Source organism: Cyprinus carpio, chromosome A5, assembly GCF_018340385.1.
Source record: "Cyprinus carpio isolate SPL01 chromosome A5, ASM1834038v1, whole genome shotgun sequence".
NCBI lineage: Eukaryota > Metazoa > Chordata > Actinopteri > Cypriniformes > Cyprinidae > Cyprinus > Cyprinus carpio.
The window spans coordinates 29,183,389-29,327,567 of record NC_056576.1 but is presented as its reverse complement, the minus strand read 5'-3'; the positions used below and the strand labels follow the sequence as shown (position 1 = coordinate 29,327,567).

Genomic DNA, 144,179 nt, shown 5'->3' with positions numbered 1-144,179 from the left:
GCTTTCTGTGTGGGAATCAGAGCTTTTCCCCTTCCTAATGACCTTAACTTGACTTTACCTGATTCATCGCGGTTCTTATAGATGTATAATATTATTTAAGCCATTAAGTAAAGGACAGTTCATTCTCAGTGTAATTCTGCATCTGCTCTCCAGTTTAAATGAACGCTATAAATAGGCTTATGTTTTCCATTATAAAGAATTATGTTTGTCTTCACATGGTAGAAGCTGAGTGAGAGTGACACAAGAAGGTCAGATGGGGATGTTTGAGTGTGGTACTGATTGTTGTCTGTATCGCCCTCTATAGGTTACAGTGTTCATCTACACAGACCTGATGCTGTTGACCAGGGAAGATGAACCGGGCCGTTGTAATGTTCTACAGAGTCCACTTTACCTCCATGAGATACAGCTGCAGGACGGTGTGTACTACTGTTTTCCACTAACTCTGTGTAGAAGACATCGTAATTATTATTATTTTTTTGTCCTGCTGTAATAGCTGTTTTTTGGAGCACTGCACATTGTGCTCAAAAGTAAGGCATAATGTCAAGCATGACTCATGTTTCAGACAACATTTGGATTGTGCACTTATCTGGCAGCAGCTCAATCTGTGTCTTTCATTAATTTTCATATGTAATCGCAGCATCAATGTATGTCAATATAAACAGGTAAATTACGTTCCACACAGAGAAGTTCATACAGTAATTACAACACTGTATTTGTTCAGTAAGCAAGTGTCTTTCAAAATAATTGTCTTTAAATAAAATGCATATTATTTATTTTAATGATACTAATACTATAATGTCACTGTATAAAAATTATATAAAATAAAAAAAGCATACACATACCTTAATTGGAAAACATAATGTGCAAATCATGACTGGTTTGTTCGATGCTTATCATCCATTATCCATGTTGGCCAGCTATGGTGTATTTAAATGAGCAGAATTCAGATTCAAACAATGTTTAATACATCACAGAAAAGTTTGCATGGAACATAAAGCACATGTGCATGGTCAACAAACATAATACATATTAACAGTGCAGTTCTGGGCTGATAGAACAAGTTTTATATCTGTCAACTATGAAGAAACTCTCACACTGGCCTTGGGCCATCCAGCTATTGTTATTGTTGAGCCCTGCAATGTGTTGCTACGTTTCAGCATGAAAGCAAAGGCAGTGCTAGTGCCTGGTTTACATCTGTTTAAGATGTAACCTTGAGATGTATCCTGAAGTGAAGTAAATTTCTTCACATGTAATGAGTTCAAATGTTAGACTATCTGTCTGTCTGTCAGTCTATCTGTCAGTTTGTCAGTCTGTCTTAATCATTCTCAATCATTCAGTCTATCTGTATCTCATCTCTCTGGGTTGATTGTTTAGTGTAGAGGGGATGTTAAGGAGGTCCACCCTGTGTTATTTATGACTGTGTGTTAGAAGCGATAGTCAGGAAGGAGGCGTCAGGACTGTGGGAATGAGTATGTGTGTGTCATGAGAGCGTAGCTCTCCTCACTCTCTGTGTCTGCTGGGAACAATGGCCATGTCTCCGGTATGGCCCGTTATAGGCAGGCTGGGCGGGACAGTGTATTCTTTACCTTCCTGAGAACAGAAATACTGCAGCATGTGGCACAGAGGGCAGTTCTATCTTCAGCCTTTATTTGACATCCCTCTCTTTTTTTAATAGCATCACTATGCTGACCTTTGTCTTTTTGGATATGAAATTAGTTGTTTGGTCAAGGCACTTGACTTTGCAGTCAAAGTCCATTATTGATATACAGATAGGCAAGAATGTGCAGAGGGGCAAAATGAATATTATAATATTAATATGTGAAATGTGTATTATAGAAAATTATGTACTGTTTTTTATTTTTTAAATCATATACTCTAATTATCAGTATTTATACGGTAACACTTTATTTTAAGGGCCATTTCTCAATATTAAGTAGCATGCATATTATTATTGGCTGTTTATTAGTACTTATAAAGTGCATATTAATGCCTTATTCTGCATGACCTTATTTTGTATCCCTTAATCCCACCCCATAACTAAACTACCTTAAACTACCGTGCTAACTTTTAATAAGCAAAAGTTTTAATTTAAATTTTAGTTAAGTAATTGTTTAGTTTGTAATTGTTTGTTTTTATTGTTTGAATTTTAGTGCTTCAACTTATTTTAAGTTTTTCTTCGAATATTTCTATTTTATTTTATTTCAGCTTTATTTCAATTAATGAAAACAATGTTTATGTAAATATAAGGTTTTTATAGAGATAAAATCTGAACATATTCCTGTAATACTTGTAATATCTTGTAATACTTGTATTTAGTATTTAATTTTAATAGCACTCTGTTTATGCAGTGCACATATGGGTGACATATATCTGAGTACATGTGGGTGTTTACATCTCCTAGAGTCAGAAAAAAAAAAAAACCTGATAGCGTCGAGATTCACAAGAAATTCACACTTCTGTCTTCTTCTCTCCAGTTCCTGCAGACAAACTGCGGCTGTACATCTCCTACTGGATAGAGGTGAGATCCTGCATCTAACCACCGACCCACTCATTCAGCGCAGATCTCTGCTCATGGCACATCGTGCTTAACACTGTGCTCTGCACTACAAATCACGCGTGATGTAATGTGTTTTCCATCAAAGCGTTGGCCCGACAGGATGGCCCTGTGGTAAACATTTACAGGATGTAAATGTTGTGCGGCTGTTAAATGGAGACCCTCTTGCGCCTGAGGTTTGCGTCACATATTAGAGCCTTTAAAGCTGCTCTTTCTCTCCAGAGTAAACGTGCCTGAAAGACATAGCCTGCTCACTCGAACAAACACATTCATCGACCCAGCCATCTGCCCATCTCCCTGACAACACCTCACTCACTCACTCACACACACACACAGAGACATGAATGTGTGAGTGAGTATGATTGCATCTCTCATATGCCATTCTCCTGCATAACAGCGCATGACACTGAGGTTTCTTAAAAGGGAGATGTTCTTGTATAGGTGGAACCTGCTTTTAAAAACATCTTTTTCCTCAGATTTATAAGACTGGGATGTGTAATTTTGTCTTTGCTCTCACATAAACACACATTATTTCATAATCACTCCCTCAATGTGGTTTACACACTGTCTTTGTGTGTCTCTTTAGAGGACCGAATGTCTGTTCAGCCTGGAAGCCTTTTCATCCGAGCAGAAGAGGAGGGTCGTTCAGTGTCTGAGAGACAATATTGACAAGCAGCTCACCCTGAGGGACAGAATAGGCCCCGACCAGGTACTAAATCAAACACAAGCACACTCGCTCGCAAAAACACCCACTTGGGTCTCGTTTTTAACCACAGCACGTCTACATTTCTCCAGCAGTTATGGAGCATTATCGCTCATAGAGAGAGGCAGGGCTTTATAAACAGGACTAGCATCTGCAAAATGACCTTGCATTTCGAGAGCTTTATCCTTATTTAATTTCTCTCTCTTGCTCTCTCTTTAAAGTCAGCATGAAACTGTTTTGCTTTTGTAATGCAAAATATTCTGAGTGAAACAGGATATTCAATGAGAAAAAAAATGAAGGGCAGTATTTTATCCATCATGAACTGAGGGGTTTGTGAAAGGTCTACGTGGTTGCAAGGCAGAGGTTGAAAATAATATGCGCAAGACCAGTAATATGTATTAAAGGCCCTATGATATAAGATATATATCTATTTTTTATTTTTTTTTATACAGGATGTAAATGTTGTATATTATATTATATGTAGATACTGTAGACCGATATTTTGTAAAAAACTAAAATAGAGTGAGTTTAGTTAAGTCATAGTAATGAACCATGATTTGCTAGTCGGTAGAGGTGCAATTTTAAAGTAAAACAAAGTAATTTTCATCAATATTAGGGAGTACAGGAGCATATAAATAGTTTCAAAGCTAAAAGACCAGGACTAAATACCACAAAAGTCCTGTTTTGGGCTCATGGGGTCTTTAAGAATGTACAGTAAATATGGTCAGTAATGAATTTGGGTTGATTTCAGCAGGCTATGTTATGTGACAGATGCTTGCTCCACTCCATACAGTACCAGTTAAACATAATGTTTGTTCCTCTGTTTCTTATTCATGCTCTCTCTTACTATCTCCACTCGGGTGGGCGACTGACATCAGGAGAGCAGCGACATCATCAGACTAGCACAAACAGACACGCACATGTGACTGCGTGAAAGAGAGGGAGAAAGAAAGAGAGTGTAGAGAAAGAAAACAGGGCTGTTGTAATGCATGCTAGTATGGTTGAGGACTACATTACTTGTTTGTAGGGACAGATCCTTAAGAAGGTGAGGTCACTTACATGTTGCTTTCTGTATGTTCTGTATGTGCCTTGTGCTTTTGCAGTGTGTAATAGATTAAATAGAGTTTTTTTCCTCTAAAGCACCTTCACTGTGATCTTACTGGCAAAAGGGATATTTAAGAAGGTGTGTTAGAGTTAGATGTTTGAATTCGTTTTGAAATATGTAAGTTTAATTAATATGCATTGTAACTTAACATGACACACAATAGAAAAGTGACTATAGTGTGAAGTTAGAATAATATTTTGTATGTTATAATCTAATAATCTTGGTTATTGCACAAAGGGTTTAACATACACTTGAGTGAGCATCATATACGTATAGACTAATAACATTCTAGCTGCTCATATTAGCAATTTTTGTATACCTCTTTGTGTCAGATCTCTTGTGCTGTCTTTAAAGAGCATCTGAGCTTGTGTGTCAGTCACACTGCCTGCAAACTACTATGTGAGCTGATTAGATGTGTAGGGTGCATGAATACATTAACCTTTTCTTCTTCAATAGGGAGACGTAAAATACAATTTTCTCCCTTTCATTTTCTATGTCTGTCTTCCCATTTCCTCTCTTCCTATACTCCTGATGTAGAGTTGATGTATTCTTTTTTTTCTTCTTTATTCATTCCCTCATTAATTTCCAAAGTCATTTAAATATTTAGGTTGATGTTTTTATCAATATTGTTTCTACTTTTCTTGAGCTTTTAGCTGTTGACTTTACTACTTTTATGTTTGGTGCCCCAGAGACAACAGTGATAAATAATAATAGTATTTTCTTATTTTAACAATTTTGTTATAATAAAAACCCAATAGTGAGATTTTTTTTTAAGCATAGCGTCTGTTGGGGATCAGTTTTACACCCTCAGAAAAAAAATACAAATAAATGAAAACAAGTTGTACACAAAAATAACATGACAAAATTGATGGCAATTAATAATGTTTAATACTGGAGTCTCTGAAATCCCAAACATAAGTAATGTAATGTTTTTCATGGAGGATGGTTTATGGTTAAGTATATGTTTATATCAAACATGAGGGGAAGTGTGGCTTTTTATATGATGAATAATGATTCATTTGCAGTGTTTGTGAATGACAGCTGCATTATTAATTTGATTATTTACTAAAGGACTTGGCATAGGATATTATTCAGTGTAAATGATGCATAATTCTGTGTTTTTCCCGCTTAATATATTTTATTTTTTAAATATATCTCATATATACTGTATATTTTAAATATGTACAATATATTTAAAATACATTTTAATTTTTGCTGTATGTTGTGTTTTTCATGACATACAATACAGTATTTTCTTACAATGCACTATTCTGTATTGCTTTCCCCATTTACTTAATATATGTAAATGTATATATAAAGTGTATAAATGATTTTAAATAAAGTATATTTTTAATAATTGTAATAAAGTATATTTATTATTCGCTATGTATCATGTTTTTCATTTAATTAAAAATACATCATTTTTTATTACATAAATTTAAGACTGCTCTAGTGATTTTTGGATTCACAAGTGTCAAGAGCTGAGAGCTTCTTTTTATGCTTTTTTTTTTTTTTTTTTTGTGCAAAATGGCATTTTTTTTTTTTTTTTTTTTATCAACAGCGTTTCTTCAGTCTCTTTATCCATATAGTAGGCAATTGTTAAATCCAGAGCCAGTTGTAAAATGTTGATTTCAGTTGTGTATTATTGACAGATGCTGGAACCAAAAGCAGCTGAACAGGCTGATCTGGGTCTGCTGGGCTTCAGCCCTCACAGTGTGTCTGAGCCCTGTTCCCCATCATGCCCCTCTGCATCGCCCATCATGAAAAGAACCAACTGCAGCTCTTCAGCTCAGCGGCTCTCGTACCCAGACTTGCACTCCAGCACGGGAGACGCCAACCAAACCGCTCCGACCTCTCGAGACGCCTGCAAACCTCCAAACCTGGACACCTCCGAGATATGGAAGGACAGACAGAAGGAGGTGAAAGGAGGTGGCCAAGAGTCAGAACTGGAGAAAAGGGAGCAGGGGGAGGGTGAGAGTGCTTCTGAGACCATCAGCGTTGGCGCCAGACCCACATCTTCATCGTCATCTTCCTCACCTTTAGTCATTCCCAGGCTGTGCCTGGATCGCTCCTTCAACGCAGATGCTTTGACCTCACCGTCAACTGACGATGATGAAGAGGAGGAGGAGGAAGATGATGAGGACACAGATGAAGGCTTTCTGAAGAGGAGGAGTATGGTGGAATCATCTCCTAGCAGTGGGCAGCAGAGCGGGGGCTTGTGTGTGCAGAGGGCCCTCCACAGACGGACACACAGCGAGGGCAGTTTGCTGCAGGAGCCCCGGTCTCCTCGCTTCATCTCCGATCAGGCCATTGACTGCATAGAGGCCAAGCGGGAACCTTCGGAGCGCTGGGCGGTTCCCTCCCCACAGACCCTGAGGAAAGAGCTCACCAAGAACAGAGGATCCGTCCACCAGATCTGTCTACTCTTCACTGGAAAGAGGGTGCGTAGAAATTCAGCTATATCAAATTATAAAAACCACGATTTATGTGATGTCACTAGATTTATTTACAAAAAAAAAAGGTTCTTTTGTTTTGTCAAATCGTCTAATATATTTTTTTTATTAGTTGTTTTTTTTTTTTTTGTTTTTTTGTATTTTTTTTTTTTTGTAAATCTTCCACAGGTTTGTGGCAAGCCGAACTGTAAATGTGACACGGGAAAAATTGGTGTCAAAAAGAAGAAATCCAAGAATTTGTGAGTGAATCTCGTTGACATAACTGTCAAGATATGTACTGTATGTCACCCCATGATCAAAAGTTTTTATTATTATTATTATTTTGCAATTAAGAAATAAAAAGCCTATTTGTAGCACGATTAAATTTTTTACATTGTAACTGTTTTCATGACAGCAGAAAACATTCTCATTACTATATTATCAAAAAGGTTTTATCTGGTGATGGTAGCATCAGATTTAACTGCCTCAAAGCAACAAAAACAAGTCAAACGAATTATTCAATATGACTAATGGCTTGACACCATGAGGTTATACCAACAAAAATCATTTTGCATTATAATATTGAGAATTATCATAAAAACGGCTCATTATCATAAAAATAATGTAACAATAAAAAAACATAATGGTCCTACAAATAGGCTCAATTTTCTTCACGCAAAACATAATTTCTTGTTTGTTTGTTTTTTCTGTTGATTTTAGGTGTATCTGGACTGGTTTTTGTTTGCGTATATAGATATATATATATAATATATATATATATATATATATATATATATATATATATATATATATATATATATATCATGTTTTTCATTTTCATAAAAGTATAGTATACATTATTCTTTTCTATTAAAACCAGAAGGTCCTACATACAGGCTTAAAGGAATAGTTCACACAAAAATGAAAAATTTGCGACTCAGGCCACCCAAGAAGCAGATGAGTTTGATCATTGCCACAGATCTGCAGAAATTTAGCATTACATCACTTGCTCACCAGTGTATCCTCTGCAGTGAATGGGTGCCGTCAGAATGAGAGTCTAAACAGCTGATAAAACATCACAATAATCCACAAGTAATCCACTCAATTCCAGTCCATCAATTAACTTCCAACAAACTGAACTGCATGTTTGTAATACATTTTCAAACAGTTGCTTTCAGCTAAAATATGAGTCCTCTATCCAGAATTTTGTTTTCTCCTTAAAGATAGATTTGTTTCCATTGGAGAGCAAGTGATGTAATGCTAAATTTCACAAAATCTGTACTGATAAAAAAAAACATCTGCATCTCAGATGGCCTGAGGGTAATTTTTCAGCCAATTTTTTTTATTTTTTTTAAATTGATCTATTCCTTCAATTTTCTTTATGCAAAATAGTAAGACATGTAACCATGAGATATTTAGGTATTCTGGTTCAAGAGATGTGGATGTAATGTTTTCCGTTCTCCGGTTTGCTGGAGGAAAGCATTATTTATGCCTTTACTATCTGTGTTCCTCCTACAATAAAGCTCACAGCTATAACCGGAATACATTTCCTCCCAGAAGCACTTGAGTGAACAGTTAGCTAATAAATTTCAAATTATGTTGATGTTTTTGTTTTTTGTCTTGTGGCAAAGGGCATGAGAAATAACCGCCTGACTTTTCTGCGGACGAAGACCAACGACAGACATGGAAGCAATCCAGCCAGCAAGCTTGAGAAAGTCCTCAAGTCAGACAAGTGAGTCCACGTGATTGTTTCCTCTTTCACCCGAACAGACTCCCGGCGCACTGCATTGCGTGTCATATGCATATCATCGTTTTTAAGTATCGAGAGTCATTCAGGAACACTGAATGGGTGCATAGGCTGAGCTTTGATGTATGAATGTTGAGTGTGCAATCAAAACAACAGTGACGTTTTTGAGTTATTGAGTAGATGGCCTATTTTGTGCACTGTAATTATCTGTGAATGGGTCATTAGTGTGAGTCATGGCTTTGTTGACCGCTCTGTCTGCTCATCCACAGACCGACTCCAGAGGAAGCTCTCAAATGGGCAGAGTCGCTTGATGCGCTGCTTTCTCACAAATGTAAGATATGTCTCATTCGATATGACAGCTGTGTTGATCTCTGCACCACAACAGCTGTTACTGCTGTTTTAAACCATGTAGTTTATCTACATTAACCTCTGCTCCTAGATCTAAATCCAGATTTACCCCAGATTCGGCACTTATTCTGTGTTTTCTAATAAGCATTAGAGTAATTTTCTCTTCCCTTCTTCAGATGGCCCAGTGGTTTTCCGCTCCTTCCTGCAAACAGAGTTCAGTGAGGAGAATCTGGACTTCTGGTTGGCCTGTGAGGACTTCAAGAAGATCAAATCACTGTCCAAAATGGCATCCAGAGCAAAGAAGATATTCACTGAGTATATCTCCATACAGTCCTGTAAAGAGGTAAGATGGAAAAACAGTTTTCAGGCTTTCATATTAAGAACCCCAGCTCATGTTTAGTTATGAATTGTGCAAATAGAAGAAACAATGCATCTGAGTTGACAAAATGAAAAAATTATATTTCTTAGTTGACTTGTTTTCAGCAATAACATGTCGAGGGCAATTTCATCTAAAGTTTCACTTGGCAAGAAACAGGATTCATTTGTGTGAATTTTTTTTTTTTTTTTTTTGACTTGCAATTTGTAATTGATTCCAGAGAGCAGATGTGCCAGAAAACCAGTCCAAAATGAATATGAAAAGTGTCCTAAGCAGAGTCTTGTTTTATTTCCGGTTAATCTGGACTCGTACACCAGGGAGCACATCAAGGAAAACATGGAGAACATCTGCGCAGACTGCTTTGACCTGGCTCAGAGCAGAATCTTTGGACTAATGGAAAGAGACTCATACCCTCGATTCCTCCGCTCTGACATTTACCTGGAATTAACCAACCAACAGAGACCCAGCTCTGTCACAGATCCATCTTAAAGCTATGACGACAAACCGTAGACGTTGAACTTTTTAGCTCAGTATAGCTGGAGACATAGTAGAACAGGACGTGTCTACAATCACATAATCCAGTGATGCACAGCTTCATATTGAAACGTCAGTCAACTAAGTACCTTGGAGAGCTCAGCCTGATGGATCATTGTGTGGACAGATTGGTTTTGGATGCTTCTGTGCTGCACCCTGTTGGACAGTTGCAGCAATAAGATGGCAATATTGTGTTATGAATGTGCTGGAAATGTTGACTCAAATCAGTTTGCCAGTGCCCAAAATGCCTTGCCACCTGATGACCCACTGGCAGTACAGAGAGGGTGCAACGCATGATGGGTATAGGGAAAAAGAGAAATTTTGGTACCGTTTTGTTCAGCTTTACCAAGAGACTTTTCACTTTTCTTTCCTGCACAGACCTCAACACACTCCACTTTTAGAAAGATCCTAGTGAGATGACATTGGATGAAACTAAGTATTAGTTAACATTAATGTCCTTTTTCATCTGAGTCTCAGTTGACAGCATGTTTATATTCTCTCAATACGGAACACTAATTCTTATTACTTTCAAGGGCCTTGGTAACATTTCCACATCTGTTCTTCATGTAGTGGCCCCGTGGCTCTAACCCCTTAAGTGCAATATACAATTAGTTATTCTTATTAATATTTCTTTAACAAAAACAGTATATTAAAGGGGTCAGAAGTATGTATATATATATATATATATATATATATATATATATATATATACACACACACACACACAACTGTACAAATGCTCTCCCGTAATGCATCACACAGGCTTAGTAAGCTTTGTGGTTTCAAGCGAAAAAAAATGTGATTTTCTGATGTAAATAACAGAGGCTTATAGTGATGTTAAAACTAAAGGTATTCTGTTTGTTGTCATTGTTGTTGGATGGTTGATCACATGTCAGAAATCAGAATAACAACATAAGATGCCAGAGTTTCTGTTTAATAGTGGCTTAACATAGAGGAGCATGTGTTGTACATAAACATATGTGTTCTGTGTTCATTTACACGTTTATTTACCAGATAGCTTTTTGGGAGACTCATGTTTGGCGAATACAGTCAGATTCCTCCTGCTTTCATCCTAACGATATCCTACCTTATGTAATAATATTTTTTATATTTATTTGTGGGGTCATATTTCACTCACTGCTGCCATCATATGTAACATACTCTCATCAAATAAAATTACATTCAAGCATGAAGTCAACTGGATTTTTTTGCAAATTATAATTATTATTTGTATTATTATATTCTTGTTTTGAAATACCATAGGATTTTAATATATTGACCTTATGAAGAGTTTGTACAGCTACAATTTATTTAACTTGTATTTAATTTAAAATTAAAGAGAAAGGGAAATCTTTAAATAAAAATTGCATTAAAATGTTAAAAACACTTAAAATTATATATATATATAGATATATATATATATATATATATATATATATATTATATATATATATATATATACATATATACATGCATAAATGAATATATGAATAGGTTGTACACCTAAAAATCCCCAGAGGGCAGTAAAGCTCTAGATACAATAATACAAGTAATCCTAAATCTTCACTATTTAGTTCATTTATTTAAATTGTATTCGATTTTATTGAAAAAAATCTTTAAATGAAAATGCATTAAAATATTGAATGTAACAAATATATAAATAGAGTTGAAAAAGACATTTTTAATAATTGTTTAAAAAATTATAAACATAGCTAAATAAATGTCTGTTTTATTCGCTGTCTCTGTTCCATGAAAGCAGAGATGGAGGCAAATATTAGGTGTGGGAGCACAGTGCTTCCTCTTACTTTTGGCTGGGTGTGACCCCCTCATGCAGCTGCTGAAGGTGTGGAACACACTCCTTTAAACTTGATCCTAATGTTGTACGAAAACAAATTAAAGGAAATTATCTGTGTATAAGAAAACAGCAACATAATTAGAGGAAAGTGAAAACCATGTTTTGCCTAATATATAATGAAAGCTTTTGATTTTGCACTGCCTCTGATCCAACCGTTTCGATGATCAATGCAGCTGTGTCAGCACAAGAACATTTCTTGTATTCACTGTATGCATACCTTTATGACACAGTGCACCAGTGTGTTTACACCACAACATTTTGACCCAGTGATGCATCTACAATTACTTGTAAGAGCTTTTTTCCCAGGGCGGCTCTGTAGGTATAACACAGACACTGCAAAACATTTACTCAGTACGGGATCTACCCTTGTGCTTTATAGATAAAATAAATACATTTACTGTACATCCCAATTAGTAAGCCAGTCAATAAGAAAGCCTTTATTATATGTGCAACAAGGTTCCAAAAGATGTTCAGTGAACACAAATGATTTGCGCCAATGAATCAATGGCCGTGTGGGTGAAGGAAAGGACTCACATATAGGACACGCTGTCTTAGACGAAGACAGGCAAAAGGTCAAGTGGGTGATGGTGATGACGCACACAATCCAGATGTCTTTACTATGAGGAGGATGTTTGCGCATGGAGGTTGTCTTGTAGAATGAAGCTTTAAGTCTATTTAAAGAGGCTGAACATCCTGACATATGCATTAAAACATTTTCATTTCTAAATACAGATATTTTACAAAGAATGCCATAATTGTCAGTCAGTTAGAATGAATGACTATCTATCTATCTATCTATATATTTATATATGTTTCTATGTATGTTTTTTTTATTTTATTTATATATATATATTTTGAATTTTGTCATTTTGAATATTTTTTTCTGAATTTATTTTTTTAATTTTTAAATTGTTAATTTAAATATTAAACATTGTTTTTAATTTATTCTGAATTATGTATCAAACATTGTCAAATAAATAAATAGAATATACATTTTCCATATTAACAGTTAAAATCTGGTTTCTTAAAATAAAATAAAATACAAAGGACAACTAAGGTGGTATGTTAACATTTTTTCAAGTTTATAAATAGATATTTTGTGACTTTCAGGTTCTTTCTTCTTTACTTTATATAAATAATTAAAAATAAAACATGAATTGCTAAAGAAATACATGTATTGTTATACTGTGCATGGTGGCATTAAATTGCTGATATTACATATTTTAGATTTTTAGGATGCTTTTATTCACACCCATAGATGGTGCTACAATCATACTGTTCAGCTGTTATTATAGAGCCATTCCGTCTGACCAAACAGTCTACATTTGGACACATTGAGGGATGGTAGGGAAATGATGGGGATGTGTTTCTGCAGTTCTGTGAGTTTTGAGGGGTGGGAGAGCACTCTCAGTATGAAGGGAATGTGAGGACAGGAATAACTCTCTGCTAACTTCACCGGCCTGCTTCCCTGTGGCGTATTCGCAAACATCAATAAAACCTTGACTTTCTTGACTTTATGATGCAGACAGGCAAATGCCTCCTGAAATTGTGATTTTCAGTCTGAAGTGTTTGTTTGTTTTTTCTTGGACGTAGAATGTTTGTTTTCACTGCAAATGAAGCATGCAGAAACGTACAAACTTATATATTTTGGAGTACAAACAGCAAGTGTTTTTATTTTTTTAATTTAATTTATTATTAGTATTATACATTTTATGATGTCTTAAAACGGTATGTAGCTACACAGAAATTTAGACCAAATGTATTTTATGTGCACAGATTCCTTGGCTCATGATCTAGACATCCCACATACCTTCATTTATTTTTGCCTGGAAAAGTTTTCTGCCATATTGGATTTTTGAAAAACATACTTTTTTTTTTTTTTTTTTTTTTTCAGATCTGCACCAAATTTGGCATCCATTAAGTCTGGGGTGCCTGTATAAAACAATCACGAAAAACATGCCAAACTTTAAATTCAACATGGCAGCCAGACACCAATAAAAATATTTAAAAATGAACAAATATTTATCAGTCAAATCGGTAATGCCATAATAATGATAAACAGTAAAATGTCTGTAATTGGGACTATTAGGCTAGTTCAGTTACCCTCACAAATTGCAAGCAATAATTTATGAGGACAATCAGAGTCTGAAAAACAAAGTTTAATTTCGTTTGAACAGAAGGTGGCGCTATAACAGTGGACAACTAAATAACGTGATTGTGACTAATGTGTATGAATTTGTTTAAACATTAAATGTCAGTTAAAAAAAAGAAAGAAAGAAAAAGAAAGAAAGACAACAGCTTTAGAATATGAACAATACTGAGATTGCGGCTTAAGTGGTTCACATTCGGAACCTGATAATTGCTTCTTGCAACTTTATTTTATTATTTAACCAATTATAAAAACTATAGGCCTAACTGTTTTTTGTTTTGTTTTGATTTTCATTAAAAAATTAAACAGCTAGGTGATGTGTTTTGGATGTTTTTAAGATTTTGAAATTCATTAATACATTGTTCACTAATGTTAGTTATTGTTTTTATTTTTTTTATTTTAAGCAGTATGTGTTCACTCTTCATTGATGGCTGAATTCAGATAAGTGCAGATGCGACTTGCTGTCAGGTGCCGGCAGACAGAATATCAGGAGCACATGGACTGCACTTTTTATGGCTGCACTATTTTTCTTTTTTTCCCTGCCATAAAGGATGAACTCATCGCTAAAAATGGATCCCCGTTCTTTCCTCATCACAGGCCTCATCATCAGCAGATTGGAGAATGGGCGATGAGCCAGGAGTCTTCATCTCTTAAAGGCACCCAGCCTTTTTCTTTTTTTTGCTTTCTCTTTCTCTCATCCACATGCACAAGTTTCTACGTATATACTCACATACAGGAGCGTTTCTAGCCTTCCATCAGTACCCAGGCCTCCCATCAAAAAAGGGACTCCATATTTTCATATTGGTATGGATACATAGATCTAAAAGTTCTTGACCTGCAGTCGCTCACAAGTTGCATGTGCAATAAACTGTTTTCTTCACTAAAAAACAGTCATTTTCAAGTTTTTCTTCCTAGGTAAATATCCACCTCTTCCAGTTCCTACTTTTTGTTTTCTGACTTATAATCCTTTAGGAAACCACTGCAAATTAATCAGTGCATGAGTCACCTTATTTATATAGTGCTTTATACAATTCAGATTGTGTCTCCTCTGGAAAATGGTGTGGTTTGATTCCAGGCTGCAACAAAAGTCAGATTGTGCAGAGGACTCGTCTGGTTCCTGTGGTCTTGTGCTGATGGCCGTCTAGGTGACAAGGTCTTCTCGAGGGCTCATCTAGTTGACATGGTCTACAATGACATTCATGGTTGTAGAGGTCGTCTCTAAGTGCTGATCCAGCATCTGGTCTGGATACGGACTGTATCTGGGTGGATACTGTGACCTCGGTATAAAAATGAAACAGACTAATATTTGAGTAGATGACATTCTTCTTATGACATAGCAAGTACATCAGGGGATATGGGAAGTGTTCCCAGTTCCGGTTTACCTAATTAAGACAGCTTAACAATCCTTTAACAGATCTGAATTATAGAAATGTAATAGTGTGTTATGTGTAAACCAGGTTAAAGAGATGGTTCTTTAATCTACATTTAGAGATGGGTATTTAGTCTGGGTTAGAGATGGGTATTTGTGGTTTGTTCCAGAGTTTGGGTGCTAAATAGGAAAAGGATCTGCTGCCCGCAGTTGATTTTTATATTCTAGGTATTATCAAAATTTCCAGAGTTTTGAGAACATAAATATGGTCATACTTCCTGGTTCTAGTAAGAACTCAAGCTGCTGCATTTTGAACCAGCTGGAGTTTTGTTTATTAAGAGTGCAGAACAACCACCAAATAAAGCATTACAATAATCTAACCTTGAGGTCATGAACGCATGAATTAACATTTCTGCATTTGACATTGAAAGCATAGGTCGTAATTTAGATATATTTTTAAGATGGAAATATGCAGTTTTACAAATGCTAGAAACATGGCTTTCAAGGGATAGATTGCTATCAAATAACACACCCAGGTTCCTAACTGATGATAAAGTATCGACAGAGCAGCCAGGGTTAGTGTTATACAGTGTTCTAGGTTATTACATGCAGGATTTTTGGTCTGATAATTAACACCTCTGTTTTTTTCAGAATTCAGGAAATTACTAGCCATCAATTTTTTTTTTTTTATAACAACTATGCATTCCGTTAGTTTTGCAAATTGGTATGTTTTGTCAGGCCACAAAAATGTAGAGCTCATCAGAATCATCAGCATAGCAGTGAAAGCTAACACCTTGTTTCCTGATGATATCTCCCAAGGGTAGCATGTAAAGCGTGAAAAGCAAATGCCCTGGTACTGAGCCTTGTGGTACTCCATACTACACCTCTTCATTCACTTCTACGAATTGACGGTCAGATAAGTATGATTTGAACCATGCCAATGCAATTCCACTAATGCCAACATAATTTACTAGTCTATTCAAAAATGATGTTGGCATTAGTGGAATTGCATTGATTCAAACTGAATCACCAACAATTTCAGATCCATTTTCAAACTAATACAACTGATAATATCAAAAGATTGATTCATTTGCAATCTGGCATTGCTAAATCCGATGCTAAACTGCTGATAGAAAACACATGTGACACAACTGCTGAAATATCAGGAGGAAATTATTTTCAGGTCATTATATAATCTCAACTGTCAGACAAGGGTTCATCAGTAATAATTTACCGGGGCACTGAGCAGACTGAGCCATATTTTGTTCAAGGATGGAACTCACATAAATATGAAATTAATGTACCTAAAAAGTCAAAACTCAGCTCCACACCACTTACATACTGGTCTGAATAACACAAATGCAAATAAGCAGAGGTATACAGATACGGAAACAACCCAGTGTCTTTAAACTAAATGCTGGTAGATTGAATTTAAAGACTGGACTAAAAACTAATTGATACAATGAATATTTCTCTCTTTCAATAATGCGAAAGTGAGCTATATATTGTAGGACAGACTGTTAGCGCCAGCACTGAACTCCAAGAGAACAGAGTTTACACCATCATTTCATTACTCCATCATCCGGAGAAAAGTCCATCAATAGATAATTTTGGGGTTGTCTGGCCACTGCCCAAATCAGTGGGTCAGGCCTCATAATACGTTTGACAGTGATCTACTGCTGCTGACAGCACTGAGAACATTCACATCTCACTTAGAGAAACGGTATAAAGTTTACAACGTGTAACTTAAGTTGTTAGCCTGTTATTTAATTCACTATCAAAGAGACTCTAAATATCACTGAAGATCATATGAGGAGCAACCTCGTCCATTCTAAACTATCATTTAATTGTTTAAACATATGGGCTTCCCTTCAGGTTTTGTGTATAGCAGAATCGTTCAGTTCTTTTTGCCGTGTTTGCCTGCCTTCTTTCAGTGCCTCAAATGTTTCCTATTATGTCTTTCATTTTTCCCGCTGTAAATACTACACTCTCAAAAGCGTCTGCCAATGTTTGAAATACTCCAAAGTTTTCATTTTGCATCATTCACCCCTAAAGTATGCTTAAGTCAGTCTCCTTCAAACAGTGCCATGAACATATTAGAAAAATATGGACAATTATAGACAGCTTAAACTCTTTTCTAAAAAAACTAAGGCTGGTTTGTATTTCCTTAGTCTCTAACCTGAGTCCAGAGAAGAGCCAAGGAAAATAAATGTTAATGGTGTATTCCACAGTGTGGGTTTTATATTATTAATGTTAAGGCCAGCTTCCAAAAAACATATGTGGCAAAAAACATAAAAACGGTCTCATCTACCATGTTGGCACATCCTTGGTGGCTCCAAAGGTGATTTTAGGCTGACTCCACTACAGATTTGCAAGCTTAAGAAGGGCAGGAGACCAAAGGCGGTACAGAAGTGATATGGTACGGCAGCAGGCTCCAAATATGAGTTTTATTGAAATATTTACTGGGCTTTTGGTGTGAGGAGAGAGCAAGAACAACAAACAAATAACAGAAATAAACATTCATTGCTAAGAATACAAAACAATTTAGGTGCCAGTGGGTTTTGGACAGTTTTATAGAGTTTTCCTTTACTTAGTCAGTGACTTTCAATTATGTTATTAGTCATACACTGAACTACGTTATGTTTTCTTAGGTGTGTTATCTGTGGTGCAAAAAAGCCAGTGTAATGGTAATGTTTTGTGCAGTCCACGCTTAATCAGTTTTCTTTTTTTTAATGTAAGTAAAAACAGTAGCTTGATATTGTGAAATGTTTTTGCAATTCAAAATAACTGTTTGTTTTAATACATTTTAAAATATAATTCATTTCTATTATTGTGAAGCTGGATGTTTAGAAACTATTATTCCAGTCTTCAGTGTCACACGATTCTTCAGAAATCATTGTAATATGCTGATTTGGTGCTTAAAACAATTGTTATTATCAGTGTTGAGAACATTTATTTGAAATGAAGTGATTTGTAATATCACAAAGGTCTTTACTGTCACTTTTCTTCATTTTAATGCACTATAAAAGTATTAATTTCTTTAAAATGCAATAAATAAACCTTACTGATCCCAAACGTTTCTGTAAATTATCAACTATAAACTGAAATACATCATAGAACAGAGGTTGTTTTTGATATATAGAATATATATGGAAATATCTTAATGATCATATTAATTGAATGGTGCAAAATCCATAAAACTTAGTGAAAAAGCTTTTGACAACATATCTAAAATGAGTGGATTGACTAGTAGTTAAAGCTCAGGCCTGGTCACCAGAATAATGATGGTTCCAACCCAACAAGGGTTAATATTCGAGGCTATGGTGGGTACAGATAAGGGAATTGACTTAAATTACCTGTCTACAAACACATATGTTGTTCTGCTTGAATATGTACAGTATACGGAGTATGAATGACACCTGTTAGTAAATAGAGTTGTCAACAAACACTATGTGAATGTAGCAAAAGTTTACTCTTTTTTTTGTGTGTGTCCAGTACATACAGTAAATTACCATGCTCAGTGTTTGAATTGACACTATTTTCCATTTGTACATACTTTAAGTTGGTTAAAAGTCTCGGCTCAACTCTAGATTTCTCAAAAAAAGGATAACCATGAGGTTTCCAGTGAGAAGCAAAACAAGAATCTCCTGCTTTCCAGAACATTTTTCTCTCCCAAACAAAATTCCATGATAACTCTAAACAGCTGTGTATTGCACCTCTGATACTGACAGCAAGCGTGAGTTCACAAAACTATGTTTTGCACTGGCACTGACCCAGTGCCCTACTTAAGTGAGTCACCTGATCCAAATATTACCCAGCCAGTCTTTTGTTGCTTCTTTACTGAGCAATGAAACTGGTGCAGCAGCAGTTAACTTCTCTTCTAAATCTTCACCCAGCTGACTTCCGACCCGCACAGTCATATTTCCTCTTTTGTGTGATGTCATGGTGCAGATAAGAGTGACAGTCAAGCAGCATTCAACAGCTTTTTTTGGCAGCACATGCTGTCAGAGTGCTCTCAGGGGAATGGACTTGAGTACTGGGAAAGCAAACTTGGAAAACAAAGCTGCCAATTCCTATCACTTCTTTTATCTGTGATCTAGGAGATGTAGACAGATTTGTGTAGGAAAACACAGATACACAGACAAACGCAGAAGGTTAATTTGAAATATTGTGGATACAATAGTTCAAAGAAGTTAAAATTGAGTAAATTACATATTAGACACAATATTGACTGTTACTTTGTTTGTTTGTGCTCGCCCAAATAAAATGAAACCGAATTAGATTCAGCCAAGTCTACAAGCAATACACAGCACAACTGTTAAATGAATCAGTTGAATGAATGATTCAAAGACTTGCTCAAAAAGAAATCACTCCCAAAACTAAAATCACTCGTCGCCACATACTGGCTCAAAAACCTGCAAAATGCCAAACAATGCAAAATCACCACTAATGTGCAATGTTCAAAAGAAGGTATTAAATATATATATATATATATATATATATATATATAGATATATATAGAGAGAGAGAGAGAGAGACGATAGTAGACAGATAGATAGATAGATCGATAGATAGATGTATATAAACTGCTCAAAAAAATTAAAGGAACACTTTGAAAACACATCAGATCTCAATGGGGAAAAATATCATGCAGGATATCTATACTGATATGGACTGGGTAATTTTTTAGGAATGAAAAGATGCCACATTGTTTAATGGAAACGAAAATTATCAACCTACAGAGGGCTGAATTCAAAGACACTCAAAATTAAAGTGAAAAAAGGATGCAGCAGGCTAGTCCATTAAGCTGAAATTTCATTGCAGCAACTCAAAATGGCCATAGTTTGTATGGCCCCCACGTGCTTGTATGCATGTCCGACAATGTCAGGGCACGCTCCTAATGAGATGAAGGATGGTGTCCTGGGGTATTCCCTCCCAGATCTGGACCAGGGCATCACTGAGCTCCTGGACAGTCTGAGGTGCAACCTGGCGACGTCAGATGGACCGAAATATAATGTCCCAGAAGTGTTCTATTGGATTTAGGTCAGGCGGTTGTGGGGGACATTCAGTGTTATCATTCCTTCATCCTCCTGGAACTGACTGCATACTCTCTCGCCACATGAGGCCGGGCATTGTCGTGCACCAGGAGAAACAAGGACCCAATGCACCAGCGTGGGGTCTGACAATGGGTCCAAGGATTCCATCCCGATACTTAATGGCAGTAAGTGTTCCATTGTCTAGCCTGTAGAGGTCTCTGTGTTCCTCCATGTATATGCCTTCCCAGACCATCAATGACCCACCACCAAACCGGTCATGCTGAACAATGTTACAGGCAGCATAACATTATCCACCGCTTTTCCAGACCCTTTTACATCTGTCACACGTGCTCAGGGTGAACCTGCTCTCATCTGTGAAAAGCACAGAGCGCCAGAGGCAGACCTGCCAATACAAATGCCAATCAAGCTACACGGTGCCAGGCATTGAGCACAGAGCCCACTAGAGGATGTCAGGCCCTCAGGCCACCCTCATGAAGTCTGTTTCTGATTGTTTTCTCAGAGGCATTCACACCAGTGGCCTGCTGAAGGTCATTTTGTAGGGCTCTGGCAGTGCTGATCCTGTTCCTCCTTGCACACAAAGGAGCAGATACAGGTCCTGCTGATGGGTTACCTTCTACTGCCCTGTCCAGCTCTCCTAGAGTAACTGCCTGTCTCCTGGAATCTCCTACATGCTCTTGAGACTGTGCTGGGAGACACAGCAAACCTTCTGGCAATGGCACATATTGATGCGCCATCCTGGAGGAGTTGGACTGCCTGTGCAACCTTTGTAGGGTCCAGGTATCGCCTCATGCTACCAGTAGTGACACTGACCCTAGCCAAATGCAAAACTAGTGAAAAACAATCAGAAAAGACGAGAATGGATAAAAATGTCAGTGGCCTCCACCTGTAAAACCATTCCTGTTTTGGGGGTTTTCTAATGGTTTGTCCATCTAGTGCACCTGTTGTTAATTTTATTAACATCAAAGCAGCTGAAATGAATTAACAACCCCCTTTGCTACGTAACTGACCAGATCAATATCCCAGAAGTTTAATTTACTTGATGCTATACTCTGATTAAAAAGTGTTCCTTTAATTTTTTTGAGCAGTTTTATTAAACACACATACCACGATTTTGCCAAGTAAGATTTTGCCATGTTCCTGGATCAACATATATATATATATATATATATATATATATATATATATATATGTTCCTGGATATATATATATATATATATATATATATATATATATATATAGACTTAACCCAGTACCTACCCTTAAACCTAACCCTACCCATAATTTATTCCTAAAATCAGTGTGAAATGATAGCTGATTAACAAGGGTGTTGAACCACCTAACCCTGATTGCGAGCCTAAAACAGATATTTCCTGAAAAGTTATATCTCAAATCTAACAGAACAGTGCAGTCTTTTCAAATTCCTTTTCTTCTGCAGCAGACCACCCCCCTTCATGTTGAATTTGGACATGAGGGAATTTTTTTTAAAACCCTAAAATATAATACAGATTATGGTGGCTAACAACTGCGGACAAAGTTTGATACATTGATTTCAAAATTACCTGATTAAATTTCTGATTTGTGTTGTAACTTACTGAGTATTGACACCACAGTGTTTGATTAATGTTGCACGTTTTGTAGGCTTTACCTACCTCAAAGGTTCATGTGTACATGGATTAATAAATTAACGTTTTATTTTTTTTTGTATTATGTTTTTTGTTTTTAGTTTTTAGTTTTTAATTGTGCATTTGAGATGTGTGCTGTATTTTAATACTGCTGCAAACTTTTTAGAATTGATAGTTTTATATTGGCATTTTAAATACTTCACTATCAATTTGGAAGTTTCAAAATAAATCTTATTTTACTTGAACAGTGACAAGTATATTCTATTCAATTAGCTCATGCTCTCTCTGTATCTAACATGCCATTGTTCAGTCATAAATTTAATAATTATAATTATAATAAATGATGGACTTCAAAGATGAGAGCTTTAGTAAAGAAAATTGGTTTGGGAGATTTTATTTATTTTTTTAACCTTTGCTGCCCGGATCTTCTCAATTTCCAACTGCTTCTCCAGATGTTGAAACTCCTCCTCAGTTTCTCCAATTCTTCTGTGTGTGTTCACTGTATAAATTAATATGGATTAATCTTTGTCAAAGCTGTTTGTTCTGTTGTTTGCTCTTTCTCCTCTTCTTGCGCTGTTTTAACATCACTTGAGTTTGTAAACATGTGCAAATGATAATTAATTTATCTTACTCTATTAAATTTGGCAATGAATCACCTGAACACATGCGTGCTGAACCGTGGGCCTAGTCACGGATCACTATCAGCTACGATCTACTCCCTTCACTAAAATGTCACAGTTCCTAAACATGATAACAAATAATACTGATAAATAATGAACACGTCAAAAGGAAAATCACAGATACTTACAAGACCAAGTAGGAATGTCCTTTATCGTTTGTTGTTTGCCCGCTGCTCTCCAAGAGGTAAACTTAGTGCTGTCTCCTGTAAAAACAAAATTCAAAACAGTGATCTCTACTAACTCTCATGTCTCGCGTTGCCAGTACTCATGTCTCAGAAGGGCTTCAATTGCCATCTAGCAGTTATTTTTAAAATTATAGACAGTCCAACATCAACAATATCATATAATTTGTATGAATGTAACATGTAACAGTGTGGGATGCATGACATCATATTATCAAATGCAAGTAAACTTTTAAAACATTTGAATTAGCATTATTTTGGCATAATAAATAATGCTATATTTAATAATGCTGTAAAATAACTAAATAAAATATAAAATAATGCTAATTTAAATGTTTCAACGGTTTACTTGCATCTGATAAGAATCTGCATGTGCGAGAATTACATGTAAAAAAATTTAAGGCTATTTTGGCTATGCTCATTGCTGGTTTTGTTACTGGTATATGGCTATAGCCAAGCCGTTAAAATTAGACCACAGATTGCCTCGATTTCGCCAGGTGAACTAAAAGCAGACTACACGTAGCCCGTCCAGTTTAGAGCTAAATCGGGCTACATATAGACCATGTCATTAAATGACACTTGATAGCTGTTCCGGGGCAGTTTTTTCTTCTCACATCCATAAACATGAGACGCCGGTGCATCTCTGATTTGTTGTTCGCTCGTATTTCTTCTTCGTTGTGAATTACATTTTCCGATAATCTGACCATCTGCCTCTGGGAAGCGCCACCACAAGAAGTCTGGAGGAACTGCCGCTCCGGTAAGCCAAAGTGGTAACAAACAGCCACAGTCTATGTATGAATGAATTATTCGAATACTAGGGACTAGTCGGCGCGGTGACCCCTCCCCTCCCCTCCCGTCCTGTGACGTCGCCCCGTGACGTCACAGTGATTAATTCCTTAGAATGTTCGGTGCATAAATAGAGCGCAGAGTTGCATTTGCACCGTATTATCAACGAGTGATTGTGAGTAGACACTTCTTCTAGTTTCTCCACATCTTTTCATGTCTTAGAAAAGAGAACATTTTCTCAGTGTGCATTTAGACAAAAATACACTGTACAATGACATTGAATATAAACTCAGCCAAAAAAAAAAGAAATGTCCTCTCACATTCAGCTGCTTTTATTTGCAGTAGATTTCTTAAAATGTAAATATTTTTATTAACATAAAAATTCAACAACTGAGACATACACTGAAAAAGTTTCACAGACATTTGAAAAACACCAGCTGCATTAAGCACAGATGATCAGGAACCCTGGGTATCTTTCTTCTGAAAGTTTTTCAGAATTAGTAGAAAAGTCTCTTTACTGTCGTGACTTATTGTAACCGTGTCCCTAATTGGCTACCTACCGCTTGTAGGTCGTGAATGTCTTAAGGTCTGTTCTACAAGTGCATGTACAATAATTGTTTTTGGCTCATTGAACAAGTGTGAAAAACTAAATTTAAACTTAATTGGATTTTTAAAAAAAATATATTGAAAATGCAGCATCCTGAAAAGGGGACCTTTCTTTTTTTCTTTTTCTTTTTTTGCTGAGTTTAAATACACTGTAAAAACTTAATTTGAAAACACATTTGAGAAGGTGCGGTGACATTTACAGTTGATCAGCAAAATTTTGCGGGCAAAATTCAATAATTTTATTAGGAATGCACACGGTCTGGAGTTTTGCATGAGGGCAAAATAAGTTGTTCAGACAAATTTGTTGCACTGAACAACCGACAGCTGCTTGGTTTGAATGTGACTTCTATGTGAACTGTATCATACATTTCTACACTATTGATAATGAACCTGTTTTTGCATGCAAAATCTATCTTAAATTTAGCGTCATTCTCAAAAATGTAAATTTTCCGCCTATCTAATTGTTTTGAAAGAACAAATTCAAAAGTTTTAAATTCGGTTTAGATATGTTTTGTCCTATAATAGATTATTTATTAACATAGATGATAACACCAGTGATGCATTCTCATAAAAAGTAAGGATTTTACCTCTTCTCTTTTTGAATATTATTTTTAACACTGATGACACCAATGGAAAAAAAGGAAAAAAAAAAATCAAGGTGCAATAATTTTTCTTAAATTATTTAAGTTTATACTTTAACAACATAGAGACAACCTATTTCATATTATTATAAATATTTCATTTGTTATAAAATTGTACCTTTTACATTAGTTTAAAGCTGTGTCTGAAATCGCTCACTCCACTCATTCACTAATCCCTATATAGTGTATGGTAGTTGAGTGCACCATATCAGAAAGGAGTTAAAGGGGTCATATGACGTTGCTAAAAAGAACATTATTTTGTGTATTTGGTGTAATGAAAGGTGTTTATGCGGTTTAAGGTTAAAAAAAAGATTATTTTCCACATACTGTACATTATTCTTCCCGCCTTCTGAAACGCATCGATTTTCTCTCTGAAAAGCAAGGTGTGCTGTGACTGGCCAGCTATCCAGCGCGTTGTGATTGGCCGAATACCTCAAGCGTGAGACGGAAATGTTGCGCCTCTTAACACATTGTGATGCCTTGTCTGGCCGTAGTGACAAGACAAAAACATAAAACCCATTATAAACGTGATATAAACATGATTTCTAGTCGTGTTTTCTTTTGGAAGGCAAAAACAAAGTAGTTTCGCTTTCTCAATGAAACAGCGTCACACACCGCGGCTTTAAATGAGCAGAGGCCGATCCGGCGATCCACAGTGCAAAGTTGATGTATTTCCTCAGCGACCAGCACAGATCAGCTCCAGGCATGACAAAGCGAATATCGTCCTCTTTTGGAAGGCCAAACAAAGTAGTTTCGCTTTCACAGTGAAACACACAGCGTCTATAGGTCATGGCGGCAGCGGCAACAGCAATACTACAATGAGAATAAAAGGTATGCCTTCTTTCTTTGCGTGAACATCTGGGCAGCGTTATGCAGATCTTCCCACATACTGACATAGATATGTGGGGACGTGTTAGAACGAGCTGTTTCAGGGGGGCGTGGACGAGTCTCAGCTTTTATAAAGAATATCTCTTTGGATTTGAGACTTTAGTCTTTGCAACTTCCCAGATCTTCTTTATTCACCAAAAGCTTGTAACACTCCAAAGAGAAAGGAAAATTTGTAATCGCATCATATAACCCTTTTAAATAATGATTCGGATGGTGAAATATACACTGCGCGTGAGACTTGGAGCTGTTGCAAAAACATCATCACGTACTTTTATATTACATGTACCTTATTTTAGAAAATCATATTAATAATAACACTCAAAATGACTTTATATTGTAATTATACATACCTCCGCATCAGCTCTGTGGTTTCATCGATGGTATATTATTAATTTGTTTTGTAATGCTTTTATGTTCATAATCATTTAATACTATTAAAATACTGAGAACAAAAATAAACACATTAACACATGTTCATAATTTTATGTATTTATTATTTTTAGTATCTTGACACTCTCCAGAGCAGCATTTTGAGCTCAGATAAAATAAGATCATAGCGCGCCCTCAGGCGACCGTTAATTTTACATCAGAATGAATAAGCTACCTACTGTGATTAACAAACATTTTTTAATTATCCACCAAATTATCATCATTTTTGTAAGTTAACAACAATGCCACCTTGGTAAATTAGTAAAATATTAAACTGAGTTACATAACATATTTTAATATAAATAATGTATGAAAAAACGTTAAAGCAGAAATAATAAAGATGTAATTGGGATCTCTCATTCAAACTCGCTCGCTGCCACTCTTGCTTCCAGCTCTCCGGTTCTCTGCATTGGATTGTTGAAAATAGTGCTCCAGCGAGTGTACACTCGAAATCAGAATGCATTGTGTAAAAAGCAGTGGACTAATGTAGGGAATGAAGTCGTTCACTCAGGATTCAGACAGCACTTCAAAATGGCTGACACCCGATATAGTGCACAATATAGTTGATAGGGAGTGGTTTCGGAGACAGCTTTAGTCATCTTCATAACTCAAAAGACAAGGCTTGTTTTGTCACAATATTTTGACAATGATTCAAATGTGTTTTCAACTACATTAATTTAATTTTTTTTTTCTGTGTTATCTTTGCACTGCTTCACCCTGCTTTTAATGTGTCTCATGCATGAGTGCCACATTTTTAAGATACCATGTCAAGTTCACAGAAGGCCTCGAATGCAACCAATTGTGGGATTTTGTATTTTTACTCAACTTATCTCTTCTCTCTTTCTCTCACAGTGGTTCACAGATAATGTTGCAGACACAAGTGGATTAGCACAATTCCATGATTTTATAGATTGACCATTTTACATCCTTTAAAGGAGCCAACCATGTCTGACTAATTCTGAGAAGGAGCAACAACCGTATGCTGTTTCACTCAGGGAGCACCAATGACCAACAATTGTACCCTGCAGGAAACACTCATGCCCGAGTGTTCCCCACAGGGAGCTCCCATGCCAAGATTGTTCACTCTAGGATTATCTGTACCTGCCTCTTCCACACGGAACCTTCGTGTTCAGAAAGGGCAATCACCGTCTTCATGTCTGTTCCAGGAGCGCCGGGAGTATAAACCTCAAGCCTCCTTGAGACAGAGAGCACCCAGGTGTGTTAAGACCCCAGAGAGATTATCTGAGCTTCAGTGTTCCTCACAGGAAGCGCCCCTGTCTGAGGGTTTCTCAGGAACACCTGTGCTGGAGTATTCTTCTCAAGGAACACCGGTTTCCATAGAATCCCTGCAGGGAGTAAACATGCCTGCTCAGACCCCTCAGGGAGCACCTCTGCTTGAGAGTTTTCCAGAGGGAGGGCCAGTGTTCAAGTGTTTTCAAGAGGGAGCACCAATGACCATGTGTTCCCCACAGGCAGCTTCTGTGATTGAGTGTTCCCCACAGGGAGCTCTGGGATTATCTGTACCCACCCTTCATGTCCAGAAAAGGCGATCACAGCCTTCATGTCTGTTTCAGGAGCGCCGGGAGTATAAGCCTCAAGCCTCCTTGAGACAGAGAGCACCTAAGCCTGTTAAGTTCCCACAGAGATCACCTGTGCCTGAGTGTTCCTCAGAGGGAGCACCTGTGCTTGAGTGTTCCACTCAGGGAACTCAAGTTTCCACAGGATCCCTGCAGGGATTATATATGCCAGCTGAGGCACCACAGGGAGAATCTGTGCTTGCCGATTTCCCAAAGGGATGGCCATTTTTCAAGTGTTCCCCAGAAGGATCATTCATACCCAAGTGTTCCACACAGGGAGCATATGTGTCCAAATGTTCCACACAGAGAGAATATGTGCACACCGGGAGCATACAAGGAGCAATGGTGCTTAAGTGTTCCCCACAGGGAGAACCTGTGTTTGGGTTGCCCCCAGCAGAACCGTTTATTCCCAAAGGTTCCCCTCAGGGAGCATTTTCCAATCATGGAACACCCATGCCCAAGTTGTTTACCCTGGGAAAATCTGTACCCATCTTATCCACAAAGAAGTACCAGTTACATAAGTATCGAACTTTCTTGAGACAGAGAACACACTTGTCTGTCAAGACCGCACAGAAATCTCCTGTGCCTGAGTTTTCCTCACAGGGAGCACCTGTGACTGAATGTTTCCCAAAAGAAGCACCCCTGTCTGAGTGTTTCTCAGGAACACCTGTGCTGGAGTATTCTTCTCAAGGAACACCGGTTTCCACAGGATCCCTGCAGGGAGTATACATACCTGCTAAGACCCCACAGGGAGCACCTCTGCTTGAGAGTTTTCCAGAGGGAGGGCCAGTGTTCAAGTGTTCGCCAGAGGGTTCATACATACCCATGTGTTCTCCACAGGGAGCACCCATGTCCAAGTGTTCGACACAGGGAGCCCCTGTATTACAGGAAGATCCTGTGTCTGGGTGTTTTCAAGAGGGAGCACCAATGCCCATGTGCTCCCCACAGGCAGCTTCTGTGACTGAGTGTTCCCCACAGGGAGCTCTGGGATTATCTGTACCCACCCTTCATGTCCAGAAAGGGCGATCACAGCCTTCATGTCTGTTTCAGGAGCGCCGGGAGTATAAGCCTCAAGCCTCCTTGAGACAGAGAGCACCTAAGCCTGTTAAGTCCCCACAGAGATCACCTGTGCTTGAGTGTTACACTCAGGGAACTCCAGTTTCCACAGAATCCCTGCAGGGAGTATATTTGCCAGCTGAGACCCCACAGGGAGAATCTGTGCTTGCAAATTTCCCAGAGGGAGGGCCACTGCTCAAGTGTTCCCCAGAGGGATCATTCATACCCAAGTGTTCCACACAGGGAGCACGTGTGTCCAAATGTTCCACACAGAGAGAATATGTGCACACCGGGAGCATACAAGGAGCAATGGTGCTTAAGTGTTCCCCACAGGGAGAACCTGTGTTTGAGTCGCCCCCAGCGGAACCGTTTATTCCCAAAGGTTCCCCTCAGGGAGCATTTTCCAATCATGGAACACCCATGCCCAAGTTGTTCACCCTGGGAATATCTGTACCCGTCTTATCCACAAAGGACAAACAGCTACATAAGTATCAAGCCTTCTTGAGACAGAGAAAACGCTTGTCTGTCAAGACTGCAAAGAAATCTCCTGTGCCTGAGTTTTCCTCACAGGGAGCACCTGTGACTGAATGTTTACCAAAGGAAGCACCCCTGTCTGAGTGTTTCTCAGGAACACCTGTGCTGGAGTATTCTTCTCAAGGAAAACTGGTTTCCACAGGATCCCCACAGGAAGTATACATGCCTGCTAAGACCCCACATGAAGCACCTCTGCTTGAGAGTTATCCAGAGGGAGGGCCGGTGTTTGAGTTACCCCCAGCGGAAGCGTTCACTCCCGAAGGTTCCCCTCAGGGAGCATCTTCCAATCATAGAACACCCATGCCCAAGTTGTTCACCCTAGGAATATCTATACCCGTCTTATCCACAAAGAAGTACCAGCTACATAAGTATCAAGCTTTCTTGAGACAGAGAACACATTCATCTGTCAAGACCGCACAGAAATCTCCTGTGCCTGAGTTTTCCTCTCAGGGAGTACCTGTGACTGAATGTTTCCCAAAGGAAGCACCCCTGTCTGAGTGTTTCTCAGGAACACCTGTGCTGGAGTATTCTTCTCAAGGAACACTGGTTTCCACAGGATCCACACAGGAAGTATACATGGCTGCTAAGACCCCACAGGAAGCACCTCTGCTTGAGAGTTATTCAGAGGGAGGGCCGGTGTTTGAGTTACCCCCAGCGGAAGTGTTTACTCCCGAAGGTTCCCCTCAGGGAGCATCATCCAATCATAGAACACCCATGCCTAAGTTGTTTACCCTAGGAACATCTGTACCCGTCTTATCCACAAAGAAAAACCAGCTACATAAGTGTCAAGCCTTCTTGAGACAGAGAAAATGCTTGTCTGTCAAGACTGCACAGAAATCTCCTGTGCCCGAGTCTTCCTCTCAGGGAGCACCTGTGACTGAATGTTTCCCACAGAAAGAACCCATTCTTGAGTGTTACCCAGAGGAAGGACCCATGATTGTGTATTCCCTGGAGGAAGAACCCATGCTTGTGTGTTCCATAGATGAAGAACCCATGTTTGTGTGTTCCCCAGAGGAAGAATCCGTGATTGTGTGTTCCCCAGAGGAAGAACCCATGCTTGTGTGTTCCTCAGAGGAAGAACCCATGCTTGTGAGTTTCTCAGAAAAAACTTCAGAGTCTGAGTTTTCTCCACAGGAAGCACTCATGCTTGAGTCTTCCCCTCAGGGAGCATCTTCCCCTCATCAAAAACCCTTGCCTGATGGCTTCCCTCTTGAAGCTTCCATACCCAAGTTAGTCAGTCTGGCAATATCTTCACTCGTTTCTTCCATATGGAAGCGCCAGAAGCATAAGTCTCAACCTTCCTTGAGACAGAGAACACTTTTACCTGCCAGGTCCTCACAGAAATCACCTGTACCAGAGAGTTCTTCACAAGATGCGGCCATGCCTGAGTGTTCCCCTGAGGAAGCATCCATGACCACCGGGACCCCACAAAACTTGTCTTGTGACCATCTTGACAAAGCTACAGTGGAGGCAACAGAACCCTGCAGGTCCCCATATAATAAGGCAAGGATGTCACAGGGAGTCTCCGAACCTGCCAAGGGTCAAAAAGAAGCATCCATGTCTGAGTGTTCCCCAGAGGAAGAAGAACCCATGCTTGTGTGTTCCATAGAGGAAGAACCCATGCTTGTGTGTTACCCAGAGGAAGAACCCATGCTTGTGTGTTACCCAGAGGAAGAACCCATGCTTGTGTGTTTCTCAGAGAAAGCACCCAAGCCTGAGTTTCCCCCACAGGAAGCCCTCATGCCTGAGTCTTACCCTCAGGGAGCATCTTCCCCTCGTCAAACACCCTCGCCCTCTGGCTTCCCTGAAGAAGCTCCCATGCCCAAGTTATTAAATCTTGGAATATCTTCACCCGTTTCTTCCACAAGGAAACACCAGCAGGATAAGTCTCAAGCTTCCACAAGGAAACACCAGCAGGATAAGTCTCAAGCTTCCACAACGAAGCACCAGCAGGATAAGTCTCAAGCTTCCTCGAAACAGAGAAAACTCTTGCCTGTTAAGTCCTCACAGAAATCACCTGTGCCAGAGAGTTCTTCACAAGGAGCAGCCATGCCTAAGAGTTCATCTCAGGAAGCATCCATGCACACTGGGACCCCACAAAACCTGTCTTGTGACCATCTTGACAAAGCTACAGTGGAGGCAACAGAACCCTACAGGTCCCCATATAATAAGGCAAGGATGTCACAGGGAGTCTCCCAACCTGCCAAGGGTCAAAAAGAAGCACCCATGCCTGAGTGTTCCTCAGAGGAAGAAGAACCCACGCTTGTGTGTTCCCCAGAGGAAGAACCGATGCTTGTGTGTTCCATAGAGGAAGAACCCATGCTTGTGTGTTACCCAGAGGAAGAACCCATGCTTGTGTGTTACCCAGAGGAAGAACCCATGCTTGTGTGTTTCTCAGAGAAAGCATCCAAGCCTGAGTTTTCCCCACAGGAAGCCCTCATGCCTGAGTCTTACCCTCAGGAAGTATCTTCCCCTCGTCAAACACCCTCGCCCTCTGGCATCCCTGATGAAGCTCCCATGCCCAAGTTATTCAATCTTGGAATATCTTCGCCCGTTTCTTCCACAAGGAAGCACCAGCAGGATAAGTCTCAAGCTTCCTTGAAACACAGAAAGAAACTATTGCCCGTCAAGTCCTTACAGAAATCACCTGTGCCAGAGAGTTCTTCACAAGGAGCAGCCATGCCTGAGTGTTCCTCTCAGGAAGCATCCATGCACACCGGGACCCCACAAAGCCTTTCTCTTCTTACAGTCCATCTTGACAAAGCAAAGGTGGAGGAACCATACAGGTCCTCATTTAATAAGGCTAGGACGTCACAGGGAGTATCCCAACCTGCCAAGACTCTGAAAGAAACACCCATGCCTGAATGTTCCTCAGAGGAAGAACCCCTGCTTGTGTATTCCCCGGAGGAAGAACCCATGATTGTGTGTTCCCCAGAGGAAGAACCTATGCTTGTGTGTTCCCTGGAGGAAGAACCCATGCTTGTGTGTTCCCTGGAGAGACTACCTGAGCCTGAGTTTTCCCCACAGGGAGCACCAACTCTGTCCCTTCAGCAATACAATAAATGTGCTCCATGCAAAAAACAGCACACAATAAAAGATGCGAAGGTACAGCAGAAGCCTCAAAGAAGGAGAAAAAAGAGGAACCAAAGGCAGCAGGCAAGACCTTGTCCGAGCTCCCAACCTAATCTGAAAAGAAAATATGCATGTAGCAGAAACAAACTGGTATGTCCCTCTTATGTTTCTTTCTTTCTTTTTTTTTACTTTCCAACCACTCATGTTGAAATGGTAGAAGCATTGTATGACAATGTCTGTTTTTTTTTTATTTCAACAGGACAACTTAAATGTATGTCAGCTTTCAAGGAGGAAAAATACAAACAACAGAGGTCAACGCTTCTTTCACCTCAGAGCCTGTCCATGCAGCCATATTTATTTGAGAAGTCAGCAGTCGAGACAGCGAAACTCTTGTGCCCGTCAACCGCCAAATGCAGACCAAATGCAAAGAGCTCATTGGAACCCTTACCCAAGATCCTGTCCACGGTACCAACCCAGTTGGTGGAGACAGCAAAACCCGCATACCCATCAAAGAGGACCAATGCATCTGAGGCAAAGAACTGTAAGACTTCCCCCCAGAGCATATCCATGGCCCAGGCAGTGGAACCCTCATCGCCCTCAATCACGACCATCAGATCTGGGACAAAGAGCTCAGAGAGCTCCCCCAAGAGCACATCCATGGTTCCAGCCAAGTTTGTGGAGGCAACAGAATGTTTATGCTTCTCAATCACAACCACGGCATCTGGGGCAAAGAGCTATGAGGCTTCATCCAAGAACATATCCATGGTCCCATCCCTATTTTAGGAGGCAGAAGAACCCTCATGCCCATCAATCACGACCATCACATTTAGGGCAAAGAGAACTGAGGGTTCATCCAAGAGTGCATCCTTCAGTCCAGCCCCACTTGTGGAGGCAACAGAATGCTTATGCCCCTCAATCAAGACCATGGCATCTGGGGCAAAGAGCTCTGAGGCTTCACCCAAGAGCATATCTATGGTCCCATCCCCATTTTTGGAGGCAGCAAAATCCTAATGCCTATCAGTCACGACTATCACATCTGGGGCAAAGAGCTCTGAGGGTTCACCCAAGAGCCTATTCATGATTCCACTCCAACTCATGAGTCACCTAGTTCGTAAAATATTTGGTGACTAAAAGCCCCAACTGAAAACATTTTTATACTTTAGAAAAATTTACATTTATTTTTATAATCTGTGCATTTGTAAGAAAATATCTGTGCATTTGTAAGGAAATATCTGCATTTATAAGAAAATGTGCATTTTTATGAAAATATCTGTGCATTAGTAAGAAAATATCTGTGCATTTGTAAGAAAGTATCTCTGCATTTGTAAAAAAATAAATAAAAATCTGTTAATTTATCATGGACAATATACATAAATCTCTGCATTTGTAAAAAAATAAATAAAAATCTGTTAATTTGACATTATGTATGTATAATCAAGCCATTGATTCATCACAATTTTTATATATATAATTAATATATATATATATATATATATATATATATATATATATATATATATATATGATTAATCATATAAAATTATATGATTAAAAATATATAAGATTCTTTTCTCATGAAAACATATTTTTTATTAGACTTTTTACGGCTTTTTAATAGATGGAAATATATTTCACTCATAGGCAAAGCCAACTGTCCAAAGCTACATATATACAGTGCTGCTTGAAAGTTTGTGCACCTCTTAGAATTTTATATATTTCTGCATAAATATAACCCAAAACACCATCAGATTTTCACGCAATTCCTGAAAGTTTTTTTTTTTTTTTTGAACATGTAAAAAAAAAAAAAAAAAAAAAATATATATATATATATATATACAGAAAAAAAAAAATATATAAAATTAAAATTAAAATATCAGCTGAATTAAATCATATACTTCTCAGCACAAGCTTCCAAAAATTATTATAGAAATTCCCATGTTCAAAAAGGAGTAGGAAGAAGTTCATAACAAACTTTTCAGGTCCTACCCCATTTCTCTATTTTTATCCTTTAGTTAAATACAAAACAATTTGATGCTTCTCTTATACATACATCTTTACATACACTGTATATCTACCTACCTTATATTCACATAAACCCATGCATTCACATAGATACAGACAGGGGCGTAGCCATCTTTTCAGAAGTGAGGGGGACAGAAATTTTATATATATAAAACATTACAATATAACGTTTCTGTAATCTATATCTTTTAAGAATTGATTGGGATAGATATTTTATATATATAAATGTTTTTTTAAAGAAGTCTCTTCTGTTCACCAAGCCTGCATTTATTTGATCCAAAGTACAGCAAAAGCAGTAATATTGTGAAATATTTTTTACTATTTAAAATAACTGTTTTCTATTTGAATATATTTTAAACTGTAATTTATTCCTGTGATCAAAGGTGAATTTTCAGCATCATTACTCCAGTCTTCAGTGTCACATCCTTCAGAAAATCATTCTAATATGCTGATTATCAATATTTAAAACAGATGAGTACATTTTTTTTTCAGTATTCTTCGATGAATAGAAGGATCCAAAGATCAGCATTTGTGAAATAAAAAGCTTTTGCAACTTTATACACTATATCAATCAAAAGCTCAGAGTCAGTATCATTTTTTTTTTTTTTGGAAAATAAATTATAGAAATGAATACTTTTATTTAGCAAGGATTCTTTAAATTGATCAAAAGTGATGATAAAGACATAATTTTACAAAATAATTCTATTTCAAATAAATGCTGTTCTTCTGAACTTTCTATTCATCAAAGAAACCTGAACAAATTCTACTCAGCTCTTTTCAACATTATCATAATAAGTCTTTTTTAATCAGCAATTTTTTTTGATTTGTGAAGGATCATGTTGATTTATTAATGATGCTGTGAATTCAGCTTTGAAATCTCAATAAATTACATTTTGAAATATATTCAAATAGAAAAGCAGTTATTTTAAATAGGTTAGTAAACATATTTCAAAATTGTTCAAAATACTGTTTTGCTGTACTTTGGATCAGATAATTGCAGGCTTGGAGAACAGAAGAGACTTCTTTAAAAAAACATTAACAAGCTTACTGTTCCAAAACTTTGACTGGTTGTGTATACTACAGACCAGTTAGGACATAAAGTAGCAGTAATGAATTAAAAGAATAAAATTTGATAAAGTATTTTAAGATATTCAGTGCAAAACAAATTTGATTTATTGTGAAAGGCTAATTCTACTCCGCGAGCAGCACGTAGGCAACAAAAGACAGCAGAAACCAATAATTTGTTACGTCTTATTTAGCAGACGCTTTTATCCAAAGCGACAATTAGGAGAGCATTTAACACAATGAATCCGGCGCGACGTGACGAGGTCCATACGGGTTCAATTGTCTTTTGACGTTACAGTAGGATAGATCATAACATGAAAACTTTATCGCGCGATTCGTGTCATCGCGACATACTGTAACATACTTACAGTGTGTGTTTGAAAAAAGGATGTAATCGTTCCGGAAATATTCACGCTGGATCCAAAATAAATAAAATAAAATAAAATAAAAAAAAAATAAAAAAAAAATAAAAAAAATAAGAAGGGGTTAGAATAAAATTTTTCTAAAAGTGCGGGGGACCCCATGATTTTGGCATACAGCTCATGAAAACCCAAAATTCCTATCTCAAAAATCATTCCCTTTTTTTTTTCCCTTTTCTTCTTCATTTCCATCTATCTATAGCAAATCAAGTAATAACACCTCCATACTAGACTTAACATGTAAACCAATGAACCTGTATACACTACTATCACCTCGAGTCCTTTTCATATTCATTTAATATATTCAGCTTAGTCTTTTAAAATTACTCATAGTTGTACATGATTTTATCTCTTCACTGCAGCTGTTCCATACAATAACTCCTTTGGTTGTGATGCAGTGATATTTAGAATTTGTTCTTATAAATTTCTTTTTAAATACAAATGTTCCTCTTAAGTAATGTTTTCTCTCTCTCATTTGAAACAACCCTTGAATACTATTCGATAGCTGTTGATTATTTATTTTATACATAATTTGTGCAGTTTTGAAGTCAACAATATCCCTGAATTTTAGTGCTTTTAATTTAATAAACAGTGGAGTAGTTGGTGCTCTATAGGTGGTTTTATTTACAATTCTTAAGGCTCTCTTTTGAAGGATAAATATTGGTAAGTAATGTATGGAAGTATGAGGGAACAATACAACGTGTACAATGTTTGTTGATTTAATAGGTAATTAATTTTATACAATATAGCAACTGATTTGGATATATTAGCCTTGATATAATGTATATGTGGCTTCAAACATAATTTTTCATCGATTATTACTCCCAAAAATTTAAGTTCTTTTTACTCTTTCTATTTCAATATCATTTATCATAAGCTTTTTGTTTAAAAGTTGTGGCACGATTACACGATTATCAAAAATTATAAATTTAGTTTTACTTAAATTCAGTGTTAGTTTATTTGCATCAAACCAGCTCTTCATCTTTTGTAATTCATCTTCCACTGTATCCAAGAGCTGTTCCATATTTTCTCCAGAACAGATTAAATTAGTATCATCAGCAAACAAAATGGTTTTCAGTGTTTTTGACACCTCCCATACATTATTAATATACAAGTTAAACAACAATGGTCCCAACACTGACCCCTGGGGGATCCCACAGGTAATTTTCTGTTTGACAAAGAGAACCCATTCAAACAAATGAGATGAAAATAAATATTTTGTCATTTATTTTTTTCAGGAAAATGATCTAATATTATATATCTGTGAGGGGCAAAAGTATGTGAATCTCTAGGATTAGCAGTTAATCTGAAGGTGAATTTAGCGCTATGATCTGTTCAGAGGTGTTTTCAATCAGTGGGATGACTATCAGGTGTCAGTGCATGCCCTGTTTTATTTAAAGGACAGGGATCTAACAAAGTCTGCAAGGCGAAAGCCACAGCTCTCCAAAAAAAAACCCACTGCTGCCCGTTTGCTGTTTGATAAAAATCATGTGGACAAGGGACTCGCTGCCAGCAATGAATGGAGTAAATATGTTTTCAATAGCTCTCTGCTAATCTCAATTATTTCACTTTAATACACCTTTTAGTCATTTGGAAATCATTACATGTTCATTCTTACTATCTTGAATAATGCCGACAAGGCAGAAGAAAGCTGAAGTCGAACACTGAAGAGGAGGAAAGTACTGCAAATACTCCTGAGGAGCCGCTGGTATATGCTAATCAAGCTATCATAAAAGTAATGGAGGTGACAAATACAGACATTATGGAAGCAATAGCTAAACTGAACAGCTCCTCTGACAGAAAATCTGATGTTCTTTTACTTTATGAGAGTTGATCATTTTGAACTCCAAGATGGCGGCGCGTCCACATGCAGCGGCTTCTCTCAGGACAGAATAGTGTTTTTTGTCTTGTGAGTCGCAGTGTTTTTGTACGTCGTCATCGCGTCTACCTGTCTTTATGAGCGCATACAGTCGTGAGTTTCTGCTAGATGTCGGCAGAACCGCATTTTTAGAGTCAAACTCCCCGCACGCGGAACAGCTGCGGGCCCTCTGTCTGCTCCGGAGGCCTACATCATCACCGACCCCCACTGATGCATCTCGCCCACAGCGGAGGTGCCACAAGCAGCGTGAGAGGAAGCAGAAGAGGGGTAAGCGCGGAGGTATCAGGGCTAGGCTAACGGCTATCCCACACAAGCCATCTATCCCCACCATCGTACTGGCTAACGTACGCTCTTTGGACAATAAACTGGACTACATCCGATTACTACGTTCAACTCAAAGGACTGTAAGAGACTGTTGTGTTTTTGTGATCACAGAAACATGGCTTAGCAACAGCGTTCCGGACTGCGCTATTCAGCTCGACCAGCTGACGTGCTATCGAGCAGACAGAGCTCTCGTCGGCGGCCTTTGTGTTTACATCAATGACGTGTGGTGCCACGATGCTGTTGTGATCTGCAAACACTGCTCACCCCTGGTGGAGTTTATGATTATTAAGTGCCAGCCGTTCTATCTGCCGAGGGAATATACTGCCATACTGCTCGTTTCGTTTTACATTCCCCGAACAACAACAACTGCAACAGGAACGATGCACTAAATGAACTGTACCAGCACATCAGTGAGCAGCAGACAGCACACCCTGATGCTTTTCTCATCATAGCTGGGGATTTCAACCATGCTGACTTAAAGAGTGTGTTTCCAAAAATACACCAACACATTAATTTTCCAACAAGAGGTAAAAACATTTTAGATTTTGTTTACACCACACAGAGAGGAGCTTACAAAGCCCTCCCCCTCCCCCACCTCGGTGCCTCAGACCACATCACTGTCATGCTAATGCCTGCATACAGACCTCTCATTAAAGTCACCAAACCAGTTCAAAAACAGATTCAAGTGTGGCCAGAAGGATTGTCAAAGGCTCTTCAAGACTGCTTTGATACAACTGACTGGAATATGTTTAAGCAGGCTGCCACTTACAATAACACCACTGACCTCCAGGAGTACTCAGAGACTGTCACCGCCTACATCAACAAGTGTATTGAGGATGTAAGAGTCACAAAAACCATCACTGTCCGGGCCAACCAGAAGCTGTGGATGACAGGGGAGGTCTACAGACTCCTGGAGACGCGGAACGCTGCATTCAGAGCTGGAGATGAGGTGGGCTTGAGAACAGCTAGGGCCAACCTGTCCCGCGGCATCAGAGAGGCTAAGAGAGAGTACTCCAGGAGGATAGCCCATCAATTCAGTGACAGCAGAGACACTCGGAGCCTGTGGCAGGGGATACAGACCATTACGGACTACAATCCCCCACCACGGACCTGTGACAGCAACATCTCTCTGCTGAACGAGTTGAACACCTTCTTCGCTCGCTTTGAGGCACAAAATAGCTCCACTGCACAGAAGACTCCACCTCCTCCCGGTGACCAGGTGATGACGCTGACCCCGGACAGCGTGAGGAGATCCTTCAGCGGGATCGATGCATGCAAAGCTCCGGGTCCTGACAACATTCCAGGGCATGTACTGAGAGACTGTGCAGCAGAACTCATTGATGTCTTCACAGACATTTTCAGCATCTCACTTAGTCAGGCGGTTGTTCCCACATGTTTCTCAACTACCACCATCATTCCAGTCCCAAAGAAGCCATCTCCATCCTGCTTCAATGACAACCGTCCTGTTGCACTTACTCCCATCCTCATGAAGTGCTTTGAATGGCTAGTCATGCACCACATCAAGTCTGCCCTCCCCACCTCCCTGGACCCATTCCAGTTTGCATATCGGTCCAGCACTCACACATCTAGAGAAAAAAGACTCATACGTCAGAATGCTGTTCATAGACTTCAGTTCAGCATTCAACACAATCATCCCTCAACAGCTCATTCACAAACTGGTCGAGCTGGGACTCAACACTTCGCTGTGCAATTGGCTGTTGGACTTTCTGACTGGAAGATCTCAGGCAGTACAGGTTGGCAGCAACACATCCAGCACCATCACACTGAACACTGGGGCCCCCCAAGGATGTGTGCTGAGCCCCTTCCTCTTCACTCTGCTGACCCATGACTGCACACCATCACACAACTCCAACCCTAAGTTTGCGGATGACATGAATGTGGTGGGTCTCATTAGCAACAAAGGATGAGACAAACTACAGGAGCGAGGTGAGCCGCCTGGCCGGGTGGCGCAGTGACAACAATCTCTCTCTGAACGTGGAGAAGACGAAGGAGATTGTTGTTGACTTCAGGAGAGCGCACACTTAGCATGTTCCTCTGGCCATCAACGGTGCGTCTGTGGAGAGAGTGAGCAGCACCAAGTTCCTTGGTGTGCACATCACAGAGGACCTCTCCTGGACCAACAACACCACAGCACTGGCCAAGAAATCACAACAGCGGAGAGCCAGAGCCCCACCCCCCATCATGTACACCTTCTACAGAGGCACCATCGAGAGCATTCTGACTAGCTGGATCACTGTGTGGTATGGCGCCTGCAACGCATCCTGCCGGAAGACTCTGCAACACATAGTGAGAGCAGCTGAGAAGATCATTGGTGTCTCTCTCCCCTCCCTCCAGGAAATTTACGGAATCCGTCTCATCCGCAAAGCCCTCTGCATCACAGGTGATCCCACACACCCGTCACACAGCTTCTTCCATCAGGCTGTCAGGAAGCTGAACTCGCTCTCAAACTTGCACCCCCCCGTCCCTCTTCTGCCCCAGGCACCACTGAACTATAACCCCCCCCCCCCCCAGATCCCACATCCCCAGGTCTTTCCACCTCCCCCCCCAACTAACATACGATGACAGGCACCAGTCACTTTGTTCAGCATTGGTCTGGTCACTACCTCATTCACCATGGAACTGACATCATTCTACCACCTCATCAGTCAGTTTAAATAATATAACTGCTCTTGTACTGTTTGTTCACTGGTTTGCACTCTATCTGCCATGTGCCTTGCGCTGTTTTATTTAACTTTATTTTTTTATTATATGTCTTTTTTACATTCCCTTATTGTATAGTTATATCTTATATTTTATCTAGATTTTTAGGCTCTACTGTTAGTGTTATCTGTATGCACCGGGGGTCTGAGAGTAACGCAATTTCGATTCTCTGTATGTACTGTACATGTGGAAGAATTGTCAATAAAGCAGACTTGACTTGACTTGACTGAATGTATCACTAGCTAACATTTCCACCAGAATTGCAGGGACTGAAGAAAAGTGTGAAAAGTTTAGGGAAAGGACCTGTGAATTGGAGTCAAGATCTCGACAAAAAAAAATAAAAAATAAAAAAATGAAATAAAAAAATATTTAATTGTTGAAATAAAGGAAGGTGCTGAGAGAGCTAAACCTACTGAGTTTGTGATGAAACTTCTGGCATAGGTACTGGGTGAGGGGAACTTTGACATTCCAGTTTAGATTGACAGGGCACACCAATCGCGCCAAACTCTAGGAGACTGCCAGTCTCTGGCATTTATTGTTTACAGTTCATCATTATCAAGTGTAAGAATGCATTCTGCACCTGGCAATATCGAAACCCCTGCAATACGATGGTAAAGGGATACATATCTTCCCAGATCTTGCCGTCAATGTCTTGAAACAGAGAAAAGAGTTTGACAAAATATGAAAGATCTGCAGGGAGCATGAAATGAGATGTGGATTTTGTTTTCCCTCTAAGTTCATTGTGACTGTGAAGGTTTTTGATTTACCCGAGATGGCTGAATGATATCTATGGAAAGCGGTGGAAAATTGGTGAAATACAGAAATACAGAAAGAGTTTGAAAACGGGATCAGAAAAAACAAACAAGTCCATGTAACCTATTTGATATGCTGGGTGAGTATTTTGTGAGATGAGCGTGAACTATTTCAATGAAAGAAAGCCATGTGGCACTGAGGGTTATTCGATAGATGCAAATGTTAGATGGATGATAGATGCATGGTTGCATGGGATGCGATAACTGGGGTAGGAGGGTTGAGAGTGGGACTCACAATGTTCATAGTGTGTTCAAGTTCACATGAAGGTTAAATTGAAAGGTTCAGTTCACAGTTTTTGTTTAAAGAGGTTAGGCAGAGCATGTTTTATTTTATACACTGAGTAAAAGAGTGAATGCTCATGATGGCAGCACATTGAATTTGTTAAGATGGACTGTGCATGGAATTAATAGTCCAATCAAAGAGGAAAAGTTTGGGTGCAGAGATTATTCTCCAAGAAACACATTACAACTACAGTGAGGTTTAGTATTAGAGCCCCATAGATGTTTCAAGTTTACCAATAAAACTTTTCTACCAAAGTTAGAATAGCAGCAATTAGTATTAATAAGTCTGCTCCCAGTCCCTTTATACATATACCAAGCAATTATGGATAAGAATGGCAGGTATTTGGTCATAAGTGGGGAGATAAATTCATTACCCATCACTTTAGTGAATATGTATGGGCCTAATTTTTTTTAACCTTTTTGAGAGCGTCTTCAAAATCAGACTTTATGAATTCACCAGTCATCACGGCAGGTGACTATAATTGCTGTTTTATCGTGTGGTGTTCCTCAGGTTCCTTCTTGGCCCCCATTCTATTTTCTCTTTACATGCTGGCACTCGGTTCTATTATTAGGAAACATGGGTTGTCATTCCATTGTTACGCTGATGACAAACAAATTTATCTGCTCCTCAAGCGAAATTCAGATGATTTGAATACCCTTTTGGCTTTGGTTTGACTGATGTAAAGACCCAAATATAAAACAGAAATTATTATATTTGCACCCTCCGATATCTCTGTTACTCCTAAACAAATCTGGGTAGGCTGTCCTCGGTTGTGAAACCGTGGGTGAAAAATTTGGGCATTTTTGTTTGATGAATCTTTGAAATTTGACAGGCAGATTAAATCTTGCTTTTCCAACTTAGACTTTTATTGAAAGTAAGTTCTTTCTTTTAAAATTTTTGAAAAAGCAATCCATGCCTTTATTTCTTCAAGGCTGGACTATTGCAATTATCTTTACGTTGGGATTAGTCATTCAGCTATGTCCCAATTACAATTATCCAAAATGCAGCTGCAAGACTATTCTTAAAGTAGTATTGTTGTTGTCGCACGCCATGCTGTGGAAATGCTGTGTTTCATTGTGAAAGCGAAACTACTTTGTTTGGCCTTCCATAAGAGGACGAGCTGATCCGCGGTTGTCATTCAGGAAATACATCAACATTGCGCTGTGAATTGCCGGATCGACCTTCACCGTGGAAGAAGTGGAGTCCAGCCCGGGGTCGTCACATGTGGTTGCCCTTCAGCCATGCCGTTCTCAAGTCGGCCTCCTCTCACTCTAGGCCTCCAGCCACTCTAGCCCGCCATGTGTGATGCTGTGTTTTGTTGTGAAAGTGAAACTACTTTGTTTGGCCTTCCAAAATAGGACACAACTACAAATCGTGGTTAAGTTGTATTTTAAACACAGTTTCAGAACAATTCCACCCAAATATTCAGATATGTGCTACGAATTTTATGGAGGACTGTTTCCTGATCTTATATTTAAAGAATTTGCCACTGATGATTCAAACACACAAATAGCGCTTGTTGTTTGTCATTTCTCCAATCAGAAATGCAGACATGGTTTATTGTTTACGCGGTGCGATGAAACGCATAAAAAGACAGTATAAGTCATTATAAACAGTAATTACGCCCCCTCTAGATGCAACCAATGCTTCTTTTGTAATGGGTTTTATTGGTTTTGTCACGTCGTGCCATGAAATGGCATCACAGTATGTTAAGGGGCGTAACATTTCCATCACACGCTTGAGGTATTCGGCCAATCACAACGCACTGGATAGCTGGCCAATCACAGCACACCTCACTTTTCAGAACGATGAGCTTTGTAAAAATCAATGCGTTTCAGAAAGGTGGGGCATAGAGGAGCAAAAATAATGTACAGTATGTGGAAAATAATGTGTTTTTTGAACCTTAAACCGCATGAACACATTTCATTATACCAAATACACAAAATAATGTTATTTTTAGCAACATCATATGACCCCTTTAATTGTTTTTGTCTTATTGTTTTATTTTGTTGTGTGTGGTCTTAGTTGTTGTAAAGCATATTGGTTAACATGGGTTGTTTTTAATTGTTCTATATAAATAAATTGTCATTGTCATTATAATTGTGTGTTAAATTCTAGGTTACGTTGAACCATAACAAGTAAATCATCTGTCGTACTAAGTAATTATATAGAGAAGTTATATTTGGTAGACAACTGGAGAGCTATGCAGTCCACAGATCATGATTTTTCATTTTACACCTCAGTCCATAAAACTTATTCAAGGATCGATTTCTTCCTAAAAGATTCAAGATTGCTGTAATGTGTAGTTTCAACACAATACTATACTAGGCGGTTATCAGACCATGCCCCAGTTTCTCTTAATCTGAAAATAAAATTGAGTAAAGAGAATTTTACCTGGAAATGGCTAATATGTTATTAAATTATGTCAAATTTTGTGAGTATCTATCTAAGAAAATTACATTGTTTTTTGAAAATAATGGTAAATTAAATAATGATGATGTATCTGATTCGGTTCTTCTAGAGACAATGAAGGCAGTTATCAGAGGTGATATTATAGCATATCAAACATCCAAAAGATGACAGAACAGGGCTTATTTGATTGAAATTAACAAATTTATCAAAAGGTGCTAAATTTAGAGACGGAATACAGTTCAACCAACTGTGAGTCTACTCTTAAAAAAATAGTTGCGCTGTGAAGCGAATATAATACACCTATTGTTTGATTAGAATATAATCAAACAATAGGTGATAAGGCCCAAAAATTACTCACAAGATTCTTGTTGACCCTAAGGAAATTAACATTTGCTTTGCTGACTTCTACCAAAAAAAGTCTATGAATCAAAAGTGAAAAAGTGAAAGAAGAATTATTTTCTGATCTGGTCCTCCCCATTCTTAGCCCTGAAGCGAAATAATGTTTGGATAAAGAGATTACATTGGAGGAGATGAGTTAAGTAATATCACAGTTACCTAATAATAAACCTGTAGGTCCTGATGGCTTTATATATATATAAAGGCAAATGTATGTTTGAAAAACTAATTGCTGTAAGTGATCCCCATATACTGTAGATCAGCTCTAAAAAGTTTCATGCATGTTTCAATGATTCATCAATGAAAACTTTAAAGGAACAGTACCCAAAAATGAAAATTTGTACTTTCGACATTACCTGGCCCGCATCTATTTACACTGTACGATAACAGTTCTGCTTATAATCTACTCACAGTGTGTGTTCCACGGAATAACGTAAGTCATAAATGTTTGGAACAGCATAATAGTCAACATCTTTCAGCATCAGCATAAACAGATGGTGTAGGTTATGATGTCTATAGCTGCTGCTGTTGCCTCAAAAAAAAAAAAAAAAGGATGACATTTGAAATTCATGACTACTTGGGTGTGATGGTTTCTACTATTTGCCTTTTTTGAAGGGTCTCACAGGGCTGAACATGTCTATGGGGATTAGAGAGAGCAGAGAGTGATGAGGTGGTCATGGCATTGGGAAAAATATGAGCTGGTAGTGCTCATTTTTTTCTTTAACATTAATGTTGAAATTATACGGGGAGAACTATTTAAGCAACCATGCGTGGATAATGGCCCTGTGTCTTCATCGAGTGCCAAGAGAATTCTGGAAAGTAACACAATCCACTGGAATCCCAACAGCAGACCTGCATTGTATTGGGGCTATTTTTCAGCAGCAGTGAATTCTGTGGGTGTAAGCATAGACCCATTAAAATATCACATATAGGCCATGGGTACATTTTGTATCACTAACATCACAATTCACTCATACACAAAATCAAAGCCTTTATTATCTCTAACCATTACACATTTTTATTTTCATCAGGGAATGTGCATTAATTTAAGAGGCAGCCTCAAATCATTATTGTTTACATGTAGTACAGGTATCACAAGTATCTAACATGCTATTCATAAAGCTCTCTCTCTCTCACCGTCTTACACGTCTTTATGGTGGAAATGAAAAATGGGAAATAAATGCTTTTCACACAATAAATATTTAAATAATTTAACTTTTTGATTAAATTATTAGTCCATTACTTTTTAAAAAATATAATCATTTATATATGGGTAAAACAATATACATACAAATGCATTTGAAAAGTAGCAAAAATTATGATGAAACCATGTTTTAAGGAGATGGAGGGATGGGGGGATGGGGAGGGAGACCTTCATAAAATAAAAATAAAATCACTGAAAAAAAGTGGAAAGATTGATTTAATATATTATTTACCCCTAGGAAATGTGTTTAAAATGCTCTCTTATTTGGACATATCTGATTACTGTATATCCATCTTTCAACTATACTGACAAATAATTGGTGTAGAAACAATTTTCAATTTTATTTATTTTAATTTTATACAAATATCAAAAGCATTTCTGGGCATTTTAAAATGAAATAATCCCGCTGTTACATAGCATTGATAATGTGGACTACATGTATGTGATCCTCATAAGATTCCAATTAAATAAACAACCTGTTACAAATAAAGAAACAGCTATTTATTCTCATATCCTGTAGGCTTGTTTACAGCGCTTGTATTTTCACACTAACCACCAGTCTTTAGCAATTGCGTTTTATTTCACCAGTTTCCCCAACTGATCCCAAAATAGAGCTGAAAAAATAACGAGCTCCACTGCTTGGTATAATTGTTCACCACCATTGCCTGAGGCCAAGTGCATTTCCAAAACTGATTTGCTTTTCAGTTTTTCCTCTCTTGTGGGAGCCGGGGGAAAATCCCTCAGTGAATGAGGGACACCCGCTCTGATTTCAGCCGTCCTCTCAGCTGCAGTCGGGCCTCTGGGTGACCTCGTGAGGCTGGGACTAAACTGGCTGCTCTTAAAACCACAAAGCCACAGTTGTCTCAAGCCAAGCCAATTTTACTGCCTACTCAGAGTGGCCTCCGATCGCAGGAAAACACCAACACTGTTGGCTGATGTGGCCGTGGCAAATGTGTTTAACTGACTTAAAATGGCCAATGGAAAAAGGATGCTTTGCAGTTTGACTATTAATTCCAGCGCAATGTAAAAGTGCGCCCTCTCTCTATCTAAAGCATTAGCTGAGCTCACATCTGTCTAAAAAAATAAATAAAATAAAATCCCTCTGCCATCGGTTCAAGATCAGTGGATGTCACAGTGAAAGCACATCCATGCTGGAATCTCCTCAAGTCACTATGATAAGCAAAATGTTCTCTTGAGTTTAAAACCTTTGCAATAGCCAGTGTTTCTGACTAAATCATCACCTGTTTCTACATCCCTAATCACACCTTAAATTGTGCTGATAATTTTCTGCCTGGAAATTATCCATAAATTTTTCGATATTTCTGTTAACCCTAAAACACAACGCAATGAAGTGCACAATTCAAAATACAGGTAAAACACCTGTAAAAAATATATATGGTAAATTCCCTCATATTAATACAATACATTGTACCCTTTTTTCATCTTTTGTTGTAATTAGTGCATGTTGAAAACTATATGCTCAATAGATTTTGGAAGTATACACTGGGGTTTAAGTTTGGGCTTAGTGAGATTTTTTAATGTTATTGAAAGAAGTTTCTTGTGCTCACCAGGGCTGCATTAATTTGATCAATAAATATCACTATACTTTAAAATGTTGCTATAAAATTATTTTTTTAAAATGTATTTTTCTCCAGAAGAGTTATATTTTAATTATTATTTTAATATGAAACATGCACAAATAAATAATTTTCAAAAACATCAATAACACCATAACATCCTTTTAAAAAATGATTAAAATAGTATTTTATTTTTAATTATTATTATTTTTTTTTTTGTGGAAACCATCACACTTTTTTTTAGGATACTGTGATGAACAGAAAGTTCAAAACAATCTATTTATTGTTTGTTTGTTTGTTTGTAACAACAAAAGTCCTTATATGCAACAAAGAGTTTAGTGATGATTTAATGAAGTTTTATTATATGTCCAAAATATAAACAAACATAAATAAAATGTAAATAAAAGTGCAAACTGTGACATGATACTCCCTGAGACAAACAGGAAAGAATATTTTATAAATCTATAAATTTTAGCTTGTGAAAGAGGAAATGAAATATGTATATATTTTTTTTTAGTTACCTCAATCCTAGTTTCATCCACTTCAACATGACTGGGCTGAAATTCACTCTTGACCTCACCTAAACTGACCAATCAAGTCCTTTCTTATATTCCAGTGCCAAGATCACATTCACTGCATGCATTGGCATAAATTGAGGATTAAGTGCACTTTGCCTGTTCAAAACTGAGGTGGCAAAATGAGGTGAACTTTCAACATGCAGAAGGAGTTAGAGTTACAGTAACCCTGCTCTTCCATATTTCCCATTACAATATTTAGAGATCATTTCAGAAATATACTTACAGGAGTAGCAGTATTACAGACAAGTGCCTGCATCAGGTTTCACAAAGCAAGTAAACACAAGCAGTACAATTACATTTCATTAACCAGTGTTTATTTTCTAAATAATACATAGAAAAAAATAACATTAATGTACTTACTGTTAATAATGCTTGAGGAGTTCATGAAAATATACAGTACACTAGTCTGCTCTGTGACAAATAATATCAACATTATACAGAAAAACAAACAAATGAACAAACAACAGTGGCAAACTGCTCACATCAGAGATAATCATGAAAAATGACAAATGGTACAAATCAATTGGTTATTAAAATAATATTGTGGTAAGTGCCCAAAACAGTGCATTAAGTATGTATACTGAGCAAAGTGGGTTTATTGAGTCTAACCAGTGCTTAGGGAGACCATCAAGGTAGGAGGTCAAGCCTTTTAGGGTTGTATTTGGAGATACAGAACAACAGGTTTATCATCATGTCTGGTCTTGATTTTTATGTCAGTGCAGTCACAGAAGAATATGCAAATTTGGAGACCAAACAATGACACAAAATGAAGCAGGGCATTGAAAAGAAACACTCCCAGGATAAATATATATCAAATAACATGTAACATATTTGATTTAGATATAAACATTGTGAAAAAAAAAAAAAACACCACACAGAATGAATATTTAAAGGACACATAATGGGTCAATTATCTCTCGTTGCAAAAAACGTATGATAAATGCATCTAAATTTGCTTTACTATGATGAAAGTAGCACACCATCAAATTTTTACATCTCAGACTTTTGGAACATGGTTTTGATCATGCAACTGTTATCTTCTATGGGATTGGAGAAAAACATGCTGAACTGGTGTAATATTGATGTCCAGTCATGTTACTAGTAGCCCTGTACAAAACCTACACAGCTGTGTAGAAACACATAAAGTGAAATTACGGCAAAAATCTCAGAATTTGTAAAGTAACCTTCAGGCTATTCTAACAGGTTGAAACCTTTAAATCACAAAATTTGATGTACAAAATAGGACATTAATTTGCTGAGGTACAACTTCATCTGCATGTATGGACATGAGGACGTGCCTCATTCTGCGGTGAGGATGAAAATGTAGGGACACACGCTGGATTATAGAAGGAATCTATACATGAGGCTTTCTATATGTGGCCAAACATCAGCAGCTGAGCCACCACAAGCAGTCTTTCAGTTTCTCTCACCTATTCTACTATTTATACAAAACCACACGAGCCCCACAGCTCCAGACCGGTTCAATGTATCTACTCAGCAATTGGAAACGGAACCTCTCTGACCAATTTCCCCAGAATATACAAACATATGGAATCTAAAACACCGGTGGAAGTCAATACGGCAAAGGAACGCTTTGTAGGATTTTACCAAAGGTGACATTTCTATAACATGTTCCTTGTGCATTAGAGACTTTTATTCATTACTCACACAAATTGAGTGGCTGGGAAAACAGGTCATTTCTTACGCCAGACCTATGCTTTCTATCCGGAATAGAGAAATAAACAGCAAGGAAGAAAAGACTTTTGATCACACCAAGTAACACTGGAGACATATAAAAATAACTTAGATGAACTGTGTAAATATAAATAAAAAAGACAACATTCTTAATAAATAATTATATTATTTACAACATTGTATATTGCTAAGAGATTTAAATTACTAATACTGAATAAGTAAGCAGCAAACATTACAGGCATGAGGTACAGAAAAAAAAAAGATCCTGTTAAGTTTACAGTAGACTGTTTCACCAAACTTCATTTGATTTGATCTTGTTTTTCATGGCTTCAGAAGAAAAGGTAATGTTGCGTTAGAATGCATTCAGCTTCTTTTTTTTTTTTTTTACATTTCTAGGGAAAAAAAGACAGAAAAGGTTGATCACTGTTTGTGTACAACACTCCAGTAAAGAACTGTAGGTACTGTAAAGCTCAGTAATAGTCCATTTTCAGTGATGTCTGAAACCGCTCGTGATTCTGGTTCATAAGATTGCACATATATTGGTATTTGTTCTAGGCACTCTTTCCAAGTGATAATTGAATAAAAGCAGCAGTATTTTAGCATTTACTATGCAATAATAGCATACAGTTTAATACTAGGAACAAAGACGTCCATAGAGACTAAATATGACATGATCTTTACATCGAAAGAGATGATGACAGAGCTGCTTGTGTACATGAATAAATAAGTCATCAGTGACTGGCACAACCTACTCTGTCATCTCACTGTTACCATGTCTCTCGCAGGTCAGATTTTTTTCCTTTGGATATCCTTTGATGGTCGGACTACACACATTTCTCTTTTATACTCACTGTTTCAAGGTAGTGAAAAGAGAAGAACATAACAACACACAGTATAAAGTACTATTCAATGATGTCATACACGAAACAACTATATATTTAATTTAACAATTGTGATAACCTGTCTGACCATAGCAGCTTTTTTATGGTAAACTTTTTTTCTTTTTTTACTATTTCATCAACAAAACAACTGTTCAAAGAAGTGCAGCAACTGTGGTCAAAGATAAAAATATTGATTGACAGAGATACAGTTGACCAAAACCACCAGATGTAAATATACATACAAGGCCCTTCCTACCTTAAACTCTTCACTTCTGAAAAAAAGAGAATGTTCACTGTTAGACCTTAATGCCATAGAAATAACCTCTTATCATTGGCTGAGCTGAGACAACCTGTGATGTTGGGATATTCTGGTTTGATAAGTAGCTTCACTTCTGCTATCACAACAGTTGTTGTTGTTTCTATGCTAATTTGCTAATGTAATGAGAAAGATGTCATTTAGATGTATTTGCGAGAGCTCAGGGAGATTGTGAGGGTGGCTGATAAATGCTTCTAAGACATTTTTATGCTTCTTAGATGTTCTATACTTTCTAAAAGTGGTTTGTATACCAATATGTAGGTATTAAAAGATAATGTGTTTAATAGGGTCATACTGACTGCCATTAACTACCACACCACCATAGACTCCTCTCTCTAGTTTTACACTGGTGTACATATAAATATAAATCTTAACAATGCCTGTTATTACACTAACTACAAAATAGCATATTTGCAATTGTGTTGAACATCAAGCCAGTTGTTACATACACTGCTGTTATGCGCTAATGTTACTGTTATTTTTCACAAAAATAATGAGCACCACAAAAAGGGAAGCACCGATGGCATATCTGCCAATTAGATATTTGTATTACAAAATGCCAGATGAAAATGGACTGCAAAGTCTGAAATTATATCATGTTTTCTACACAGTTAAACTGCTCTTTTCTTTACAAATATATTGCTACATTAGATTAGCACAAACACCTTGATGCTAAATGCTTATTATATTCACAATGAAGCCTAAATTACATTCTTTGTGTCAATATTTAACTCACTTTTCTTATAATTTGGCATTACTTCTGAATTAACACATGGCTCCTAATAAAATATGTCATTGTCCTGAATGCCCTTTAGTTGTTCTTCATCATCAAGCAAATGCTGACTGACTGCCCATTTTATTTGAATTATTAATTGTGTCTGGGATATGCTGTGTCAGTGTGTATATAATTGTATTTCTCTTTTAGTCAGTCATCTCAGTGGCTATTGAGTCTCTAATAGGGCTATCAATCTATTAAAATGATTAATCTCATAATCTGTTTCATAGTTCTAATGCACAGCATTAACACATTCAGTTCCAGGGAATATGTGTATTTGAGCTTGGCAATTGATGTGGATGATATGTCTATATAGGACACCAGACAGGGCTAAATTTTTACTTGTTTCAAAAATAAATTCTGTAGTCAATCTAATTATTGCCATTAATCATATTTATCAAACTGCACCAAACAGGCAGGCAGGAAATACGTCCCATCAGGGATTGATTTATAAATAAATTATCCATGAAGAACATCTTTCTCCATTTACTGATAGCAACACGGGTACGCAATCCATTTCAATGAGCTCCGAATGTTCAGCTCAGATCAGTTTTTAGAAAATCACACAGAACAGAATGAAAACATTATGTCAATTAGTGTGTGAACTTTGACAGCCCAAGGGTCCATACAAAACAGCCTTTTTTTCTGCAGAGGGGAACCTGTTGGCATATCTACATGTATAAAGCTGTTTGCGTCTATATGAATATATGTATTCCTGTAAAGTTGATATAACTGCATTTTGCCCAGAGGTAAAATCTATGGCAGACTAAACTACAAACTGTCCATAGACAGAATTGGCAGCATGGCCATGGCAGCAAAACTAGCAGCAACAGCTGTGCTAACACAGCTTCTTTCACAAGCTCTCTCTCTCTGGATGTAACTCACTGGATCAACACCTCCTCTGATGATTTTTCGGCATCAGATTTGTGCATTTCTTGCTGATATACAGGATTTTGTGATTTAGGACCACAGCAGCTGCACTCGTACATCTTCCTATGCACTGTGAAACATTCCCATCATCCCTCGATGTTTCATACAGGCGCTGAGGTTTTCAGCCAGATTTTTTTTTTTCCTAGTGAGTACGAGCAGCTCAAACATTCAGAAGAGTGCAAGCCATTCGTGTGACACAAATTTGGATTTGATATTAAGGTCCATTTGTATGCATTTCCTCTTTGATATCTGAAATGATAAATATAAGAACACAGAGGACTCTTGATATGAGAGGACACAGCGTATGGCTAAACTGTCATCAAGACAGTCTCAGAGGTCAGGTGTTAAGGGGCATCGTGAAAGCATCAGAGGTCCTCTCATTCATCGATTTGCTTTAGTTTGGAGGTCTTGCATTTGACTCGATTGGAATCGTCCCATTTTCTGACTACAGTCAAACATTAACAGCTACATTTTTTCCTTTCCTCCCTTATTCCTCTGGCTCTACATAAGAACAACATTGCCATGGTTGCGCTTTACAAATAATGATCAATGAAAGCAAACATAAAACATCAAAACTGTCAGCCCAGGCTTGTTTGAGCTTTAGTTTGATGACATCTATGGTTGCTTTTGCCAGAAAGTCATTCATAGAACTTCCACTTCTTGTCCTTTGCGAAACCTGTTGTTGATGTGTTTGGTTGGTTGTTTGTTTTTGAGTGTCATACCCTCTCAAGTTGTTGCTGTTTGATTTGCGGTGCGAGTGAAAAGGCCCTCTTATAAGCAGCATGTAGAAAAGAATGGTTTCCCAGCAGGCCCCCTGGGTGCCACAGTGGGTACAAAGCTCAGCCAAAGGACCTGTGGCGGAGTCCTTTGTTGTTCTCCTGGGTGTCGGGGTCTCGACATGCACAGTCTTCTCGAATGTCACATGACATAGGGAATGGAATCACCTGGCACAGAAAAAAAAAATTAAGCGGGTTGAGTCCAAGAGCTTGAGGGGATCACATTCACCATAATACAGCAGTGTTATAATGGCAGAAGGGGTTTCAATGTGTTTCATCAGTTACATTACAAATACATCGGCGACTCTGATCTAAGAGATAGTTCACCCAAAAATGAAACGTTTTTCATAATTTACTTGACCTTATGCCTGTATGACTTGAGTAAATGATGAAAGATTGTTTTGTTACATTTTTGGGCAAACTATTAAGAATTCATTAAGAATGAGCAATGAAACAACAAAAAACAGCTACCAAATCATCAGTGAGCAGAATCTATAACCAAAATATGATCTCAGATCTTCCCAGTTGAAAGCTGTCACCGGCATTAAAATCTCAAACGACAATATTTATCAGCAAATATTATATAAATATAGATCGCAAATAGTCATTTGTCAGTTGCATCTGTTACAATGAAAGATTTCTTTAAATTTCACAAGTAATTACAAAGAAACAGCAAGCAATAATGAATTAAACAATATTTTGAGGTAGAAAGACTGAAATAGTTTTTAAAAAATACTATATTACAAACTCCAATAATCTTTTTATTTATTTATATTTACAAACTCAATTTTTTTAAGCAATTCAAATGAATAATTTGAAAAGTCAGCAAGGACTACAAACAGTTCACAGAATACATAAATAAATAAATTGAGACAAACCAAGCTTTTTGAAGAACATAATTGAATACTCTAACAAAAATCTTTACAGTTGACCTTGGTTGATATTGTGGTCAGATGTGCTATCTATTAAACATCAGTCATAATTAGTCTTGCACTTTTATCAAATTAGATACGGTGAGAGCCGAACGCATGTGTGTGTGTGTGTGTGGGGGGGGGGGGGGGGGGGGGGGGGTCTAATGATGTCACCAACCAAAGTACATTGTGCTCTCATTTTATAAATAACATCATTATCCTTTTATTTAGTTCTAACTATTCTACCATTTGGGAAAAGGATGCGGAACACTGAAGCTGGAATGAAAAAAAAAAAGAGAGGAAAAAAAAGTTTTTTAAAATCACTGTTTGTCAGTGAAAACAACTCCATGTATCCACAAGTATCCACAGAATGGAACACATTTTTGAAAATCTGATCCACACTTGCACCTCTAATATACATGAACCACTAACAATGCAACAGTATGCTCACCCCAGTTTGTTTTAACTTTTGATGTCAAACAGAAAAAGGTTCCTTTTAGTCCCTGTGAGCTATACTGTATGTGTGCACTGACCGATCTGTGTGAGCGCACTTGGAGGTGTGCGAGTGCAGAGTGAAAAAAGAGGGAACACAAGCGTTGAGGGAAGGACTGCCCTTTCTTTGCCCTGTGAAATACACAGGCCTTTCCTTTTGGTGTCCCCATCCACTGTAGGGGATTTTCCCAACTGTAAATCTAGTCCATTCATAGTGCCCACAAAGTCTGGCTGACAACATTCCCTCCATTGCCACACTCCTCATTACAACCGACCAACAATTCTCCAGTTGTTAAGTGTGTGTGTGTGTGTGTATGCAGCCATCCCTGAATTGTTTCTGGGGAAAACAAACAAAAACACTGCAAAAAATAAAAATAAATAATAAATAAATAAAGAGAAAAAAAAAAGAAACCCTGTGCATTATTTTTTTGAAGTTAAAAACAACTGCAAAAGTGAACAATTTATTAAAACTGAGTTGTAACTACAATTAGGTGTCTTAGAACAGCGGTTTTCAAACTTTTTGATGCCAAGGAACCAGAGCTATTGTAGTTAACTAATTATTGTAATTAGTTAGATATTTTAATTAACTAAAACCATGAAAAAAACAAACAAAAAAATGACAACAACAAAAACAACAAAAAATTAACTGAAATTAAATAAATAAATATTCAGCATAATATTATACAGAAAACATGTTTTTTGCAAAAAAAAAAAAAAAAAAAAAAAATTAAAGAAAAAGGAAAAATCTTTTGTATTGTTATTGTACCAAAGCCAAATGGACTGATTAAAATAATATCTGATATTATGAAATTTTAATTTCATTTTACTGAACCTTTGTTTTAAACTATTTTCCTTTTTACATTTATTTCTTGTAAAATGGAAATATTAAGCAAGAATAATATTTATTCCAAATAAATGACTTATAAACTGATGTTAGGTGATGCCAATGCAAGCAAACCTCCTTTTAATGTTCAGTTCATGCCACTGAGACCATGACATCTGGATAGTATAAATATCAGCATTTTACAAGATTCAGACAAACTCTGACATAAGTTTGAAAGAAGTGAGGTTGAGAAGTCTGCAGGAAGCTTTTGACAGTAAGCTGAGCTGTCAGTGCACTTTTCCTTCAGCAAACCTCGCAACCGCTGAATGTTCTCACAACATCTGACCTTTTCTGTATTGATGTCATTGGGATGGTGGTAGAGGATCTGTGATTTATCCAGTAGCCTAAGTAGTAATAAAAGAAGATTTGAACAATTGCCCACAAAAATGATTTGATACTGTTTGTTTGACCGCGTAAAAATGAAGTTTAGTGGTTCTCAGCTGGTTTTGCTTCCAAACTCAAATTTTGCACTGAATATCAAGTGGCAACCAAACACAGAACCAAGACAATTTGAGACACAAAAGTAAACAGAAAATGTCCTTAACAACAAACACTAAAATATACTCATACTCAGCTGCACATTATCTTTATATTTTAAATCTTTGGTTTGTGAATGTCTCTTGAAATGCAAGGGTAGCCAATAATTTACTGCACAAACAATCTATTTTTAGCAAGTTAATGTACTCAGCATTTGGGTTGGACGCACCAGTTGAGATCCTTCAACTGACCTACAACAATTTTCCCAAAATCCTATTTCCATATTACTCCTCGGTGCTCTCGATGTTGCCTCACACAATGTAAGGCAATGTAGTTTTATACATAGGGTGCAATTCAGCGTTTAAGCTAAGCTATACTGGGCCACGATTTAGATCTGTGTTAAACGGAAATCTGGAGGACTTTGCTAGAAAATTGTTTAGCGTCACCACTAAACACATCAACTGGAAGCAAATTTAGTTCTGCCATCATGACCTCACCTCCAAAATGGAAGACCTCATCATTACAAGGCACGGTTTCAAATGCTGGTCATCCTCAAGTCCAACAAACTAATAGGATGCTTTGTGTCAATGTTGCTTTTCTGTCTGCTCATGTGGGGCTTGTGAGGGCAGTTATTCGCTACTGATGGTGCATTTGGGAGGAAGACCTTGGCTGACAAGAGCTCTGACAAATACAAGCAATGTATACTGTGAGTTATTGGAACACTGGAATGAAAAACATACAGTCCTTCCAAAGAAACAATGAAAACAGCCCACCGACGACCACCAAAAATGACACAAGTACAAAGAGCTCCAGTGGAAGCCACCAAATTCTGTTTACTAAATACAATAAACCATCAATTGGGGGGAGGAATCAAAACATAATTTCAGTGCTATCTGTTATGACCTTATGTGACCTCGATCTAAAGTATGTGTTCTCTTTTAAGTCATTGTGGAAGATGATATCTTTGCGGCTCCCATACAAAGAAGGAACAAAAAGTACATTAAAAAGTACAAGAAGTCATAAGAAATTGACAACTTAAGCACACAATAAATAAGGTTTATTGCTTAGATTATATTTACTGGGAGGCTGAAATATTATTCCTAAAAATGCTACTGACCAGTCATACCTTAGCAACTATAACTGTCATTTTCTCAGACAAGCTTAACTTGGCTCTTTCTTAATGTACACAACTGTTCAAAAGTTTGGGGCTGGTAAGTGTTTTTTTTTTTTTTATAGAAGTCACATACTCCCCAAGGCTGCATTTATTTGATTAAAAAATAATGAAAAAAAAAAACCCAAGTAATATTGTGAAATTTATATACATTTTAACATATTTAAAAAGGAGGTTGGAGGATGTGCAGTTAGTTTTATTATTTGCTTGGGTAATCCTCTGGCGTGACAAAGCAAATGGCCCCCTTGAGTTTATACGTTACTATATGATTTACAGCTGCATTCAAATGTTAAGAGTACAGTTACAACTGCCGTTTCTAGATCTTTCACAACAAGTTGTGTATTCTGCAGGGAAAAGCATCATCACACATGCCAACTTTTTTTTTTTTTTTGGCACCATGCACGAGTAGAGCGGTCCAGTGTGCTTCCAGAGTTTGCTGTTGTAACTTTGGAGAAGTTACTTTTAATTCTTTGTCTGTCAAAAGAAAAGTTCACTTGCTCTGGCAGCCAGGAAAACTTGCTCAAGGAAAAAGCAAGGGAGGATCAAGTGAAAGAGGATGACAAGTCAATTGGAAAAAGAAGAGTACACAAGCATGCAGAAAAAGCCTTTCTAGGGCTATTTACCACCCTCGGGATTAAACTCTCGGATCTTTCTTGTTGTTGGAAAGTGAGGTGAACGTCCATATGGAAATGCTATATGCAACCGTTTGTTGCCATGGCTTTGGAAAACACCCAAACATATACAGTATGTGCGTGCTTCATCTACAGTGTCTACAATGCATTGTGGGTAGGGTTCAGAGAGTTTCCCCCTGCTTCTGTGGGTGTTCTTAAGTTTCCTCTCCAAGGAGATAATTATTACAATGCAAGATGTATTACCCTGTCTGAATCTGTAGAAACTAAGCAAATTATGTGATTTACAGCTTTTTACTGTTTATTTACCAGCTCTTGAAGTGTAAACAAGGAATTCAACTGATTAAACATCTAAAGAATAAAAAAAACATACCTTTTTGGTTTTAACAGTAGAATGGCAGCAGTCTCCTCCATCATAGTTGCAGAACGCTCGGTTGTTGATGGCGTCGCAGTAATTATCACCCATGAACGGCTGGTGAAAAACAGATAAAACTGCTCTGTAACATGAAATTACTAAATATATAAACACAAATAACATCAGCAATACATTGTCAAATAATAACGTGTTCCCCCATAAACTCCATCAATAAATTCATATAAAACCAGAAAGCAAGAAATAAAGAGACAGCCATTCACACTGTGTACATCCACAACTGTGTAAAAATAGACATACAGACTTGAGTCTGTTGCAATTATGTTTCCCTGGAAAAATTGAGTTAGTATTCCCGGGCTTGTGGATGGTGGAGGCTGCTTTTCACGGGGAAACCGAAGCCCTAATAAACTTATATGTGTCTCCCTTGGGAGTTAATACACATTTTCATCTTGACAGGCACAAAAGGTTGCCCAACACACCTGTGACCTTTTCCAATTTGAAATCATCTCTCTGGCCCAACCCAAAAGCTTTCAGAGGGCTGCTAATTACCACCCATTGAAACTGGGTCAGGATGAGTTGGGTTCAAAAGTCTGCTGCTCTGGCCCGAATAAAAAATGGACTGGTTATCTCAATGCCACAGCAAGACTCATTATAAATGAGAGAGAGGTGCAGATTAATCACACTTTCAGGATAGCAGTGCAATGTCTTTGGCAAGAAAAGTCACATGTGCTTTAAAGAAATTATGTTTATGTTTACAGTCTATGTGAAAAATGTCAGTTCAGTCTTTTCAATGGCAAATGATATTTCAACAGCTCTTTTTTCTAGAAGACACAGTAGCAGTTTTTTTTTATTCTCACTCTGTGATTTGAGGAAGTTGGGAACATGATACCCTCTAAATAAGGTTTCCAGGTTTGTCTAAAATGCAAAAAGAAAACAAACTGCCCTTAAAAACAAAGGTGGTAACAGATCCCACTTGTCTGCTTTTGTTGGCCCTGTTAAACCTAACTCAGATTAGGCTAGACTGGCCCAAAGAGCAAAGGAGAGGAAGACACTAGGCACAGCATGTTTATTTATGTATTATACTTCAAAGAGCGTGAGAAGATGGCAGAAACAACTGTTCAAGGTCATAGCCCAGAGAACAGACCTCCGTGACTGTATAGAGCATAAAGCTATGGCTGGGAGATTACCTTGAAATGACTATCAGGGGCATAATGTTGTCATCATGCAAACTTACAATGTGAGTTTGGATATGGTGAACAGAAAGTTAACTGAATATAAAAATAAATGAATCATAAATAATTTAAATGTTCAAAGAAATAAATAAAATTAAGTGAAATAATAGATAAATACAAATTAAATATTTAATAAAATAAATGATTTTTAACAAATAAAAAGCAGATAAATAAATGAATATATAAATATAATAAAAAATAAATACAATTTTAATTATTTAAAAATAAATAAATAAGAAAATGTAATTATAAGTAGAAATATGTGAGGTAGGTCTTACTTCGCATCCCTTTATGCAATGGAGGGCCTCTGGGTTAGGGTACCACTTTAGTCCCATGGTGCATACAATGTTCTGTATGAGAGAAAATGACAGAATAACAAAGGTAATGTTCAAAGTTATCAATGTTCAATGCTTTCAGATAATACAGCTCCATTATAGTGAATTACTGAACAAATAGCAGCCACTGTGAGGGCTTTTAAATAACACTGTAAAAAAGCTTTTTCAAAGTTAAATAAAATAAAGCAAAGATTGTTGTAGCATGTCTTACAAGATACTAATTTCGTCTTTCTGGGAGTTGGGGGTTTATTTAATTAAAAAAATGTATCTTTATTAAATCAACTATTTTTAAGTTTGTTTTCCTTATGGGGCCTGAAATGGGGGATTTTATATAACTGTAATCCTGTAGAGTGGTGAGACATCATGGGTGGGGTGACATAGTGACCAAGAAGCTTTAAAGCTGCAAAGTTTTGCCTCTTTGACGCCATCTCTGTTTGAAAACCTGCAATTGCAGTTTTTGCGGAATTAAGCTTCTGCTCTTCAGCAAGCACCCTGTGTTGTTTCCATCTAAAAGGTGTGTTTGTAGTGTGTGTGTTGTGCCAGTGCACAAATTCAGTTGGATGGCAATTGATAAGTCAGCATTGGCAGCATTGGTGGCTACGGAAAGACATCTCTGGTTGAAACTGTCTGATATGAAGGGCAAGGACAGGATCTTCCTTTTGGATGCCCCGCTAGCTCCATCTGGCCTTTTCGGTGATACTGTCAGCACTGTTGTTGAAAGGTTTCAGGAAGCAAAGAAGCAGGTGGCAGGATTCCATCAGTTTCTTCCTTACCGTGGTTCAGTCTTAGGAGCTGCTGGGCAGAAGCAACCCCAGCCGTCTTCCTGCTCCTCATACAGGGTGCAGCAGAAGAAGAGCATCGCTTTCCATGCTCCCCCGCAGAGAGATCAGGGGTTGGGGCGAGGCTCTTGGCCAAAGTCCTCCAGGGAGATGGTAGATCTGAGGAATGTTATTCTTATTTGGAAGACTTTGGCGAAGAAGTCCTGAAGCCTCAGGCACCTAGCTTCTGAGGGCAAGCTCCTCTGGGGAAGAGCGGTGTACACCTCATCATACGGTGCTTGTCTCTCCTCAGGGCCCTCAGGAGAACCGTCTGTCAACCCTGCCACCTCCAGTGCTTCAGGGCAAAGCGGTCTCCAGTGAGCACAGTTCTCAGTGTTCGCCCAGAAGCTTGTATCCTCCAAGGAGATTATTAAAGCGGCCAGTTCATTTGTCCCCTGCCAGTCATCCACTTCAGGGCGTTGAGCTGACTGCTCAAAGTACACCAGAGGTCCGTCTCCAAGAGACTGATTCCCTTTGTAGACCATCTGGCAGCATGGAAACTTCTGTCAAACTTGTCTCAGTGGGTCCTGCAGACTGTTGAGAGAGGCTACAGAATCCAATTCAGTGCTTGATTCAACGGGGTCACACTTACTCTGTTAGGCCCTGAGCAGGCTTTGGTGATGGAACAAAAAGTGGCTACCCTCCTGAGAAAGAAGGCTATAGAATGTTTCCCTCCGCTCGAGAGGGAGTCTGGCTTTGACAACCGATACTTCATTGTTCCCAAGGATGGAGGGTTGCATCCTATCATAGATCTGCGCCAACTTAATCGCTCTGTCAAGACGTTCAGATTCAAGATGCTGACGTTAAAACAGATTGTGATGTAAATCAGGTCCGAGGACTGGTTCGTCACCATAGACTTGAAGGACTTCTAGCTCAATCAGAGCAGATGGCGTTTTGGCATTGAGATGTCATACTTGCCCATATGAAAGAGCTGGGGTTAAGGCTGAATACGAAGAAGAGTGAGCTTTCTCCAGTTTAGGGGACCACTTATCTTGGCATGGTTTGGGATTCAGTGACTATGCCGGCACGTCTGTCTCCTGCTATTAATTCGATTCGTCCAACGTAATGCCTTTTGGCCTGCTGTACATGAGGCCCTTGCAGTGGTGGCTCAGGACCAAGGGGTTGTCCCCGAGGGGCAACCATTTCTTTTGAACAAGGTCACGTGGTGATTCTGTGGAAGAAGCCTTGGTTCCTGTTCCAGGGTTTTGTGTTGGGAGATCCTTGTCGTTGCTTAACGCTTACAATGGATTAGGTTTAGGCCTGTCATAGATAAATATATATGACACAAAAACCGCCAATAGGTGGCAGCAAATCCCTTTTTTATGATTCACTGAATCATTCAGTCAAACCTTTAGTTTTAAAATGGGTGATTAAATTAGAAACGAAGCAAGTGACTATCTTTATGAATGGATCATTGAATCACTGGCTCACTTAATTTGTTTAAAAACAGATTCATTCAGAAATGAAACACCTCAGGGTTGTTCTCTTTGCTTTGTTGTATAAAATGAATAGTACATTTGCAATCACGCACACGTGATAATATTCAGGAAAGTACTCTAGTTTTATGTGATAAATATAAAAAAGAAAAACTCATAAAGGGATATTTTTTTCTTTCGAAGTTTTCTTCTTTTTTTTTGCAAAGTCAGTGATGTATTTGAAAATGTCATCTCTCAGTATCTCTCTGTCCCTCAGTCACACATTCAGCACAATGATGTTATGTCAGGGCAATGTCTTTAAACTCTAATTAAGGAAATGTCATACCTTCTGTTGTCTTCTTTTTAAAAAACGTCAAAGTTGCGCTTGACATTTTGCACAAAAAACTATTGGCCAATCGCCATTATTTAGTTTGTAAATGATCATATATAGAGAATTTTAATATTTCATTCGCATGATAAGTTTTAGATAAACAACATTATTAATCTAAAGGGGATGGTAAGGGGAATAGTTGAGGGGGTGCTTTTTTTTCCAACAAGGGGGATGCCAACCCCTGCACAACCCCCCCTCCTCCCACTCCCACCCTCAATTTGAGCCCTGGTTAGGCTCTAAGGTTCATCACACAGGGTCAGGGGTTTGTTCAAACCCTTAGCAAGAATTGCTAATAAGCCTTCAGGCTGGCATGGATTTCAGTTTGAATGTGTAGAACCTTTGCTCTGTTTGTTGACAGATTTCTTTGCCTAACACACAGAACCCAAACAAATAAAATCCTCAGTGTTCCAGTGGAGATGCTTAAAATCAGTTAGGAATCAATGAAAGAGCCCAGCCCAGCTTGAAGGATTACAGTCTTAAGAGCTTGGGTAAGTAGGGGACTCATTAAACTCCAGGAGTGCTAACCAGCTCCCACCCCTGCTGAGGAGAGCAAAGGGGAAGGACCTCCTGGGTTAGCACAGGTAGAAAGGATGTTTGGAGAGGTGAAATGATGCGGTCTGGGGGAACTCCAGAAGCAATGAGGAATGGAAAGGCTGAGCATAAACAGAACATTACCAAGAAAGCAGGACTTCGCCCTGCTGACCAACTGTGGCCATCCACACACACATAGACACGCTTAGTATTCAGTGTCACACTAAGGACCCAAGCGGCTTGTTTACTCAAGGCCTAATTTAAACCGTCTGCTCATGAACTTGTGCTTGTTTTTATAGGTTCTCTACAGGCCTGAGCTGCATTAGTGCTACCTGCCTTCTATTAAATAGACTTTTATACTATCTGTATCAGAGACTGTTTTACACTTTTTAAGGCCTTTCATATTTTCCATCCTATACGGTCAAGACACAACTTTTCCTGTTGGCTTCCAAGCTCGTAAGCACCACACATTGGTTGATTTATGGAGAACCAGATGCGTACATACAGCTGGATGTTTTCTTCCAAGTCTCTGCATTTGAATGCTATCAATAAAATTGACAGAAATAAACTGCACAGATTCGATCTCCAACAAATTCCATGAAGAAACTCCAAGGACCTTGTTGGGTCAATCCCCTTGCAAGGCTGATTTATCCTGAAGAAAACCTATGATATGGAGGATTAGGCCTGGAGGAAACTATAGCAGCGCTCTCGGATGCAGGCAGTAAATTTGTTTGTGGTTCCTAAAGCTCCACTGCAGCTTAAACAATCAAGTAAAGAACACGCCCGGTTCTTGACAGCCATAGAAGGGTGGGCTGGCATATATCCTGGGTGGGCAATTTTTTTTTTAGGGGATTTGTATCGCAAGGGGGAAAAGTCTAGATATTTATACTGTAGATATTGCTATATTAACTATATTAACTATAGGCTGTTATATGTATACTGGGAATAAAACAACTTTCATGGGCAGCCCAGAATATCACGCACTTTCACAGCAAAACTTTTTTTTTCCTTCATTGAATAATAATAATAATGAAAGAAAAAAACTCTTTGTCCTCTTTCTCTGTATCATTGTTTCTACACTGGTGATTTTTTCAACTAACATTTTTTTATTGTATACCAAACAAGGCCATTATCATATCTAGAACTAGGGGACTATTGTTTTGAAAATTGTAAGACCAGACCACTATGGTAATGGTAAAGGAACTAAATAAATAATAAGATTTTTTGAAAAGTAATCAATCTGAACTGCAAATAATATTTTTATTTTAAAATATGCACCCATTCAATTTTAGTTGTATTCCTAATACGTTGAAAACGCAAGACAGAAAAATGCTGTTGTGCTATCGTCACAATAATTATGAATTGAATCACGTAAATGACAGCCCAGCTTTCAATTCCAAATGGTGGAATTTGACAAAGAAAAAGAAAGAAAGTTGAATAGCTTGCATCACTGGATAATACAGTCGAGTCAACAGTTGCTAGTAAGTAATTCTTACATTTAACATAAACAGCAAATCAAAAGGGGTAAGCTTTCAACTGTATAGCCTTGTCATTTTAGACGCTTATATGCTCGTGCCCCTTCCATGCAAGGAACGCACGTTATTGAATGATGTTTTTTTTTTTTCTTTTAGAACATTAAAACTGCTCAGGTAATTTCAGTGGTAGGCTATAATACATATTAGTTTATTAAATTCCTCATAACTCGCAAACTCCCCGTGATAGCGTGCAAATATTTCTGCCTATTTTCGCTCGTTATCAGCCTCATGCTTTTCTGCAACAGACTGAAGCCTCCGCGTGAATTCAGCTCGCCTTGCATTCAGCTAATAAAATAAATATGCTGCAATTTTGTGGAGTTATTTTATGATTGTTTGGGCAGTCTCAGGCTATAGCTTAAACTTCTCACAATACAGTCCGCTTCAGATTAGCTTTAATATATGCACAAAAACATTAACGTAATCTTTATCTAATTCTGATTGGGTGGGCAAGGCTGTCATTTGGGCGGGCTCAGCCTTGCCCATGCCTGGAGCCGGCCCTGGTAAAGAACCACATGGCACAGACCACATCGAAAAAGAATGAAAAGCACGACCACATCAAAGGACATCCACAATAGTTCAGAGGAGGAAATGCAAATATGGAATGGATAATCCAGACAACCTCATAACCACTGGCGGGCATGACGTCACCTAGAAATGTCATTCAGTAGTCCATATATAAATGAATGACATAATAAATTCGGAAATGGATATTCCTTGAGACCTGTCTGGACTCTGTGACCCTAGCCGCAGCTATTGATATACTGTTGTATGAAATCACTAGTTTCCACAAAGATACAGAAGAATGAGCCACACTTTTGTCTCTTTCCATGAGTTTCACAAGTCACAGTCTGTTTTGTGGTTGGTGTCTGTCAGTAGGACACAAAGCAAAGACCTTACTGTTAAGATAAAATCACTTGTTTCTCATCTTACAGACTCGAAGGACTGTGAAAGTGAGCGCTGGTGAGAGGAAAGACCCATTCAAATGCTGCAATCCATGACCATCTGGAATATGACAATGGTTTAAACAGTCACCATGTCAACATGGCAAAGGTTTGGCATTCTTCGGTCATCACTGACCACAGTTTGAGGTGAGGAGAATAACATTTGGTTTGCCTGTTCATTATACTCATCGTTTCTGAAGTACTCCAGTTGTAGTCTGTGACTCTCTTAGGAAAAATGAAAAGGAAATATGCGTTATTACTGTCTCAAGCTTTTGTTTGTGTCTACTACATATTTTGTGACAAAAGCTTCCTGAGGGGAAGTGCCCAAGTATCGGTGATGTCAAAACACATTAATGCAGGCACACCGGCATTCTTTTATTGTACAGATAGAATGTTTGTTTGTCGGTCTGACAATTATTTGCTTTGGAGCAGAACCTCTATCTTGTGTTTCTTTCACCTTCCTCCAGTCATACTCCTCTGGGATATTCCAGAAAGAAGGTTATGCGACATACCTGGGTAAGTTTAGGGATAAGGAAATGGATAACCTCAACCTTCAATACTATAACCTCAACCTATATATTTAGCATCAAACAAACAATATATGATTAAAATATGAGATCAAAATGACTGCACAACTGCCCAGTAGGTGGCAATATGCATTAAGGATGTATATCACCATTAAACAAAAGAAGAAGAAAGAAGTATGCCATACTGAGACAGTTGAACACAATCAATGATATGTAATGCATATGAAAGGAAAAATAAAAGTCTTAAAGAAGAATTACAATCCTTAGAAATAAAAGAATTAATAGTAAGTAATATACTAAATGATGGTCCAAATGCAAGAAAACAAATGAGTGCAAATCATAAGATTTTTTAGGAATAGTACATTTAAATACAGGATATAGGGATTACATGAGAATCATAGAAATCATTCTCTTCACACTTCACACTTCACTTTTTAGCACTCATTTCCGTGGTGACTTCTTGATTTGTCTCTTGGGGATGTCTTGTGTGTTGTTCACTATTAACATGAGCTGAGTTGACTGAACTTACTCCCAGATGCGTTTTTGGAACCAGTAACCGTAACTAAGAAAAATTTGAGTTAATTTACAGAGAGTTTGGGGTTTATGTGACGGTAAGTTTACCCTGCATTCTTAGTCACAGCGAACGGGCAAATGTCACCAGTGTGAATGAGCGTGTGTGTGTGTGGTCCAGTCTATTTCAGTCAGGTAAACATAATGATGCACTGGATTTTATAACAGCCTACAGCAAAAATTTGTCATGCCCATTTTTGTTGTTAATGATCAATCTAGGCATTAATCTGCAAGCTTTAAATAACAACTGGTGACTACTCTGGTGTGTTTACATCTTTAGGTGTTTATTTTGACTACTTTTAGTGTTTAGGTTACAACCTTTTGCTTGAATATCACACAGTAGATGATTTCTGAGAAGTTAAGTCATAATCATGTGTTAAAAAATACTCCATTGTGTTAAATATAGGTACTTAATTGAGGAAATGTTTGAAGGTTCAGCTTGTACTATGACCAGGTCTCAAACATTTACCAAACAAATTCAGTGAAACATTCATTAAAAGTATGGCAAAGTTTAGAATATGAGATAAAACTAAGGAGACACAACAGTTATGATAGTACAGTGAGCCCACCCAAATCTTATAATGTTTGTGCTCTCACCTTAACTTCGGGTGGGTTCCACCAATGGTCTTTCATCACAGCTGCAACGCTCATGTTGCTGGGCAGGAGGACCACACTGCTGCTAGAATCTCTACAGGCCACCTCACACTCCTTTCCTGTTGGGTATCATAGACAGGTGTTATTCATGACTATGGTATATTGATATCGGCTTCGGGGCCAATTAAATGTACCTTTCTGATCATTAAGAATGAGTGACAGGGTATCTGTAGGATTTTTAAGCTCAAATGTAAGACTTTTTTAAGACCTCCACAAATAAAATGAATACCATATGTGCAGGGTAGGGCAATGTCTACAGTAACATATTAAACTGTAAAATGACTGTAAAAAGCAAAGTTTTATAAAATGATCCACTTTACATTTCAGCCTTTAAACATTTTTAAGAAAACGGATTCAATGGAGTCACAAGTATCAATTATTATTTTAAACAATTAATATCAATCAATTATTATATTAATTAATTAACATTGTATTTACTGTCTTAATTAATTTGATCTTTTTGTCGATCCACCAGTTCACATTTACAACTCTGCATGTTTGCAGCATAAAAACATAGGTTGATTTACTCATTGGTCTGAACAGAAACAGCATGGAACGGCTTATTGAAAATGCAAATTCGGAACAGAACGGCTTATTGAAAATGCAAATTCATTCTCTGTCAGCAGGTGGAATAGCAGCTTTGAAACGTGCAACATTAATATTTATTCAATGAAATCACAGCCTTTTGAAGTTCAGTTGTAACATTAAGCCATATCGCACTTCTTGTCTTTCCGTCCTCAAATTTGAGACCTCTTGAAATCATAATTAAAGGGATTCTCCACCCCAAAATGAATGAATTTTTTTATTTTTTTGTTACCCCCATGTCGTTCCAAACCCGTAAAAGCTAAGTTCGTCTTCGGAACACAATTTAAGATATTTTGGAGGCCTGTGACTGTCCCATAGACTGCTAAGTAAATAACAGTGTCAAGATCCATGAAAGATATGAAAGTCATCATCAGAATACTTCATCTGCCATCAGACGTGCAATCTGGGTTATATGAAGCGATGGGAACACTTTTTGTAAGAAAAAAAGTACGGTGATATGGAGAGACACAGAGGAGATCGTTGACAAAGGAATTATTGAATAAAGTCGTTATTTTTGTTTTCTTCGCTAACAAAAAGTGTTTCCGTCGCTTCATATAACCCAGATTGCACGTCTGATGGCAGATGGAGTATCCTGACGATGACTTTCATACCTTTTATGGACCTTGACACTGTTATTTACTTGGCAGTCTATGGGACAATCACATGCCTCCCGGTTTTCATCTAAAATATCTTAAATTGTGTTCCGAAGACGAACAAAGCTTTTAAGGGTTTGGAACGACATGGGGGTAAGTGATTAATGACAAAATTTTCATTTTGGGGTGGAGTATCCCTTTAAGAACTTTTTATGGCCTTAAATTTGATAAAACTAAATTTAAAGGGGTCATATGGTGCGATTTCAAGTTTTCCTTTCTCTTTGGAGTGTTACAAGCTGTTTGTGCATAAATAAGATCCCTAAAGTTGCAAAGACTAAAGTCTCAAACCCAAAGAGATATTCTTTATAAAAGTTAAGACCTCCTAAAATGCCTCTTATAAACACGCCCCAACATGTCTACATCACTGTGTGGCAAGATTTGCATAACACCACCCAAACGTTCACGCAAAGAAAGGAATAACTTTGATTCTCGCTGTAGTGTTCCTGCCGCTGCCGCCATGTCATGTAGACGCTGTGTGTTTCGTTGTGAAAGCGATAATACTTTGTTTGGTCTTCCAGAAGAGGACACAACTAGAAATCAGTGGTTAAGTTGTTTTTACAGCACTGTTCCAGAACAGTTCAAAACAAATATTTGTGTGTGTGGAACACATTTAACTGAGGACTGTTTCCTGAACCTATAATGCCGGCTGTTCTGACTCACAACCTGTAAGTATGTTTTCATATTAAAAGAATTTACCACTGATTATTCAAACACGTGTTTTGAGCAGTGTAGAGTAGCGCTTGTTGTTTGTCATTTCTCCGATCACAAATGCAGACAAATTATATTATGTTTACATGGTGCAATACACAACGCAACACGTAAAAAGACATATAAGTCATTATAATCAGTAATTATGTCCCCACTGGATGCAACAAATGCCTCGTTTGTAATGGGTTTTAGTGATTTTGTCTCGTTGCTCCAGGACACACGGCATCACAGTATGGTAAGGGGCATAACATTACCATCACACGCTTGAGGTATTCGGCAAATCACAATGAACTGGATAATCAGAGCACACCTTGCTTTTCAGAACGATGAGCTTTGTAAAAATTGACACGTTTCAGAAAGGCGGGGCATAGAGGAGAAACTATAATGTACAGTATGTGCAAAATAATGTGTTTTTTTTTTTACCTTAAACTGCATAAACACATCGCATTACATCAAATACACAAAATAATGATCTTTTTAACAACATCAAATGACCTCTTTAAGACTTTTTAAAGACCCGCGGAAACCCTAGAGTGAGCATTTTTAATTTCAAAACTAAAACAAATTATTTGAATACAAAATTGTATTCATTAATATATGTATTCAAAATACATTAATCATGATGAAGTTCACATTGTAAGGCATAAAACATACTTAACATAATTATGCAAATGCAGATGTAAATGCTTTGCTAATGCAGTGCAAGTGTGCTGTCCTGTTTTACATACAAGTACTTATAAAACGTATGTTCTTGTTTGTCGTAGTGGTGGTAACAAAAAGTAGTTAATGTGGAAATTAAGTTTTCTAAAAATGTATGTCCCATTAAAAGAATGTGATTCAGGTACACTACTGTTTTAAGTTTGGGATTAGTATATTTTTTTATGCATTTTTTAAATCAAAAATAGAGTAATAACCATAATCTTGTGAAATATTATTGCAATTTAAAATAGCAGTCTTCTATTTCAGTGCATTTTAAAATTGTATTTGATGGCAAAGCTGAATTTTTAGCATCATTACTCCAGTCTTCATTGTCACATAATTATTCAGAAATCATACTGATATGCTGATTTGGTGCTCAAGAAAAAATTTTAATTAATGTTGAAAATAGTTGTGCTGCTTAATACTTTAGTGAAAACCATGACCCTTTTTTCAGGATTCTTTGATCAATAGAACAGCATTAATTTGAAACAAATCTTTTGTGGCATTATAAATGTCTACTATCACTTTTGATTAATTTAATGCATCTATTTAATTAAAATAAAATAAATAAATAAATACTATCCCCAAATTTTGAACTATTGTGTAAACTAAAAACGTGAGGATAGTTTAAAGAACTTGATTCTATACAAACTGCTTTGTCAAGACTAATTAACCAGACAGATAAAACCTAGTGAGTTTGTTAATAGCTACTATACTGCTCCAGAAAGAGAATACACATCAACCACATATTTAGTCAAAACTGAGTTATTAATAAAAAATCAGCTCTCCAATACAATGTGACAGTCTCAAAATTTTTTTGATTAAGACAGAATTTGAAATTACTAAAAAACATGCTTTTGTTGTTACACTGCCCCTTGTGGCAATGTTGAGAATGCAGTGCATACGTGTGTGCAGTGTGTTTTAGGCCTAAGAAGTGAAAAGCAGATAGTCAGAGACCTATGTCATGTCCATCCTTGCAGTTGAGATGGATAGTTGGACTGAGATTCTGTGGAAGGGAACACTGGCCTGTCAGGTTGGGGCAAAGACGGAAGGAACCAGTCCAGTTCCCATCCTTTCGGCATCGGATCACGTTGGTGGAAGGACCCTGGAGCAAAGGCCAACATTTCTATTAATCATCATAAAAGAAGCTCACTAACCATCACCACTTGGCAAAAAACATATGTGGTGGAATGCAAGGGTGGAGGCCAAGGATGGGCATGACCTTAAGGTTCAGTTGCCAAGCTGTGTAACTGACTAATGAAACAAAGCATATTTAAGATCTGTCAGTCATGCTGCTGATGGATAGCCAGAGGGACGATACAGAACAATCGTGATGCTTAAAAGTGAGTGATAGTGTGTGCATGATGAATGGAAGGCGCTGCAGACAGTAATGGGAAGTGATGGACTGAGATGTTGATGGAGGAAGAGAGAAAACGAGGAGAAGAGAGAGAGAACATGACAGACCTGCTTGCAGCGGCTGTGCTGTCTCACCGTGTGGTTAGCCCTGTTGCAGTCGATCCAGCAGTCGCTGTTAAACTGAAAGCCGTTTGTGCACTTGTAGGTACCATGGAAAATGGGAGGAGGTGGCTCACATGTGACTGCCACACACTCACCCGACTGCCAGGTTCCATCCTCTGTACACTGCCGCTTAAATGCACGCCTGTGGTACATCACAGGCACTGACCTACAACACGTTCATTATCACAAAGACAGATAGATTCAGCAGAATTCTCTATCATAGTTTTTGGAAATGTAAAGGCTGGAATACATTACACCACTTTGCCCAGATTTTTGCACTGATTTGCAGTCTGAAAGAGTTGACGCTAGTTGTCAAAAGTCACAGTCTGCAGATTTTGGGTAGTCAGTGTTGACCGATTTCATAGGAAATGATTTAATGTATGATGGGGGCAGATTTTTTAGCTTCAGTCTATGGCATTCATGATCTTCAGGTATTTAGTGTATGATACCTAGTGTTTTTAAATCTGTCCAGATTTTAAAAGTTGTGTAGTGTATTCCAGCCTTAAAACAGCTTTTAATAATTCACTGTACTTAGAACAAAAAGTTCACAGACCACCCACAGTCCGTTCATGGACCATCTGATTAATACTGCACTTAAAACTGGCAAGCACTTTCCAAAATGACAAGCTCTAATCTGAATGGCTGCCTTTCCACAACTGGGAGTCAGGGTGCACAAGATTTTATCAGACATCAAATTATCACCAAATAAATATCCATCCATCCACCTATCCATTTTCCAAATCACTTGATGCACGCAGGTCACAGGCCAAGAACATTTTCTTGTACAATATAAGTACAATATAAAATGTCTTGCACTTTTCCAACTTGCGTGGAATATTTGTTACTAATTACTTTTGAATGCACAGAAATTCTGATCAAAGTCACATTTCCATTAATTTTGAGTTAAATGGCACAAAAAATACAAACACAATCGCTTCCTGTATAAATGGGTTGTTTTTGGCCAGAACAATCTAAATTTGACATTTAATGTGGACCAGATTTATGACTTTAGTCTAATGTCTGACTCCACGTGGCTACATGAGTTATTATTTACAGGGTAAATAATGACTACGAATTTATCCAAGTTTTCAAACAATTGATACAGCCCTGAGTATTGAATTGCCACAGCATGGTTAACTAAATTTGCAATGCAATAAACAAGAGGATGGTACAGTCTGAATATGGAACTTGTTAAAGTTAATGTAACTTATAATTATGCATGGTTTATTGTTGTCTCACCTCTTGGGCTTGTCTGTGTGGGGCACATGGTAGCCAGGCTTGCACTTGTACTTGCAGAAAGACCCAACTTTGAGGCCTGTGGCATTGCAGCGTTTGGTCTGCAGAACAGCGTTGGGTACAGGAGGAGGGACCGGACAACGCAGCTCACAGAGAGCCTCAGGGAAGGACCACAAGCCATCCTCCATACACGTCAGCACGTTATTACTGCCTGCGGATACAAAAAGATAAAAAAACAGGACCTCAGATCTAAAATCAACCTACTTCGATTTGATGTAAAACACAAAGCACTGTTTTCTCAGTGTGCATTGTTTTATTATTATTTTTTGCAGTTGGAGTCAAAACCACATTTGGCATTTTACAAAGCTGACCTTTCAATCCCAAGAGCCTTTAGTTTTAGGATGTGTCAGGGTCTATACCCACCCACAAGCTGAGCCGGCTCCCGGCATTGAAAAGTGCATTTCTTGCCGTAGGTGGTTCCCTCAGAGAACTCAAAGACAGCCGGGTGCACGTGGTACTTGTCAGGCCGCCCGCAGTCCACAGGTTCACAGGTCACCTGCTTGTTCCATTTCCCATCTGCACAGGTGAGGGTCACCATGGATTCAGACTGTCGAGGGGCAAAAACATGAAGGCAATAGTTCAAAACATGGGAAAAGAACATTTTGTTTTCTTTCCGTTAATTCACTGCAACCGCAACTACTGTATCTGTCAGACCAGACCATATCAAATAATACACATCTGTTTCAATAACATTTTACACAATATATAGACATAAAAATTCTACTAAATTAAATGTATTTATGTATTGGTGAAAGGAAGCAGTGGGAAGATAATAGCCTGAGTGGGTGATAATAAATGGCTCGGGTACAGCATATAAAGCTGTCAGAACTGAAGACAGAGTGAGTCAGAGGTCATTTCTGCTGTTTTACTAAGTCATGTCTGACCTGTGTGATGTCTCCAAAGACATCTGTGCTAGTAGCAGAGCTATGAAACCTCACACATACAAGAACAAAACAATTAAACTTGGGGTCGCATTTTGTTTCAGAAAATTCTGCCGAATCACTGCCATGGCATAACGTGACTTGTGTTTCGTTAGTGATTTGAAACTGATTTTCTGTTGAACTGCGCCAAGTGCGTCCAAGTGCGCCAAGCCCAGTTCCGTGAAAATGAGACTGATGAATCAGATCCTTATTTTCACATGAGAGTTACAAATTGTCACGAATTCATGATTGGTTGTACACTTTGCAATAACCTTTGTGCTGAACACTAACATTTATAAGGTAATGTTGACAGTATTAGTAGTACATATAGTATTTCCCACTCCTGTTACAGGTCATTTTAATTGATTTATTACAAAAAGATTAAATGAATTTATTCCAACATGACAATGATTGCAGTCAGAGAGGATGACTCCTTCCTCTAACCAAAATAGACAAATGCATACTTTAAAAGGTGCATGAGAACATGCTAAAAATATTCTGTGAGTCCTTACTCTTTCTTTCTCTGTCTCTCCTCACTCCATCCAACAACGAAGACTACTCTGCCTATAGTTTATTTTGACTATTTAGTTGTCCTTGTCTCTTGAGTAATATGCAGAGACATTTACTGACCTGTTATTGACTCAATACATAAAACACTGCTTATATTAACACAAAACCCTTACTATGCCTACAAACAACCAACAAATCAAACAGTACTGTGTACAAACCATACATAACAGTCATGAAGGTGGGCTTAGAGTCCAGACTGTTTTAATGAAGCACAGGGTAAAACATGCACTTCTCCACAGATTTCTACTTTTGTTTATGACAAGTGATGAAAGCTGTATGGTTCCAAAAAAAATACATAAAAAAATAACACAACAACAACAACAACAACAAAAATGTCAGCAAATGTTTATTGAAACAATTTTTGTGAAGCCAAAGTTTTTGCTGGCATGGCACAGATTATTGTGGCAAATGTTCTTTAACTTGCATCCATAAAACAAAACATCTAGATGTACGAACAGCGGTTTTGCTTTACTGTGACCCAGGTTACTTTGTTTTTTCTCTTGTCTCTTTTCTCTTTATTTGAAATTGCAGATTTAAATTGGCTGGAATGTGGTGAGCTTATCTAATGTTCTCTACCCTCTCAGGAAATGTACCAGCACCTAAAACTGAGCAAAGCTGCGGGAAGCATTTGAAATGCAATCCAGACACAGTTACAAAACACTTTTTACCCCCTTCTTTCCCTCTTCCTTTTCTTGAGCTGCAGCTCTTATTGAAAACAGCTCACCATAAAAGTGTGAGTTTTGAATATTTGAGGTGAATATCTGAAAACAAAACAAAGAGCAAACAAAACTAAATTAAAACTAAGCAAAGCCAAAAGTTTAACTAAACAAAACGAAAACAGCAAAAAAAACAAAAATAAAAGACAAAAACAAAACTAAGTTAAAATAAACTAAGCAAAATAAATTAGGCAAAACAAAAATGGATTAAAAAAACAGAATGAAATGAAGCACAAAGCAAAAACTAAACTTGATGTAAAAACATTAAATCAAAAATATCAAACAAAAATGAAGCAAACGTAAAAAAAACAAAAACAAAAAAAAACTAAAGCAAAAAAACAAAAAAATGAAGCATAACTATAATTAAACAAAACAGCAAAAATACAGTTGAAAAAGCAGACATAAAAAACAACAACAAAGCAAATCAAAAACTAAATTAAAGCACAAGACAAAAGACAAAAAGGGGTCAAACTAAATTAAGTAAAGAAAAAGCCAAAAGTAAACAAAACAAAAATGAAGAGCAACACAACTGTTTATGAAAAAGTCTCTATTTGACTTCTTCATGTGAGGGCAGCAATGTAATAAAAGACCTCATATCACTGCCTCAATAAAATTCCAAACAGAACGGCAGTCACAATCTACTCAACATCTCCCCCTAGGGTCAGAGACGCTGTGTCATAATGCCAAAGAGCGTGTTAGTCCACATACCTGCCTTCTTTATAAAACTTGCGAGAGGCTACAGAAGTACATAAAAATATCATTTAGCTTTCCCTACCCAGACATCTCTGGCTCTCTCAAAGCTATTTCAAAGCTCAATGGCAGTTTAGACACAAGGTTTATTAGCTGGCACTGGCTTCATTACAGGAGCAGTAAAATAAATGACCACAGTCACATAGGCTGTGTGGGACGAAAAGGAAAATATAAACTGTTGTGGTTGAACAGAAGAAAAACAAACATGTAGGGGGCTATTTAAATGTCCACCTGTACGCTACGTAATCCGTGTCGCATGCGCAAACGGAAACACATAAACACACGCCGCTCCTGCTTGGAAGTTATATCATGACGGGTCATTCCTTGTGGTGAACATAAGGGTAAGGGACTGCCGTCACATCAGGGGGTGGCAAGTTGCAGAGTGGGAGAGGGGTGTCTGCGTGCTGAGTTTCCTTCTTTTAAAACTTTACAGCTGCTGATTCCTCCTCCACTGAGTATTTAACTACCACTGACTACTGTGCCTAATTCAACACAGATGCCTCTTTTGGCTTTTCTTCTACACCCCAGCCCCATCCTGTGTTTCTCTCTCCGCACACTCATACACGCACGCACGAATGCATAGTAACACACGTAAGCAACACACACACACACACACACAAACATGCATAAGCGCTTAAAAAAAAGAAAAAAAAAAAAAAGAAAAACGGGGTAAAGCAAACCTCGAACTCTCCGCTTCCCTCTGCTCTGTTGAAATGTTGTTTGCCTAACAGTGATTTCAGGACATGCTCTGCTTTCAATAACACCTTGGCAAAAACAAGCGGCCGGCAGCCAGGAAGCTGCGGACACAAAGACATGACACTGTAGTGGTGCTTGTTGCTGTAGTTATCTGCCCCCAAAACTGTCCTCCATTCATGATGGGTTGCAAGATCATAACCCTTTATGCTTGGCTTGGCCTGCAGCCTTATAAACACACATTTATCTCTGTTTGTAACAGCTCCTAATGCTGTTTTTTTCTTCTTCTCAATAGGACCATATTGGCACCCTCTCAGTGATGTTACGGTAACAGGTTAATGATGAAATGGCTAATTTGTCTCTGACTAAAGCCTTCAGGAACACACATTATGAGCTCCCTGGAGATGGCTGATAAGCTGTAATGACTGTGCTGGGATCAGCACTTTCACTCTGTAAATGTATCGCACTGCTGTCATCAGCTCTCCAGCTCACACGCAAGTGAGACTTGGAAATCTATCCACGACAATTTCTTTTAAATCTTTATATGGTCACATTTTTGCAGGGTAATCTCTGAAGCTGGCATATTATCATTTCTAATCAAATGCCCATCTACAATCACTTGTATGTTTGATATTATTTAATCTACTGTACACACCCACACAGTATGTGTATATTTTAGATTTTTTTATTCCACTCAAAATGGTTTCAAAGAAGCCAAAGCAGCCAGGCTCAACTGTTGCTTGTCTATGAAATCAGTCAAATAATTTTTACTTTAACAACATTCTGATGATTATTTTGATTATCTTGTACCAAAGACACACACCATAACGATAACAGAATGAGAAATAAAATATATGATATAAAATTAAAAGGGTATCTTAAATATAAAAAATTATACTTTTAAATGTAAAAACAAAAACATAATATAGAATACAGAATATATATATTTGACTAAAGGAGACTGAAGATAAATATGGATAAATTAATAAAAAAAAATGTGTTCTGTGTAAATTTAATTTTGGCAGTAGTTTTTTTGATTTAGTCTTAGTCTTGAGACGAAAATGCTTAATAGTCTTAGTCACATTTTAGTCATTTGAGACTTTCAGAGTTTTAGTCTAGTTTTAGTTGACGAAAAGTCATCGCATTTTAGTCAACATTTAGTTGGGACTTTTAGTCAATAGTTTTAGCCAATCTGTAGTTACCAAAATTTATTTTGGTAGCTAATTTATATGTAGTTTTCAAATTAAAATAATCATTAATACTTCTCTCTTTAGACGAAATCAATTAAGCTTATGAGAAATTTTAATCAAGGACTGAATTTGGAAAATCTTGAATAAATTATGACAATTTTCATTTTGGGGTGAAGATTCTCTTTAAGTGAAAAAGGAGCAACTTATAAAAATAGTATGTATATATATATATATATATATATATATATATATATATATATATATATATATATATATATATATATATATATATATAAGAGCCCGGCCCTAGACCTTTGGGGGCCCTAAGCAAAATTTGGTTGGAGGCCCCTTTGACCGTTTTAAGTAAGGCCTAAAGAAAAGCAATGACTACCTTATAACTATTCTGTAAATTTTATATCTACTATGTTATTTTTTAAATTTTTTAGTCTATTAAATTATGTTTTAATTATTCTATGTATGCTGTATGTTAATTATCTTTTTTACGCTGCTGGTCCTGAGTAAGTATTTCGTTCTTATGTGGCAACATGTACAGAATGACAATAAAAGACCTTGAGTTCTTGAGTTGAGTTCCATGTTTGATGTCTAACAGGAAAATTATGATACAACTGAGCTGAATGGCAGTGCAGTGCAACGAACACACACTGATGAACATGCTGAATAAAAAGACTGATAAAGTGATTTTCACTGACCATCAAAGAAACATTTTTAATTGACACCCAGAGTTTAAGAGGCACAAACAACAGCCTATATGTAATTTAAATGAAATAGAGCAAATAGAATAACATTTAAATAAAATATTATATAAAATAAATAATAAATAGAACATTTAAATGTTTGAATTTGTCAAATAAACAAAATTAACAATAACATCTAAAACACCACAAACAAGATTAATAGTAACAATAATAAGAATTAGGTAACATTTCAATAGAACTATTAAAATCCAAACTTGTGCATTTGTATGCGCGCACATGCATACATGGTCTCCTTGGAAAAAAGTAATTTGCTAAAAAACAAAATATTGAATTAAAGGTTGTATCAGCGATTTCAGGCCCAAAAAAGGCCCCGCCATAAATGATCACATTCATCTAATCTTTCCTAACAATCCGCTAGCTGCCTGGCCCATAAGCAGACCGTCAAAAAAACACGTCTCTGTAGGCAGCCTAGGCTCTGAGATCTGCACACACCAACCACTCAAAACCAAAACAAATAGTGTTCGAACCAATCACCGACAGGGGAGGGTGTTGTGAGGCTTTGCGCTCGTGCACGCCTGCACGCGAAGTCGAAGTCGGAGCGCAAAACCTCACAACTCCCTCCCCCTGTAAATGTTTGCATCCCAATATAAGACTTTTTAAAGATTATCCATACAGGTATCGGAAAATTAAGCCTACGGGTTTACGTACCTTTATCTTCTTGCTTCTTCTCTTCTTTTGTCGTTTTTCATGACCAGAAAGATATTTTCGTTTCTTGTCAGACATCGTCGACGTCGGGAGTAACTGACTGACAGACACTGACCAGGTGACGAGTGACATCATAGGGGTCAGTCAGGGTCAAGATTCGCGGGGAACTCGCCATAATAAATAACTAAATAAATAACAACTGTGCTTATCATGATGCCTGATAAAGAGCGCTGTATGCCCATTTCTTTTTATTTATTATTTTATGTTACTTTTGATGTATTTTTTTTCACCCACTTGCTAGCAGTGACTCTAGGGGGCCCTCTGCTGGCCACGGGGCCCTTTGCAATTGCAAAGGTCGCTTAGTGGATGAACTGGTTTAGTGCAGTTTTTTGTGTACTTACAGATTATGCACCCCCTGGTATTGGTAGGTTTAGGAGTAGGTGTGGGGGAGGGGTTAGGATTAGGGGTGGGGTTGGGATTAGGCAATCAGGGGTAGCGACTTCAACGAGGGGATGCAGAATCTGGCAGGGGTGAAGGAATTTGGCACAACACCTGCTCTATATATATATATATTTAAAGAAGCACAATAAGACAAATACAATAGAGATACAAATTAAACTCATTTTTTCAGATACTGTAGGTTTTACTTAACATGTATACATTTATTTAACATCTTTTGTTGGTTAACATTAATGACAGATAGGTATTTAATTTGGAATGCTGTCCTTTTAAGACGGAAGGCATGCATGAAATACTGACACACGTTCAGTTTTCACCCACCTGTTCACGTTCACTTAATCCATAACCTACTGTATTTACGTGAGATACTCTACACGATAAACATTTGGACTGCTGTGTGTGTATTTGAGCGCTGAGAACGGATCGCGCGCTGTTATTTGAGAACTGAGGAAGTGGAGCGTGCGCGCGCGCGCGACAGAGAGAACAATTCTATCAGCGTGATTTCGCCTATCCCGCCTTCACTAACTTTAAGTTAATCGACAACGATTGTGGCTCCCGGGGAAAACGGGACGTCTGGTTACCTTATCCCTACCCCTTCGGGTGCTGAGGCCAGTGTTTCAGATCGCTAGTTCGCGTTTTATTAGCCTATCCATCCACTGCGGCTGCTGTACTGACTAGATATGCAAACGCCCCTTATCTGATCGCAATCCAATGACAGGGACCGCACATTTTCAAAGACAAAAGCCTATAGGATGCATTTTGAATGTCTGGTAGTCCTCAAATAACAATATAGTCCAGTCTCGTCTAGTTAACGAAAACGCGGCATAAATTTCGTCATAATTTCGTCATCAGATATTATTTTTAGCTCGTCAACGTCTCGTCTTCGTCACAGAAAAAAATGTTTGTTAACGAATATTTTTCGTCGTCATATTCGTTAACGAAATTAACACTGGAGATTTTTTATATTTGACTAAAGGAGACTGAAGATAAATATGGATAAATTAATAAAAAAAAATGTTGTGTATATTTATATCTATCAATATATCTATTAAATATAAAATATAAACCCAACAGGTGAAGAAACAACCAAACTAAACCGTCGCTGCATGGGGACATCAGACCAGTGTTGTTTTCATTAAAACTAAAACTAAACCAACTATTAAAAATCATTGTCATTAGCTGAAATAAAGCTGGAATAAAATATAAATATTAGATTAAAAAAATAACTGAAACAAAAAAAATGTAATGAAAATATTTTTGGGCATCTAAGGCCTCATTTACACTGCAGGTCTTGATGCCCAATTCTGATTTGTTGCCTATATCTGATTTTTTTGGCTGTCTGTTTACACGTGACGTTCTTTCAATTGTGACCCCTATCTGATTCATGTGTTTACACTTGCCATACCATCTGAAACATTGCACATGCGTTGTTGTCATTTAGCACCTCCACATGTGCTACCTCATGATAACAATGTGACTTGTGCTGACAAATGAGTCACAATGAGCAATAAAAAAAAAAAAAATAAATAAATAAATAAATAAAAAAATTGGGGGAAAATTAAATTCTCCATTAAAAGACCTTCAAAATGTTTCATGATTTGTTGGAATTGGACAAAAAATTACTGAGTCACACCCATTTGAAGTCTATAGTGAAGTCCTCCATCTTTTTTTATTATTAATTACTATATTAATAATCACAACACAGCTATTTTTATTTTATCTTTGCTATTATAGATAAGAACAGATGCAAAAAAAAACAACAACAAAAAAACAAACAAAACAAAACAAAGCAAACCAGTAGAACAAATAACCTAGAAAGAAACAAATAATGCATTACCTTTATCATTTTATATCTAAACTAAAGCATTCATGTACGCAAAACAATCAAATTTAAAAATAACTTAAGTATGTTCATTACAATTAAATTGATTATTAAAACTACAAAAGCTGTTCAATGAAGAGCAGCGAGTGATTCCATCTTTTCTTTTATTGTTTATTGTTTTATTCTTTTAACATTATGATAATGATACAGACGTCCTATACTGTAATGCACGGCTCTAATATAATGTTACACATCAGATGTTTTCCTCCAACAGTTCCCTAAGCGTTCACTTAAGACAGAGCAGATTATGTTTGCGTGAATTCTGAAATACTGTATTTCTGTATATGTGTGTGTTTATCGGGATCGCGCGCCGTCAGAAGCGCCGTTATATGCATGCACCTCGGATGACAGTCCGAAGAGAAGCGAGCAGAGAAAATGTAGAAATAAAGATCAGAATTATTATTTTTTTGCCTGTAGCTCAACATAGCCCATGCGAATTTACACTCATTTTGCCAGCACAGGTCACATATGACGTCGTTAAACTGTGGAGAAGTACCAAATTGTCGCAGTTTTAATGAAGCACAGAACGCAATGCCTCAGAAAATCCGATCTGCCTGTTTACATGACAGTCACATTGGCACATATCTGATTTATATCCGATTTATTTCCACATATGAATGAGGCCTGAAACCGATCTCGAAATATCAGAATGCATGCGTTTTTTTCCTGTATAAACTGTCATAGAACAGATCCGATCTGTGTCACATATGAACAAAAACTCGCAATTGGGTCACATTTAACTGGCAGTGTAAACAAGGCCTAACTGAAAATAAATTTAAGTTGAAGTTGTCACAAATCCTGTCCATGAACTTTAGACTGTTACACATCACCCTGGACTACATTTCCCATGCTCCATTGCACTAATCACAAGTTCACCTGAAACCCATCACACACAGCTGCTACCAGTTACACACAGTATATAATCAGTCTCACACCACCATTCAGGGCCGAGTATTGTTCTGTGGTTTTCACTTTTCCAGTGTTAGCTGCGATACAGAGCCAGTCTACTGTCCGAGTTTAGTCTAGTCTTTCCTTGCCTGTTTTCCTGTGTATCGATTTCTGCCTTTGTTTTTGGATTTCCCTGTCGTCTTGCCATTTGGACTCTGTTTGTCCCTGCCTGGACTATTATCGTGTGCCTGGATTATCTCTCTCTGTCTAGCCCTCTGGATGTTGTTCGCTGAATGGAAACCCTTGTCTGCCCTTGGATTATTTTTGTGTCTTGCCCATACCATATCTGTTTGCCAATGTTTCGACCCTGCCTGTGTTTATGACCACGTCTGTTAATAAAGCTTGCATATGGATCCACATGCCTCACGTCGGCTCTGTTACAGAAGTACTAAAATTATTTAAACTAAAACTGAAATAAAATAAAGTTAAATAGATCATTTAAACAACATTAAAAAAAAAATTCAAAAGCACCTAACAAAACTATTAATACTTTAACTAAAATTAAAATGAAATCTGCAAATATAAAACACTACAAAAAACTTTAACTAAAATTATAGTGGTATGTTTTTTTTTTTTTTAATAAAAATGGCCATCGCTGTTACCCAAACTGTAACAGCCAATGGGGTGAAAAAATAAAAATCTCACATGAAAGGGAAACCAAGATTATTATTATTTTTATTATTTTATTTTTTTACCGCATTTTTTCTTTTTCTTGTTTTAAGCAAAAACTAACAAGAAATTATATATATAACAATTTTTTTTTTTTTTCAGAAAACAAGCCTTAATATCTTAAGTCATTTTGCTTCTCAAGTAAATGTATATTGATTTAAGAATGTTTAAATATTTGTACTAGAAACAAGACAAGACAAAATACTAAGAAAATAATTTATATTATAATAATATAATTATATAAATGGATATACATAATACTAAAATAATACTGCATCAAATGGGCCTGTTTTAAAGACCAAATGCTAAACAATATCACAAAAGCCAGTGAGGTTTAGAAACTGCACAATGTGGGATTGTGGGTGCATTTTAAACAGATAAGCCATGGTGAAAGAAGGTTGATGTTATTTCAAAACTCAGTATTTTTTATTTCAATTTTACAGTGCAGTGCTGTGAATGTAGCACTACTACAGTTACAGTTATGAAAACTCTCCCATCTTACCTTACATAACCGCACTAGACATCTCCCCAATGGCCCCTGAAGCCCCCAACCCCAGACCCCAATGTGCACTGCTGTTAAATAAGCCGAGCCCTCCCAAAAGCAGAGAAAAACTGTCTGCTGCCTTTCCTTCCAATGCGTAATAACTCACAGGCCAAGCTTCTCAGTCGACTGCGGCTGCTGGCAGAAACCCACCCAACATACAGTAGAGCCCAAGAGCTTACAAAGAACACACAGCACTTTCTCGTCTTTTCTTTTTTTATGTTTGCATTTTCCCTTTTCTTTCTTCCCCTTGTTCTCCTTCTGTCAATATCACAAGAGAACAAGCACTGGAAAACAGAACAGAGTTGTTTTTGAAAGACCAGAGCTGCAAATGGCCCAAAACTTTCTTTTTGAATGGGTTGGGTGAAAGATGGCCGAGGGCTTGTGGAGTTAGTACAGTGCAAAACACTTGGCCAGGTGGAGTGGGGTAAAGACTGCCATTGCCACCACTGGCCTTTTGTGTGGGGGACCGGGGTCAACTGGGTTGCGGTAATCGCTGCTCGTTGCTTAGCGAGGGTCTACTGGGCTGGCAGATCTGCAGTGCCGCTGATCCGTGGCTGTGCCTTAAACAGAGTCCTCTGGGAGTGCGGTGGCAGCTAAGCATGGCGCTCCACTGTTTTGAAGTCAAATAGACTTGAACAAATTGCATCCTGACCGACTACACTCTGACACTTTTTTCACACGTTCAAGTAGCAGTGAACCAGAAAATGCAAGCGCGATTAACAGATGTGCAAGGCGCACACACGCAAGACACAAGCAGACCCTCGTGATCATATATGCATGCCAACACAAACACCAGACTTAGCCTTATGAGGCTTGTGAATGGAAAAAAAAAATACAACAACAATTAACTACTGAACTGTTTGACTGCATCAGATCTTGTACCTGAATCTGAAGCTGAAAGGTGAATACAAGTAAATGAGTCACTTTTTTCATTTATCTCAATATTGAATTCAATGGTTGAATTCAAAGTGACAATTAGTCAATGAATCCCATTTTCTATCATGTTCAACTCAAAATAAGAAAAGTAATCAAGACATCAGTTTAAAACCCATTTAAGCTCACCGGCAACTATAGTTGCCGCAGTTTATAGTTGTCTCTTTCCTTTTGTAAGTACTTTTCTAGATGTTATCCATGTTGTATTTCTCAATGGCATGCAAGCAAACAACCAAATAAAGGATTTCAAAAAAAAAAAGGTATTCACTTCCTTCCTGTCACATGAGGCTGTCAACTTCCTACCCCTACTTCCAGGAAGCATGGCCAAGGCAAACCCTCCCAAATATATATCTACATAATCACGAAGGTCTCTAGAATCATCCAGAAAAAAAGGATATCCTTTAGAAGTCATTCCTTCTCGTCTTCTTCAAGTTTTAGCTGTTGTAGGCCCAAACAATGTTAATATTATTAATAGTAGCCTAGTAAACGGTATAGTTCCATCTTGCCTAAAACATGCTATAATACAACCTCTTTTGAAAAACCCTAGACTGGATCCTTTAGTTTTAAATAACTATCGCCCCATTTAAAAGTACACAATGACTTAATGCTCGCTTCCTATTCAGGAAAGGGTGCCATTTTGATTCTTCTTGACCATACGGTAGCATTTGACACGATTGATCATGACATCATTTTAAATCGATTAAGTAATTGGGTGGGCATTCGGGGAAATGCTCTCAAATGGTTTTGCTCTTATTTAAAGGATAGAAGTTCTATAGTTCAGGTGGGCAATTACTTTTCTGATTCTGCAGCTTCTTTTTGTGGGGTTCCCCAAGGATCAATTTTGGGGCCCATTTTATTTTCTTTTTATATGCTTCCGCTTGGTTCTATTTTCAGAAATACAATGTTGCATACCATTTTTATGCAGATGTTGCACAACTCTATTTTCCACTGAATGCAGGTGATCGTGATGAGTCAGGTAATTTGATGACTTGCTACTATGAGATTAAGTTATGGATGGCACAGAACTTTTTACAGTTAAATGAGGCTAAAACAGAATGCCTAATATTTGGCCCTATTATACCATCCCCACATGTGTTGCCCGGTCTTATTTAAAGGATAGAAGTTCTATAGTTCAGGGTGGGCAATTACTTTTCTGATTCTGCAGCTTCTTTTTGTGGGTTCCCCAAGGATCAATTTTGGGGCCCATTTTATTTTCTTTATATATGCTTCCGCTTGGTTCTATTTGTCGGCAATACAATGTTGCATACCATTTTTATGCAGATGATGCACAACTCTATCTTCCACTGAATGCAGGTTATCGTGATGAGTTAGGTGATTTGATGACTTGCTACTATGAGATTAAGTTATGGATGGCACAGAACTTTTTACAGTTAAATGAGGCTAAAACAGAATGCGTAATATTTGGCCCTATACCGTCCTCACATATGTTAACCGGTCTAGGTCTTATTGTCTCAAATCTAAATAAGCAAGTAAGAAACCTGGGAGTGGTCTTTGATTCAGAGCTTAAATTTGATACGCAAGCGAACTCTGTGGTAAAGGCGGGCTAGTTTCAGTTAAGATATATCGTAAAAATAAAAACAATTCTGTCGTTTGATGATTTGAAGCATGTTATTAATGCTTTTATTATGTCAAGATTGGATTACTGTAATTTGTTGTATTTGGGGATTCCCACTGTTCTGTTGAATCGTCTTCAAGTATTACAAAACGCAGCAATCAGACTGCTGACTGGGACCAAGAAACAGGTCAGTGTGTCCCCAGTGCTAGCTTAATTTCATTGGCTACAGGTTAATTTCAGAGTTCAATTTAAGGTTTTACTTTGTTTTTAAAGCCTTGCATGGTCTAGCACCTGAATATATTTCAGATATGATCCAGTTTTATTCTCCGACACGGCCATTGGTGTCTTCTCAAAAATGTTTATTAAAAGTCCCTAAATCCTGCTTAAAGTCAAAAGGAGATTGGGCCTTTTCGATTGTGGCACCTCGCCTCTGGAATGACCTGCCAGTGGAAATTAGATGTTGTACATCATTAGGTCATTTTAAAACACTTAAGAGGGCACTTACTCGCCCAGACATTTGATGTGAGATAGATGGTGCATATCTGATGGTCTTGTTTGTTTATGTCATGTTATTTTATGTTCTTGCTGTTTTAGTTTTGGTTATATGTTGTTTTATTGGGAAGCACTTTGGACAATATGAGTTGCTTTTAAATGTGCTATACAAATAATAAACAAACAAACAAAACAAATCTTACAAGAGATCTATAGTTTTTTGTATACTTAGTCAAAAGTCCAAGCGGCAACTATAGTTACCGCTAGGCAAATGACTTGTAAGTACATATCATAGGGAAATGGGGTATACTGTATTAATAGGTTACTAAATCAAGGTTATTGGTCTTGTTAAGTGCTTTTTGCTTCGATTATTCACAGTTTGGTTGGTTGCTATTCAGTCAAACTGTTTTCTAGCCTATTTCAATAACAACAATATCAACAACAACAACAACAACAACAACAACAACAAAAAACCCTTCCAGTCAGAGGGGAGGGTGAGAGTGAGAGTAATGTTTATGAAAAATCTACAGCTTCTCTTTTATTTGAGCCACATGGACCATTTCAGTTCCAGGCAGAGAGAAAGGCATAAAAACAACATCAAGCCAATAACAGAAAGCCCACTGGCCTGAGCGCCAGCTATTGTGACCATTCACTTACCGTCTCACAGTTTGGTTAGCAAAAGCTACGTGAGCCATAAATCTTTACTGCTACTTTCTCTCTATGTGGTCAGGGCATGAGTCAATGATTATTGTTTAATGTAATATAAACCACTGTGTGTGCACGAGTGTGCATGTGTATGTTTGTGTTGTGTGCTCTCTGAAACCTGGTCAAAATACTTGGAATAAAAAATGTAAGACATTTTATTGCAGGATAAAAACACACAGAGAGTAAGCACACACACACACACACACACACACACACACACACACACACACACACACACACACACACACACACACACACACACACACACACACACACTCAAAAAAGCAATGAACAAGAATGTATTACCTGTGTTTTAATGATATCATCATCTCGGTGTATCTTCAGTGTATATCCTCGGTTGCAGGTGATAGTGCAGCGAGCTCCATTGAAGTATCCAGGACCATTGCACTTCATTTCTGCATTACTGACCATTGGCTTCTGACATTCAGTGGCGTCACACGAGTAATGAACACAACTGAGGGATTACAGAAATAACTTACTTTATGACAATGTGAAAAACCTACAATTAGTTTACTTGAACACTCTTGCATTATGAAAGCAAATCCATGCGACAAGGGAAATGAATTCATCAAAAGACTTAAAGACTTGAACTTAACAAAAACAGAATTTAACATTGGCCTCTAGCTTAAACTATATTTTTAAATTTTTACTTAAATGTTAATAAAAAAGGTTAATAAAAATCTAAATAAAACAAAAAACAAAATATGCATCAGAATTTACTCTACAGTAGTGCATCCATATCCTTTCCGCTGTTGCACAATTTTATTTAACAAGAAAACATATGCATGCAATCTCTCATACCAAACAAATAATTTATATCACTATAAATGTGTTTAAATTAAAGTTTTAAAATTTTCTCACTAACATTTGTTAATCATATAATTAATGGGTGAAAAACAAAAGCTTTGCTGTTGACTGTAAGGATATAGCGTGACCAAGAAAATACTTTTTATTGGTTTTTGTTCAAAGACATCCCTTTATTATTAATCATTTTATTGCCATCTTTTATGCATCATGTGCCTGCAAAGTGAAGAAAATGGATTTATTAAATAGCATTGTTCAATAGAGGATTAAATAAATGTGTCATCAACATATCTTCAGAACGTGTCACTACTGCAATAGACATCATAACATGATACAAAAAACAACAACAAAAAAAAACAATAAATAAATAAAATATTATACTTGCAGATCTAAGACCACATCTAAGTGCTGTGAACTGGCAAAACATTTAGCCTTTACACTGACATGAGAGGGAGCAATGGTAGATTTATCTCCTCACCTTTGGCCCATGGGGTTGTAGATTTCATTGCTCTGGCAGCCGCTGATAGTGATGGGGTCAAAATATTGAAAGGAGCGCAGCCCAACACCTGAGATGGCCACCAGAGAAGAGCTGAAGCTCACTATAATGGCTTTTGTCCGGTAGAAGGCCACACTCAGGTCATGACTCACAGGAATCACCAGTGGATTGTTCCGGCAGCTCAGCCTCCAGTCCCCTAAAACCATCCAGCCATGAAAAAAAATAATAATAATAAAAAAAATATATATCTTCCACTTAAATTTTCTAGAAACATACAGCTTGGGGTAAAAAGTGTGTTCAAATGTCATAGAGATTGGGCTGAGACTGACCGAGAGGGTGGGTTTGCTCCTTAGTGTCCAACAGCTGAACAGTAATGTTGTGTTGTCTCTGGTCGATGTCGGCTGTTCCGTCAGCAGCCAGATGTATAATGACCGCGGCAGCCACCATAGGATGGGCGTAATAGGCTTTAGGAGAAAAAAACAAAACAAAATTAAATAAAAAAAACCCTGACTGTCAGTTCATTTAATTAAAAAAATGTGACTTTACAAAGTAGCATGTGCTTCTGCCAATTTTTATTTTTTTGTTAAATCAAAATCTTTTATTGATCAAACGCAATAAAAAAAAAAAAAAACAATTTTTAACCCCAATCTTTGTCCTAAGCATTAACTACTCTTACATTTTTAGAGAAATGAGGTCCAGGGTTCCTACACCTATTGACCAATGAATTTCCCCAGACTCTCCCAATCATTTGTGATTACTGGATATACATTTTTTCAAAAATCATTTTATTGAAATTTTGCTTACAAAGAGTATTCAACCAGAAAAATGTATATCAAAATGTTAAAATTCTCTAAAATTCATAGGTTTCCCATGACTACTTGAAACCTGTAAATTGTTAATAAAGTTGTTTTAGTTTCAAACCCTAACCCTAAAATCTGACTTGTTTATAAGAATGTTGTTTCAGGAATATGTACTACTTGGTGAAATCATGGTAAGTCACCTGATGTGACATGACATCAATGTGTTCAACTGAACCAAAAAGATACATTATCATGCTTAGCCATCTCTTACCTTCAGCCAAAATCGTGAAGTCCAGCTGTGCTGCTGAGACTCCTCACAAGGAAACCAAGCGTACTGAGACACGCTGTGTGACAGGTCAAACACCTTCGACTGACAGCTCTAAGCAAACAAACATAAGAGCTATTTACTGTTTTTCCTCTTCCTTAGTTACTTATTGAATGTGGCCAATCAAAGTTTGTTGTGTGTGTGTGTTTGTGTTTGTGTGTGTGTGTGTGTGTGTGTGTGTGTGTGTGTGTGTGTGTGTGTGTGTGTGTGTGTGTGTGTGTTTGTGTGTGTGTGTGTGTGTGTGTGTGTGTGTGTGTGTGTGTGTGTGTATATACACTCACCAGCCACTTTATTAGGTACACCTATTCAATTGCTTGGTAACACAAATTGCTAATCAGCCAATCACATGGCAGCAACTCAATGCATTTAGGCGTCTAGATGTGGTGGGGGCGACTTGCTGAAGTTCAAACTGAGCATCAGAATGGGGAAGAAAGGGGATTTCTGTGAAAGTGACTTTGAACATGGAATGGTTGTTGGTCTGAGAGGCCTGAGTATTTCAAAAAGTGCTGATCTACTGGGATTTTCACGCACAACCATCTCTAGGGTTTACAGAGAATGGTCCGAAAAAGAGAAAATATCCAGTGAGAGGCAGTTGTGTGGACGAAAATGCCTTGTTGATGTCAGAGGAGAATGGGCAGAATGGTTAGAGATGAAAGAAAGGCAACAGTAACTCAAATAACCACTCGTTACAACCAAGGTATGCAGAATACCATCTCTGAATGCACAACACGTCGAACCCTTAAGCAGATGGACTACAGCAGCATAAGACCACACCAGGTGCCACTCCTGTCAGCTAAGAATAGGAAACGGAGGCTACAGTTCACACAGGCTCACCAAAACTGGACAATAAAAGATTGGAAGTGCCACTCCTGTTATGTTGGGTTTGGATTTGTAGTGTGAAGTTCAGATGGTATTGGTCTGATGAGTGTAAAGAACATGAAAGCATGGATCCATCCAGAGGATTCACTCTGCCTTGTCTCAACGGTTCAGGCTGGTGGTGGTGGTGTAATGGTGTGGGGGATATTTTCTTGGCACACTTTGGGCCCCTTTTGAGCATCAATTGAGCATCGTTTAAACGCCACAGCCTACCTGAGTATTGTAGTTTACCATGTCCATCCCTTCATGACTACAGTGTACCCATCTTCTGATGGCTACTTCCAGCAGGATAATGCACCATGTCACAAAGCTCAAATCATCTCAGACTGGTTTCTTCTTGAACAGGACAATGAGTTCACTTTAATCAAATGGCCTCCACAGTCACCAGGTCTCAGTCCAATAGAGCAGTTTTGGGATATGCTGGAACGGGAGATTCGCATCATTTGTGTGGGGCAATGAGTTTATTTTGAAACTGCATGATGCTATCATGTCAATATGAACCAAAATCTCTGAGGAATGTTTCCAACACCTTGTTGAATCAGTGTTTTTTCTGAAGGCAAAAGGGGATCCAACCCGGTACTAGCAAGGTATACCTAATAAAGTGGCAGGTGAGTGTATATATATGTGTGTGTGTGTGTCTGTGTGTTTATACACACACTACAACACTGATAACAATACACACTGTTTCTTGAGCAGCAAATCAGCATATTAGAATGATTTCTAAAGGATCATGTGAACACTGAAGATTTGAGTAATGCTGAGAATTCAGAATTGTCTTAACAGGAATAAATTACATTTTACAACATATTAAAATAGAAAACAGTAATTACTTCAAAAACAAATAAATCTTACCAACTTCAAAGTTTACAGAATATTTTTTGGACTGCAAACATAAATGGACTAAAACAGAGTAATTATAGCCTGTAGTCTGCTATGAAAAGGTAAATTAGACCATCTGGAAGCTCACAATTAGCCTCTAAAGTGGCCAGGTTAAAGTGCCACTCCAGATCCGTCTAAAAGTCAGTGAAATCCAGGTGAAATGAGTGAACTGACCTACCACTCTCTTCTGAGAACTATGAGCACACCGCAATGAGATCAAAAATGGCCTGAACTTTAGTAACTGCTGAGTTTCAGAATTAACTCCCATGAGTGAAGTTCACCAATCATACAAGCCTTCAGGGAGGGTCAAGTTGGTTCAAAAGGAAGTACTGTACATTGCCTTTCTAGTGGTATTTTAACTGAACAGCTAACTCCTAGTCCAAGCCTTCTAAACTCTTCGCCCTTGTTTCACAGTGAATAGCATCGAGTTTATTTCATTTCACTGTAGAATAATGTGACAGAGAACCACACTGAACCCCTTGAACCCAAATGTGGGGTGACATCGTTGCAACGCTAGGTGACACTGGAGAGCTGCATGCTTCCTCACGGAGTGAATGGCACTAATTATGTGTTCAGTGTTTGTGTATGTGTAACAGCAGTGGGAGCAGATCAGGACAGCAGTGCTTTCGCTTAAGCTGTCTCCTAAACCTGCACAATAGACGTCCCCAGGAATTTTTGGGGTGATATGCAGAGAGTATTTTCTGATTGGTTCAGCAGTACAGGTGTGCCAGTAACTGGCTGGCTTTTACGCTGACCTCATTTCCCGTTCATACATTTATCTTTAATTTTTTGTACCTCATTAGCAAATTATTTGTTATGATTGTGTGTGTGTGTATACAGTATATGATACTAAAATATCACTGATCGAGATATATTTGAATTAGTTGTTATTTTTTAGTTGTTATTTTAAACTTAAAGTTTTAGTAATGTTTTTGCAATTTTTAGTAGTTAAACATCACAAATGTTGCCCTGGCTACTACCTGAAATATAAATATAAAATATTTTAGTTAACGTTTATTTTTGTCAAGTAATAAACATGTTTTTATGGTTTTAGTTAACTATAATAACAAATATATATATACATACAGTGGGGAACATATTTATTTGATCCCTTGCTGATTTTGTAAGCTTGCCCACTTACAAAGAAATTAAGGGTCTGTAATTTTTATGGTAGGTTTATTTTAACATATAGAGACAGAATATCAACCAAACAAATCCTGAAAAAAAAACACTTTATATAAAGGTTAGAAATTGATTTGCATTTCAGTGAGTGAAATAAGTATTTGATCCCCAAGCAAAACATGACTTAGTACTTGGTGCAGAAACCCTTATTGGCAAGCACAGAGGTAAGACGGTTTTTGTAGTTGGTCACCAGGTTTGCACACATCTCAGGAGGGATTTTGGTCCACTCCTCTTTATAGATTCTCTCTAAATCCTAAAGGTTTCTTGGCTGTCTTTTGGTAAATCGAAGTTTCAGCTCCCTCCACAGATTTTCTATAGGATTGAGGTCTGGAGACTTGCTCGGCGACTCCATGACCTTAATGTGCTTCTTCTTGAGCCACTCGTTTGTTGCCTTGGCGGTATGTTTCGGGTCATATTCAAGCTGGAAGACCCATCCATGACCCATCTTCAGTGTTCTGGCTGAGGGAAGGAGGTTCTCATCCAAGATTTTACAGTACATGGCCCCGTCCATTTGCCCAACAATGTGGTGAAGTCGTCCTGTACCCTTAGCAGAAAAACAGCCCCAAAGCATAATGTTTCCACCTCTGTGCTTGACTGTAGGGATGGTGTTCTTGAGGTCATAGTCAGCATTTCATTCCTTCCAAACACGGCGAGTCGAGTTAATGCCAAAGAGCTCAATTTTGGTCTCATCTGACCACAGCACTTTCTCTCAAGCCTTCTCTGAATCATTAAGATGTTCTTTGGGAAACTTTAAATGGGCCTGTACATGTGCCTTCCTGAGCAGGAGGACCTTGCGGGCATTGCAGGATTTCAGTCCATTGCGGCGTAGTGTGCTACCAATGTTTTGCTTGGTGACAGTGGTCCCAACTGCCTTAAGATCATTAACAAGCTCCTCCCGTGTAGTTCTGGGCTGATCCCTCACCTTTCTCATAATCATTATCCCCATCCTTACCCCGTGAGGGGAGATCTTGAACAGAGCTCCAGACCGAGGCAGATTAATGGTTGTTTTGTATTTCTTCCATTTCCGAATAATCACACCCACAGTTGTCCCTTTCTCACCAAGCTTCTTGCTGTTGGTCTTGTAGCCCGTTCTAGCCTTGTGCAGATCTACAATCTTGTCTCTGACATCCTTTGACAGCTCTTTGGTCTTGTCCATGGTGGTGGGAGAGGTTGGAATGGAAGAAACAGACTGTGTGGACAGGTGTCTTATACACCTAACAAACTGACAGTAGGAGTAACTTCTTAAAGTGGCAGGACTAATCTGTGTTCGACATGGGCATATAACCAATCTGTGGGAGCCAGAATTCTTGCTGGTTGGTAGGGGATCAAATACTTATTTCACTCATTGAAATGCAAATCAATTTCTAACCTTTATATAATGTTTTTTTTTCTTTTTTTTGGTTGATATTCTGTCTCTATCTGTTAAAATAAACCTGCCATAAAAATTACAGACCCTTCATTTCCTTGTAAGTGGGCAAACTTACAAAATCAGCACTCTCTCAGAAAAAGAAAAAAGTTGTCACTGGGGCAGTACCTTTTCAAAAGGCACACCTTTGTACCTAAAGAGTCCATTTTTGTACCTTAAATGTACATATTACTACCTAAATATGTGTACATATTAGTACCTAAAAGGTACAAAAGTTTTTGTATTTTAAATGTACAATTTTTGTGCTAATTATTGTGTATCTTTTTTTTCTGAGAGTGCAGGGGATCAAATAAATATTTTCCTCACATGGTGTGTGTGTGTGTGTGTGTGTGTGTGTGTATATATATATATATATATATATATATATATAGCTAAAAGGTACAAAAGTATTATAGTTATATATTATTATTTTTTATTTGGAAATGGGGTATAACAATAAATAAAGGGGTGAAATAAAGATTTTTTTTGTTGTTGTGATTTTCATGTAAATTGTACATTTATATATATTTTATGGAAAACAAGTCAACATACTGATAAACAATGAGTTTTGCAGTGCAGTATAATGTAATATTATGCAGTTAATTCTTGGCCAGTGATAGCTTTTTTTTCTTAATTTTTTTAATCAGATTAAATTTTCTTACAGCTTTTTACGTTCTTACATTTTACATGGACATAATCTTTTTGGACAGAAATAAATTTGTATCTGAAAGTGGAATCATCTTACAGTTCACAGATCTAGAGGTGATGTAATATTACATGAATTAGACTGAGAGACTGGCAATTCACTTCATTCACTACTCTAAGACAGCTCTGCGGGGAGACAGCTGACTGGAGCAGGGGGAAAATCGTTTTCATCTCTAAATGCCTTATAAAAATTGAATGAAATGGTTACAAAATTAGTCGCACAACTAGAGAAATCTGATGTAATGCATTAAAGAGACTTAGGGAGAAATGGGGTGAAAAAAAGAGAATGAGAGGATATTCGTTTCCGCACTCCTTGCTTAGTCTCATAAGATTCCTCTCTCTCTCTCTCTCTCTCTCTCTCTCTCTCTCTCAGCACGCCACAGTAAGATCAGTGACACTGTTCCCCGCTCCTCCACCTCCCCTCCATTGATTCAAGTACACTACTGTACTGCAGTCCGTTCTGCATCTCTGTTGGGCGCTGCGCCACACAATAAGTGAAGAAGCATTTAGTCATTCTGATACAGCGCTAACATCGATCACCAACTGATTCACTTAAGCTGCAAGTCAGTTTCCAAGCTGAACGAGGCCTTGATTTACATTCATAAGAAATACTTGCGAGACTGTGAAGTGAAAGTACAAACACCACACAAAGGTATATCGGTAAGACTAACTATTCAAAGTCATTGTAACCTATGTGCTATCATTTCCCATTATGAGCCACAATACGCATTTTCTCCCAACAATGAGGTTCAAGTTCACTTGTGAAAAATGGCCATTTCTCAGTGCCATAAAACCTTAGGTTGTGCACAGCATGATAGGAATAGTTTTGTGACATGATTAATTCAGAAGCTTACACGATTTTGGGCGCATGAGACTCGCGCTCCACAAACATCACGAGAGGGGGGAGAGGAGGAGGAGAAGTGGCCAATAAAACTGTAAAATTACAAATGTATCATGTTGAAATATCCAGGGAGTAAAACAACACAGTTTTTTTTAGACGTCCCTCAGAAACAGCCAATTTTTTACTACTTCCATGTGTGAAGGGTTAGAGCAATGTCTCAAATCTCTCTTTAACAGAATCTGCTTCTCAGCCATTTATTGTGAAAAACTGCAGTTCAGTCTGACATACATAATATTTTAGATCTGAGATTTTTCTGTGTTCTTAGTCAAAAGAGCCACTTGTGTTCATAAATAATAACTGCTCATTTAATACGCCAACTTTTCTCTTTGAAAGACCCCGTGAAATGGCTTGACGAGCATTTTCCTTTCCTTTATGCTTTTCCTTTTGAAATATACAGTAGCTGAAATAAAATAAAATTAACTCTTTCCCCGCCATTGACAAGCTTTTACGTCTTTCTGTGCTTTCACTGTATACACTTGGGGCCACTACTACACATCTTCTGAACGAGTACAAAACCTCCCGAACAAAAACACACGTGAACAGGACGGTAAAACTAGCGATCTCTCATGTAACCAGATGCATATTAAAAATAATGCGATCATCAGCAATAGACAGCATATAAATGAAAACCGCATAATGTTATGGATTAAAATGATGATCCAGGAAGTGGTATATGGCTGTGCAAGCTTTGGAGGTGTCGATGGAAGCGATTTACTGGATTTATGCTTTGATAATTGTACTGAATATTATCCAGAGGTAGTTTTTGATAAAAATGTGATTTTCTTTTTTGTATGAAACCTACCTGTATTCAAGTGTTGATAAAAAAGAATGCTTTAAAACTGATTTTTTATTTATTTATTTTTTTTTAAAGTAGAGGCTTTGATATTTATTTTGTTGTATTGAATATAAAGATATTCATACAGCAAAATATACTGTAGGCCATCAAATTTTTATGAAAATCATCAAAATCGCTGGTGGTGGCTGACAACTTTTTTTCAAAAATGCTGGCGGGGAAAGAGTTAAAAGATGAAAACGTAGAAATTAGAAATGTTACCTCGGTAACTAAATGAAATAAGTTTAAGTTGAAGCACTAAAATGGCTAACTGGACATAATTAAAAACTAAATCTGAAATAATTATAAATTAAACCTAAATAGAAATATATATATATATATATATATATATATATATATATATATATATATATATATATATATATATATATATATATATATATATATATATATATATAAAGAAATAAAGAAAATCATAAAAGAACATAACATGACTAAAAATGATAAAAATAAAAAACTAAAAATATAAAAAATAAAAGTTAGTTCAAAATGTTCAATGTTTTCAAAAACAAACAAACTATAATGGTCTATAAATAACACTAAAATAACACTGAAATGATGTCATCAACATTTCATGGGGTCTTTAACACATCCTGCACAATGTACAGTATGTGCCTCTTTAAGCATACTCACCTTTGTCACTGCAGGGTATCCAACAGCCACCTCCGCTGGACAGTGTATCTTCTCCTCGTTGGACACTTGCACGGCAGTGGCCCATTGATCCAGGAAGCCGCTTGGGGTGTAGAGGCCACAGTCCCTTACGCTCGCCTCCCGCTCAAAGTCCTCACACACACCATCACCGTCATAGAAATAACACAAGCTGGGTTCATCTTCAGAGGAGAGAGATAGAGATGAACTGGTATGAGAGCAATACTGAACCACTGCATCAAAAGCCCATTTCAAATGCTGAGATCAGCAGACTGTTTGAGCTGGTAGCAGTTATTCATGTCCTTAACTTTATCCCAGTGCTTCTCAGACAGTTTCAGGTGGTGGACGACTTCAAAGAAACCCTCCACCCATCTAATTCAAAGCAATTACCTACAGTATATATATATACATTAATAATTGTGTGGGTACATAAATGATTAAATGAACTCACTTACTGTACATGTTTACATAAAAAAAACAAAAGAACTTAATACTCATTTGAATATTTGCTAAATAATTTACACTTTATCGACCAGCCAAATAAATTACATTTACACAGTGTGAATAATATGTAAATAAATATAGTTTCTGTTGGTTAGTAATAAATTGTTTGCATTTTAACATTTTAAAATGATAAATGATAACAACACATCTTAGGTCTATGCAGTTTTAAAATGATCTCACTCTACATGTTGACAAATAAAAAAAAGAAAAAAAAAAAGAAAAAAACTTTAAGCTTATGTGAATGAAAGCTAAATAAATTATACATAAGCAATAGGAATAATATGAAAAAAAAAATCATTATTTTATTAAAAATAATAACAGCTTTCAAGTGGTGTAAACAGGAGTAAAAAATTGTAGCTGTTAGGATTAAAAATAGCTGATATTTAATTTAGCTGAGTACAGGACATTCTGTTTAGTTTGTCATAAAGGTTGTTTAGAGCACTCATTGTTTTACTTGGCATTACTTCACAGTGTTAATCCATGGTCTATTTTTTTTTTTTACTGGCTTTAAAACAAGGACAGTCATAAATCATCATTCACGATGACAGATTGATTATCTTTTATGACTGTACTTCATGTATCAGCAGCCCAGACGCATTTCTAGCAAACTGATCACCTCAATTAAAATCCCACTACCATTATCAGGTAAAGGACTTCAAGCTTCTTTTTTATTAAGAGCTCTACCTTTTTAAAATGTTGATTTGTGTTGTTTGTTCTTTGTTTTGTGCCCTGATGTGTCCCGTTCCCATCTTTGTCCAGGCCCTGAGGTGTCAGCAAAATTTGAATGTGTAAAGCTGACACTAAGGGAACATGTTTTGAATTGCAATGTTCTGTCACCTGTTCAGTCCAGCCATCCTGGTAATCAACTGCTATGAGGTGTCAATCATTGCAAACAGCAGTCAGGAAACAAGTTTGCAAGATGTGCACTTATCAAATCAAACACTCTTTCCCTGGCAAGCTACAAAACAATATTAACAAGGACAGACTATGTAAAGTTACAGGCATCCTCAGGCGCACAGCAGCCACAGTACATTGGTCAGAGGAAGTTACTATGGGTAAAGGGCAGCAGGATCCACACTGCACCTTGTCACATCACTTCCTGTGCTAAAAAAGCACAGGAAGTGTTTTATTAATACTGTGTTACCGTGACACTTTCAAAACAGAGTGCTGGAAAATATCAAGAAGTACAGGGTTGACGTAACCATAGATCTTTGCCCTTCTGCTTGATCAGAGGTTTGTCTTGGGGTTCATTCAACATAAATGTAAGTTGCACAAAACACTAAGCTGTGATAAGACATTTTATTTCTGTCAAGCGCTCTGCTGTTTTGGACAAAGCAGCCGGCGCTGTTCAAAGTGACATACTGTAGAAAGCGCCAACTTTCCACACGAAGATGTAAATAACTGATGTAGCAAAGTAAGTAGAATGTGCTGAATGTCAGTGACTATTATTTCAAGGAATAGTTCTGGCAAAATAAAAAAATTCTGTCATTTATTCACCCTCATGTTGTTCCAGACTAAATTTAATTTTTCGCAGTGAAATGCAAAAGTGTTCATTTTTTGAACACTGCACTAGTTGCTCTTTTCAATGCAATACAATGAACAAATGAATAGAGACTTGGGATGTGCTATGTTGACAAAAGAAATGAGATCTTGATATTTTATGGAATTTTTGTTTGTGTGTTTTACAAAATTTTACAGAAATGGAATGATTCCTTTAAAAGTGAAACTAAAACTGCCAGTAGGTTGTGAAAAATCAGCTACTGCATCCAATGTTGGATACTTCCTTATATATACATGACCAGGGGTTGCCAACATTGGTCCTGAAGAGCCACAGCCCTGCAGAGTTTTGATCCAACTGTGATAAAAACTCACCTGCCTGTAGCTTTCTAGTAACCCTTAGACCTTGATTAGCTTGTTCACATGTGCTTGATTAGGGTTGGAGATGAACTCTGCAGGATTGTGGCTCTCCAGGATTGGCAATTTACTATGTGTGAAAGGGGCTTTTGACTCGCCTGATTCATTCAAAAATGCAGATTCTTTCAGGAACCAAATAAAAAACACCACCGTGTGTTGCTCAGAAAGGCACAACTGTTATGCTGTGGCTTTGTTTAAAATATTAACTTGTTTCTTGCAAAAAAAGATCCATATAAATTACAATTATGCTGATAAAAACAGCACACCTACTTGTGTGATTTTCCTTAACCACACTCTTAACAATAAAGGTTCTTAACTGGCATTGATGGTTCCATGAAGAACTGTTACCATCCGTGGAAACTTTCCATTGCAGTAAAGTTTCTTCACAGTGGAAAAAGGTACTTTAGATTATTAAAATGTTCTTCACAATAAGAAAAACCCAAAATGGTTCTTCTATTCCCCCAATGCTTTATTTTTGGGAGTGTATATCAAATGAATTAAATACAAGACAAAAACTGATACAGGGGTATTTTTATCCCCATATCTTGAATTTTGAGGACACTGTAATAGGCTACATCATGTAATGAAAGCATAAACTGTCAAGGCACTGTTGAAAAGCTGAAAAAAAAAGAAAAAAAAAAGAATCATTTATGAACATGGTTTCCCCGTTTTTTTATTTTTTTATTTTTTTAAATTACACATTTTCATTTTTGTGTGAACTGTTCCTTTAAGGCAGTCAGGGATAAACTCATTGAACCTACTCCAAAAAAAAAAAAAAAAAAAAAAAAAAAAGCGGAACTGCCAATTAAGCACTGTCGGGTACTAGTGCAACCTCAGACTTCCAGAGGTGTCCTAGAGGTCAGACAAGACTTCAGCTAGATGAATGTTGGCTACATTCAACAGCGAACTTCAAAAGCCCTTCTTATCTGTTCTTCTTTGCTGCCTCCTTTTTTTCTCTCTGTCTTTTTTCCTCCACTCCAGCTTTCCGTCCACACTTTTAGAAGAAAAGAGGATTGTTGCATTACTGCTAACAGGAAGAAGTGCCACAGAAGTTTGCTAGTGCTCGTTAGGCAGATCTTTTGTGGGGGGACTTAAATGTCCCTAAGAGGGTCCAATTATGTGGCCAATTGTTTTGACAGAACTGATCAGCTTACAACTTAAAGCACTCCATTAACATCACAACCAGCTAACAAGTTTTGTTCTATGAAGGGATAGGACAACAGAACTTTCTTGGTCTTTCACACATTGTCAGTGTAGGACACTGTGACACTGATGACAGGTTGAAGCCATGAGATTGATGGCTGGGCAACCGGGCAGAACGGACATCAATAGAGCACTGAGAAGTAATCAGCAATACAGCTAAATGCTGTTGGAGCAAAACATCAATCAAACTGATGCTACACTTTATACTTTTACTTTATTGTACTTTGCTGTTGAAATAGTGCGACAAATATAAGCTTTTAAAAATATTTCGACCCAAAATGAAAATTCTCTCATTATTTATTCACTCTCATGTCTTTTCAAATGCACGTTATTATAATTATTATTATAATTTTTTTTTTGCTGTACGCAAAAGGATGTATTTTAAATAATTGTCATGCAGCTCTTTACCATACAATGACACATGCAGTGTCTATGTTTTCTATACAATGTCTGACCAAGTCTGCAAAGCAAAAAAAAAAAAGTTTTTTGAACACTTTGAACAAAAATTTTAAAAATATATAAAGGGACCATAAGACTACTGCACTGCATTCCAAAATTCTTGAAACCATACAATAGCTTAAAAAAAAAAAAATGTTTGTTGAAAACATATAATAGTTTTGTGTGCATGGTAACTTTTGAGGTTTGAAGGTTATGGTAAATTTTTAGGGGCCAAGATTATGCAATGGGTTGGATTGTAAGGAGGGTGAATTGGGTTTTAATTTAAGTTTGGTATACTCCTTTAACATTTCTACCTATAGATGATGGTCACATACCAACACAGTTGAACAACGGCTCTTTCTTGCACTGATTTGAGCAGCCATCTCCATTAGCGAAGTTCATGTCATCACATTGCTCTCCAAGATATCTGAAGGGCATTCACACATAAGTCATTAAAAGAGTTAAATCACACAAATAGCCTTGCTAACACAAGGCTGCTTTTAAATAAATCAGAAATGAACTTTTTGTCAGTCATGGTTCAAAACAGCTTTCACCAACATAAGAAATAAAATGAGGCTTATACTCAAAACAAGAAAATGGAGCAAGACAAAATGCATTTAATTCAAGATACAGCCTCTGGAAACAATCTTACACAATTTTGCTTCTCAGCAAACAAGTCAATTCAATAAGTCATTCTGTCAATTATGTCAATTCCAGATTGTTTTATTCACAAAACTATATCTACTATATTTTCATAACATGGCTGTAACCATTGTCACCCACAGTGGTCGCAATAAACACAAGGATATGTTTTTCATTTCCATTACATTTATATTTATTTAATGCAGTGAGAGTTTAGAGAGTGAACTCACTTTTGGACGAGTCCATCTCCACAGTAGGGTGAGCCCAGCTGGTGAGAGAGAGGAGGAGATGGTTCACTCTCTGCTGTTCTAGACACTGTCAGCACGTGGTAGGTGTACGTCTCATCAGGCTTTATGTCCCTGGAAAACATAAACAAGGGCTATTAATATGTTTTCAAACTCTTATGCAGGATGTAAATTATTAGTGAACCCAAACCCCTTAGTGGTTGCATTCTTAAAATTGTAGTCAAATAAAAAGGTTGTGGGGCCTTACCATTCAAAAGTTTGAGGTCAGTAAGAAATTAACACATTTATTCAGTAAGGACACATTAAATTAACCAAAGTAAAAATGTATTAAACCAAATGAATAAATTGAAAATAAATGTTGTTTTGAACTTTCTATTAATTAAAGAACCCTGAAAATATAGTGTCACAGTTTATATATATATTTTTATTTTAATTTATATAATTTTTTTTTATATATATATATATATTTACTTTAATTTATATAAATTAAAGTAATTAAATTAATTAAATTAATTAATAGAAAAAATTAAATTAAATTAAAAATAAAATAAAAGAGAGACAGCACAACTGTTTTCAACATTAATGATAATAAGAATAATTATAACAAAAACATTTCTAAATGTTTCAGCCTTGGTGAAGATAAGAGATTAAAAAAAAATAAACATAAAAAAAAAAAAAAAAAAAAAAACTTACCACCACTAAACTTTTGAATGGTAGGGTACATATGTTTCAATAAGGTTTTCAAATGTTTTATTAAAGAAAAAAGTTTGATTACAAGCTAGAGTTCTGTTGCCAAACAGACACTGGTGAACAGATATATTGCTCACATGCTTTCTATATACTTCAACAAAACATCATTTATCACTTTATTATAGAACTGCTAAGTAGCTTGTTTGAGTCCTGCTCCAGTTCCCAACTTGAGTTGAATGTGCACACTTTTTCTATAATATCTTTATATCACAAATATATAACACAAAACCCTTTAGTATAAAGAAAAAAACGTTATAACTTTAAAAGAATCCTGCTTACATCTACCTACGTTAACACTTTTAAATATTTATAGCTGAGAGATGGAAAATTACTTTGGAATGAGTGTTTACGAGATAGTTGTAGTGTGTGCCATTTTATAAGACGATAAACACTCATTTAATTTAAGGGATTTCATGCAAAACAAACTGTCCCCTTTCATCCTCAAGCACCAACAATTAGATGCTAAGAAAGGATGGCTGTTGTAATGTGACTCTAGGTAGAGTACAAAGTGTGCTCCCAGCACTCGTCATGACTGTAATACAACCCTTCAGGTACATGAGCCACAAGACTCAGCTGAAACAGAGCAAAACTCTAATCATCATCTGTGCTGGGATCAGGCCTCTAAGCTCAGCAACGGACCACCCAAATGACCCAAGACCCCCCTCGTCCCATAAAATGCATTTCCTCTCTCATTCTATTTATCTTCACCTCACAATGAAATGCCAAGAATAGAGCGACGGAGAATAGAGGTGGAGGGATCAATTTGGGATGCAGAGGGGGTGGTGCAGCGCTTTTCTCTCGGACAATACACGTATCTGTCTGCATTACTAGTCCTCAACTCCATTCTTTCTAAAAAAATAAAATAAATAAAATATCTTGCTATTATTGACCCAGCCATTTATGGGGCTCAAATTAACGAAAACATTTTAATCACAACTCAGATCAACCCTTAAACCTCTGTCTGCACATATGCTTCTCAGATCCTTTACACCGCTTTGACTTTCCGCCTGCAGGAACACAAACTTGGAGGGATCGCGCAGTGTGCGGAAAGCCTCACAGCTGGTTCAGGTATATTCGACTTAATCAGCTCCACCATGAGGCTCTAAAACCCCACAAGCTCCTCCAGCTGCAGACTTCCCAAACAGTCAAATATGGGTCAGAGAGCCTCAGTGGTGTGAGAACTGCCGAGTGCCAGAGGACACTTTGCTAGAACTGCATGCCGAGTCTGAGCCAACCCCCAAAGGCAGGAGCTGGAAGATCTTGGCCCACAATGTGGTCTTGTGGCTGTGTTTTTCTAAGACATGTTTGTTGTGGAGAGGCAGAGCAAAGCTAAAAGAGTACTGCTGCTATCCTTAACAGCCACAGTGACTCCTGAGGTAGACCGTTGGCTTGGCTTCCAATACGAGGAAAGGATATTTTGCCCATTAAATCGAGTAAGTATCAATTTAGCCATCAATGTCTTGTGGCTACATTACGAATTTACAGCGAGGCTGTTTGTTTGTGAAAACATAATCATTTATTTGAGCAACCGGAGCTTTTGTGCATTGCTAAAAACACTCTGAGAAGATCATTCTTAAAAATAAACCTGCAGACATAAAACTTTTTATAAATACTGCAACATACAAAGACATGGTACAAGAAGACAGCACTCAAATGAAATTTCATAGTCGCATACACATGAGAACTCAAAAACCCTGGTGCTCAAACAATGAAATCTGTCACAGCACCTTCCTGTCTTGGGGTTTTCGGACGATAACAACATTTTTCAAGCCTCTGTGCTGGAATTTGTGGTAGCTCATGACTTCATCACTATTCCCGTGCGGGATACCCCACAGAAGTGTGGGAAAACACTACAGCTCCGAGCCTTTCACTCTTAAGTCAATAAGGTAGGAGCGTGCAACACTGACAATGTTCAGGAAGCACACGGGCAGTTAAACAAGACGGTAACCAGACACTAAAGCAGCCAAAATCTCTGGCTATAAATGAGACCAGTTTCACTTCCTGAAATCATGATGGGTTGGTTTCTATCAACACTTGTAGGTTTTCATCTGTCCAGAGTTTCTTTTCATTCCCAAATTACCATACGGGTTAATGACACATAAGGCGCCATTCACACACAATGTGTCTTTTTCATTAAAAAACATGAGACACATTTTTTGTTTAACTTATTTTAACACGAGTGCTGTGTTTTTAGAAGGCATGTCATACACAAGATGATGCAAAACACACAAGAAGTGAGTGCAAAAGTCAAAAACCTCCATCAAAAACATTGGAATAGTAGTGCAGTGGAATACAAAAAAAGAAGAAATAAATAAATGCTCTGTGTGAACATGGTTTTGAAACTTTTATTTTATTTTCAAATATGAATTATTTATTAATAGATATCAGATTTTGGGGGGTGTCGCACCATATGACTTCCCACAAACTGAACTAACCTTTATTATCTGACAGAGTCATGAGGGTCTCCAGGGGTCCTCTCTATGATGTCATTTCCTGCTTTTTTTAGCAGACAAACATTTCTCAAATATGAATACGCAGTAAATCAGTTAAATTATATAATTTTAAAATACAGAATATCAATTTTAATAAGGTTTAATAAGGTTAAAAAATACATTTATTTTAATTCAGAAACTAAAAATCATACAAGAGGCATACAGTATTTATTTTTATTTTTTTCTGTCAGTACGCTAATTTAAAGTGTGAATTAATATCTTCATGCAGACTAGGAAAAGAAACATTTAGCATTTATCACTTAGAGAATAAAAATCTGAAAAAGTGTTTTTTGTGCAATGTGGTCTGCACCTCACTGCAGCTGGACTTTGGAACAAACATGTGGAAGGGTGAGATATACAAGTCCATCTTTTCTGGTGCTTGTAATTGAGCTTCATAGAGGAGCACACTCATCCTTCTTAGTTTTTCTGAAGGTACTCCTCTCTTTCAGCCCAGATGCTGGAAAAATCACATTATAGTATCCGCTGTATACCTTCAAAAGAAATCAAAGAGATGCATCTCATAATGCTAAGCCCTCTGTGCAGCTGCTCGCTGCTTGAAGTGGTTAGGAGGAGAATGATGATCTATAAACTTACTTCAAAGGAGTGGAAATAATTTGTCATTTAAAATCAAAATCAGATTTCATATGGTTAAATAAAACAACAACACAACCTCAATCATATAATTTACCAAATCACAGATGTTTGGTCAGACCGCAACTCAACCCAAGAGATCCATCAAGTGCTGCTTACTATTTGCTCTATGAATGAAAGAGAAACATGTTGCTGGAATCATTGACAGCTCTGGGGAAAGTTACCTTCAAGAAGATAAGACGTAATCTCTTCAGATTACTACTGGAAAACAAAAATACACTGCACAAACACAGATGTCTAAACCAGAATGTCCTAAATAGATACTGTAGCTAGATACTATTCTGAAGTCATTAATCATGCATGCATTTCACAGCTTTAAAGCAATTATCCATCAAAAATCCCATCCTTCAATTATCCTTCATTTTGCATTTCACAAACAGAAATAGCAGCTTATTGGTTTGGAATGACATGTAGGTGAATAATGAATTACAAAATGTTCATTTTTGGGGGTGAACTATACCTTCAAATGCACAAGACAATGCTAAATTTGCATATCCTGTGCATGCTTACCACATGCAGCACTGATTTGTGGGTCATGCGTGTTCTTTACAACACTTTGTCTTGTTGGCCTGTGACATAATCATATTGATAAATTTGCAAATGAAAACACGGCGTGTGTGAAGCAGTATGGAGGTTCTCGGAGGCCATACTGTTTAATCATTCTCCATACTGTAGCAGCAGTGATCTATAGCGGCTGTTCTTTGGCTGAGATCAGATATTACAGAACATTCCCCTGCTACCCTAAAGAGCTCTCATTAGGAAGCCTGCCTCTTTTAGCCAGACACCACTTTGATTGGGGCTGCTTTCACTGGTCACAATGAGTGATTGCCTGCCTCTATTGGAGCCAAAGTAGGCTTGCACCTGGAGGATGAAATGGCCATGTAATCTTGCGTCACTCTGGAGCTGACAAAACATTTTATGGCCCTTGTTTTCCAGGATGATATGAAAACGATCTATAGTTAATTGTCACACAGTGATGAAAGATCAGGACTGTGTGGACTCAGCAAAGGCCACCCACACTGAGGACTGAAAGGGAGAAGAAATGAGAAAAACAGATAGTGGACGATAACAATAACAATAGGAGTTTCTACATGCCTGTAGTTAATTTTTTATCAATGTACTATATTAAACTGCATTACATTGATAAATGGATATAGACATTCACATTTGTAATGTTACAAAGATTTATATTTTAAATATTCAAAGAATATTTTTTGTTAAATATGAACGATATTAGCATGTTAGAATGATTTCTGAAAGATCATGTGAAACTAAACTGTAATATCATTATAAAATATTCAACTAATAATATTTCAATTATTCAATAATAAGAAAAGTAATAATATTTTACGATATTACTATTTTTTACTGTATTTTGATCAAATAAATGCAGCTTTGGTGAGCATTCAAAAACTTCAAAAACAAACAAACAAAACAAATTGTATCAATTTAACAGTATTACATTTATATTGTAGTTTATAATTCCTATAGATTTTGATTCTAATTTATTTTAATACTTCTCTTTCCAAACAATTATACCGCTATAATAAAACTCCATGAAAGCAATAAAATCACACAAATTTTCTGGTAAATTGTGTCACAGTTTTGGGGAAAGAAAAAACTCATCTATGTTAGATGACAAGTTAGTCACCAAGTCAAACATGTAAGATCAAATAATGTATGATTTAGGAGCAAAAAACACAGTTTCTTTGACTCAGCCTGACCCCAGGCCTTATTGTTGCTCATGCTCAATCCAACTACTGCAGTAAATTCCTTTAGACTAGCCTCAGTGCAATAATAAAATAACAGTACTCAAAAAAGTCAGACATCTAGAAGTGATTCACGAGTTCGCCTTACAGATAATAAAGCAGGATGAATAGTATGTGTATTTGGTGTGCTGTTGGTGGGCTCCAAGCTCAGTAATTCCTTCCGAACCCGGGTACTCCCCCTGTCCGGGGAGAGGGGTCCAAGCTCGGCATTTAGTACCCAGAACCCCCCCACCGAACTTTGTTAATAAAACATCATTTGTAAAATTCCTATAAGAAAGCCTAACTCAAGGAATTGCTTGTGCTGATACTGAATAATGAATTTCCTGGATTTAGCTTTTAGCTGAAGTGGAAGTCCTTCTGAAATACGCTGTACACTACAGCTTTTGCGAATTTCAGATGAGGGGAGTTTTTCGCTGATCCCAGCTTGGTACAAGCACTGATACATTTTCTCATCATCTGGTGAATACAGCTGTGTAGTATTAATATATAAAACAAACCTTTTCAATTAAAAAACACATTATCTGAGCAGATTAAACTGTTGGCTGATGAATCTGGATACCTCACTAACACAACTTGGATTGTGCTACTACAAACTAAACACAGCTTTAATGTATGCTTAGATAATGTCAGTATAAACACGACTTTGATTCTGCAAAGATTTGTTAAGACTATTTTCAATTATATACATGTATATATATATATATGTCTAGATGTCTTTTTTCTAACTTACTGCTGCTGCAGCTGTCACTGTATTTACTGTTATTTCACTTGTCAGCCAACTTTTTGGAAACAAGAAAAGACACCCAAAACAGCCCAGTGTGAGGACAGTGAAGTTCAGTGAGTTCACATTGGGTCTTGTTTATACAGTATGCAATGAGTAGATTTTTTTGTGAAAGCTAATGTACATTATTGGCAGCCTGCCAACTGAGGTGTGGTCTTGTTCTGTTGGAGGTCACAGCATTCAGAAGACTGGGTAAAAAAAAAGCACAAAAGAAGGCAGACACAATGCCTGCATACTGACCAAACTTCATTAATGTCCTGTTAATGAGGCATATTTCCAAGAAAGAAATAATGGATGCTCAATAGGTCATTTTTACAGATAAAAAAATAAAAATAAATGGATAATACTTCTGCAAGTTTCAAAATTGTTACTTTAGTTATTTCAAGAAATTTCCCCAAAATCATTGTGGAGGTTCACATCTTGTGTTTGGGGAATTAAAAAAAAAACATTGCCAATTTATTTAAAATGTCTTTACATCTTAATATACTTGCAGACTGCACACAATATGCAGCGTGACCGGTGTTGTCTCATTCACACACAAATAACTCTGATCTGATTCTTTTTAGTGAATCAAAAACACACAGCACAAACAGTGGAGTCTGATATCCCACAAACCAATGACTCTTATAAATTGATTATTTTTAGTGAATCAAAAACATATAGCATAAGCTGTGTAGTCCAATTCATCGAGTTGGAGTCTGCCTGTCAATCTGTCTGCCTGTTTGTGCTGTCATCAAAGAGGCAGAGGCTCTTCAAACACTCTCCAACTGTTTTGTGGCCTCTCAGAATTTATGAGTATCCCATGAAGTTAAATTGCCTGGGAGCACTTTAGCATATATCTCTCAGATGACAACAAGCTGGCTGTGAAATTCTTAGAGCTGACCTGAACCCCCAGCCCAAAGGAGTAAAGGATATGTTTGAAGACCTCACACATAGTACCTAATAGACATTCATACAATGGCAAAGCTCAGCAACATATGGCTAAAGCAAAGACATTATGTGCCAGTGTTCCTAGAAATGTCTTGAATAGTGTTAGTGCCATATAAATGACTTAATTTGTTTATTTTGGCAGTCATGTTGACACGTAAAATAAAACTTTTCAGAGCCTCTTTAAGAGTTTGCCAGTAAAAATCTTTTATAATAGAGAGACAAATATTTCATCCTTACTAGGGGGTGTAATTATACATTGGTGTGTATTGATACATCAATCAAATGACTAACAATACAATGTATCAATGCAATGCCTAAAATGTTTTTAAGATTAACTTTTGAACATCACACATTTCCGCCAAAGTGTGCATTCACTTTTAAACTGTACAAGTGCCACAAAATCATGATAGCAAAACCTAGCATTACTGTCGGCAGCCAAAAAAAACACGGACAATGTACAGTATTCTCTCCTTTCAAACTCAAGTCATGGGAAGCACAGAAGAGTGATAGTCTTGTCATTGCTTATCTCATTCCACAAGCCAACGATGAGCTGTGATTCATAATCTCACCTGCAACCTGATCCCCCCCCCCCCCATCATTTATTTTTCTATATTATTTAAACACTAAAGTGTATGTTGGGAGTGTCCAAACTGGGATACAGGATTTGCAATTTTCACAGAGTTAAATAAAATGTTCATGTTATATTTTGGTTGCATTTGTGAGCTAATATAAATTTAAATGGTTGTGTAAAATAGACAAATAATATTGTTATATTATTATATTGATCACAGGCCCCAGAATCTAATTAAATTATAATCGTATCAGGCTATGTTTGAGGCATTAACTTAAACTAGAACTAAAACTATTCAATCATTTTTGATAAGTGAAATAAAGCTGAAATAAAATAAAATATGAATATTATATGAAACTTAAACTTATTTCAGTTAGTTGCCAGGGCAAAATTTCTAATTTTCATTTAGTTTAAGTTGAAGCGTTTAAAACACGAACTGGAAATAAAATAAAATAAATAAAAACTAAAACTGAAATAAAAATAAAGCATTAAAAGTAATATATTAAAAAAAAAAGACAAAAGCACATAATAAAATTATACTAAAATTTTACTAAAATGAAAAGTTAATTAAAAAATATTACTATTGTAGTATATAAATAATATGTACCCCCCTAATCCTTACCTGTCCACATATCTCAGAGTGGGTTCCTGAAGGATCAGCCCATGTGGTGAATGTGTGAATGGTGGCTGACGAATCAGTCTATATCGTAGAGGATGACACGACCGGCACAGAGGATTGTCTGGCTTTGAGGTGAGCAATGTGGCATCGATTTCCAAGTGCTGCTCCATGGTGAAGAACTGCACCCCATAAACCTCCTCCTTCACATCTAGTTTAAGCGTCAACGGTGTGTCACAGAACACATACTGTGGACCCAGTGAGATGTTGTTGCCACTGAGGGTCAGCAGAAGGATATCGTGAACTGCAGGAAGTCCAGTCTCCTCTGGAGAGAAGAAGGTGACCCAAACTGTGAGGGAGTCAGGCACCAGTGGATAGGCAAACTCGAGCTGCAGCATACAGCCCTGGGGTGGGCACGTCGCCGAACCAACACTACTTGAGTCTAGGCCGGCGTTGGGGCTCCAAGTGCTGACGCTCGCTTCACAGGCCTGCTCTACGTCTGGTGGACCTAAAGAGGACAGCAAAGAATAAAACCAAGACTTTTCCTTTAGTCAACATGTTTCAAACTTAGCAGTTAATGTCATGTTATTTTCCCTTAGACACTGTGAGCTTATGAAAATTAGAGGGGTATGTTGTTGCTGCCAGGATGTTAGCGTGCTTGCCAGGGTATTGCTATGCGGCTGAAAACCCTTAAACCCTTAAAGTATGAACAATAGTAATATTGCCAAAAAGAAATAATGGATGTTCAATAGGCCCACATTTTTTAAAGACACACGCAAGACTCTCCGATTCTTTTTAGTGTAGCTGTGTAGTCCAATTCACAAACAAATTACTCTAAATGAGTCAATCCTTCTACAGAATCCTTCTATGTTTCATGGACCTAAGGAAGACAGCAGAGGATGAAAATCAAAACTGTTCCTATGAAAATAAGAGGGGTACACTGATGCCGCCAGGATGCAATACGCTTGCCAGGATATTGCAATGCGGTTAAACCCTTAAACCTAAGTATGACCAATAGCAATACCCACGTTTGCCTTAGCAAGCACTGCTAATTATTTACAGATGAACATAAAAGACTGTAGAAATTACCCCCAACAATATAAACTGGAATGACTATTACATACAATTATTGGGTTCTTGGATTAATGAATGGCATTTCAAAAACAAACAAACAGTTTCTAAGAGGGCCAAATGATGTTCTTCAGTGAGACGGCAGGAGGTCATGGGGAGAATTCTGGCCCTGGGCCCAGTTTTTCCTTTTCAGAAACTGTCAAGAGTTCATTGTGAGGCAGCTGAAGGGGGAGGGTACCGAATGAGGGGGTTAGTTTGACAGGGAGGCCCCACTGAATCTCTGAAGGAAAATCTGCTTAAATGAGACCTACAGCAGTGGCCAACAGCTACAAGCTTGCGTCTATACTAAGTAAAGATAATTCATAAATTTATATTATAATGATGAGCTTCTGTAGAGCATTATTAATTTAATTCCATCCACCTTTGTTGTCTTGCAGAATAAAGTCACTATATATAGCTTATATATTTCGAAAAAATTTCTAAATAAGCTGATGATCCCCCATCTTAAATTCATTTAAAGTACCACTAAGATGATGCAAACAATATAGTTTGGACACTCATAAGCCTCACTTAAATATGTGATTGCACTGGCTATGAAAATACCAAATGGCACCTGAAAATATATGATGCTAGAATTTTTCTTCGAACTAGGCTCATTTTCCTGAACCTTTTTGGCTATGACTTTTAACCAGCTGGTGTTGAAGGGATTTTAGTGGATGTATGATATCAGCTCTCCTCAAGCTCATTTGTTTCCTAGCAGAGTAACCACAGGTGTAGCTCATCACATTAACTATGGACATGTTTCACTAAGGCTAATGAAGCACAACCAGAAAGTGTCCAATTACTTTATCTTAATTTTGAACAGCACATCTTTGTTTGAAATAAAAACCTAATAAACTAAAATGTGGATAAAGCAAGCTAAAATTCTTGCAATGGAAAAACTTCCATGTGGGACTTTCCTAAAGATGCCCAATACACTGCCATATTTTTTATACTTTTACATCTGCTTTGCCATTATTATTATTTTTTTTTTATTTTTATTTTTTTTTTTTTTATTTTGATCCCATTCCTGTGTAAAATGTGTGTGTTTGCATATTCTGTATTCATCTTGTGATGAGAAAAAAATGCTTAAAAACAAGAAAGAAAGAAAGAAAGAAAGAAAGGAAAAACAAACTATTAAGCTTCTTTTTCTGTTTTGTGCCAAAAATGTGTCTTTCTCATTTATATTTTCTTAATTGCATTTAATTTAATAACATTTATACATTTTAAGTGTGGCTCAAGCATCCTTTTCGAAGCCACTGTTGCTTTTAAAATGCTGGTTTTTGATCTGACTGGTTGCATGACGAATGGAAAAAAAAAGGTGAGGGAAAAGCTTCTTTCACGTTTATTTTGGTTGACCTCAGTCAAGCATCATTTGTAGTCTGACTACAAGATAAATGAGAAATGGAAAAAGCGTTGGCCAAAAGTTTTGTTTATTTGGTTGACCTCAGCCAAGCATCTAGGTAACCTCCCTCGCACATCTGACTCAGATATCACCGTTGTTCTAGGGTGGGTATTTGTTGATCAATTAGATGGCCAAAACAAACTGGGATGTTCTGAAACTAGATGCATTTTCGCAGTATCAAATGCACAAATTTTTGCTAAATGTCTCCCACACAGATCCCCCATGTACCTCAGCTGCTGATCAAGGGAATATTAGAAGAAATATTAGATGGAAAAGGGGGAAAGGACAAAGCCAGAAATAGTGTGAGCCATCAAGCAGAACTGGACTTTCCAAAACAAAACTGATAAATTATATAATAAGCCTCTCACCAAATGAACCAAACTCATCAAGCAAATCAAAAAGTAAGGATCTAAAAAAACAAACAAACAAACAAAAAAAGATTATTGATGTAAACACTTGCCAGTCAGCAAGGCTCACTGACACAATCAGGAACTGGGCAATAAGGGCATGGCAGACAAACAAAGTGTTGAGGTAAAAGTGGGACGGAGACACAAGTCATTCCTAGCATTCCTGGTTTTGTGTCTCACATTTATTCTCGTCTTCTTCATGTTTTCAAACAACTGTGGGATCTTTCTTATGGGCACAAGAAACCGCAGAGTAATTTGCATAGCAAATCGGGTTGACTTTGCACAGCACTCTCACATCCATCTATTTGTTGTGCCTGTTTTGTTCTTTTATTGAATTTCAGCAACACGATAAGGGTATCGCTGCCATAATGCTCGTTTCCAAAAAGCCAACTAAGGACACTTGAACGGGAGGAAAAAATGGCTTTTTTAACCTAGATGACTGAGGACAGGGGGCATGCATTGAATGAGGTAAGCACTGCAGGCAGGTGGTTTTCTGAGAGCGGTGAAAGGCAGAGGTTCAAGCCAGCTGCAGGTTCTCAAAGTCAGGTTTTGTATCCGTTTGTAAACAGTGGAAAGATGGCCCGGGCAATGGAGTACACAAGGGAAGCCATCCAAATGCAAAGCATAGTTTAAGTGCTGTGGCCATGGCAAGCCTGGGCATGCCTTCTCAGCTGACTGCGTGTAGCCACTGCTGGGCCTACTTGGCTTTAAGGGATACAAGCATGCACTTACGGCTCTACTCGCCACAAGTCTGACTAACTCATTTTTAAAAGCAACCCAAATGAAGTGATTAAGTTATTACACAGAAAAACAGCCGGCCTCTGGAATGTAGGTCTCTGAAGTTGTTTTCAACATTTCAATGTCAAGTCCAATTCATTTTTTCAAGAGCTTTTGCAGTTTGAGCTAAGATAGTGGGCATACTTCATGGCCGTTTGGACCTAGTGCTTCTTCAGTGATTGGGTAAGTTGGGTAAGTAACACAGATACTTTGCACTCATAAAATAACTGGATAAAAAACAGACGCCCCGGAATTCCAATAAGAATAGCCTGACCATGGCAGTTTGGCTTCGTTCTGTGATACCAGATCAAAGGTTGAACTACGAGGGCAAGATCATTGATACAGTGCAGGAAAACATGACTCATTCCCCGTGGTAAAAAACATTCATGTGCACAAAGCTCTATGGGCCAATTCTTCCATATGTCCAAATTTTTTTAGCCTTAAAATAAACACATGAGAAAATCGAAATTTACGACAACCCCTCTGACTAATTTTTTCCACACTTTTTAGTTCTTCTCCTCATAGATTACTTTGCTGTTCCATCCAATATTGGCCTCACTTGGCAACCTGAATAGGGTGCAATGCTTTAATCATTTATCCCACTCAATAAACCTGCAAATTAATGGTTTTGAACTGCACTAACCAATTGAACACAATTTCCGAGTGTCAACAGAAACAGGTCCCTTTCAGTTTGCCAAAGCAGTCAGCTTAAATCCAAACAGGAAACCTCCTAAAATGATTCAAGTAGGCCCAGGGGCTCAGGGGCCCAGGGGGATTTAACAAAATGATATAATTGTATGCATGTATGCATTATTGCAAAAGTAATTCTTAATAATTTTCTCTGTGTGGAGTATGTGCACTCGCAGTTTATTGCATCAATTATCAAGCATATTTTTGATTAGCTCCCACCTCGCCGCTACCCACTTATGCAATAAAAACTGCACAGACAAGGTAAGATGTGTTTTTATATTTAATGCTGTTCACGGTTTGTTTTATTTGACATCATGCACAGGTGGTGGAATAATAACTTCTATTAATTGATCGACTGAAGATTTCAGAGATGCTGCTCTAACAAACATGGCATCTAAGGACTATTTCACTGCTTTTTGTTTCTTGCCATTTTGGTAACAATTGAATTTGAAAACACAGTTGGTTAACAATGCTGCTGAAAATGCACCCCTGGTCAGTCTGCTTTTACAAGAAACCTGACCTTAAAAGTGCATATCAGTCAAAACAAGAAGACATCTATTGCGGGGTTTATGTATAATATTTTAGGCTAAGGATTCATCAGCATTATTGAGTCTTACCTTCTGCTTCACGAGGGCTCCAGTAGCCAGAGGGAGCACAGGGTCTGGGAGAAGAGGAATTTGAGGCATACTGCAGGAGCACCCCAACTTCAGTACATCTGTCACAAACTGATCCCACTTCTCTAGGAAATCAACAGACAGCCAAGGTAGCAACTTAGACACAGCAACACCATAACAACCTCTTGATGGCTTTAAAAATGGATGAAACAGTTTCTGTGTTGATGAGAGAGAAATTCTGATTTAAATTACTCACACCTCTCTATCGGTCCACTATGACTTCAACCTGTGGGTGCCATGTGTACTACTGCACTACATAAACTACATACTAATTGTTATTGACATGATTGACCTTGATTTGTTTAGCATCTCACTATTCATTTAAACTGGGGTACTTACATTATATAAGAATTTAAACCTAATGAAATATGTACAAATTAATTACTGAAAAAAGTCCTATATATATATATATGTATATATATATATATATATATATATATTTTTATTTATTTTGAATTTATTTTGTTGTCATATGTTTTGTTTTTTTTTATTTTTTTTAAGTTTATTTTTGTTTTTTTTTTTTTTGGGTTATGATTTTTTATTTTTTGATTTTTTATTATTAAATAAACATCAAAAATAAACAATAACATAAAATAAATAAATAAAGTTTATATTTTAAACTACACCAGACTGGGCAACAGCGTTTCAAATTTAAATCAAATGTTGTACAACATATCATTTGCTAAATATTTGTCATTTTTGCAAGATATCTTTTTTTCTTAATACATTCTTCTTCAATAACTTACAATACAAATAATGTCACTTCTTGGGTTTTACAATTTTAATGAATGTTACATTTTTCATTATGGTGGAAGTCATGTGTTAACATTTGAATACATATTTAATTGTTTTATTAATTTTTAATTAATAAATAATTTCTTGATTAATAAAACAAATTAATAATCTTCCTAGGATTAGCTTTGGTTCCTAGTTCTTTTCACCTGTCTAAGTTATGGCCAGTGAGGGCAGGGAACCACTCTAGTGTAACAGAGTCTTGGTCCTGGGCTGTAACTCGAGGAGTTAGAGGAACAGGAGCTGGTTTACTTCCAGGTCTCCAAGACTGGTAGATCAGATCCAGGTAACAGTGCATCCGGGCCACCTGGTTCAGCGTGAAGGAATCTGTGCAGTCATCATCTTTATGGGAACAAAACAAACAAAGAAATCTCAGATTTTATACTACTAATTTTAAATACATTTCACAGATTTCCTGTCCATGCCAGCACAGAAAGTGCTAAAAAAAAAAGTCTGCAGAAGGCTTCTACTCAGCAGACATTTACAGCTGATATATGTCTCACCAGCATAGCTCATGTAATTGTTGAAGGGGGTGTTTATGAAATGACGTCTGCCGCAGGTGTCGTTGCCTGGCTCAGGATCTCTACAGTACTTGTACTTGGGTGTGGGATTGGTATCTACACACAGATCTCCTGTCTCAAGAGAAGGCTCAGTCTCTAAGCAGGCATCGTTACAGGACTCCACTTCTGAGATTCCCCTGAAGACATGGTACAGTCCAAGGCTGTGGCCAATCTCATGGATCATGGTGTGAGTGTGGCCAAATGTACCATAAAATGAAGGGTTTAATACAATCCCACCTCAAAAGAAGACAGAGCGAGAACAGGTATTATAAGCATTATCTTTTTTGGTACCTGATTAATGTCTTTTTTTCTGATGACAAAGAAAGTTAATACGCAATGCTCTTCAAACGCTTTAAAAATACAACATAAATGATGCTAAACCAATGGTTGTTATCTACATTGTAGTGGTGCATCTATTTATTTACCTAAATGTGTTAAAGCTTCTTTATCCCAGGGCCAAGTGCCCACGCCAGCCACATCTTCATCAGATGAGTTAGCAAAGAAGATGTTCAAGTGTGTAGATCCATCCAAATTCAAAACCTCTTTCAGCTCCTTCACATTCATGTAAGCCCTACAGAACAAGAAAGACTTATTAACACACCAAATATTCTAAATGTTTTCAAAATCATAAATATATACTGTAAACCAGACCTTACAATCAAACATAGAATTCTCTACAAAATAATTAATTCCAGTTGACCAGCTGCCGCTTGTACTTTTGTGCATATGTTTTTATATTACCAACCATCTTACATTCACTCATCATGATTATTAAAATTGCAACATTGCTCTTTTATGCCTATTTACAGTGGCTGCAATATCTTTTATTTATACAGTGCTTCATGTCCCGCAGATGTCACTGTGTTCTGCTCAACTAACTGACTCCGCTACGTAATTTGGACTCTGTTGCTTATTTTTACAATTATTGTGTTTGTAATATACTAGGTTAGGGTTTTCCTGGTAGGATTTTCCTTCATTCATTTTCACTGCTCCCCCACTGTTGTATAAATCATAGTTTTAAGTTTGAGATTACAGTCTGTATTGAATGTGATGCAATAAGATTTTATTTCACTGAAATTTCACAAAAAAAATAAATAAATTGTGAAAGCACATTTATTAGCCACCTCTTTTAATAAGCATCATAACTGAAATACTGTATACCCAAATGAACTGGAATCAAACTGAATCAAACTGAGAGCTTGTGAGTCAGAATTGACTCAAATAGGAAAATCTATATCTATATGAATCACTGGATTTACAAATGGTACATTTTGTTTACTTGACTCTCTAAACATTGAATTTAAGTGTGAATATAATTACCACATTTTGAAGTAATAAATAAATGAAATACATTAGTCAAGATAGATGAGAAAGTACATAGAGAACGTACACAAAGAGCATGTGTGTGTGTGTGTGTGTGTGTGTGTGTGTGTGTGTGTGTGTGTGTGTAAATGTTTGTCAAGAGAAGCTGTCACACAGAGTTTGTATTTGGAAGGAAACCTGAGCCCCGCTCTGCAACCAGAACTGAGGTCAGAGGTCACTGGCCCTGTCTAGTTAGGAATGCATTGTGTCATTTGGATAGTTCCTAACACGGCCCTCTTAAAATGCTTATTATTTCACCTCAAACACACTGGGCATGTTATTCCCATGCAAGCCTTTCCCCTGCAGTGATAACTGTCATGCAAGTCAAACAAAGACAAGCCTCTCTGGAGTGATGAATGCTGGCTTGCTGAAGATGTACATTTCCATAAGTACAACAGCAAGTAAGCATGCATATATTCATATTTGCGCAGTCGTTTAGTATTTCATATCGCCTCTCCTCTAACCTCCTCTGTCTTTACGGGAGGCCACACTTAATTCTCTCAAAACATTTGCCCTTTTGAAGAATGCTGGAACTCAAATGAACACAAGCGGAGCTGAGTCCCTAACTCCAATGCTTTCAAATGTAGTAAACACCCACCTCCACTGTTCATTGAGAAAAAAAAAAAACAACAACAAAAAACAGCTAGGTCTCATTCCTCATCTTAAGAGCAACATCTGTTAGCCAGTTCACCGTGAGGACCAATCAAACACGGTATCTGTTGCCATGCTGCTAAACCCTGGGTTAACTGAGACGTTATGAAAATGTATGTATTACTTTGTAGTTGTTCTTGATGTATTAAGACAGGATGACCATTTCCTGGTATTTATTTTCTCATAAGCCTTATACCATGGCATTATCTCTTGTAAAGTCATCACTCTCTGTCATAAAAGAGAAACACTAGAAGCCTCATGACAGTTCAAAAGAAAGAGAGTAAGTCAACACTCTTTTGTGTTTAAATACTGGATACATTTCCAATCATACACAAAATCTAGCTTTCTTAAAGCATGTTGGTTATTGTAAATCCCAATTTTAAAATAACACTACCAATCAGGCATATATATATATATATATATATATATATATATATATATATATATATATATATATATATATATATGTATGTATGTATGTATGTATGTACTGTATGTATATGTGTGTTGGTTGAGCAGCAGTGGGGCAGTAATATTGAATTAAAAGTTCTTGCAAGAAGTCTCTTATGCTTACTGCATTTGCAGGTTGCATAGTAAAAACAATGGTATTCTGAAATGTTCATACAATTTAAAACTAGTTTTCTTACATATTGCATAAAATGCAATTTATTCCTGTGATGGCAAAGCTGAATTTTCAGCAGCCATTACTCCAGTCTTCAGTGTCACATGATCCTTAAGAAATCATTCCACTATTCTTATAACTGAAGGTTAAAAACACAAGATTATAAAAGATTTAAAACACTTTTAAAAAAATCTCATTATAAAAGAAGTGCATTCAAGTCATTATATGTATGAAAAAAAAAAAGATGTGATTATGTTGCACAAATATGAATAAACATGGCAGAGGGTGTGATTTTCTCTAGGCAGAACACTGATGATTAGTTGTGGTGGTGACATTACAAGCCAACACAGCTGCCAATGAGATGCAGCACAGCGTGGAAACATCTTGTGTGGTACAGATCTCAAATTACCTGCTTCATTCCACATATATTCAGAAAACAACTCAAAATAGAATAGATATTCACAAAGAACATTACTGTTATGATGACAGTAAATAACCACTCACTTTTTGACATATAAGCATGCCTGTTACTGGTTTATCTGTAATATTGCACTTAAGCAGCACCAAAGTAAACCTATGTGCTGCAATACTTGGAATAACGTCTTTTTTTTTTTTTTTTTAAAGGAAAATGAAAATAAACAGTTGGGCAGTATCAAAAGGCGGCAGAATTTGGCTTGTGAAACTGTGGAAGCCAGCTCAGGGGACAAATCTAAGGAAAACAGATGATATAAGGTTTCCCTCCTAATAATTTCAGGAATTTCATTATTTCCTATGAAAATATTTGGCTGGCTTTTTGGCTGTACAGAAGGGGAAAAAGTGGTCAGGGAGTTTCATGATGAGATAAATAAGTCAGCTATAGAGTAATTGCAAAAAGAGCTTGTTTTTTAAAACGTAGGCCTCTGCTTTCATAAAAGTTCCACTACTGTAGGTCAAAGCCACCTAATCTGAGTTCAATTAAGTTTAATCCACTGGCTCACTTACAAAAGTACAACACGAATCAGATGTGGACGTAGGCCTACTACAAAAACAGCAGGCCAAAGTATGCATATGTCCAGCCAAAGCATGCAGGCATCAGTGGTCATGTATTGCACAATGCTGCTCAGGATCATTTGAGGGGTTTTTTCCCCCCCTGATTCTGTAGTAGAGAAGTGGGTGACACTGGCAGTACAACGTCTGAAGCCACATAATGAATCACTAGGCTCACATTCAGAGGTGATCACCTTTATGAATGCCAAAATAGTCTTCCAGGACATCTTAAAAGAAGCCAGTCCATTCCCATCTACACATTAACATGTACAGTACAGGCTTGTGTCATGGGAAGGCTGTCCATTAAACAAGCAAAAAAGGGGGAAAAAAAAAGTCACTGCTGATCAGTTCCGCCTGGCTGCACTCAGAGTGCTCCAAGTGGTGTGTTGACGCATTTATATTTAATGCCTATTAAATGCGTGATTATGGCTTCATCCATTTACACCCATTTATTATTCATCTGAATCAGTAAAGACGGCCTTACATCCAGATGTACTGAGTGTGGTTTTGCGTAGAGCTGCTCAGGCGGGTTGGCATGGCAGTGTTCACCAGTTGGCTGAGAGGGCTGTAATTTTCTCAGCCTTTCAGGGATCTTTTCATCAGCTCGGAGTACATAAGAGGAGTGATCAATCATCTATACAATTAGCATCATGCACAACCAGGCGTGGAGATCACAGGCTGACCTCTACAGGAATAATATAATTCACAGGCAGTTACCATTAAAGGGCCTAGAAGAGAGGAGGATACATTTATACAAAGTCTACGGAAAACAAGGGCTGGTTGATGTATGAAGAAAAGAGAACTGAAGTAGATAAAACAGGAAATATTGTACTAAAGGAATACAGTAAATGATCACTTTCACTGTAGCCTCTCAGCAGGGGTGGATTAAGATTGTAAGGGGCTCCTAGTCTGCTCTTTGTGTGAGGCCCCCCTTAATCATTAACCTATACTGGAGAAATGTATTTTGTGCCATTACATGGTCAAAGCAAGTAGTAAGGTGAACTGGCATGCACACTCACATTGAGACTTCTACAGTGTTTCCTTTACATTCCCAGTGTCCCCACAGGATTTTGTGGGTGCACATTGGTTGCTCTAGGGGGTTCCGGGGTGAACGTGATTTCACCAAGTACAACATGTTCCTGAATCAACATCCTTGTTGATCCTGGAACAACATTCCAATCAACCAATCAGAATTTAGGGATATGTTTTAAAAAAAATGCCTGATTTAGGCTTACAATCAAGGTTAGATTCTTCGACACCCTTGTTATTCACAATCATTTCACACTGATTTTAGGAATAACTTATGGATAGGGTTAGGTTTAGGGGTAGGGATTGGATTAGGTCTATATTTTTGGACAGTAATGTTGATCCAGGAAAATCACGGCCACCAGGGTTCCAGGGTATGCCCCCCATAAGTAAATTTAGCTCATTTAAAATTTTTAATGCATATTGAACTGTTTTAACTAATCATCTGGTAAAAAAAAAAAAAAAAAAAAAAAAGGTATTGTCAGTTCTACTTTCTGAGTATTAATTATTTTATGCAGTAAAATACAACAACATGTACATGTACAACACTGTATGATTTCATGTGAGTCTCTTCAGACCTTAAAACTGTACATGAATTATGAGCTTCTATAACTTCTGACCTCATAACTGAATTCCTTTTTACAAATTGAACATAGAAATAAAAACAGTATAAATATCCAAAAATAAACAACACAGCTTTTTCTTAGTTTTATTATTATTATTATTATTATTTTCACACTTTCACTTAAGTGCAAATAATAAGTGCAGCCATAATCAAATAGGCTACTCTCTCAATATTCAAAGTGCAAACAGAGACCAAATTTTCAAGCATAATAAAGAGCAATAGACAACTACACATTATTAATAAAACCGCTTTTAATTGTGGATGCGCGTTTTACTTTCGGTTTTGATTTAACGACTGCGCAAACTTTCAGCAGTGCTGGGCATGCATTCTATAATACAAGACATTCATTTTCTCAGACGCTCTACTACAAATTCTTATGGACCAATGAGGGTCTTTTTTTGTTCATGCTTAAGTAAATTTAAAATAAAAAAGTAAAAAAATCTGGCCAATCGAGGCCCTTGCACATGTGGGGCCCCTAGGCTGCAGCCTAGGCAAGCCTGTGCATTAATCCACGCCTGCCTCTCAGAAAAATGTGCGGACAGCCAGACACACAACACTGACAATGCAACAAAGCATCAGCATTATTTGGTTCTCATAAATCTCTTTATTTCAGAAGCCAAATATGTTTAAAATACAATAAAATAGTACGTGTGTCCAGTGCTGTAAATGCGGTGGAGTGGAAGTCCCCAATGAAAAGGGATCCACATACAAATGAATCAGCTGGCCTCACAGTGGCATGTTAAAGGGCTATTTAATTGCTGCAGTTTAAAAAGAGGAAATCCTTCTGTCCCCAGGGCTTAACTCTTTATCCAAACTAACTTCCGTACACCAGGGATTGGATCTTGTGGTTGTGTGGCATTGCATGCGATGAAGAGGGAGACAGATCTTTAGGTTGCCACTTGTATAGACAGGTTGTCTCTCAAGCCTCCATAAGAAAAAAAGGTGCTAAGAGTGTGCTTTTCCTGTCCAAATCCTTGACAAGGTAACTGGCTATTAGCCGGCTTAGTTAACAAGCCGAGTGGCTTAGATTATGCTGCAGAGTGAAGTCTCACACAAAGCTTATAGAGATACTCTTATTATTTGAGTTGGATCCCCTTTTCAAGAGAGTCTTGGACAAAGCAGCAGGCAAAGAGAGCGCACAGCAGTACAACATACCTTTGACTATTCTGAGACAGTCAGGTATGCGATCGAGATACACTGTTAGGAATGCAATGCATTTTCTTTTCTCTCTTGCACTGCCATGACCTTTGAATCATCAGTGAACAGTGAAAGTACTGCACTTAAGCTAAATACTGCAATTCAGTTGAATTTATTCCTGAAATTCATGTCAATTCAGGTAGAGACATCCATGTTTATATAAAATCTGCATAATGTCTGAACCGAAACCGAACAGCTAGTTTTTAAAGAAGTGATGATCTCACTCTCTTTTTGACACTGAGGGCTCGTCTGAAGTGCTTGAAAATGAGCCAGATGTACGGGTTTTGTCTCATGCAATTACACAGACTTGACTCATTTTTATACTGTCTCGCTCTACCATCGTTTCTCCCACCAGCTCTGCAGTCGTGGGGTGACCCAAACATATCATTTAAATGCATTAGCTTTAAGTGCATATTGAAAATGTCAGTGGTGGTTTAATGAAAATTGTCAATGTCGTTACACTGATGCCAAACATTTTTGAGTTGGCAAAATGTTGCTATGCAGTTCTGTACAAAAGTTTGTGGTCAGTAGGTGTGGGCAATACATTTTTTCAGGAAAATCATGATTCATGATTTCATCACGATTGTTTTACTATTTTGCAAGCTGTCTATAGTACTGTATATCCGAACTAATTTCCCTATTTTAAAAACAAAGCCTCACAAGGTCATAAATATAAAAACTGTTCTGTCTTATGTTTTGGGTAAAGTGGGGTTTTTTATGGTTTGTAGTTGTTTTATATTTGTTATTAATGTGTATTTTTTTTCACATAAGTGGAAAAACTATACAAAACACTATATACACTTCACTGTATAAATTATACACTGATTCTTATTAAAGCAACTGTATTAAAGCTCTTCAGTCAAGAGCAGTGAGTGATTTTTATCTTTGTGCTTTGTTGTTTTATTAATATTAGTTCACCAAAAAAATGTAAGTGCCATGGAGTCCATACCTTCTGCCGTCAGTCGGAAACTCTGCTACGAGACTAGAACTAGCACTAGTTTATTATAGCAACCTGTAACTAAGTTATTTGCTTTAAGATAAAGTCAACTAAGTTATTATTAACTAAAACCCAACTGAATATATCACATACATCACTGAAACAAAACAGATATGAAAAACAGGTTAATAAAATGCAGATGGTTTTTTATTTTTCGTCTTATTAATAACAAGGTCTGTTGAAAATTGCAGATTTTAAAGTTGACTGCAACATCTGCATGAGTCTTGGGCAAAAACAAATTCACCACAGCATTTGATTTCATTGTTCTGTTCTTGCACAACTCTTTGTTCATGCATTCTTGTACAATCAAAAAGGAATGTCAAATCACTTCGTTATGCAGCCTTCGGCAAAGCTTTCCAGACATACCATAATCAAATCAAAACAAGCAACAACTTGGAGTGCTCTGCGTTTGACCACATGCTCTAGTCTCATCTCACACACGAACACACACAAACGTCAACAGGACAAACTGCAATTACAGCAAAAACAAATACAGTGAACTAAGGATCTGTAACCAGAGACGGACAGGAAGCAATATAATTGTGCAATTTGCGAGCAGTACCACAATGCAATGAGTTTATGAACCTGGAACCAATATTTTAATTTATAGAACCTCTCAAAGGTAAGTGATGCCTTTTATATTTAATTTGTTCCGATTTACAGATATTGAATATGCAATCATTCAACCATATTCAGTTTCTGTTTCCTGAGAATAAAACTTTCATCTTGGACTTTGACATGCCTCTCTTTTTTTAATCTGGCACAGATCCCTAGTTGTCCTTGAATACCCTTGTTTGTTCTGATTAAATACACTAAACTGCACTAAATAATAATCAGCGGTTTTGCTTTCAAGAATCTGCTGCAGACATACAGTGGATTTCAAAAGTCCACCTGTGAAAATGCTTCATGTTATTGTTTTTTTTATTTTTTTATTTTTTTTTTTATTACAAACACATAATCAGCACAACAATTTAAGTGATAAGTTGTATTAGAAAAATAAATATGAATTTCAGAATGGTTTGCATGGATGCTTGTTTCCGCCATGGGATTAAAAAAAATAAAAAGGTAATTGTGACTTTTTATTTCACAATTTTTTCCACAATTCTGATGTAAACTGGGTCTTATGAGAACACTGTAAATTTCTATGTTAACGTTACTTGAAAAAGTCTTGCAAACTTACTGTCTCTGCAAAATCTAGTTAAAGTGTTAATCTGAAAAATAATTGATTTTTTTTGTGATTTTTTAGTTATTTTAATGTTGTTCCAAACCCGTAAAAGCTTTGTTCGTCTTCCGAACACAATTTAAGATATTTTGGATGAGAACTGTGAGGCTTAACAAAAATAATGACTTTATTCAACAATTCGTCTCCTCTGTGTCTCTCCTTATTATTGAATAAAGTTGTTATTTTGGTTTTGTTCACGTACAAAAAAAAGTACTGTTGTCTCTTCATAACATTACGGTTGAACCACTGATGGCAGATGGACTATTCTGACCATGTCTTTTATACTTTTCTGGACCTTGACAGTGTATTTTACTTTTAATGTGACAGTCACAAGCCTCCCGGTTTTCATCCAAAATATCTTAAATTGTGTTCCAAAGATGGACAAAGCTTTTACGGGTTTGGAACGACATCTGGGTAAGTAATTAATGACAAAATTTAAATTTCGGGGTGGAGTATCCCTTCAAGGTTGCTCACTATATTAAAGTTTACTCAGAAGCCAGCAAAGTAATACTAAGTAACATTAGCTAGATTTTTCTTGAGGCAATAAGTTTGCAAGATTTTTTCAAGTAAAGTTAACAAATTGAAATTTACAGTGAAAAAAAAAAAGTTGCAACTCTGACTTTTTTCTTTGAAATCTAAGTTTACATCTTGCAAATTTTTTAAATAAATAAAAAAGAAAAAAGGTAATTGCTACTTTTATCTCACAATTCTGTCTTGTATTCCTCAGAATTGCAAGTTTATATGTCGCAATACTAAGCTTATATCTCACAATTCTGAATTTCTGATAATTGCAAGAAAAATGTCTTGTAAGAAAAAATTGCAATTACCTTTTTTATTTTTTTATCCTGTGGCAGAAACAAGCTTCAATAGGTTTATCGCTTTCGCTTTAATGACAGCAGCACTTGAGCTGCATGAACTTCATAAGATTGTGTCAAACCAGATGACCATGTTCTGATTAAGTATTGATTGAGTCACATGATTATGGTCACAAATGTACTTATTTGATAAGTGAGCAAAATAAGAATCTTAAATATTTATTATAATGTATATTTATATGCATTCTAACATTTATCCACAAGGTTTCTGTTTCCTTTTTTTTTTTATTCTAAAACTTTATTTCCAGATTTAAATTAAATTCTGAATCCAAGTTTTCAAGCATAATCTCAGACTTCTGAACCCCACTGTATGTCACAAAACTTGCAGAGTGTGTACAGTTACAGGAACTATTGCTTAGAAAGGAAAAGAGTGGAAAAGAGGTCTTTGGTTTGTCCCACCATCCAGAAAGCAAATACAGAGCTTTACCCCAACAGTATCCAGTGCCCCCACAACCTCAACATATTTCTGGAAAGCTCTTTTTCCTGAGCAGGACTCCCAGAAGAGTCTCTAATGCTGTAAGTAATAGTGTTGGAGATTCCACTCTAAGCTGTGATTGGCTCCCCTGTTTGTCCAGGGGGACATAGTTTCCATTCCCACTTACTCTCTATCAAATCACTTTTATAAGCTTACAAAAAAGGAGAACTATGTCTAGAATCTCCTCAGTCTTCACATCTGGTCAGCACGAGAGTAGTTCATTTCACCCACAGAGTAAAACATGATTGGTTGCCGAGCTCTGATTCAGAGCCAAAACGGACTTTGGGGACACATGAAACAGATAAGAACAGGCCTGAAACTCACTAGTACAGACATGCCAAACTGTGCGCACCAACCACAGGGCCGAGACTCATCCTTCATGGTGTTTTATTGTCCCTCAAACTGCTTCCATCCCTGTACACGTTAATTTATGCTCCAGAACTCTGACTCTGGTTCAGCAGTTAAGATGTGTTCAGGACGTCACGTCATAATACATGAATGGAACAGAATTAAAATAGCCGAAAGCTTCACACATAGCAATGAAAATTATAGTGCCCTAGAGTTCACGTCTGGTACTTCCAAAATCTTTAAACAGCTATGAACTTCTAACCTTGAGCTTCAAAAAAAGAAGCGAAAACTGTTGTACATGGGCCAATGAGAAATAAGAGAGTCCACAATAAAGTAAGGTTTATAAATCATGTTGGATTCATATGGTTTTGACTTTCACAACTTTTACAAGTTCATAAAGTTTTAACTTAATGACTCTAAAAAATGTCATGTGTAACCATTAAATAAAAGTACTAGCATGTTTTGCTTACACCTTGAATTACATGTACACACTCTACTACCCAATGTTTTTAAATATAATTATATTGTTAAATATAAGTTCAAAAATATCATGATCAGTTTTTAAGGAGTCACACCACATGATATTTTACAACCGGAGATAATCTTGCCTTGCCATAAAAAAGTAATTTCAATGTCATTCTTTCAACAAGGCTTTTTTTTTTTCATTTTGATATTAGGACAGTATCACTCTGAAATGTTTGACTTTATGAAATTGCATCTCAAAGTATTTTTGAATAAATTAATATTTAATGTTGACAAAAATTTGCATTTTAAAAGCATTTTAACCCGATAAAGCCTACAGTAGCTTATTTAATACACACATTTCTAAAGTCTCTAAATTATTAACATTATCAAAACTTTGTTGAAAAACCTGTTGTATACAATCAACTACTGTACATGCCTTAAGTTGTCTCGTTGATCCTTTTTTTTTTTTTTTTTTTTTGATCAAGTTAACTCTAAGTATAATTCTAATTAGTGTAATTCTAAATATTTTCCCCTTCTTTTTACTGTGAAATCTAATGTTTTTTATAAAGTAAACATAAGAATAACTTTTATATTGTTAGCAATATTACAGTTGCTGGACTAAAGCAATTTATTCAATCATCATTTTTAGAAAAAAAAAAAGTATTAAAGGGATAGTTCACCCAAAAATGAAAATCTGATGTTTATCTGCTTACCCCCAGGGCATCCAAGATGTAAGTGACTTTGTTTCTCCAGTAGAACACAAAAGTGTTACAGTCTATCAGTCATACAATGTAAGTGGATGGGAATCATGGCTTTGAGAGTCAAAAAAACATACATAAACAAAACCAAATTAAACCCTGCGGCTCGTGACGATACATTGATATGTAAAGACACGAGACACGAATCGGTCTGTGCTAGAAACTGAACAGTATTTATATCGTTTTTTACTTCTGATTCACCGCAATGTCCGAATGGACCACTGATACTCTATCTACAATCTTAATTAGGAGTGTCAATGGTCCACTTGAGAGATAGGTGGCGGTAATGCACTGGGATTTGCATGCGATCTGCTGTAAAGCAAGAAGAAGAAGAAGATGCGTCACGTGCCAGCTGTTGAGAACACGCTCAGGACAGTTCGGACATTGTGGTGAATCAGAGGTAAAAAACAATATAAATACTGTTCAGTTTCTAGCACAGACTGATCGTTTCATGTCTTAACACATCAATGTATCATCACGAGCCACAGGGTTTAATTTGGTTTTGTTCATTTTTTAAAATCTCAAATCCGTGATTCCCATCCACTTACATTTATATGAATTTAATTTTTGGGTGAACTATCCCTTTAAGTGACAAATATGATACTACATGCTTTTGAGGAACATTTATTTGCATGATCTTTGTATTTTTTTTTTAATTTATATTTGTTTTATATTTCAATCATCACTGCAAAACAATTAAAACAGCATAAACTAAACATTTTAATATCATCATACTAAGACATATTATTGGGAGATATAGAGTGACAATTGATATTAATATATCAATAGTGACAATAGTGATTAAAAAGTCACACCAAAGATGGATTGTGCTGAGGAAGCTTGACTCTTTCAATGTACAGAGAGATATTCTGAGGGCTTTTTATAATTAATTTGGTGAACTTGAAACAATCATGTCCTTTTCCTTTATTTTTCTTTGTAAAAGAGCATAATAGGACCCCTTTAAATTGTTTAGTTGATATTTTTCCTTCTATATTTTTGTATGTATTTTGTGTATTTTGAGAATGTTTTAAGTGTTGATTGTATATGTAAAACACCACAACAGTCTGAACTAATTGCCCCAAAGGGGATTAATTAAGTGAAAAAAAAAAAAAACTAATAAGAATTTTATCCAAGTAGTTTGCTACATTGTTAAAACATCAGCAACTGTACCAAATTACATATTTTTACTCAGTTTGGACCTCAAAATAAAACTGAGGTGTTGTTTCCTCCTTGAATATGAGCTCCATTTTCCATAAGATGTAGCTGTAGAATTTGTCTAAAGGTTCAAATAAACTTCTTTAAAAAAAAAAAAAAAAGACTTTTTTTTTTTTTTTTTTACTGTTATTTCATATGTCAGGCTTTACAGGGTTAAGCCACACTATAGTCTGCTATTTGCAGGTTTAATTAATAATTCAACTACTTAATCAGTATGGAACATTCTGTGTGTCACTGAATAGGTTTGAAATAGCAGAATTACCTGTGGGGTGATGCAGGATTAAAGCAGGTCTTGGTGACATCAGTGATGTTGGGGTTGCAGCAGTCCCCATGATCGTAATAGAAATTGTCCCAGTTACACTCTGGGTCACAAACCCCGTTCCCCTGCTTGTATTCGGGGCAGTGTGTGCTCTGCCTCTTACAGTATCCGGCGTCAAAGCCAGTAAGCATATGGTTACATTCTGGATCGCACTCTTCATCGCCTACTTTGCTGATATCACAGTTGGCAAGTATTAGGCGTTTACGTAAGGACGAGTTGTAGACGTTGTGAACGGTGCGCTCCCAGGAAATGTTGTAGACACGGAAAGCATTGTTCAAGTGCTGGTGCTGAAGGTTGAGCTGGTGGTCTGTAATCGTCGGCCACCGTCCGTCATCGTCGTAGACGTTTATCACTCGATAGCGCACCGTCTTGGGTTTGCGGAAGCTCCAGAGCTGGTAATAGTTTGTAATTACCTCCACATTGTCACATACAGTCTGTCCGCAAGGTGGAGGTTTCAGTGCAGCATCACTGAGGACAGCCGCCAGGTTTCTGTCTGAGTCCTCCAACCGGGGGAAGCTCCCATCTTTCACCGTCAGCCACCGTCTTGACATGTTCTCAAAGTTCTCATGAATGACTAGCTGAGAGAGGTCACCAAACTGACCCAGACTGTGACCCATGTATCTAATGATCTCACGCTGGCTCAGAGCCCGATGCCACAAGCTCAAGTGTTCCATCGTACCCCTGTAGTTGTGATTTAAGGCGTTGCCACCGATCATTAGCACCTTGCACTTCTTGGTAAGAGGGCTGAAAATCTCACCAGATTGGTCTCGGCTTACAGCAACCTGTGCCCCATTTATGTATAGCTTCATAAAGAGACCGTTGTAGGTGATGGCCACGTGTGACCATTGATTGGGAGTGTAGGGTGCATTGGAGGTGATCGTGGTGAGCTTGTGGGCTCGGTCCGTTTTGAGAGAGAAGAAGAAGCGAGGGTCACGGTTGGCTTGGTCGCTGACTGCTTTGATGCCAAATAACCACCCTCTATCACTGGATGCGTAGAAGCATTTATCAAAGAGACCTGCAGGAAGATGACAGGTATTAGATATAAGAACAAGCAGAGAATCATGGTAGAAATGTACAATTTTATGTTTTTTTTTTTTTTTTTTTAATCAGCAAAACAATTACAATTTTTTTTTACATGAATTTCACAATTTGTTGTTGTTTGTTTAATGACAGAAGACAAGCTGCATAAACTTCACAAGTTTGTGTAAAACCTGATGATCTTGAGCTTCAATAGAAGCAAGAACATCTGATGTCTGTACAGAATCACGTTACATTTTTTCAAAAGCTTTAAACATTTATTTCAAGGTTTACCATTAAAAAATTAGTGGAAAGAAGTCTCTTATGTGAATTTATTTAAAAGCTTTAAACATTTATTTCAAGGTTTACCATTAAAAAATTAGTGGAAAGAAGTCTCTATTGTGATGGCAAAGCTGAAAATTTTAGTCTTCAGTGTCATTTCCTTCAGAAATCATTTCTAATAATTTGAAGAAAATTTCTTATTATTTTAATGTTGAAAACAACTGCTTAATATTTTTGTTAAACATTTATTTCAAGGTTTACCATTAAAAAATTAGTGGAAAGAAGTCTCTTATTTTAATTTTTTTTAATGGATCATATGATCAATTTAATGCATTCTTGCTGAATAAAAGTATCAACTTCTTTCAAAAAATATTTTATAAATGTTAAAAAATGTCATCTTTTTTTTTCAATTTCCCTAAATATTAACACTCTGTTAAGACTTAAATTTGATTTTCAATTCCAGATTTTCACTGCTTTCTTTTAGACTCCACTGTACCTTTCGTCTGTAATGAGGTTTTCTGCTCCGTAAATGCTAGACACAATTAGCAGATACTGATTTATAACAAAATCCATTACTGATTTTATAGTATAATGAAAGGTGCACAGTAGTAGTTCAGCAAACTGGCTGACGCAACACCACAGACGTAAGTTTCTGCAGCCTGATGAGGAGAGTGACGAAAAACTGTATGTGTTTATCCAGAAAAGTGGGGAACACAACGTCCAAGGACTACAGGCCTACAAGAAAGCATCTGCTAGCAATCAGGCCCAGACAGTGTGGTCTTGTATCAACAGAGCAAAGGTTACTTGAATTTTCAGTCTATTTTCTTGAAATATGCCTCAGCAGTAGGGATGTTTGAAATCAAAAATGCCTTTTTCGGCACAGTCCATATTATGATAGGGGCTCTGAAACCCTTTCTTCCTGTTTCGTTTGGAAACCATGTGCTGAGCTACAGAAGGAAACGTATTCTTACATTTAATGGGTACACGTCCTTCATAATCGTCCAGAGTGTGTAAAAGCTGATTTCATATGAATCATTGTATTTCAATACTGCAGAAATCAGATACAGGGCATATTCCAAATTTTTAATTCTTACATTTCATAAAAAAAAAATAATAATAATCAAACGAGCCCTACAAATCCACACAGCAGTGCTACTTAATCCAGTAAATTGCTGAGCAATGAAACCTAAAGTCAAAGACAGAAAGAGAGGATCTATGACCCTCATTCTGTCTTCTGCATGAGGAACTCTCTCGTCTTCCACACTGGAGAAAGTGCGTTTGTTAGAGGTAATTTGTGAAATTCAGTTAGGCCAAATAAGCAGTAAAGAGTTACCAGGGTAGCAGAGGAAAATATGACTATGCTACAGTACTACTTAAGCCATGTAACATAACTCCAAATTTACACATGCCTCTGCAACAGGGAAACGCATTTGGACTGAACTGCTTAAATTCATTTAGTGAAGCTGAATGCATGAGGATCTTCTGACCGCTAGGATTGACCACTTAAAAGAGATCGTTTATTCAGCAGCGCCTTACTAAAGAACAGACAGGAGCATGTAGTTCCCTCTCACTTCTTGGCTGCCAGCAGAACCACTGCCAGCATCTATAAAAATAAATTGTGCCATAAAACTGAGGAAATTACAATCTGTGAAATCCTGGAATGAGACCACTAAGTGGGAAATAACAAACAGGTACATTTCTTGCCAGCACCGAACTTTAGACATGCAAGGGGCTCAGTGTAGGGAAAAGGGATGGGGGTTCAATGAATGGATGGACACAATAGAAAATACAAATTTTACACTGATCAAAAATAAGATTTCATTAAAACCATCAGTGCAAAATAAATACTCTGCACAGCTTTAACTAGGACAATGCATTAAAAACTAATGTATGATAAATAGTGTGGAGAAAAAGTCTCATACGCAAATACAAATGCTGCTTGCTGCTTGCTTTGCAAATTAACTTACTTTATGAAATCAATCCAGTCATTAAACTAAGTACATGCTGAAGTTAAAATGCAATTTTGGAAATTAATGCAGCTGGCTCCTCGTGCCGAATATACTGTAGCATACATTGTAATCCTTTCCAATATTTCATGAAAGCATCCATTTTGAGTTCATTCAATCTCAGTATCCAGCACCATGGACAGAGCACTACAAAGTGAGCATTACGAAATGAAAGACAAGCGCAGCAGCTGTTTGGAAAAAAATTATATACACCTATAGTGTCTATATGCTTTTATTAAAACATCTGTAAGGCTATATTGTATTTGTTTAGACTAGCTACTTTTAAACTTAGTTGTTAGACTCATTTTATGTTAGATGTGGTGTCAACATATTTTAAAGTTAAGATTTTTTTGTTTAAATTAAAAAAAATATTAATAATTATATTTTCACTCACGCAGTATGATTAAGACAAAATGTTATTTATCAGTACAATAGGTAACACTTTAAAATAAGGTTCCATTTGTTATCATAAGATAAACCTTATTTAACTCACAATGAAAAATAGTTCTAAAACATTTATTAATCATAGCTAATGTTAATTCTAACATTGACAAATATATTACAAAGGTGGTATCTGATTATATTATTTTATGGGCCTCAGCTAACATGAACTAACAAGTAGTTAGTAAACTAAGACAGATGAATAAAAACTGTAACAAATGAATTGGTCATTTTTAGCATCAGCTAAAATTAACTAATGAAAACTTACCATACAAATTTATGCACTATATGTATGAATTTATATATATTTAAATAATAATAATAATTATTATTATTATAATTATATATATTATATTTAATTACATCTATTAATATATGTTTATTAATTTATTAACTAAATCAAATCTTCATAAACCTCTCATGAAGTATGAATTACCATTGTAAAAACATGAAATATCTGTTAACAACTACACTAACCAAACATAAATCATCCTGTTTAGTAACATGATAATTTAATATTTACATATTTAAAGCTATCATTATAAACCTCTAAGTGGTGCTATTGACAGTTTCATGAGGTGCATATTATATTATTGTAATGTGCCATAAAATATCCCTTTCCACGGTGTACTACACAGAGACCTCAATGACAACAATGAAAGAATAGTCAAAATGTACGAATTTTAAAATCAGACTGCATGCATTTTCAATGAAAACTTCTAGTAAAAATGTCATCTGTATGAGAACAGGCTCAGCACCTCTTTGTGCGCTCTTGCGTCTGAGGATCAGACTGATTGAAAGCAGGAGTTCATTCCATGATGTTTTGTGGCAAGGACTGTAATATCTTTACAAGAAGAAGCAATAACAAAACCACTTGAAGAAAGGATGGACAAGGCACTAATTTTATAGCTTCCTCCATCTGGACTGACATTTAAAGCATTTCCTTCTCATAATCCTATATTTGAAGAATCCTGATTGCAAAACAGATTAAAACCTGACAGTAGATATACGAGGGCAACAACTTCCATGGACCGCACACATTTAATGCTTTGTTTAAAACAAAATTTGCTGAACAGCACTATTAGATGCGCAGTTGGAGAAGCTATATAAACTCGGCCAGCGCCCCCTCGTTGCTTCTCAACGTTACTGTGACTAAGGAGATCATTTCGAGAACAGAGGAGTGGACTAATTTTAGATGACTCACTGACAAGATGTATTCAATCAATCCATTATCATGCAGCTCTCTGGAGATATAAAGCTTATTTAAAGACAGTGTACCCAACTGTATATAATTACATTAATTTTCAATGTCCTGAGTCTACGATTTGATATTTAAATCGTGCATCCTGAAATTAATCACTAAATTGCATGTGCATGTCTCACTAATTATTTTCAGTATTTTATTATTTATATATATATATTTTTCAACTCAGACATAAGGTTAACTTTGTACATTTAATCTATGTTAGACTTTCTGTCTAATATTTGTAAAAAATAAAAACTAAGCGTGTGGTTCTTTCGTAGATTTCTAATGACATCCATGTTAGAAAAACTGCGTGTTTTCGGGGTTCACGGGGTGCACGCAGGATTCATAAACCGACTCCACGGGTATTACGCTCTCTGTTGACTGGAAAAGGGATGGGGGAAAAAATAAATCACATATATTTGTTTGAAGGAAGAAAAAAAATACAACAACCGAGCAACTAACACGCCCACCTATGCTACTCCATCCCCATCAGAATAATGCGTAATGTGCGTAAATAGAGATTTTTCAAGGAAAAAAAAAACGTACGGATTTTGTTATCCGATTATAAACTATAAGCGTTTCGTTAGTGGCACATGAATACTTTTAAATCACATTTTAAAATAAAAAATATAATTATAAATAGCCATACATAAAGACTTAAGTAAAATAGGCGCCAGCTGTAGTGTTCAGTTTGGTATATAGGGTGTATATGTAGTATTTAGTGCAGAGCTGAGCACGTAAGGAGCACAGTAGCCTATGCATCGAAGGGATGACGCATTTGTTCAAGCGAATTCTGACACAGACAGTTAATCATACAGCATCATACAGAGAAATCTATATGCCGTTTTTTATTTTTATTTTTTTGCACGCAGACACTTTAAAATGCAGTTTTAAAAGTGTGAATACTATTATTAATAATAATAAATCAATAAACATATCAAATTCTTTAAACGCCATGACTTAAATAACAAACCAACAAAAACGATATTGGTGTAGCCTATTACAGTTGCTTTACTCCACATCACGAATCGTTCAAATATTAATAACTAGAAAGGACATTTAAATTGGTAACGTTAAAACTACAAGATGCTACCAAAAGTTGGGTGGCGATAACCTGCCAACCGCATGCAAAACCCAAGAGAGTTTTTGCTAATAAACAGCAAAGGCGCATCTCTATATGCCGTCCTCGGAGAGATGTTAACTATTCTCGGCACATGCTCGCCTTAGCTCATAAATAGTGAAAGTGATAAAAAGAAGTGTTAGAGGCAAGTGTTTATGCAACTAATCTCACACTGGATGCGATTTGTGAAGCACAGGCATGCTGCAGTTACACTATGAAATGATTTCTGCAGTGAATATAATGCAAGTCATAATTAAGCAAATCAAACCTCCGATAACAGCTGGAGAGCGCTGCCCACCCTCAGGTTTTATCCACATTTCCAGGGTGAAATTACCCCTTGGCACCTCTGCATTGGGTTTCAGACGCAGTTGGTCTCCTCGACCGGTAAAGTAAACAGCCCTCCGCCGTCCTGGGCTGCTTTCCCCCGCCTGTGACAGGCGCGGGGAGCGCCGATCTATCCCGGGAAGTGAGCGTTTGCCCCGAGGCATGCGTGTGGCACAAGGTCCTGGGAAGGTACTTCTGGCTTCCCTGATGCGTACCAAGTCTCTTTTAGACCTTACAATTCGCCGTGGAGTCCCACATTCAGATCCCAAGCACACGATAAAAAGCAAAAGGCAAAGAAGCCAAGTGCAAATAGGCAAAAGTTTCATTTTCAAGTGCAGAGAAGAGATTTTTGTCAATGGACAGGGGGATTTGATGATTTCAAAATACTAAATAGCGCTCGTCTTTGGAGATCTTTCCCGGTCTTTTGCTTTTACAAAAGCCTGTCAAGACGCGTATTCAACACCAACCAAGACGGCAATGCTGTCTTATTTTTTCCTTTATAATGTTAAGCCACGACCCCCTTTCCTTGCCCCTTTCAAAGACACTTCAACACAGATTGAGGGGGGAAAGGAATATGTTAATTCATCCAAGTGCTCCACCTTCCCAATTGAATGGATCCCAATTAAACTGCAGGGATGAATTAGTAATCAATCAGTGTGGAGAGGTCAAAATCATTTCCCATTCACTTTTTCTTCATCCGCATTTCAAATAAACTTGGCAAAAACGCGTGCCTCAAACACATCACATGCGCAACTCTAGGCGTACATGTATGAGTGTTTGAACGGGGTCAGTGGCGAGACCGGCGTCTGTCTCTTCAGAGGGATTCGCGTGCATTCAAGTTGAAATAACACGTAATATCCCCGGTCTCAATCGAACAGTCCGAGTGGAAAGAAAAAGACACGATTATCAAATGCTACATGTTTTGGGCAACTCTCGGTCGTTGAATTGGTTGTTTATTTATTTAATTATTTATTTATTTAATTAATTTTTATTTGGCCTAATAAAACTTAGTGTTAATAACCAGGTTCATTCTGACAGGAGTCGCAGGGGACCTGCTTGCTGTTTTGTCTCTCAGTGCGTATCTGAACCGGGACGGTGTTTTTATGTTGTGCAGCGCTGCGTTGAGAACCCTCTAGTGGCTACACGATGAACTCTCATTTATAAAAAAAAAAAAAAACATTTTAAATATGGTAAGGCGAGCTGAATATTTGTATTGTTCTTTCCTTTGTCCACAACGACCTATTATCGTGCGCAGCGCTGGCTGTGGAGAGTGACAGAAAGCCAAACGCAGGGTGCTGATGGGGAAAACGAGAAGGTACAGATTTCAAGAAAATTATGCTTTTTGTGTGTGCCTAATGAAAATATGTGTGTAATAACGACTTTAACGATGAAAATATTTGTGTGTGTTTAATGTTTTTGTGTGTGTATTATGGAAATATATGATGTAGAAAAAAGATGCTTTTTTGACCAGTCCCCAGATTAAGTTTTCCAGTTATTTTCCATGCTTTTGGTATATGATCTACAATTCTATAAATAAATAAATACACTCATAAATGGCATCATCCTTTCAGGGTGAACTCTAAAGCACAAGTAAATGTTTCTTTTTAATATGATTACTTAATGTTATATTTTCTCTTTCTAATAAACACCTTGCTGTGACCTCAAAGACCAGGTTAATAATGGATAAATTTACAATAATACCATCTTCAACTCTCTTACTTAAAAAAGCACAGCACTTAACATTCAAAGACATTCTCTGACAGAATAAATGACATGTTTTAAAATCTCAAAGCACTCATTTTGTGAAATGACCCTCATATGAGTACACTGATGAATTTAGAGTGGATATACTGTAGCACTGATGAATAATAGGAAGCATATACAGTACAGACATGCAGTATGTGACACCTAGAACTAAAGTATCGAAACATTTCCAGCCAGAGTCCTCTTATTGCTTTTCTTTATTGAATGTCAGCAGCAGAGGGAGCCTTGAAAATGACTGAATGCACTTCCTACATTGTGTGCTCCTGTTATCAGTGTCCTGGTTCTCACAGCTGCAGAGGGACTCCTTGCAAACATGTGATGTCAATACTGCTGAATATCAATGGGCACTGGTGCTAAAGGACCAGCGGGAAACCTATAGGGTGAGCGACTATAGAGCCCCTCATTTGGCAGATTCTTACCTCAAAGTTACTTTCAGCCATTCTTATTCAGCAGGATGTCTAAATCACTTTAAGCCCTTTGCTCAGGAAGGTTTTACAGTGATACTCTGAAGTACCTCGTCTCTTAGTACTTAAAATAGATGCAGGCTTGCTAATAAAACTCAGGAGGCAAAGCAATGAACTACAAACATATTTTTTGGCTGCATATACAGCTTAGAATATGCAGCTAAACAAACCGTAAACCTATGGAATATCCAAAATATGTGAAGAAAAATATTCCATTAAAATATCTAGTTATTTCTTTGTGATAAGTCATATATAGACAATATATTTTAGTTTTAGTTGATTGATTATTACTTTTATAATTATTTTTTTGTGTTGTTTTATATTTGTAATTGGGGGTGTGGGTGTCAAATTTGGCTTTTATTTAATTCAGTTTTATAATGCATGTCTTTTCCAATGTTAATATTTAATGCGAGAAATATTTGTGTGTAAAAAAGAAGGCATGCAGGTTTGTGGTGGTTTTTAAGTATTTGAGGCAGGATTTATGCAGTCAGTTATTATTTTATCATGTATCTGCTCTGGTTTTGCAATTGCACTCAGTGATTCACTGCTTTCCATTTAGCATTTTTAGTGGGGTACTCACTGCATTAAAGAAATTAAACTTTACAAATCATTCAAAGATAACGTTAAGAGAGCTCGGCACTAGTCCTGTATTGTGATTAATAGCAGGTTGCATAGACAGCTGAAGATGTCATCAGTGACGTACATATCCTGGTTTTTACTCTCTGCCTGCAATCAGGAAATGCAAGTCTGTTCATTTGAATTGATCCTGGCTTCTCTCCTACCTGAAGACCTACTACAACTAGAAGTCTAAGAGCAATTACACAAACACTTAATCGTTCTGCTGGTGCTGAGGCATAAGGATTTTGTAACGTATTTGATGCTCACTCAATGCTAGAATTTTTTAACCATGATTTTCTTGTTAACCCCAAACCTGCCTTTGCCTTCACTGCAAATACATATGAATAATCTTTGTGGAATTTTCCAGCACCTGCACAGAGGGCTGGGTCGGATAGAAGCTCCAATGCAGTATTGTGTAATAACAACTAAACATAAAGTCATTCATTCCAGTAAATGTCTTATTTGTACTCTTGGGCCATTAAGATGTATAATATTCATTGGCAGTAAAAGAACAGCTTGTCCACATAAAAGCCAAAAGGCAAGTGAGCCCCCATTACAATTGTGAAATGAATCCTTTTTATGACTTATTGGCAGATTTTATTAATGAATTGCATTTTGGGAGTACAGAGAAGAAATGCAGAAATGTGTCCAACAAACATCTTTCCTAATATCACAGCAAATGTAATGCAGAATTATTGTGTTGATTCATGAATATGAAAATGTCTGACTTTGATGATCATTTAAAAAAAGTTTGCAACTGAATCTTTCGCAAGTCAAACATGTACACGTGTGTATGTGTGAACAAGCACGTGCATGAACAAGCGTTTGTGTGTGTGTGTAGTAGGGGAAATTCCACCTGGTGTTTATTGTACCCATCTTTCAAAAAGATAACCATCATAAAAATGGAAAGGGATGCATGTTCTGACATCTATTGTATCTGATCCAATAAAGGAATATGGGCATTCCTTATTCATTCCAGAGATCAAGGTGTTCCCCCAATGGAAAAGATCAATTTGTAGTTAGGGAGACTATGGAAAAACCCTGTATTGTGATGGAACAACATATTCATTTAATCTCAGCTGCACGAAGTAGTTGTCATTGGTGTTGGCAAAATAACCAAAACCAACATTCTGCAATTAATTCCACATATTTGTTGGCAAACTTGGAAGATCTTGATGGTGGAGTAACAGCAGCTGGTGGAATGTTAATTTGAATATCTGTATGTGGATTTGCTGTTCATGTCAATAATAATAATTAAAAGAATAAAATAATAAATACATAAAAATATCAGGATTATTTGATGAATACAGAGTTCAAAATAAAAGCCTCATTGTCTTTACTGTCACTTTTGATTAATTTAATGCGTCCTTGCTGAATAAAAGCATCAATTTCTTTCAAGAAACATTTCACTGACCCCAAACATTTGAACGGTAGTGTATGCATTGTAAAAAAAAATATTTTTGAGGCATGTATTTCTCCTTACCTATGGAGAACGAAAACAAAGCTGAAATTATTTTTTTCAGTTTGTGTTTCCTCAGAATCTAATGATGAATCATTTGTTTATCATATTAACAGCACATCAGAAGTTTAATTCAACGGAGATGGACAAAGTCAGCCACCTGTAAGTCAAGCATCTGATATAGATGAATACTTAACAGAGCTAAGGCAAAAGCTCAGTTAAAGTGGGCAGCAACAACCTCATACTGAAGCTGCTGAAAATGAAGCTATAGTATGAAATCAGTAGTGATGATCTAGACTTTTTTGTCATTTTAAGTTAAGCTGAGATCAGTCTGTGTTGATTCTGACTCAATTTAATCAAGATTAAATAAGTTGAGCAGAGCCAGCATACATTTCATAATCACATTCTGACTGTATAAGAAACAAAAACAAAAATTTCCCATAGGACATTAACTTTGCTTGGGTCTCTAATTACTGCTGTAATTGATCTATGTTTCTAAGCAATGAAATCTTTTAATGAATCAAATAATTTCTCTCAACTTTTGAATCAATATTTCACCACTGAGCAATTGAGACAAACATCTGCTCCACCCATTTCCTTTTGCAAAGTTGGCAAGTTTGATTTGTATTTAATCTCTGGTTAGGGAAGGAGAGGAAGGAAAAAGTGAACAGTATTTGACATTATTTTCAGTCCGATTTTAACGTGAAGGTTGAACTGTGTTCTTAGGACAAGAATATTTCAGTGTCAGGTCAGTGCAAGTTGTCACGCTTTTAATCAGTGAAGGTTTTATATGTTGATCTTTAAATTTACACAACTTACCAATTTCTGTTGACCAAAGCAATAGTCAGTAGTTTAATATATTTAAAATTTATTTTTAAATTTTATTTTCATTTATATTTTTTGTTACCATTTACAAATCATAGTTGTTTTACTGTTTAAATTTTGCTGAAAAGTTTAGCTTAGGTTCCATAGTTTATTTTCAGGTTCCATGATCTTATTTTGAGCAATAATGGAAGAGTTGTTAAAGTTTTTTTTTTTTTTTTTTTTTGGTCAAGATTTTAAGGTATGTGTCTGTACTGAAATTAATTATAAATTTGATAAAGCCACAAAAAAAAAACACACAACAAATCACAACAATAAAGAGTGTGACAAACATTCCCAGACTAAATCACCCATTTTGCTATTATTATATATTTTCTAATTTATGTTTAAGATAAGATAAGATTTACAGTCTCCTGAAGATGTGGAACGCTGTCCTTCAGAGCTGGAGATGTGGTGGGCCTGAGGACAGCTAGGGCTAACCTATCCCGCCAAATCAGAGAGGCTAAGAGACAGTACTCCAGGATAGCCCATCAGAGCCTGTGGCAGGGGATACAGAGCATTACGGACTGCAAGCCCCCACCGCAGACCTGTGACAGCTCCATCTCCCTGCTGAATGAGCTGAATGCCTTCTTCGCTCGATTTGAGGCACAAAACAGCACCACTGCACAGAAGACTCCACCTTCTCCCGGCGACCAGGTGATGACACTGACCCCAGACAGCGTGAGGAGATTCCTCAGCAAGATCAACGTACGCAAAGCTCCGGGTCCTGACAACATTCCTGGGCATGTACTGAGAGACTGTGCAGTGGAACTCACTGATGTCTTCACAGACATTTTCAACATTAGTCAGGCTGCTGTTCCACATGTTTCAAAGCTACCAACATCATTCCAGTCCCGAAGAAGCTGTCTCCATCCTTCTTCAATGACTACCGTCCAGTTGCACTTACCCCTATTCTCATGAAGTGCTTTGAACAACTAGTCATGCACCACATCAAGTCTGCCCTCCCCCCTCCCTGGACCCCTTCCAGTTTGCATATCGGTCCAACCGCTCGACTGATGATGCCATCGTCACTACCCTCCACTCAGCACTCACACATCTAGAGAAAAAAGACTCATACAGTACGTCAGAATGCTGTTCATAGACTTCAGTTCAGCATTCAACACAATCATCCCTCGACAGCTCATTAACAAACTGGTCGAGCTGGGGCTCAACACTTCGCTGTGCAACTGGCTGTTGGACTTTCTGACTGGAAGACCTCAGGCAGTACGGGTCAGTAGCAACACATCCAGTACCATCAAACTGAACACAGAGGCCACTCTGCTGGCCCACGACTGCATACCGTTACACAACTCTAACCTCTTTATTAAGTTTGTGGATGACACGACTGTGGTGGGTCTCATTAGCAACAGAAATGAGACAAACTACAGGAGCGAGGTGAGCCACCTGGCTGGGTGGTGCAGTGACAACAATCTCTCTCTGAATGAAAAAGACAGAAAGGAGATTGTTGTTGATTTAGTGGGAGTGCACACTCAGCATGCTCCTCTGACCATCAACAGTGCGACTGTGGAGAGAGTGAGCAGCACCAAGTTCCTGGGTGTGCACATCACAGAGGACCTCACCTGGACTGAAAAAACACTGCAGCACTGGCCAAGAGACTGCGGAGTCTCCAGGCCAGGACCAGCAGACTGAAGGACAGCTTCATTCATTAGGCTGTCAGGAAGCTTAAGTCTCTAACTCCCTCCCGACCTTGCCCCCCCCTCCCCTCTTTTTCCCCATGCACCTGTACTTTGGTCCCAGTAGCCCCCCCAGCTCCCACTACACACTGGGATCTGCACCAGACACTTTGTGCAGCATTGGTCTGCTCACTACCTCATTCAGCATTTAACTGACCCCATCCAACTACCTCTTCTGTCAGTTTAAATGAAGAACTGCTCTCTGAGATTTTTTACATATTAATCAGACTGAATAAGATCTTTTGCACTACAATCATTATATCTGCACAGTTTGTTACTTTACAGGTTTGCACTCTATCTGCCATGTGCCTTGTTCTGCTTTTCTTATCTTTCTTTCTTCATGACCCATTTGTATATTTGTATAGTTGTACTTTATATTTTATCTTTGGGCGAAGTCATAGCCTAATGGTTAGAGATTTGGACTCATAATCCAAAGGTTGTGAGTTCGTGTCTCGGGCCGGCAGTAATTGTAGGTGGGGGGAGTGAATGTACAGTGCACTCTTCACCCTCAATACCACAACTGAGGTGCCCTTGAGCAAGGCACCGAACCCCCAACTGTTCCCCGGGTGCCGCAGCATAAATGGCTGCCCACTGCTCCGGGTGTGTGTTCACGGTGTGTGTGTGTGTTCACCGCTGTGTGTGTGCACTTTGGATGGGTTAAATGCAGAGCACGAATTCTGAGTATGGGTCACCATACTTGGCTGT

General features: G+C 37.3%; 4 protein-coding genes and 1 long non-coding RNA gene across 7 annotated transcripts in view; 3 read left to right on the top strand and 2 right to left on the bottom strand.

Annotated features, from left to right (window-relative positions):
• LOC109060462 (regulator of G-protein signaling 3-like) overlaps positions 1-7,444 on the top strand; it is a 25,487-nt gene extending 18,043 nt beyond the window's left edge. The window contains exons 15-19 of the mRNA XM_042756802.1: positions 305-416; positions 2,475-2,518; positions 3,141-3,263; positions 6,015-6,803; positions 6,984-7,444. Of these exons, the coding sequence (XP_042612736.1) occupies positions 305-416; positions 2,475-2,518; positions 3,141-3,263; positions 6,015-6,803; positions 6,984-7,058 (1,143 nt within the window). The 3' untranslated portion in view covers positions 7,059-7,444. The remainder of the gene's footprint in view (positions 1-304; positions 417-2,474; positions 2,519-3,140; positions 3,264-6,014; positions 6,804-6,983) is intronic.
• A 984-nt stretch (positions 7,445-8,428) lies between these two features.
• On the top strand, positions 8,429-10,992 carry LOC122145177 (regulator of G-protein signaling 3-like). Its single transcript, XM_042757408.1, has 4 exons — positions 8,429-8,526; positions 8,811-8,872; positions 9,066-9,234; positions 9,562-10,992. The coding sequence occupies exons 1-4, from the start codon at positions 8,429-8,431 to the stop codon at positions 9,752-9,754; spliced, it is 522 nt and encodes a 173-aa protein (XP_042613342.1). The 3' UTR covers positions 9,755-10,992.
• A 3,202-nt stretch (positions 10,993-14,194) lies between these two features.
• Positions 14,195-23,552, bottom strand: LOC109112505. 2 transcript variants are annotated; one of them, XR_006160113.1, is made up of 3 exons: positions 22,660-23,552; positions 22,262-22,350; positions 14,195-15,080 (listed from the first exon to the last, which is right to left on the bottom strand). It is a non-coding gene; the product is annotated as an uncharacterized LOC109112505 (long non-coding RNA). The 2 variants fall into 2 exon arrangements; XR_006160114.1 differs by having other exon boundaries at positions 14,195-15,073.
• A 3,515-nt stretch (positions 23,553-27,067) lies between these two features.
• LOC109111851 (nascent polypeptide-associated complex subunit alpha, muscle-specific form-like) lies at positions 27,068-33,512 on the top strand. The gene is made up of 2 exons (XM_019124840.2): positions 27,068-32,452; positions 32,562-33,512. Exons 1-2 carry the CDS (start codon positions 27,068-27,070, stop codon positions 33,381-33,383), a joined length of 6,207 nt encoding a protein of 2,068 aa, XP_018980385.2. The 3' UTR covers positions 33,384-33,512.
• Positions 33,513-48,275: 14,763 nt separating this feature from the next.
• LOC109069824 (pappalysin-1-like) lies at positions 48,276-137,341 on the bottom strand. 2 transcript variants are annotated; one of them, XM_042756800.1, is made up of 22 exons: positions 136,559-137,341; positions 130,122-131,193; positions 117,421-117,566; positions 116,939-117,232; positions 116,585-116,777; positions 115,587-115,708; positions 110,587-111,088; positions 102,006-102,134; positions 101,469-101,560; positions 97,060-97,256; positions 89,572-89,679; positions 88,830-88,965; positions 88,483-88,696; positions 87,486-87,654; positions 73,075-73,258; positions 72,655-72,862; positions 71,362-71,581; positions 70,855-71,002; positions 67,196-67,311; positions 59,814-59,885; positions 58,304-58,402; positions 48,276-53,535 (listed from the first exon to the last, which is right to left on the bottom strand). In XM_042756800.1, exons 1-22 carry the CDS (start codon positions 136,938-136,940, stop codon positions 53,431-53,433), a joined length of 4,908 nt encoding a protein of 1,635 aa, XP_042612734.1. In that variant the 5' UTR covers positions 136,941-137,341; the 3' UTR covers positions 48,276-53,430. The 2 variants fall into 2 exon arrangements, with proteins under 2 accessions (XP_042612734.1, XP_042612735.1); XM_042756801.1 differs by having other exon boundaries at positions 71,389-71,581.
• Between the last annotated feature and the right edge of the window lie 6,838 nt (positions 137,342-144,179).

Coding starts and splice junctions, on each gene's coding strand:
- LOC122145177 (XM_042757408.1), top strand. CDS start 8,429: ATGAGAAATAACCGCCTGACTTTTCTGCGGACGAAGACCAACGACAGA. Junction 8,873..9,065: donor TGCGCTGCTTTCTCACAAAT/GTAAGATATGTC, acceptor TCCCTTCTTCAG/ATGGCCCAGTGGTTTTCCGC. Junction 9,235..9,561: donor ATACAGTCCTGTAAAGAGGT/AAGATGGAAAAA, acceptor TTTATTTCCGGT/TAATCTGGACTCGTACACCA.
- LOC109111851 (XM_019124840.2), top strand. CDS start 27,068: ATGACCAACAATTGTACCCTGCAGGAAACACTCATGCCCGAGTGTTCC. Junction 32,453..32,561: donor CATGTAGCAGAAACAAACTG/GTATGTCCCTCT, acceptor TTATTTCAACAG/GACAACTTAAATGTATGTCA.
- LOC109069824 (XM_042756800.1), bottom strand. CDS start 136,940: ATGAAACTTTTGCCTATTTGCACTTGGCTTCTTTGCCTTTTGCTTTTT. Junction 73,259..87,485: donor ATGATATCATTAAAACACAG/GTAATACATTCT, acceptor GCCCCTCGACAG/TCTGAATCCATGGTGACCCT. Junction 53,536..58,303: donor CTACTGTTAAAACCAAAAAG/GTATGTTTTTTT, acceptor TTTCTGTGCCAG/GTGATTCCATTCCCTATGTC.